We start from the raw sequence: 144,179 nt of genomic DNA, 5'->3' as shown, positions 1-144,179 counted from the left end.
AAACCATTGCGTGGGAGCTTTGTGTTGTGTGTGCTATGATGCAGGAGCCTGCAGATGGGTGTGTGTGTCACCTCTCTAGTAAATCCTCCACAAATCGAGGGGTTCGTATGCTTTGCACATGACACCTGACGTGTCAGTGCCCTGTGAAACAACCAGTTTCACCAAGACGCCGATAGATGGTCGCAAAAGTAGAGTAGTGCAGTTGACGACATTTGAATATCGTGGCCCACAGATGTCTAAAATGAATGTCGTGCTACTTGGCCCAGGTGAACGTCTCCATGGTGTGACACACCAGCACACAACAAACTATGACTGAGCACAGTGTTCCTTCTGCATATGTTTGCCATTCCCTTCTGCCGCTACCACTCTGAGCATTCGCAACAGTTTTGATGTGACACAGGTGGCCGCATTCACCGCCATTTAACGTCCACACTACTGTCAGGTGCCTTGCGATACATTCTGCATGTGGTCTGTGTGCAAAGCCACAACTGCTGTCAGAGGGGAAGTCTAACGGCGGGCGCCGACAACTATAGGTTCGACGCTATGTAGCGTTGTTCGATGACGTTTACAGACACGGAGTCCTACCGTCATTTTATTTCTCAAGTCACATTCTATATTCCCTAAAGTTTGTCAGTGCAATCTTGAAACTCCAATCACGAAATACTGCCAGAAGAGAAAAGAAAAATCATCTAAGTAAGAATATTAGCTGTAAGCTTTGTAACTTTTGTTAGTCTATTAAGAGGTCACATGGATTGAGAAACACTGATTTCACGCTCATTGATTAGAGGTAAAAATTGACGCAATCTCATACCATCTGTAAGCAAACAGCCCCAAACGCCGTCTATAAAGAGTGAGTATTATCTTCGATCAAGCTTGTACACTTGTAAGAAGGGCTTGAAAAGCTTACCTGTATATATCTAGGACTAGTGTTATTCGTTTCCATCGTACATTTGTCTGCATGTTCCCATGACTGTTTATCACATGCACTGAGATTTGAAATGGCTCTGAGCACTATGGGACTTAACTTCTGAGGTCATCAGTCCCCTAGAACTTAGAACTACTTAAACCTAACTAACCTAAGGACAGCACACACATCCATGCCCAAGGCAGGATTCGAACCTGCGACCGTAGCGGTAACGCGATTCCAGACTGTAGTGCCTAGAACTGCATGGCTACTGTGATCTGATTAGAAGAGTAAAATCTGTCACTCCCATGGTTCGTGGTTTGTAGTACCAGATATTACTATGTGTACCCAAATCTTAGTAAAGTTATACCTTTTGTTCTGGTGATTTATTGTCGAGTCTATTAAGCCTCATCTATGGCTTTATGAACTAGTGTCTGTGCTCTTCTGCATGTTCATTGCAAACAAGTGAAAAAACAATAAAAACGACACAAGTAAACCAACTCCAGAGTTTCATTTCCCATATAATCTCCATATCTATCTCCTTAGTTTAATATCCAAGTCTTTCTGAACTGTCTCCAACCATAGAGACCAGAAAAATCTCAGCTTGACTGCATCGCCATTCACCTCTGTATGCAGCCGCTTGTGTAACAAGAAACAGTGGACCATAATGCTGCATATTCTCTGATCTTAGAGTCAGCTACTAAATAAGTATGCAACGACCTACGTTGGATAGTTACATATAAAATTAGCGCCAGATGAGGGGTCCAGGCTTCAACTCGTTGCTGAGTTCCTGCTAGTCTACAGCGTCCAACGGACACAATATTTCCAACGGACACCAGCGTCAGATGCGTTAACGGTCTGAGATCCTGAGTTTTTTTCACATTTTCCTTCCCCACTCTGAAGGAGTGGTATGGGTCACCGACAATTTCTGTTGTATTGGGCCTTAGTTTTACATTCACATTTTCATTTTTATTTTAATCTCTTTTTTTTACAGTATTGGGCTTAACTTTTATGTTTCTGTGGGCAAGGCTCTGGGAGAGCACTTGTCCACGAAAGGCAAAGGTCCCGAGTTCGATTCTCGGTCCGGCACACGGTTTTAATCTGCCAGATAGTTTCATATAGCGCACACTCCGTTGCAGAGTGAAAATCTCATTCTGGAAACATCCCCCAGGCTGTGGCTAAGCCATGTCTCTGCAATATCTTTTCTTTCAGGAGGGCTAGTTCTCTAGTTCTGCAAGGTTTGCAGGAGAGCTTCTGTAAAGTTTGTAAGGTAGGAGACGAGGTACTGGCAGAAGTAAAGGTGTGGGAACGGGGTGTGAGTCGTGCTTGGGTAGCTCTGATGGTAGAGCACTTGCCCGCGAAAGGCTAAGGTCCCGATTTCGAGTCTCAATCCGGCACACAGCTTTAATGTACCAGGAAATTTCAGGACAGTCTTTGTCTTCATAAGGTTTGGCTTAATTTGCCAGGTCTATAATATGTTTTAAGTGTTCGTTTGTTTGCCTTTGTAGTGTTGTGGTTGAGGCTGCAGAGCACCAGTATGCAATATCGTCTGCAAACAATTGGAGTTTTCTGTCGGACTGTTAATGATTGGAATATTGGTGGTGCATTGCCAGTATAAGAACGGCGAAATTGATGCCTCCTTGTGCCGCTCCAGCCTGTCAGGTAAACATACTGGATGCTACGTTGTTGACATGGACTCTGCATTGTCTACTAACCGGCAGGGACTTGATGAGCTCCAGAGGGTCTGCGACCGATTTATATCTCCTTCCACCGCAAGTCGTTCTCTCCACAGTCTGCTCCCAGGGCATGTGTCAGCAGTCGAGGAGACTTGCATTGGCGTCTGTGGAAGTGTCGTTGAAGTTTCTCTATCTGACTTAGTCGCCAGATAGTTGTGTTTGCTGAGCGTCTTCTTAATTAGACCCAGCGTTATTTCGCAAGCCTTGCTGGAATTATAGCTGTTGTTCTGATTGATAAGATTGTACCTTGTGCGGATTTCGATGGTTTCTCTAACGTCACTGTCCTAGTGTATGGAGGTCTGCGCTAAAATCCTGGTACATTAGTATTCCATCTTATGATTCTCTGACAGACAGTGCTCGGCAACAGCCGACTTGTGGTACATTACTCGAGTGTGCCGCTGGTGTTCCTGGCATCGACCTTCGCTGATGCGCACTGATTGCCTAGCATATGTCTTGCCGCATTTGTATTTGGTATACCCCAGTCTTCTGCAAACCAAGATCATTTTTGTCGCTCCTCATTAATGTCTATATTTGATTGGGCAGGCAAGAGACAGTTCTTATGTGGTGCTTTTTCAGTGTGCGCCCGACTTTTTCCTACAGCGCGCCAGTATATAGAATAAAGGCTGTGTCTACCTTTTCCTCCGTCATTTCTTCCGTCTGCAAAGGTAGTGGTGGGGCCAAGAGCGTGCTTAATCTCCAATTCAGAGGACATCGAAAGGGTGCAAAAAAGGGGAGCTCGTTTTGTATTATCACGTAATAGGGGAGAGAGTGTGGCAGATATGATACGCGAGTTGGGATGGAAGTCATTAAAGCAAAGACGTTTTCGTCGTGGCGAGATCTATTTACGAAATTTCAGTCACCAACTTTCTCTTCCGAATGAGAAAATATATTGTTGAGCCCAACCCACATAGGTAGGAATGATCATCAAAATAAAATAAGAGAAATCAGAGCTCGAACAGAAAGGTTTAGGTGTTCGTTTTTCCCGCGCGCTGTGCGGGAGTGGAATGGTACAGAGATAGTGTGATTGTGGTTCGATGAACCTTATGCCAAGCACTTAAATGTGAATTGCAGAGTAATCATGTAGATGTAGTGTAGATGTAGGTTTTTTCGGAACACATGCAAACGGAAATCCACCTGCTTTTTCCGTTTTGTACATGACACTTTCATGATCTGTTTCTGTGAAAGAGACAAAATCCTTGCTTCCATGTACATCTGAACTGCATATATCCCAACATCAACCTGCAGCGCTGGTGACTGTGTGGAGAAGTACATGTGTCATGAATATTGTGAAATATTGTGAATACCATGGAAGAGGAAGCTATGTTAGAGTGTCCCAAAGTGAAGACACAAGCAGTACCTGTCATGGGAGAAGCAGAGGAACATTGCATATGTCTTATAATTCCGATGGACCATGAAACAAGGTCGAAGATTAGCAGATCACAGCAAATGGTTTGAGTGGATAACTTAAACAATGAAGAAAGGGCTTCGATTATTGAATCATCTATTGCATATCATGACGTATTTCACCTGTCCACGTAGATTAACGTTCACTGAGACGATTAAACATGAAATTAACACGAAATTAAGTTGAAACCAGAGGCGCAAGATAAAGTGATAAATTTCTGACCATACTGACGACCAGACATTCAAAAGGAAGCCCTCCAAAACGAGATAAGTGCGATGCTAATGGAAGAGATCATTACAATGAGTGCAAGTGAGTGGAACTCCCAATTATTGAAGATTCCAAAGAAGATGAACGCTTCTGGGAAGCGAAAGTGGAGGATAGTTATGGACTACTGTATTAGTGCTGTATTTCTGATACCCTATATCGAAGAGATTTTAGAGAGCTTAGGAAAAGTCAAGTACTTCACCATTTTGGACTGTGCAAAGGGTTACTACCAGATACTGTTGAAGGAGGATAACAGAGAGAAAACAGCCTTCTCTACTCCAAAAGGACATTATGAATACAAAAGATTACCGATGGGAATAATAGATAGTGAAGCTGCTTTTCAGAGTCTGTTGCACACAATACTAAATGTACTTCAGGGACACTACATGTTTCTATATTTAAAAGATATGGTTGTGTATTCATAACTACGGTAGAAGAGCATGATGGCAGACTTTGAGAAGCATTTGAGAGGTCCCAATTGCACAACTTAAAATTGCAGGATGACAAGTGTGAGTTTCTGTAGAAAGACGTGATTTACTTAGGTCACATAATTAATACTGAAGGATTAAAACTCAGCCATAGAAGGTGAGCACAATCAGAAGGTATCCAAGACCCACTACAAAGAAGCAGCACCAAGCAGTGGTTAGCACACTGGTCTCGCATATGGGAGGACGACGGTTCTGGCCATCCTGATTTAGATTTTCCATGATTTTCCTAAATCACTTCAGGCAAATGCCAGGATGGTTCTTCTGAAAGGGCATGGCCAACTTCCTTCCCTGTCCTCTCATAATCTGATGTGACTGATGACCTCACTGTTTGGTCCCCTCCCCCAAAACGACCAACCAACCAAGAAGCAGGTACAGATCTTTCTAGGAATCATGTCATTTTATTGTCGTTTTATCAAGGAATTCAGTCAGACAGTGAAGCTGTTAAACAAATTACTGGAGAAAGAAGCAAACTGCAGGTGGTCAACTCAGCAGGAAGCAGCTTTACAGAAATTAAGAGGAGAAAATAGTAATCCTCTCGATCTTAAAGGATGCTGATTTTATGAAGTTCGTGATCAGAATGGTCGCTAGTAAGCAGTCAGTCAGTGCCTTACTGAGTTAAGGAGGATTAGAATAAGATTTATGGCCAGTTCACACTGGCCATCATGTCACATCATGTCTTGTCACATGCCATCCCATCACATCACACCAATTCACAGCACTGTCAAAATATCTTGGGAAGAAAGTTTTGATCGCTGACATCATCTGTCTGTTGTTGATCACATGATGTCCAAGCTCATTTTCTCCCAATACATGGCTATTCTGATATCTCAATATTTCGTTGTGATACACTTAGTGATTAATATCCGTTTTTGTTGTTAGTTATTTTTTGATTTGTTGTAAATTGTTTTGGTTTGTTATTACCCTTGTTAAAATTTGTAATTTTATAATAAGTAACGAAAGATTAATTGAAGCAGTGAGGTAGCAGTCTGACTTACACTATGCCTCTATTAAATTACTTGCCATTTACTACATTTATAAAGTGTACCATCTTTAATATTTTACGATGAAATAGATTCCAGTATGACTGCAACTTGAAGTGACAAATGTACTGTGGGTTAGTAAGTGGAATTTATTTGTGTTGTCAGGCATGAGTAATGTTTCTTTACAAAGAAAAGCTCAGGAGTATTGCCCCAGTTAAATTGTCGCACCACTGAAAAGACAAGTGAAATAGATGTTAACATCAGCTGCGTTGAGAAAGGCTGAAATCGTTAAAACTGAAATAAACTCGAGGGAGCGATGAAATCCCTCTGAGATTCTATACCCAATTATCAGTTATCCCCTCTGTCAACTACAATCTCTTGAACAAAAACCTATGCTTAGTAATTTGAAGAAAGCACAGGTCACATCTGTTACAGTGAGGATAGTCGAAGTTATCCAGACAACCTCCATCCAATTTCCTGGACATCCATTTATTGCAGAATCTTGGAACATATTCTGACTTAAACCGTACGAGACATCCTGAACAGAACAACCTCCTCCATGCCAACCAGCATCTATATCGAATACATATATCATGTGAAACCCAACTCGCACTCTTCTCACATGACATCTAGAAAACAATGGATCAAGGCAGTCGGATAGATGCCTTATTTCTCGATTTCGAAAAAAACGTTTGACTCAGTACCACACTTACGCTCATTATCAAAAGTATGAGCATAGGGGTACCAGACGACATTTATGACTGGATTAAGGACTTTTTGGTAGGGATGACACAGCGTGCAGTCTTGGATGGAGAGTCATCAACAGATTTAGAAGTAACTTTAGGTGCACTCAAGCGAAGTGCAGTCATGTTATGTATTAATGTTTGTGCAGACGATATTAATAGCAACCTTACACGTTCCACAGGTGATGCAGCTATCTACAACGAAATACAGTCTGAACAAAGCTTTGCAAATAGTCAGTCAGAGCTTGATAAAACTTCAAAGTGGTGCAAAGATTGGAAGCTTGCTTTAAATATTGAGGAAAGTAAAACAGTGCACTTCACAAAACAACATAGTATCCTATGAATGTAATATCAATGAGTTAGAGTTGGAATCTGTAAACTCATACAAGTACCTGAGTGTTTCACTTAGTAGGGACATGAAATGGCATCACATAGGCTCAGTTGTGGGTAAAGTTGGTGGTAGACTTCAGTTTATTGATAGAATACTGGGAAAATATAATCTGTCAGCAAAGGAGATTGCTTACAAATCACTTGTTCCCATTCTAAAATATTGCTGAAGAGTTTGGTACTGATACCAAATAGGACTAGCAGGGGCGATTGAATGTATATAGAGAAGGACAGGACGAATGGTCACAGGTTTGTTTGACCCACAGCAATGTGTCACAGAGATGCGGAAGAGATGTGGAAGAAACTGAACTGGCAAGTACTTTCAGATAAATTCCAACTATCCCAAGAAAACCTATTTACAAAGTTTCAAGACCTGCCTTAAAATGGGACATACTACAAACCCCTACATATCACTCCTAAGGAGATTGTGAAGACGAAACTAGATTAATTACAGGACACACAACAGGCCTTCAAATAATTACTTTCCATGCTCCATATGTGATTGATACAAAAAAAGCCCTAATAATTGGCACAGCGGGACCTACCCCGTGCTATGCTTTTCACAGTTGTTTGAAGAGCGTAGATGTAAATGTAGATGTAGATGCTAAGGCCACTATTTATTTCAAATGGCAACATTCACAGAGGCCATCGATGGACTGTCACATCACATTACATCATGTCACCGTCAAGGTCTCTCTGGAAGAAAGTTTTGATAGTTCCATAGTTCAATGATATTGGTAATGAAGTATTATGTTTAGTAGCAGTCTCACTTGCATATTGCCATGAATTTTCCCAAAAAATAAGATAATAGTTGTAATTTAATATACTTGTTTAGAAACGCTTCCTTTCAGAGCTGTGGGTTACATTACAATATACATTACATTTTGCACTGATGCCAAGTTAGTTGTCTACATCTTTTCAATGTGCTAGAACACTGAGTTTTTCTTCAATCCTCAACTCTTTTTTCATTCATTAGTCTTATAATTTAACTTGAAGCATTTACACAATGTGTTTTGCAGTCTCAATGTGTCTATCAAAATGCAATAGAAGCACTATTGGTTAACATAACTCTTATTATAAATTGTTTATGGGAGAGTTAGTTTACATGAAGTGACAACAGACTTCAATATAGCTGTCAAATAGGTGTGCCATGAACATTTAAATTGAAATGTGCACTTAATATTAGAGTACATCTTTCTGTTTACAAGTTAAAAACTTTAATAATGCATGTAATTGTTTCAAAAAAATAACTGAATATTCCGATTGAGTGCAGTGTATCGTGTTTGGTATGGACTTCTCAAATTCTACAGCAAAACCTTCAAAATGCTCATCACTGCAAAGTCAGAGAGTTGGTTACGTATTATTTCTTAATATAAGTGGCAACTCTAGTCTCCACTTCACATCTCAATGTAGTTTGTGATCCCTGAATACCTATAAATTCTATTGTAAAGTTCGTACTCAACATGGGCGAAACGAGATGGAACAAAACTGTGCAACCATACTTAATAACTAGACAAATATAACGCAGCAATATTGCCATACCTCGCTGCTAATCAGCCAGGCAGCTGTATTACAAGCAGAAATTGCATGTAATCCATCAGATTGCCTGGGATACCCAAGCAGTCAGTGATCAGCGGCCGTTTTCTGCGATGAGTCTACTCATGTGCGATCTACAAATCTATTGGCCACCCATGTGGTGCCTCACTGCCAGCCGTCACTCATATGTGCCTCTTAGGGATCCCACAAGTGCACCCACTATTGAAAAATTGGATGTGTGTAGATGTTTAGACTGACCGACTGGTGAACTTCCCTTGTCGGAATATTGGGTGGGTAGGACCACCTGAAAACCAAGACCCCCCTAGACTCCACCCAACAAATTGTGCCATCTGTAGTGGTGCTGTGCAAGCTCCCTAACAAAAGTTCGTCTTTTGTCACTGTGCATGAGATTAACTGCTGTTATAATTTTCTTAACACTTTGCAAAGGTGGACAACACCTTAAGGACAGACTTCCTGGAAAAACTTAAAGGCTGAAGAAGCATGATGTGAGGTGTTAAGCAAAACACTGATCAGCCAGAACATTACGACCACCTCCCTAATAGCCAGTTTGTCCAACTCTGGCGTGGTCAACATCGGCGATACATCATGGCATGAAAGCAATTAAGCCTCAGTAAGTTGCTAAATGGCCCGTGTGGGGTTGCTAGTCCCCCATCGGGCGCCTCCCCGGGTGGCGGATTGGGGAATGCTCTCCAGATATGGGGAGTACCGGGGGAAATAAAATACCCGGGGTGGACCAAAACTAGCACGGGTAGGGAAGACTCGTTAAGCCATGGTGAAGGCAAATCCCTAGGGGTAGAGTACCCCAAAATCAAGACTCCTGGTCCTCCAGGTTGGGGGTTGTGCAGAGGGCTACCAACCCACTCATGTAAAACAATGGCTGGTCAGGACACTCAAGGTATGCCTCGGAAACAGGACAGAATTTACTGGAACAGAAATTGGCAAAGTTACAAGGATTTCTCTTTTGGCTCGTGGAATGTCAGAAGTGTATACCGCCCAGGAAGCGCACAAATACTAATAAACGAACTAGGAAAATACAAGGTACAACTGGTAGCGCTCCAAGAAATAAGATGGCAGGGAATGGGATCAATGAAAATAGGAGACGGGACAATAATGTATGGAGACTGCGGTCAGCGCCATGAATTTGGAACGGGCTTTTACATTCATAAAACAGCAATTGACACAATAAAGGAATTCAAATCAATTAATAACCGAATATCACACATTACAGTTCAGGCTCAGTGGTTTGATATTACATTTATAAATGTTCATGCACCCACATAAGATAAGGAAGATGACGTGAAAGAAGAATTTCATAGTCAACTGGAACAGACATATAATTCAATAAGTAGACATAACGTATCAATAGTGTTAGGAGACTTTAATGCCAAAGTAGGAAAAGAAGAAATCTACAAACCAACCATTGGGAATTACAGCTTACATGATGAAAGTTCAGATAATGGTGTGCGACTCATAAACTTTGCAATGGCAAATGGTATCACATTAAGCAGCACAAAATTCCAACACAAACGCATTCATTTAGGGATATGGATATCACCAGATGGAAAAGTAGTGAACCAGATTGACCATGTCGCCATCCAAAGACGATTTCAAAACAGTATTAAAGACGTTAGAACTTTTAGGGGAGCAGATTGTGAGACAGATCATATGTTAATCATAGCTCAAATGAAAATAAAGCTAAAAAAGAAACAAAGTACAAATAGGGTTGAAATTAAAAGGTACGATGTAGAAAATCTGGCAGAAGAAAAAATAAAAGAAAACTTTAGGAAAGAAATGGAAATTAACCTATCGGAATCTAGACTGACACATAGTGACCAGCAAGACGTGGAAAGTAGATGGAGACACCTCAGAAACAGTATTCAAGATGTAGCTTCCAAAACTATAGGTAAAAGAAAACGAACTAACAAAATGTGGTTTAATATAAAGTGCCAAGAAAGAGTACTGGAGAGGCAAAATGCGAGGAAGGCATGGTTACAAGACATGGACAATATTACACTAAAGGAGAGATACTATAAAATCCGCAAGGAAACACAACGAACTCTAAGACAAGAGAAGAGAAAACACTACAACAACATGGTAAGAGAAGCGGAGGATGATTTCAAGCATCACAGAGCAAGGCAGATGTACCAGAATATAAAAAAGTCCTTGGGAAAATTCACTAAAAGGGAACAGTTTATAAAGGACCATAATGGGAAAATACTTACAAACAAGAATGACATACAAGAAACATGGAAGACATACTTTACACAGCTGCTCAACTGCAATGATCCACAATATTACTTTACATTTGAAGAACCAGATGCAGTTGATATACAAGTCACCATACCATCAGTAAATGAAATAAGACAAACAATAAAGAAATTAAAGAACAACAAGGCCTGTGGGGAAGACCAGGTATATGCTGAGCTTTTAAAAAATGGAGGACCACAATTGGAAATAGAACTACATTCCTTAATTGAAACAATTTGGGAGACAGAAAACATACCGGCCGATTGGAAAACTGCAATTATATGCCCCATCTTTAAGAAGAATGATCCCCTTGTCTGTGATAACTACAGAGGAATTGCCCTACTCGATGTCACGTATAAAATTTTGTCGATGTGTATACTACACAGACTGATTCCCATAACCGAAGAACTGATTGGGGACTACCAATGTGGTTTCCGCACTAACAGATCCACTTTGGATCACTTATTCACATTGAGACAAATAAATGAGAAGGCATGGGAATTTAATGTAGATATCCATATTCTATTTATAGACTTCAAGAAGGCCTATGATAGTATACACCGACAGACACTCTTAAACACCGTGAAAGAATTTGAAATACCATTAAAATTAATCAAATTAGTTAAAATGTGTTTGGAAGAAACCATATGCAAAGTTAAGACACCTGCAGGAGAGACTGAAAATTTTAAGGTGTACACTGGACTGAGACAAGGGGATGCCATCTCACCTATTCTATTTAATATTATCTTAGAGAAGATTGATAGAGAATTCACCAAAACTAATCCACAAGGGATCCAACTGCAGGGACAGAACATTACTAGACTTGCTTATGCAGATGATGTAGCCTTAATAAGCACTTCAAAAGCTGAATTAATCAGGATGATGCAAAATTATTACAAAATAGCTGAGTAAGCTGGACTTCATGTGAATGAAGAAAAGACAGAATATCTAGTCATAAGTAAAAAACTCCAAAAGAATACACCACTGACTGTAAATGGTCTCACTTTCAAGGCAGTTGACCACTTCAAGTACTTAGGGAGTCTTTTTAGCAGAGACAATAGAGCAGAAATAGAAATAGACGCCCGTCTAGCAGCAGCTAATAGAACTTTTTACAGCTGTATCAAAATTTTAAGGATGAGATCACTTAGCACTGAATTCAAAATCCGTTTTTATCAGTCAACTATTGTACCAGTAGCATTATATGGATGTGAAGCTATTACATTCAGGAAAAAAGATGAAGAAAAACTGTTGATATTTGAAAGAAAAATACTAAGAAAAATATTTGGACCAATCTTCGATGAAAATGTCATGGAGTGGAGGATAAGGAAAAATGAAGAATTACGGGAGCTGTACAAACATAGTACCATTGTGGAAATGTTAAAGAAGAGAAGACTGAACTGGGCTGGTCATGTAGCAAGGATGCCAGAGAACAGACTACCCAAAATAGCATCCACTAAGAAATTAGAAGGAAAGAGAAGAAGAGGAAGACCTCGAATTAGGTGGATGGAGAATATCTGGGAAGATGCAGCTAGGATGGGCATCAACTCTGATTGGACAACAATTTCCCTGGATAGAAATAATTGGAAGAGGCTCGTAGAGCAGGTGTATGGTCGATAAGGCCTTAGCCACGTGTAAAGTAAAGTAAAGTTGCTAAATGGAGTTGCACCACATCTGCACACAAGTCACCTAATTCCCGTAAATTCTGGGGAGGGGTCGATAAGATCTGTTGCCACATTCAACCACATCCCAGATATGTTTGATCGGATACAGACCTGGTGGGTTGGGGGCAGCGCATCAATTGGAAGTCACCACCGTGTTCCTTGAACCACACCATCACACTCCTGTCCTCGTGACATGACGCATTGTCTTAATGAAAAATACCACTGCCATTGGGAAATATGATCGTCATGATGATGTGTACATTTACTGCTATCAGTGTACACTACTCCTTGGCCATCATGGTGCCTTGAATGAGCTCCTCTAGCCCAATGTACAACCACGTGAATGTTCGCAGGTCATAATGGAGTAACTGCCAGCTCTTCTCTGTCTTGCAGTACAGATGTCAAGGAGCTGTTCACCTGGAAGATGACGGATTGCGCCCTCCCAACAGCATGATGAAAGAGGTATCAGGATTCGTCAGACCATGCAACACTCTGCCATGTGGCAATGTCCAATGCCAATGGTCACGTGCCCATTTCAGTCATAGTTACTGATGTCGTGGTGTTAACATTGGCACATGTATGGGTCATCGGCTGTGTGTTCAGACACACTTGTACTCTGCTCAGCATTAAAGTCTGATGTTAGTTATGCCACATTTCACCAATGTCCTGTTTTACCAGTCTGCCCAGCCTACAATATCCAACATATGTAATGAGGGATGGCAGCCCAACCGCATAACATCTTGACATGGTTCCACCTTGGTTTCGCTATGTAATGAAGACACTCATCAAAACAATCCTCAAACACACAACAAGTCGTGCAGTTTCCCTGATGGTCATGCTGAGCCTCTTTGCTCTCGGTCAAATTCAGATAGACCGTGCGCCTTCCCCATTCTACACACGGGCAGCACACTCGCTGTTACTATATGCTCCATGTGTGTGTCTAACGAGCAGTCATCCCATGCCAGATAATGCTGCTATCGCCTGGATGTCTTTATATCAATAGAAGGTCAATGATCATAGTGTTCTGGCTGATCAGTGTAGTTGCAAGAAATGAAGCATTTTTTTCTTTTTTTAGCGAATCAATAATAGTTTCGTATTGCACATGGAGATAATAAAAGTCTGTCACCTTCTGTATTTCAGTTTTTAGATTTTATATCCGATACTTATAGGGAAGGAAATCTAAGTACTGAAATATCAGCATTCAATAAACCTTGATTTGCAGAATATACTTCCATCATTGTTAGGAGTGATAAAAAAGTCCTGCCTATTTCCAAGCCCTCTGCTGACTTTTTTACAGTTCTAACAGTTGTTGAATGCTTCATTTCTTATGTATCTGTTGTTGCACTTATTAGATGATGTGCTTTACTGTGATGTATTTCGTCAGTCAAGCATAAAACAGACTGTATGTTTCAGGAATCATTTTAGTTAATAATTTTGGCAACACAACAGCTCTGAATTTGAGGTCAATTTAGTTTCTCCTAATGGCTAGAAATCATAATGTAGCTAACAGCCTCTCCTCACAGGTTACACCTACATCTATTCTCTGCTAACTACTGTGAAATGCATGGCAGAGGGTACAACCCACAGTATCAGTTCTTAGGGGTTTTAACTGTTCCAGTCACATATGGAGCATGGGAAAAATGATCGTCTGAATGCCTCTATATCTGCTGTTATTAATCTAACCATATCCTCACACTCTCAATGGAAGCGATATGTAGGGGGTTATAGTATATTCCAAGAGTCATCATTTAAAGGCTGTTCTTCAAACTTTGTTAGTAGACTTCCTTGGGATAGTTTGTGTCTTTCTTCAAGAGTCTGCAGATTCAGTTCCTTTAACATCTCAGTCAGACTCTCCCATGGGTCAAATAAACCTGTGGTCATTCATGCTGTCCTTTTCTGCTTACATTCAATATCCCCTGATAGTCCTGTTTTGTACTGATCCCACACACCTATGCAATATTCTAGGATGGGCGCAGTGTTATGAGCTGCCATCACATCCCGTGAATATTTGATTTAAAGTTAACATTAGTAGCTAGTCGGCTGCAAATTTTTATGCATTAGTCATATGGTCCTCAATACCTTCCCTTTCAAGATGTATAGGTTTTCTTTAAACATAGTATTTGGCTTTTCGTAGTTGAAGTACTTAATTTGTACTGGGTTACCTAGTGAAACTACATCAATATTGACCACTGATGCCTGCAAAACTGTTTCACACACAATTCGGAGAGCTGATTAACAATAAATTGGCATACTACAAATAATATTTAAACAAACAACTTTGAGTGCCTGGTGGTTTCATCGCATTTCTTTATGTAACACTAACCATAACTGACTACATACAAATAAATTCTACCTACTCATCAATCTGATTCTACCTACAGTACTTTTTTCACTTCAAATTGCAGCCATGTTGCAATATATTTCATTGTAAAATATTAAATATGCTACTGGTATGAATAAAAATCGGCTTTGTAAATGTAGGAGAGGGCAAGTAATTCCAGTTCAGACCTCTGTCTCACTGCTTCAATTATTCATTCTTCATTTATTCTAAATTTTAACAAAAGAAATAACAAAACGAAACAATTTAACTAATAACAAACAACACACAGATGAAATCAACCATGCGAAACCCCCACAAAACGAAATATAGAGATCTACCAGTGGCTGTGTTTTGGGAGGAAATGAATTTGTAGGTTACATGATCAGCAAGAAACAAATTAAATCAGTCATCAAAACTTTCCTCCATAGAGACCTTGATGGTGCTGTGACGTGACATGATGGGACAGGACAACAGTGCAGATGTCGCCACTTGAAAAGGATTGCAGAGTGTTTTTCCGGGATGTGACGTGATGTTACGTGACAGCCTTCAAACACTTTTCAGAAATCTATTGCCTTGATCGCTGGCATTCAGGAAGTCATGTGAGAAAAATGCGAGTTTGGTTTCACATGATATATGTTATTGAAATCTATGCTGGTTCACATGGAGGAGGTCGTTCTGTTCGAGATACCTCATTATGTTTGACATCAAAATGTGTTCTAAGATTCTACAACAAATAGGTGTGAAGGATGTTGGACTGTAATTTTGTGGATCACTTCTGCTACTTTGCTTGTGGACAAGTGTGAGCTGTGGTTTCTTCTAGTTACTGAGCATGATTTTTTTCCCGGGGATCTCTGATAGGTTATAATTAACAGAGCTGCAAATTGGGTATCGAATCTGATGGGAATTTCATCAGACCCTGTGACTTTGTTCAGCTTTAAAGTCTTCAGCTGTTTCTCAACGTCACTGACAGCAATATCTATTTCAGTCATCTTTGCAATGGTACGAGAATTGAGTTGAGGCAACACTACTGGGTTCTCTTTTGTAATGAACATTTACAAAAAGAGTTAAGCATTTCTGAATATGCTTTGTTACTCACAATTTCAGTTTCAGCCTCGTCCATGTGTGACTGGACACCTACTTTATGTGCCACTAACAGCCTTTACGTATGACCAGGATTTCTTTGTGTTTCTTGAAAGATCATTTGACATAATTGTGCTAAGGTAGTCATTGAAGGCTTCACTCATTTCTCTCTTCAAAACCAAATGCATTTCTTTCAGCATCTCTGTATTGTAGCCCTATATTTTGTTTTATACCTGTTAGCATTAGTCTCTGTTCCTTTAGAAGTTTATTTACTGTGACTATGTACCATGGAGGATCTCTCCCATTATGAACTGTCCTACTGTGTATGTACATATCTAACCAGTGCATGGTCAACTATTTTTTTTAAACTCGAGCCATGGTTTCTCTGTATGCGCCTGCTCTGAGGTAAAGACCCTCACTGAGGTATGGCACTATTGTTTCTCTGTCTAGTTTACTTAACATGTAATTGTTTCTGCTTGTTTTAGTTGCCCTTCATGTTTCGGTATTCATTGCAGCTATAACTGCATCATGGTCAGTGATACCAGATTCGATGTGGATTTCCTCAAAGAGGTCAGTTCTGTTCGTTGCCATTAGATCAAATATATTTCCATCTTGGTGGGATTCTGATCTATCTGTTCTAGGTAGTCTTCAGAGAAGGAAGGTAATAACATTTCACAGGGTGTCTTGCCACATCCACCACTAATATAACTACGACCATGTGTTTTCGTTAAAAATGGTTTGATAGTATTCAACAGCACCAAAATGCAGGATTCATTCATTCTTATATAACTGCGAAAACCATCGCCTGTCAGTTGCTCAAGGAACAGAAGGAGAATGAATTCCTTTCCTTACATTAGCCACTTCTTTGTCTATAGCTTTCTATTGGCTTTTTTGCCTTGTTACCCCTGAATCAGTAAAGGCAAACCCCTATCTTTGTTTCTGTGTAAAATCAAAGATGTCATGAAACATTCTCTCAATATACTTTAGATGAAGTGAACAGGGCTGCACTGTAATCGCTGACTGCAGTCGGTGGGGACATGTGTGGGCTGCCACAAAATTGGTCGGTCTGGTTGCCCAATAAACTGGTGCATGTGTAAAGCTGGCCTCACACATGCAACAAAAGTGTCGCCACAGTTAGTGACAGACTGCAGTTGCATGAGTGAAATTCCAATTTTTAGTGGCGCAACTTAAGAGATGCAACTTTTTTCATGCCCCTAAAAATTCAACTTGGTTGTATTCTGTTGCGTCATTTTCCTGCCACCACTGCTCTATGGCGGCAGTATTGCGAAACACAAGGACTCTGTCGCAATTATTGTGTCGTAATGGCTACTGTACTCCATTCGATTTCAGTGTGTTTAATTTTATTTCTGAAAAAAGTTAAAACAATGGGCGGCAGGTACACTTTCACAGTTACTAGAAATACTAGAACAGCAACCTATGTATGATTTTCTGTTGCAGTGTGTGTGTGTGTGTGTGTGTGTGTGTGTGTGTGTGTGTGTGTGTGTGTGTGTGCAGACCAATGACATATCCCACAAAGGAATCAGTAAACTTAATATATGTAAACAAATGTGGAAGCCGTATAAACTTTGTAATGTGTGAGACAAAACATTGTATAAATTATGGATTATATGCAAGAAAATGGTTCCAGAGAGTGATAAGATAGCTGCTAAACTAAAAATTAGTTATTCGAAATGCCTATATCAAGAATACAATAAGGTCCCAAGAACCTGGATGAGTGGCTTGTCTGTTGGTTAGTTTGCCATTCCAGACAGGATTTTCGTAGGTGTTATTTCTTTCATAAATGTGTTTGTTTCCCTTGATTTATCCCCGTGCAAAGTCTTTTTTTCGGATTCAACATTTAGATTTCGTTTTAATTCGTCGCAGCTCTAAGGACATAACCTGCACTATGACATTCATACCCGCCAATGATTTCAATTGACACCACACTGAAAGGCGCGCAGCTATGTAGAATTTGTGGTGTCCTTTGTGAACAGTTGCTATCGATGCTATTAGAGCAAGCCACAGGCCGTGGCACCACATTTGATGTACACGGTGTTTCAAAAAGTATCTATGGGTTTTAAGGCTTTGTAAAATTTATTACATTCAACTTACAGTTGTAAGCAATACATCATATGACGGAGCAACTCAAACAGTTTAGTGTGAGTTCCCTTCGTGACACATGGAGTCGATAGGCGAATTCCTCGCAAACCATGATCATTGTGTCTGAAGTAATCGTTACAGCAATGCTGTTTCTAAAGTTCTGTAAATCAGATGGTAAAGGAGGCACATGCAGATAATCCTTTAATAACTCCGATAGATAAAAGTCCCATCAGATCATGTGCAAACGTGGGTAACATGCGAAACAAGCTCCGTCAACCAGCGCCTTGCGGATGTCGAGTACAATGTCGTTTAGCCGATTGAGTACTGAGTTAGTCGGTAAGACAGTGCCCCATCTTGCTGCCAGATAAACTTCTGTATTTCAACTTCTTTCAATGCAGGAAAGTACCCTGGTTCTAGCGCATCAAGGTTAGAAACATCAGTTACAGTTGCTTCACCGAAAAGGAAAAGTCATAAACTTCCCCACGGGATATGGCACAAAAAAAAAAAAATCCAAGTTAGGGGAGTCTCGTAAGGACTGTATCATCTCATGGGGATTTGCTGATCCCCAGATGCGCACATTATGTGTGTTCACGTTTCCACTTAGGTGCAATGTTGATTCATCACTGTAGACGACATGATCCAGAAAAAACGTCAACATAATGCAGCAATATTTCATTGGCAAAGTCAGCATATAAACTGTAATCTGTAGACTGTAGAGCTTGTAACAACTGTAAACGATAAGATGTAGTTGTAAGCGTCTCCTTAGAAATCTCAACACAGACTTCACTGGAACTGCTAATCCCCAACTAGCCTTCTGACCCCATTCCTTGGGGCTACTCATGAAAGATTTTCACTCTTTCAACATGCTCTCCAGTCACTCTTCGTGGTTCCATGCTCTTCCCTTTGTGCACAAGTATAGAGACAGAACTGTTTCAGTTACTCTTTCATTTGATGCATTATTTAAATAGTAAGTTGAGTGTAATAAATGCTACAAAACTTTAAAACCCGTATATTCATTTTGAAACACCCAGTGCTTTCGATGCAACTAATATGTAACTGCAATGCAACCGGAGTATTCCATCACAGGCAAGCCAAAAGCTGCGGCGCCACACTCGATGTGTGTGTGAAACAGGCTTAGGGCCGGTTGTACAGTCTCGGGCTAAATCCAGGGATAGCCAACAGAGGAATACGTTAACCACTGGTTAACTTGGAGCACGCGTTGTACGAGGCCATTTCATTCCCTGGTTAGTTATTCCCAGAACAGCGTTCTCCTCCAGTTAAGTGGCAACAACTTACGAGCACAATTCGTATTTTGTGTACATCGTTTCATATTTAATGTAGTCGTCGTTTGCAGAAATAGTGTGTCTAATGTGAGCGATAAGTATTCCAGATCGCAAAATCGTTCGTTTGAGGACATTTTGAGGCTGGTAGATACTGTAGATGAGCTCCTGAGTGTAGTGCGAAACACGAAAACTTCTGGAGTCTCTTTCTATGAAAACATTAGTGCAAAACATTTAACTAAGTTTGTAGGGTACTTGTATATGTGACAGTTCAACGTTCTACTGTAAAACTTCACATAGATCGACAGAGTAGCTAGAAGAGACATACGATTTTTTCCCCCAAGAAAGAAACACGAAAATACTATGCTTAGAAAAGGTAGCAGAGCCTACAGTTCAGTGACACACATATGTGAAATGTAAATTCCAAGTTGCATACGATGAAAATTACGAGATGATAAAGTTGTCAATGGAAGGGCGCCGCAGTCCAAGTAGGGCATAATGTAAAAGCAACTTTGAAATGCTGTCTACTTTGTAAAATGGTTTTTTCAGAGTTTCCAACTGTGACAGGGCAGAAATCATTGTGATTGATTTGACTGACAATCTTGAGAGGTGTTAAAACTTCCTAGCAGATTAAAACTGTGTGCCGGACCGAGACTCGAACTCGGGACCTTTGCCTTTTGCATGTAAGTGCTCTACCAACTGAGCCACCCAAGCACAACTTATACCCAGTCCTCACAGCTTTAATTCCGCCAGTACCTCGTCTCCTACCTTCCAAACCTCACAGAAGCTCTCCTGTGAAACCTTGCAGAACTAACACTCCTGGAAGAAAGGATATTGCTGAGACATGGCTTAACCCCAGCCTGGGGTATGTTTCTAGAATGAAATTTTCACTCTACAGCGAAGTGTGCGCTGATATGAAACTTCATTGCAGATTAAAACTGTGTGCAGGAGAGCTTCTGTGAGGTTTGGAGGGTAGGAGACGAGGTACTGGCAGAATTACAGCTGTGAGGACGGGGAGTGAGTCGTGCTTGGGTAGTTCAGTTGGTAGAGCATTTGCCCGCAAATGGAAAGGTCCCGAGTTCGAGTCTCGGTCCGGCACACAGTTTTAATCTGCCAGGAAGTTTCATATCAGCGCAAACTCCACTGTAAAGTGAAAATTTCATTCTTGAGAGGTGTTACTCGCTAGCGTGGTGGTGTATTTATATTATAGAATGATTAATTCATTACAACAGAGAGAGGTTCCTGCAGAAAGTACCTTTGCTGAATGACTGAACATTGTGCATCCATTATCAGTTATTAGGAATGTATAAATCTTGTTCTATGATGTGATTGTCAATAATTATTTTGAGCATACATATGAAAAGTCAGGTGCCAACTTTTACAATAAACAAACAAAATCTTTTTTGCAATCCTGGAGTAAAATTGTACGTATGACACATACCCTACTTGGAAGCTGTTACCATATCTCACCCTAAATGTTTGAGGAACAGTAACTAATTTGTACATAATTTTGGCTTTTGCAATCATCTTTAGCAGCTTATCTTCCTTTAATTGTCATCTCAGCTTAAAGCTGTCAATTTGCTTTTCAGAATAAAAATACCTGTTCTCAAATGTGGAAGAATTATCAGAATTGCAGATGGTGCTGCTTCAGAAGTAGCATGACAAGAACCAGAGAAGGGAGGAAGAAATGTATTGATTTAAAAAGATAGAGCATAAAGTTCAATATTAAGATCCGAAAACACAAATTAAACAAATGATTTCAGAATAAAAGCATATTATTCCACATACATGTGTTTATTTTATTTTCACTTAATTATATCAGAGAACTGAAATAACTAACAAAACTGTCTCTTCTATATGTTGTCCAGTGTCTTTTAATAATGCTGCTGGCTGTCCCCTTGTCAGTACCAATGAAGTCTCCAATGGAGAGAGAAAATCACCAAAGGCAAAATATTTGAATGTCAGTATTACCTGCTTCATTGGTGGAACAGTTATTTCTGAAAGAAAGAAAATGAGTGACATGAGACAATTTGTTTGACAATTGAAGAGAAACTTAAAATCATAATTTTCCACTGATATGATTATGCAGATTTAGTAACTAAACATTCCCTGTTAGCTGAATGGCAAGTACTATGTTCTTATCACACATGCAGATAAAAGGTTAGCTGAATGACAAGTACTATGTTCTTATCACACACGCAGATAATTGCTTTATGATAAATATGGGTGTGGTTATGCGGATAATACATACATACATACATCATAATCAAGAAACACAACAGCCACATCCTGTAGCTTCCTTAAATAACTGACTTTCCTGTTAATTTTACTGTGTTACTGTGTTAAACCTAGCTTGAGTAAGCACAAATAATTTATATGTTTATAGGAATAATTTTATATATATATGCTCAGAAACATTCACAAAAAGATATAAACTTGTCGTCCCAATGGGAGATAATGGTGCAGAATATATTGTGCTACAGATGTGACTGAGTGAACTCTGGATATGAGTACACTATCAAATTTTTGTTATATTAAACAGTCATAATAAGCCATCAATTTCAGAAAAATGGTACTTGACAGGTGTGCAATATAAGCTATTTCAGTTTAAGTTGCCATCAGCTAGCTATAATCTGAAATAAAGGAGGACACTGAAAATAACTTGATATTCAAGGAAGGATAAAAACATAGCAGTCCAGTTAATCCTTCCACATGTTAAAACTACATTGATTCCTCAACTAGATTCCCATTCTGCTCCTATAACATACATATACAGCTATCATTTTATGATAAATATGGATGTGCTTATGTGTATAGTACTGATAATTCAGAAATACAACAGCTATGTTATGTAGCTGAGGAGGCATCACCATGTATTTAAATACTAACTTTCTTGTTAATCTTCCTGTTTTAAACTTAGCTTGAATAAGCACAGTTAGTTCCCAGGCTTCAGTGAATAATTGTAGGTGGGAGACAATGTTGTTGCTCTGAAGCAATACTGGGTCTGTAATCCTAATATTTTCACTAACAGGTCAAAGTTGTTCTGGCATTGCTGTGATGTTTACAAAAAGGGTCATTCCTAATAGAAAACAGATTGGAACAACATTTCCTGCTATTGAAGTAATGTAGCTGAATGAAATTGGTCACTACCGTTTTCTCAAAACGCTTTGCTACATGAAAAATCAGTGTTTTTTGTCCAAAACTGAAACAGCTGTTAACACAAATAGTGCCCATAAGTGGTGCGGTTCTTTGATTTGGTTAAGTATATTAAGGCACTCTTAAATGAAATGAAACAGTCCTTGCCCCTACTGCAGGAACTGTGACACACCCGTTAAATAAGACTATTTTGGCACGAATCGTCATTTTAATGTGCCTTACTTACATAAATAACACCACAAATTCGCGAAGTATCGAAATCATATACATACTACTACAAATAAACATTATTATTTCAGAAAACAGAGAAATAGTCTCACCTGTCCGTCATATGGTCCAGTTTCTTGGGTACAAAATTGAAAAAGTGAAGTAAGGCTTCATATAATAAGCGAAATCTGAATATAAATTATGAATTGGAGTCGTCTTACCTTTTTCTCCTTCCTCATTGTTATGAATAGTTCAGATATAATTTTGTCATTGCTGCTGAAACTACATCGGTCACTATTCCTGCCATATTGAAAACTTATTCTCTTGTTAAGTTCGTCAACTGGCCAAAAATCGCCGGTTAAGGTATCCCAAGTTTATTCACCGGTTAAGCGTTATTCCGGGAATAGAGTCTGTCCGGCTGCAATGTAACTGCAAGATGCCACTAGCTGTGGCGACACTTTTGTTGCGAGTGTGAAACCTGCTTCAGGCCTTTTAATCACCTCGTCAAATGTGCCCAGTGAGTCCATCCACGGTCGATTTTCGGCCGTGATCCATCTTGCCCAACCTAACCTAACCTAACCGAACCGTTGAGGTCCAGTGTGAGTCGATCTCGACTTGCTTCAGTAATGCTTCAGTGAGATCTCTGACAGCAAGAGTAGTACCTTTGGTACGTGTAATATCGGGTTGTTCCTTTGCACCCTGCAAGAGACACGTGAACATGGTAAGTTTGGAAAATGTTCAGCCGCTATGATATCTGTAAACTAATTATCAATCTTTATAAAAGGCAGTGTTACGAATAGATCTTAGAGGCATATTAAAACTTACCCCCATAATGTGAACTGTATTTCGGTCCTGAAGGATATATTTAAGTAGTGTGATAATGGATTTATTGAATTGTGCATTACACCTGCACAAGATGTTGAGAAATGATGAATTCAGCGAACGGGCGGACTGAATGTAATTGTGTGGAGTGTTCGCAACTGATAAATTATAGTACGTGTAGCTAATTTTTTCTTTGTGCATAGAAGATTGATATTTTTTTCCTCTCTTTCTAGTCTACACACAAGAAGAAGACGAGGAAGCTGAGAGGCCATGTGAGTCACGGACATGGGCGAATAGGTAATTTCTTGTCGCACATTTTTGATCATTGGCTAGCATTTTTCTAAACAATGGTAGAGTAGCCAGATGTCTCATAGTTCGTTTTAGTTGGGTCGTAATTACCACAGGATTGGTTTAAACATCCAATGTCAACAGGGTGTATGTAAAGTTCCCTGGACGTTACGCTGCAATGGCTTGCGAAGTAATATTATCACCACCTCCATTGTTAGTGTTTCAGACACATAAGCAGCTGAGAAACTTTGATTTCAGTGTTACTTATTGCTTTAACTGCCCCCCTTCCTGCCCACACCAAAATTAGCCGTGTATATTTTAGACTTTTGATGAATGTTGGTAGGACATGTTAACTATTCGATTTTGTTGTTAGTGTTGCCTAGTTCTTATGTTAGTGGATAAATAGTGTGCCAGACTGTGCTACAAAGGTGTATCACTGCCTTTCATTTTCCACCATGTCTTTGAGATTCATCTGCTATGGCAGTGGATCCTCATATTTGTTCCGTATGTCATGCTTTAATGTATTTCGGGGTTTATACTAGTTTCATGGACCTCTGAAAACCTGTCACAACGTACTGTATTTGGTTAACGGATTTGACCTGTGACGTAAGGGTGTTGTGTGTGATGTCATGACAGTGCGGAGTATAGTTTAGGTGTGTTTGTAGATGTCTTGTTGCGGTTGGTGGTGTATTCTGGTGGTGGGTTGGGTTCATTTGGGTGTCTGTGCTTGAAGTGTGCATTTATCGGTTGTGTGTTATAGAGGTATGGAAATTAGTTTCATTGAGTTAAGAATTAAGTTTCCTTTGTGTTTGTTATTGCAGTGTCATTTGATGTTATTCCTTTGCTGTTTGCCGGGCGGTAAGTCGTTTAATTCTATTTGTGGCTTCTTTTGTTAGGCATGGATATGGCTTCTAAGTTTAATAGTGTGCGTCTGCGGGCTGAAATGGGGGACGTCATGTTGTCAGTCGTTAAGTTTCTCCAACTTTTTGGGCTTGTGGCTGAGATAGCCAAATGCAGCGTATCTAAGCAGCTGACTATATTAGTTGGGGGTTTGTTTTGGTTTTGCTGTGTGTGTTTGTTTTGGTATTGTGAGCTGCTGTTGTCCTGTATAGGTTGAGGGAAGTGTCAGATTCCAATGTGTCATCGTAGCTGTGTGTTTTGGTATTGTGAGCTGCTGTTGACCTATTTAGGTCAAGGGAAGTGCCAGATTGCAATTTTTGTTGTTTTAGTTCTTTGTTTCATGGTATCAATAGTTGCGGTGTGATTATAATTTTATGAGTAGTTGGTTTTTATTTTGTGGTACCGACAATTGCGGTTGAGCTATGTTGGTGAAGGGGAGTGACGGATTCCTGTCGATATTGTAATTGTAACGGAATTTGGGAATTTTTTTGTGTTTTTCTCAACATGGATCACGGTGTCTGTATGTGTTTATATTTAGTTTGTTCCCACCCATATATAGACGAATTTCCCTAACTGGTCCCTTTAGTTTGATTATATTTTTGGTGGGTGATGTGTTTGTTGATTTTATATGTGTTTTCGTGTTGTGTTTATGTAATGACATCATAGGTGCCATATTGGAGACGTTGAGAATGTTTGTTTCCACCATATTGGTGACTTCGTGGGTCAAAACAGATGGGTGGAATCAGAGGCTTGTGTAATCTCCTGTGTTCACAGCAATAGATTACTTGTTTGTACTCTAGTGCTAAAGTTGCTTCTGGTAGAACTACTAAGTTTGTTATAGTTTTCATGAATGTGATCTTATGGTTTATTTTGACTCTTTGATGAGGTCATATACAGGTTGTTCTCAGGAGTGGTCAGGTTGATTTTCTGTGGTAATTTGGCAGTCACTTGTAATTAAGTATTACAGTTTGTAGTTGGAGTCGGCCCAAACAAATTCTGCTTGTCACATCTTTCATGTGGCGACCAGTGTCATTAGAAAATTTTGGTTTCCCGCTATAAAGAAAATTACATGTGATTTAATGGCCCCAAATTGCTTTATACAGTTTCCATGGTAACCAGTGTCTATTAACAGAGACAGTAAAACATGAAAAATAACAAGCACTCCATCAGTGACAGTACCAAAGTGAGTGCTGATCATCTCACTATTTAGTGCCCTAAGCCACCAATTAGCAGAAGTGCCCTGATGCATGCTGGTTGCTGCAGCCATATAGCAGTTCTGCTAAGTCACTTCTGGAGTACTGGTTATTCCTAGTGTTTTATTGTTCCTGTCCATACTTTATAATTAAAAAATGTTGCACTAGACTAATTTGGGACTGTTCTTTTGAATGGCCATATAAAAATTCCCTTAATCGTTTTGTTTGTAATGGGGAAACCCTGTGCTTTCAGTTGACACTGGTCGTTGCATGAGATGTGCTGAGTCGTATTTGGGCTGACACCAGTTAAATACCGCAAAAACTAAATATTTGCCGAAGTAAAGTGTCAGATGCCTTAAGAGGGACGCATGGTAAATAGATTGTATTTGAAAAGACTTTTGCTGTCTTGTAAAGTTTTTGTTGCTGTGCTCCATTAATGTTCACTGAAATACTGTGGTTAGAACGCTGTGTACTATAGTGCACTGATGATATTGATGATTCGGTCAGGTGTAGTCAATCTGGTGATAGTATAGTCAGTGACCCTCTAATTTCAGCAGAAGATACAACTTCAGTAGTTTATGGCTTAAAGTCCTCAAAATTGATGGTTACTGATGTGGTAGTTGTGGATGGTAAGGTGGGTTAGCCCTACTGGTTTTTCATGTATATTGGGTTTCTGTTTCTTGAAATATAACATTTCTGGGAATATTTCTTCATCCTCAAATGTTATAGTTTGGATCATCTTACTTGGGTTGGGAGTTTGTCCTCTTTTTTCCCATGTTTGCAAATTTGAGTTTTTAAAATTCCGCCTGGAAAAGTTACCGTATTTACTTGAATCTAAGACGCACTTTTTTCCGGTTTTTGTGATCCTGAAAACTGCCTGCGGCTTAGAATTGGGTGCAAAGTAAGCGGAAGTTCTGGAAAATGTTGATAGGTGCCACCACAACCAACTCCTGCCGTTGAATATATGTAGCACTATACAGGCATGCTTTGCAGGCACAAAGATATACTGGCGCCAAAACCTCTGCGTCAGTAAATAAATTAAAAAAAAAAGTGAAAGACAAGCTTTTTTTCTCCACTCAGTTTTGTTCAACCACTGCATTTTCATACATTATCCAACGAAGTAAATACAAATTCCATATTGTTCATTTTCGAATGTAGCAGCCTTTTAATGTACTACGAAAATCCAACTGGCAAGACTGTTTGGGATGTTTGTCAATATGGCCAACTCTACGTTCTGAATTTTTTCCTACCTGTGACAAGAGATGGTATCTGATAGGAACTTTCATGAATTGTGAATCACATGCAGTAGTCTCTTCACCATAAGAATAGTACGAATGTAAACATTTTGCCGTGTATTCCTTTGTTTGCTGCTATCTCATTTAAATCCTGTCTGTCTAATAAACTACGTGACTAGAGTGAGACAACAGCAAACGCGGAAGAATATACATATCATGTCATGTTTATATTCGTATTATTCTTATGCCTAATAGTGATAGTCAGAAATGAAGCACGGCAACTGACTAGATTTTTAAATCTAAGATGACTCTAATTTCTGTGCAAAATGTAATGTACTAAAGAGGCGTCTGCAAAGATTTTCAAACGGAGAAAAATTTTCGCAAAACTTTTATTCAGACCATCTATCATATGCAGTCTATTATTTGGTTCTTGTTGATCACTATCAAAGAAAGCAGCACTGTAAGTAACAACAAATGGCAGTCTCTTGCCATTGTTTCGCTAATGAGACGATTCCTCTTTTTTTTAGTGTAAGCGGCAGTAGTGTGCACAAAAGCAAGCCATGCCACGAACGGCAACAGGTTGTAAACGCTCATTATCGGAATGCGACAAACAATGCATGACACAGCACAATAATGAATTTTGAGCTTAGTGACGAAAACACCTATAACAAAGACAAAGGCATTTATCAGATCAAGGAAAAACAAGCAATCAATTCTAACCAGACGAAGCACGTGAAAAAGGAAGCGTACCCGTTTAAATACGGACAGAGTGCCTGACGCATAGCAATGACTGCCCGGTAAAGCTTAAATGCTAAGCTTACCACACAAGTCAAACTACTGTAGCTGTATCGTCATTCATTCGACATAAATTCTCTCATATATTACAATGGACCAACTTTGTTTCGGTTTAGAGGTGCGGTCTAAAACGTTTATCTCCCCTTGAATTTAGTCTCATTTTTCAGGTGTGGCTTAGATTCGAGTAAATACGGTAGTTCGGTTGTGGGTTGGAGGAGCCAACTACTGGCTGGACGAAAACTGGCTGTAATGACGCAGTGATGTGTGATCCTTTCAAGAACTTAGTGGCATATTTTCAGAATGTCAAGATTTCAGAGATAGTTGTTAGGCGTGGACCTCAGAGTACAGTTCAAATTTTATGGAATGTTGTTTTGCGAGAGCAATTTACACAGTATGTTAAATTGTGCCACAACATAATTGCTTACATCTGACATCAAAAAATTTATGAAGCACTCCTTCTCATTGGTTCTGCCTTGTCAACCAGATAGTGGTTCATTTTCACTTCCCAGTGTAAACTAAACAAACAGTTACCATTTGCATCATGTAGTGCAAAAGGTGTTGACTCCATATGTACACTTTTACGGCAAAATGTTATTGGTCACTGTTGAATTTACTTTTTATGCTGTATAACTTGGTGGGCAAGCTGGAAGAAAAATGAAAGCGTATCTGCTTGCTGAAGTATGCTTTACTTAATGTAAAAGTTGGTGGTAATCATTTCAGTATACTTTTAACTGTTCAGGCATAAAGTTCATTCTTGTGGCGCAATGATCTTTGTTACATTTTTCAAAATTGGAAAACTACGAGGGTTGGAACTTCAATAGTGGCAACTATTTATTTGCAGCTCGTACAAAATAGATATGTGTTTCAAAGTTTCACTGACCTTCACAGTAGTCGCAAGCATTGTGTATAGCCCTGTTGCCAGTGATGTGGAAGTCGTAGGATACTCTTAGCAGTGCCAGTTGTTGACTGTTCGAGTGGCGCAGCCTATTGCGTGACGAATTTGTAGCAGTTCTGAAGCGAATGCCGTGAAGTGTTTCCTTCAGTTTAGAAATAAGAGTTGCTCATGAGGGCTTAAGTCAGGGGAGTGCAGTAGGTGGTATAGCACTTAGTAGCCCCATCAGTAACAGCTTGCACTATATGTGCTTCAGGAATGTCCTGCAAACTGATGGTCAGGTGCTGCAAATAGTAAGGTGAGGTTTCTGACTTTCACAGTAAAACAAATCAGTAACAGCTTGCACTGTATGTGCTTGAGCAATGTCCTGCAAACTGATGGTCAGGTGCTGCAAAAAGTGTCATCACTTCTGTCCCTATGCTGGTCGTAGGTTGAGTTCTAAAAATGAACAGCATAGAGACAGAAGTGATGACACTTTCTGCAGGACCTGACCATCATTTTGCAGGACAATGCTCAAGCTCACACAGTGCAAGCTGTTACTGATTTGTTTGACTGCTGGGGCTCCTAAGTGCTAGACCACTTACTGCACTCTCCTGACTTAAGCCCTCTTGAGTTCAACTCGATTTATAAACTGAAGGAAACACTTCACGGCATTCTATTCAGAACTGCTACAAATTCATTGGGTAATAGACTGTGCCGTTCAGTCAACACAACTGGCGCTGCTAAGAGTATCCTAAGACTTTCACATCACTGGCATTGGGGTTATACACAATGCTGGTGACTACTTCGAAGGTTAGCAAAACTTTGAAACACGTGTCTATTGTGTACGAGCTGTAAATATTAGTTCCAACCCTCGTATATTCTTTCTGTGTATTGTGGGTTTGATCACCTATAGTTATATGTGGATGATATAATTTTTAATCCTTATTTACAGGAAAGCACAGGAAACATCCTGGTGGAAGAGGTAATGCTGGTGGTATGCATCACCACCGCATCAATTTTGACAAGTATCACCCTGGCTACTTCGGTAAGGTGAGGTTTCTGACTTTCTACACGCTTATTTCCGATTGATCTGGAATGATGATTAAACAACCGGCGAACTGAGTTTAATGATGAGGTTCCGCTTCTGACCAGATATTTAGAACTCAGAGGGTTGTAGCATTTGCTTGCATGCAGCATTTTGCCTGTGTTCCTTTAATAATCCAGTGTGTGCTGAAAAATTTTGTTTAAACCTTACTTTAATAACTGTTGACACTTCTTGAGTGTTTGCGTCCATATTTTACCTCTCCAGAACTTCAGCTTCCTTGTTACACATGGATAGTTAGTGGAAATACATTTGGATCTTTCTTTTTTTGTATATAAAATGGCTGAAAGTGAGTGGTTTAAATTTTCATAATATGTTTTTATTGAAACTTCATGACATATTTCAGTACATACTGTAACTCAAAAAGTGCTGCACATTGAGTTTTGTATTTTGTTTAATAGTTGTATTTACCACTTTATTCAAATTGAAAATTACTTTTGTTCCGTAGCTGTTTCCATTATGCTTTTCATAATAGATCCCTTGCTTCAAGCTAATGCTTCTATCACATCAGATTCTCTTCATGTCAAATGCCCATTTTCTTTTTATAAGAATTCACTATAAAATCAAATGACATTGAAATATACTTACAGAAATAGGATAATAGGGTCTGTGTAGTTACATTAGTAGTAAGAGGGCTTACACAAATGAAGAGGAAGAAATGGTTGTTACTGGATGAAATCATGCAGTAGACATTACGGAGCATCGAGCCAATGACATGTAGTACGAGCTTCTGAAATACATTTCATTGTGGAGGATAAACTGATGGCGCTCATCAGTTATCCTGCCTTCGGGAATCTCACAACTGTTGCATGTTCTCACAGTGCAACGTTTTGAGTGATGGCACATGGATCAGTAACAGTTTTATTGTCCATTTTAGCACAACAGTATTATTGGTATCTGATGCTGGGTTTGCAGTGTATTTTTGGCCAGAAGGTTGTCAGAAAATCAGATAGAATTAGGCTCTTGTCATAGAAAATGAAAGTTTGAAGCAAATTATAGCAGCAAAATAATTAAATATGCTGAATGAAATAATTAAGAATGTATAGTTACTATGAAAACTTGGGCTGGGAATGTTTGCAAACAATATCTATATAAGAAAACTGCTTGTTAGGTGAGGAAAGGCAGCATACACATAATTACGTAGCTGCCACTCTTTCTAATGAAAATTCTTAAAGTGTGAAACAAAAATAATGGTAGTAGAAATTATGGCCCGAGGAAATGTAAAGTTATTACATTTAAGTATGCAGTCAAAGATAATGCCCTCAAGTAGGAAAAGTCTTTATTTTACTTAAAAAGAAAGTCTAGTGAGACTAATAACACAAGACTACTTAACCACTGCTTAGTAATATAATATACATTCACTGAGATACAGGGTTATTCTAAACGATGAAGCAATTTTCAAAACTTCATATTTATTAAAGTACAAATCCAAAATAAACAAGCTTTATACCAATGGAAAGAGGAAGTTTCAAAGTTTTTTCATAATGTTTGATATCGGTTTAATAATTTGCAATTAATTAGTTTATAATAAGTAATTATTATAAATGTTCAATGTGGCTGCATGGCAAACATAAACATAGTAGCCAAACATGTCCCAGACGTGCGCAAGCGTATCTGCTGTTACTGAGTGCCGGCAGCAGTGATTCGGTTCTGCAGATCGTTCAGAGTGGTTGGTAGAGACGGGACGTAAACAGCTTCCTTCACATAACCACATAAGAAATAGTCAGTGTGAGAGATCAGGAAATCTTGGTGGCCAGAAGTGCAGAGCCGGGTCCTCAAATCCCCTGTGACCGATCTACTGCTGAGGAAGGAAGTTGTTCAAAAAGCCTTGTACAACATGTTACCAATGGGGTGTAGCTCCATCCTGTTGGAAAATGTGAAGTCCTGGGAATCTTCCATAACTTGAGGAACAGCCATTCTTCAAACATGTACAGGTATGTGATTCCTGTTAGTTCTTTCCGCAAAGAAAAATGGTCCCTAAACCTTTGTACAGGATACGTCACAGAACAAGTTTATCTTCAGTGAGTCTGTCTTGTTGCAATGGTGAATGTGGATTTTCCAAACCTCGTATGCCAACATTGTGTATTGACTTTTCCACAAAGGTGGAACGTCACTTCATCGCTAAAAATTGCATGCTGTAGAAATGCGTCATTCATCTTTTCTAGCACATAACCACAAAATGTGAGACGCTTATCTTTGTCATTGGGGTTGAGAGCCTACACAAGTTAAAACAGTAGAGCTGGTACAGCAAACGCCATCTCAGAACTTTCCATACAGCTGGTTTGGGTATTCAAAGTTATTGACTGGCTCTATTGGTAGACTTACTGAGACTGTACACAAAACTTTCTTGAATCCATCGGACATCATCCTCTGACACAAGTGGTCGGCCTGTGCTTTTTCCTTTGGTCACATTGTTTCAATTGCTTATACAAAAGGCTAATGCTTTTGTGAATCGGTGGTTGAATACTGAATTTGGTATGAAATGCCCGTTGCACTGCAATTTGTGACTCACTTTTTGTGAACTCAAGAATGCAGAAAACCTTACGCTCCACAGTCGTCTCACTCACAGCTGACAGTGAAATGAAATGACGACTCTATTGTTGCGCAAACTTTACCACCCGCTTCACAAACCATCACCACCTTCCTGCTGCTGCCCACCAGAAATTTGAAAGTTCCTCATTTCATTAGTATAAAGAATGTTCATTTTGGATTTGTTTGAATACATACAAATTTTTGAAAATTGGTTCATCATTTAGAATAACTGCTACAGCATTATCAGGGTTGCCACAGGTTCTGGAAATCGGGTAATATCAGAAAATTTTAAACACATCAGCGAAATTTGAAAAACAAAACACTGGATAATCTGTCTCATTAGATGAAACTGATTGTTTACTGAAATGTCACGCATCATTGCTGGCTGGGTGTAGCAGAGTTCGTGTGTCGCCTCCCTACTCCCTCAATCCTATTGCTTCTCCCCTTCCTACCACTCCCCTCAGTTTGCAGTCAGTGCAGCCACAACTTCTTGCCACTAGCCTAACAGCTGCTGACGAGAGGGAGGGAGGGAGGCATGAGGTGTGGTTTGTTTCCGTCTGATTCTGAGAGACTATAGCCACAGCATCCAGAGACGGTCATGTGTGCATGAGTTGTCAGTGAATGTGTGTGCGCTTTCATTTTCTGACATGCTATGGCTGAAAATTTGGTTTTGAGTGTGATTGTCTATTCTACGTGCCTGTCTGCGGCTCAGCAATCATCTTTACAGTGAGTTGCTACCTATCCTCATTATTATTGATTCTCAGAGTATTTGAAAAAGTTATCTGTTGCATTGAGTGATCACCGTGGTCTCATTTGATCAACATGTTGTCTGTGGCTCGTGAGTAGCTGGCCAAACGAGTGGATTTCCACAATGAACCAAAACAAGAGGCTGTTTATGGAAGTATCTGTAATGTACTGAGCCTGCCCATCAGATCTAGTCTCACTGATCTGCCCGGAGGTTGGGTCTGTTTGTGTGCGCCGTAATGCAGCATATTTTCGTGGTTTATCCATGGACCCAGGACTGCGATGCTCCTCAGTGGGCCAGAGACCATGGTCAAAGGAGTTCGGGAATTGTGACTCTCTCACTGCAAGTGAATGGCATAGTGTAGCATTTTATAGACATTTTATTTGTTGTAGTACATTTTGGCACTTCAAAAGTAGTTTAAATGTTAAAATATGGACGATAAGAAGAAGAAAATTGTCACTGGTGGTTTGTACACTGTGTACTAACATTTCTCGAAAGAAAAATCACACAATACCTGTAAAAGTAGATAAAACACAGTGGGTAGTAACTCACAATAACAAACATGGTAGAACCAACTTTTTATTGGTCATCTACAGTGTTGGTTTACACAATTCTTCCCCACGTTACACACCTTCTTTCAAGAGGCCTACTTTTTTCTGAAGATATTTCTGAAATCAGTGAAGGTATTTTAAATCTGTCTTGTGACTCCAAGGAAAGGTGTATCTTTGTCATGAAATGTTTCATTTTATTGAAATAAAATATCAGTGGTCTTAATGAAACACACATACCATTTGGCTTGCTTTCTTCATCTAAAAACAGTTCATTACAAAAGATGTTAATGTTAGTACTTGATAGTTTTGCTTGCACCAGGAAATGTAATCTGCTTGCAAGTTTTTAGCTATTTCCTCGTTTGCATTACTGTTTTTTGTACTGTAGCTGCAAAGGCAGATTCTCATCTTACATCTTAACTTACCCTTGAGATCTCAAAATTCGTATGGAAAAAAATGCTAAAACTTTTCTGGAAAGCAGGGAAATATCCGGGAATTTCACTTGGGAAATCTTGGGGGCAACAGATTGTTATATGCAAAGCACCATTCACTTTGTTGTGATAGGATGTACCATGTCCTTGAACTGTAGACAGAGCTGTAATACATCTGTCTGCAACTGATATTATTAAAATTGTTTTGTAATTTCCGCTTAATAACTGGAATTGTTTTAATGTTCTCACATCAGTTTGTTAAAATAGTTGCACTCAACATTCTTATAACATTGGAATAGTACTGTAATTTTCAAATTATGCTGTATATTATGTGATTTGTGGTTGTAGTGTGTGGTTTTAGTGCTCATTTTCTTTCAGCTTGGTATGCGCAACTATCACTTGAGACGCAATACGAAGTGGTGTCCCACAATCAACCTTGACAAATTATGGACCCTTGTCACGGAACAGACAAGGCAAAAGTATAAGAACAATACTGAGGGGAAAGCACCAGTAATTGATGTTGTGAAAGCTGTAAGTAGAAAATTTAAATAATTATTGGTATAGTTGGTGTAAGTTCCCATTTCTTTGTCAGTATAGCATTTGTAAACAGAAGGATTAGTATGCAACATGACACCACACTCCACTCAAATACTGAGAAATGCTACATGAGGGGCTGTGTCAAACTTGTAAGCTTTCTGAAGGTCATTGCATGTATTCAGCACATCAAAATGCACAATGTCTTCCCTTGACAGTGTAATTTATGCATGGAGCTGGAATAATAACTGGTGTAAACAGTTTATTACATAAAAACATTTACACATACTGTATTCATACAGAAAAATACATTTGTTGATTGTGCATGGTCATTTGCATATTTCTTTCCTGTTCAAAATGCTAATTCATATTTCTGTGATGCTGACAGTTCCATTCATATAACTCATCAGCATTTCATGTTTTGTGTGTTTGGTGATGTTTCCCTACACAAGTTTTCAAACTTTTGGTCTCTTCCATGTTATAGCTCTTAGTAAAAAGCCCTTGTGTGACCTTCACGATTTCATGAAATATAAGGCAAGCAAAAAATGGTGGTTGAATGCAAAAATGTAGAAATTGTGGGAGAGGTTTGCCATGTTGGCAGAGAACACAAATGGTGTATCATAAGAAGGCAGAACCACTTGATTGATCTACTATCAATATGAAGAGATTCATCAAAAAAAAAAATAATTTCAGGTGTTTATTCACTGAACAGTTCATGTGAAAGTTGCCATTGTACATTGGTTTGGGACATGACATTCAGAATGATTACTCAAGTTTCCATCAGTCAGGTGACACAATGGCATTATGGCATTGAATAACACAAGATATTGTGGAATGAAAAAGTGTTGTTCAGATTTTGACTGTGTAAGTGTGTTTTGAATGAATTGCATGCTAAAGTCACTACATTTGGAACATTTATACAACTTTATTGTTCTGGATGTTTATTGAAATGAAGCCTACCAAGTTATACAATGTATATCTGTTGTTGGGGATTTTTCAGTTGCTAAAGTCATCTTAATAATAGCTGTGGCAGTTTACATTAATTAGTGTTAGTTGTCAATATTGTTTCTTGCCTTGAAGTAGATTGAAGAAATGTATTACCTCAATTGTTGATTGTCGAGATTTGTGGCATTTTTAAGTTTAAGTATGAATTTTAAAGTGTTAGCTGTTGTCTAGGGACTGTTCATAGTTCTGATGCAATTGGTGTCAATGTGTGGTCTGTGGTTTTTCACAAAAATATTATTGGTGCTAACTGGACATTTTAATTAAATTTTGTGTGTAAATTATGTGCATATCAGTATGAGAGTACTGCTTAAAAGTATTAAGAGTAATATCAGAAGTTTAGGATTAAAAGATACAGAATGTGCACAATTATTTCTGAATTTTCTTTCAAAAATAATTTTTGATAAAACAGAATTGTCCAGTCTTTTGTATTACATGTTTCTATAATTTATGAGCAAGTTTTTCTGAAAATTTATACCTCTCATGGTGTACTTACTGTGTTGCAGGGTTACTACAAAGTATTGGGTAAGGGTCGCCTACCGAAACAGCCTGTGATCGTGAAAGCGAAATTCTTCTCCAAACAGGCTGAGGATAAAATAAAAGAAATCGGTGGCTGTTGTGTTCTTACTGCGTAATGCAGATGTGGTGTAAGAAAGTTTTTTCTTAATAAATATATCAAACATCTCCCGTACTGGTGTTTTTTGAAAAAGTGCTTACTTTCTGTATGTTCCTGTCTCCTGATGAATAAATTCAACAGAAACCAATTTTATAATAATTGCTATCTAACATTAGCCCTTTTGCAGTGGTATTTACGTCATTGGTATTAATATACTCATAACAGTTTTTCCAATAATTATGAGTACCATGTTTGTTTGGCTTGAGATAAAACACTGAACAATTGATTAATAGTATCAATATTCACTGAAGCCCTTATAGGTACTCGCCTTCAGAGCTGATGTAGAGTTCAGCTAGAATTTGTCACCTGTCCTTGTTATTCTTCTGATATAAACAGTAAGTTTAATTCATAGTAAAATTTCCTATATTATAAAATGTAAAATAAATAAGGGAATTGTTTGTAAGGGCTTTACAGGAAGTTGTCTTCTGTGCCACACATATAAAAAGCACTCAGTCTTCAGACCACGAGTGGCCTACAGGGACCATCCGACTGCCGTGTCATCCTCAGTGGAGGGTGCAGATAGGAGGGGCGTGGGGTCAGCACACCGCTCTCCCGGTCATTGTAATGGTATTCTTGAACGAAGCTGCTACTATTCGGTAGAGTAGCTCCTCAATTGGCATCACGAGGCTGAGTGCACCCCGAAAAAGGGCAACAGCGCATGGCGGCCTGGATGGTCACCCATCCAAGTGCCGACAATGCCTGACAGTGGTTAACTTCGGTGATCTCACGGGAACCGGTGTATCCTCTGCGGCAAGGCAAATATATTGCCAGATTTCGGTTCCTGATTACATCCAATTCATTACATGCTGTAAAATTTTTGCAATGAAGAATGGATGTTGCAGATAATATTTCTGGAATTAGAGATTATTAAATTATGACAATACAAATGGAGAATGATTACCAAAATTGTGGAACATGATGAAAACAGTTCATGTGCACGCTTGAATGTAAGAGGCAATATCATCATTTCCTCATTTTTGGATGGCTTCTATAGTTAAGGGGAGTTCTAATATTGCAACGTGGTACAAAAATCATATTTTCAGTTTTTAATACTACAGACTAATTTGGAATTTTCTGCTTAAAATGGTCCAAAATATGTTACATTGTAATTAAAGGGTTGCCACAGGTTCTGGAAATCAGGGAAATTTGGAAAAAAATGAAAAATCTTGTTTTTGTCTCAGTAGGTGAAATGGTTTGCTTACTGACAAGGGAACCTCCCCATCGCACCCCCCTCAGATTTACTTATAATTTGGCGCAGTGGATAGGCCTTGTAAAACTGAACACAGATAAATCGAGAAAACAGGAAGAAGTTGTGTGGAACTACGAAAAAATAAGCAAAATATACAAACTGAGTAGTCCATGGGCAACATAGGCAATATCAAGGAGTACGTGAGCATAAGTGTGCCGTGGTTAGCGTGCGCAGCTGCTGAGCGAAAGGTCCTTGGTTGAAGCCTTCCCTCGAGCGAAAAGTTTAATTACTATTTTTGCAAAGTTATCTGTCCATTCGTTCATTGACTTCTCCGTTCACTGTAATAAGTTTAGTGTCTGTGTGTTGCGACCGCACCGCAAAACCGTGTGATTAGTAGACGAAAGGACGTGCCTCTCCCATGGGAACCTAAAACATTTGATCGGAAGGTCATAGGTCAACCGATTCCTCCACAGGAAAACACGTCTGATATATTCTAGACGACACTGGTGACGGCATGAGCGTCACATGACAGGAATATGTTGTCGATCCACCTAACATGCACACTTGGCGAATGGGTAAAAAGATTCTTCTGCCTTCCCCGATTTAGGTTTTCTTGTGGATGTGATAATCACTTCCAAAAAAGTAATGAAAACATAAGAGTGTGTCACATAAACTGCAACAAATGAATGCAACAGTTTCACAGTCGCACAGTTTTCTCTGTGCTCTGTCAAAACATATGTTTTTAACGTTTTCAAATTTTTCCGTGTGTAGACCGTCAAATCCTGCATATGTCCAAGCAAATCTGAACATGTCCTGGAATTTTGGAGAGTGATATTGATTGTGTGTGAGTGCCTGAACTTTGATAAATGTCTGAAAATAAAAAAAATCAAAATTTTTACTCGAGGGAAGACTTGAACCAAGGACCTCTCGTTCTACAGCTGCTCACGCTAACCACGGCGCTACTGAGCTTACAACCTCCTTGATGTTGCCCATGGACTACTCAGTTTGTATATTTTGCTTATTTTTTCATAGTTCCACACAACTTCTTCCTGTTTTCTCGATTGATCTGTGTTCAGTTTGTCAAGGCCTATCCACTGTGCCAACTTATAACTAAATCTGAGGGAGGTGCGATGGGGAGGTTCCCTTGTGAGGTGAGGTGTCATACATCGTCGCTGGCTGGGCACAGCTGAGCATGTGCGCCACTTCCCTACTCCCTGATTACTATTGCTTCTCTCCTTCCTACCACTCCCCTCAGCTTGCAGTCAGTGCTGCCACCATTTCTTGCTGCTAGCCTGGCAGATGCTGACTAGGGGCAGGGAGGTATGAGGAGTAATTTGTTTGGATCTGATTTTCAGAGACTAGACGCAGCGTGTGTGTGTGTGTGTGTGTGTGTGTGTGTGTGTGTGTGTGTGTGTGTGTGTGTGTTTGTTTGTTTGTTTTGTAATGTTTCCGAGTGTGAATGTGAATCTGGGTTATTTCGGTTTATTCCCCCAAACCACCTTCCACTTTACGAGATGACTTACTTGGAATTTGCAGCCAGTCTTCTTTACTGGATGGCCGGCTGCTGGAATCTCTTGACTTCTTTTCCGTCAAATAATGCTAGGCACGGGAATTTTTACTCTCTTTATACTTATGAAATAAGTAGACATACAAACTTTGCTTTTCGTCAATTAATGATGTATTTGACTTTCATACACACTAAAACTCTCACTTTCAACATAAGTATATAACTTCCGGGAAGTCCTTCGTACAGTCGAACATCAGAAACAAATTACAGTTAAAAGAAAGTTGGCTTTGATACAATAACTTTTCTTAACATAAATCAAAAAGTAGTCTTGCCTATAGCAAGGTTACGTCAAGAAATTTCAAGAGTTCTTTTTCAACTGTCTTTGTAATAATAATAGTCAATGCCCCAATAAGCACAGAGCATAATCTAAACTCCATGCCCCCCCCCCCCCCCCCCCCCGCCCCCTTTCAGATCGAACACATGATAATTGTTATGCAAATATCACTCATTATAACATTTCATATCTTAACGGTATAGATTTCTTACATGTTTATATACATATCTTTCCTTTCAATAACAATTCTCTCTTATTGTTTCTCTGCTATTTCCTTATTTTAATTTGTTATTAAGACATGAGCATTTACTCATGGTTTTAGTCAGCTGTATTAATATTTAGGAATTGTGAGGACTTGTTCTTTTCTTTATTTCCTTTTTTTCCCCTCAGTCGTAAACTTCAGGTGTTTGACACATGAGTAGTCTATTTTCTATTCAGATACTTTGTTCTCCTCCTCCTAGTATGAACTAATTTCATTATTTGTAGCTTGGAGGAACTCTGGACGAAATGGAAGTGTTCTTTTGACACTCATTTATTTCCACAAAACATAATAATGCTAGTTGTTCATAGAATTCACACTTCCCAGAATAATTCGTATAAAATTTGTGACTTTTGTCACGATATTGTCCCCTTCTCTTAGGATCAGCACCTATTCCTTGCTTTTGGATTGACATTATGAGAGCACTTTCTCTTCCCACTCTGGTAGGTACACCCATTACAAAACATCCCTATTTTTTAGGCCACAGATCGCTCTATCTCCACGTAGGTATGCCTGCCCTTTATACTTAGTGAATGCTGGGCACAACCCCCTTATCCTTTCTAAGTAGGCCTCACGGTTCACTACCCTAATATACAGGGTGATTCAAAAAGAATACCACAACTTTAAAAATGTGTATTTAATGAAAGAAACAATATAACCTTCTGTTATACATCTTTACAAAGAGTATTTAAAAAGGTTTTTTTTCACTCAAAAACAAGTTCAGAGATGTTCAACGTGGCCCCCTCCAGACACACGAGCAATATCAACCCGATACTCCAACTCGTTCCACACTCTCTGTAGCATATCAGGCGTAACAGTTTGGATAGCTGCTGTTCTTTCTCGTTTCAAATCATCAATGGTGGCTGGGAGAGGTGGCTGAAACACCATATCCTTAACATACCCCCATAAGAAAAAATCGCAGGGGGTAAGATCAGGGCTTCTTGGAGGCCAGTGATGAAGTGTTCTGTCACGGGCTGCCTGGCGGCTGATCCATCGCCTCGGGTAGTTGACGTTCAGGTAGTTACGGACAGATAAGTGCCAATGTGGTGGCGCTCCATCCTGCTGAAATATGAATTGTTGTGCTTCTTGTTCGAGCTGAGGAACAGCCAATTCTCCAACATCTCCAGATACTGTAGTCCAGTTACAGTAGCACCTTCGAAGAAAAAGGGACCAAAAACTTTATTGGCTGAAATGGCGAACAAATGTACAACAAAATGAAACTTTATAGCTCCCTTAATTCGCCGACAGATAGTGCTTAGCTCTGCCTTTTGTCGTTGCAGAGTTTTAAATTCCTGAAGTTGTGGTATTCTTTTTGAATCACCCTGTATTTCTATGTATACCATAATTCAGTATTATCTGGTAAAGATAGGTTTATATCTTAAACTTCACATTCATTTTTTAATACATCATTTACTCACTAGAGTCCTCCTCTACTTATCAACTTCTATATTTCCAGTAGATACTATGTCTACGTATACTGTTTGTCCCACTAGCCTTCAATTCATCAGAGTATTTATTATACTGACATTTCTTAATGACCAACATGACTAATTCCTCTCCTACTTTAGTTTCATGCCTTTTTCTTATTTATCCATTACTCATTACTACTTTACACTTCGTTATGTAGCATTTTCGTTCCATAAAAGATATGCTTTTGTCTCTCTTTGCGCATGAGTTCATTGTGCCTATTCTAATCTCTTATTTAGAACTTGCTGTGCTTTGTTTATGTGCACGTCTTCTTATGCACGTTTGATGTAGAACTGTCATAGCTTCCTATATATGGGCACATATTTCCATATGTACACACATTTTCCCCTACAACACCTGGCGGTTCTCGCATCGTGACAGGCTTTCTTATGTAATTTAATGTTTGTTTGGAAGTTTATATTTGTGTGTGTGTGTGTGTTCGTGTAGTCTGATGTTTTGCCTTTCTTATCTAACGATAAGAGTAAGGTTTCAAGTAAACATGGAAATAAGGAGAAGCTTCAGCGATTGAAGTATGTGAATATGAAAAGAGGGAAAGCATAGACAGGTCCTCAAATGAGAAGTAAGAAAAGAAAAAAATAGATGTGGATGCTAGGATCGAAGAAGAGAGAGAAGATAGCCCCAAAGACAGGAAACCCTTGTAACCCCTCTTTCCTAGGATCCATACCCCTCATGTACTTGAGTGAGACGCTGGAGGTGGTCTGGTGTTAAATTGCCACATACAGAACTGACTTGTCCCACTTTCACCCTTTGAGGTCCCCAAAGGAAATCCTAGCAACCTTATGGAAATGGCAAATGATGAAAAATCGGGCACACTTGCTTGTGAGGGTTGTGTGAAAGGTGTGTTTTGTGTTAATCATGATTTATCTATTCTTGTAAATCATGCTTTTAGCTACAATACCCACCCCTTTTCAAAAGTTATACAAACCCTCCCACCTATATCGCATCTCACAAAAGGTATAAAATACTCAATACAAAGTAGATCATCTCTACACTACAGTAGAACAGTTGTTCAGTTAGACACATCATATTATATTTTCCACAAATATAATACTCTATTCAGTTTTTTGTCTAGATATCACTTTTTTCTGTGATTCTATTAAGTTCTCTATTCTAGTCATATCTGGTTTTCTAAGTAATAAGATTAGAGGATAGTCCTAGATTTTAAAGGAATTCCGTGCTGGAAAACTGTTTTGGAAAAAACACCGATGGCATCTCGGGATCCAGCGGTCGTTACTCCGCCTGTTAACTCTGAATGTTAACGTCCCTGGGATATAAAATTTTACATCCTTTATGTATTTCCCCTTCTCTCATCCAGTTGTGGGATCTGCTAAAAATAACGTCTTAGGATGGATCACAATTTGTACCCGGTATGGTCCCTCATATTTTTTGGACAAACTTATTAGTCTCTTTCTTCGGAGTAGAGCTGTGAAGATGTTTCGTAAGAACCAGGTCATCGACTTGGTACTGAGGTTCCACAGCCTTTTCGTTATGCTTACTTCAGGGTGTATACGACCCGGGAGATCTGGGAAAAACCCGGAATTTTTTTAGAATTCGGGAAATTTTCATTGTTTTAGTTGCCAGTTAAATTTTTGTGATTTTGACTGGTAAGAACCAATGCTCTAACGCAGGATATTACTGAATCCTGCTTGTGCAGAATAATACTGCAGCAACAAAACATGAATAAGGGAAAAAAACGAAAATAAAACTTTAAGTCGCAAAGGAAATGCGCCATATACAACAACAAAACAGTGCTCATACAAATGTCTGCCAACTGAAGTGTGTCGAAGGCTTTAGGAAGAATATGCAGTGCTTCCTAACAACAAATGGTGAGATCACGTGACATGAGCTACGCCTGGCTTAGAAAAGCGCGTCGCAATCTCGATTTGCTTCAGAAAGTAACATGCATTGTTTGGCGGAATTCGAATTTATACCTCTGTAACACACACAAATGCAGCGTACATGTTGTTGCACATCAAAGATCTTTCCAAAAGTCCCCCACCCCCAGGTTTCGTTTTCTAAAGAGCTGGGAAATTCTACGTCTGTGTAGAAAACCAGAAACATTCTAAGGATTGATAAGTTTTAAAGTGCCGAGGAAAAGTATACTGTCACAATATTTTCAACCGGGAAAAATCTGGGAATTTTTTCCTTGTCCATGTATACACCCTGTTACTTATTCTTTGTAGCGCCTTTTCAATTAAATTCTTAGAAGCTATTTCCTGATTTACTTCGTAATTGACACTAGGTTGTTCAGGCCAATTAAAACAATTAGAGGTTCTTCTATAAAAGGTTTGCCTATAACTTCTAAAGGTGTCAACCCATTCGATAAATGGGGTAATTCGTTTAGGATGAGTTCAAAGACCTTAATTTTTGTTGCCCATTGAGTATGTTTTTCATGGCAGTAAGACATAATTTTCAAATTTCCTTCCTTACTCATTCAAGCGCATTTGATGACGTGTTATAATTGGATATTAGCACTTGTCGAATTCTTTCCCACATTAGGAATTTCTAAAGTCGTTACAAATTGTGGTCCGTTATCTGTAAGACACAGTTTTGGTTTACCTACTTCTAAAAAGTATTGTTGTAAACAGTGTATAACTGTCTGTGTATTTGCCCTTGTAATGGGATATAGTTTTAACAATTTTGACCAGTATTCTATGATAACCAAAATATGATACTCCTCCCTTCCCTTGTGGAATTAGTCCAAAAAAAAAAAAAAAAATCTGCTGCTTTGAGGTTGCGTAATGACTTAGGAATAATAGGATACATTTTGTATTTCACATGAGTATTATTCTCTTTTTACTTTCTGGTAAGTGCCACAAGTTATAATCAAATTTGCTATTTTATGACTTAGTTTCTTGAAATAATAAAACTTATCCATATGGGATATACATTTTTTGATTTCAAAGTGTCCATATCCTGTGTGAACATACCACACAGGTTCGTCTTCCATCACCTTCGGAATACATAAGTGCCAACACTCTGATGTTACGCTGTCTCTCCAAAACAAGTTATGATCTATAATTTCCCATTTTCCTAATAGATTAAGAGGTAATGAGTTCTGGATACACACAGAAAATATTTCTGTGAAAGAAGGATCATGATGGACATTTCCTGTTATTCTTTGAGCCATTTCCTTTCATTGCTCGGATATTCCTCTGACAAAATTAATGGCAAAAATAATGCCGGGCCCTTCCGTACATTTCAGTCCTTCCATTCCTATGGGCAGTCTCGACAAAGCATCAGGTACAATATTTTCGGAACCTATTACGTATCGTATTCCTGTAGGAAAAGCATCCATAGCATCAACCTACTGTGTAATAATCGACTACTCGTCAGAAAGGATAAAGCTTGTAATGATCTGTATAAATATGGATTTCTGATCCCCATACTAGTGTTCGAAACTTTTGAATATTCCACACAATCGCCAATTGTTCCTTTTAGGTAGCTGTGTAATTTAGTATGTGCTTATTTAGGCTACGGCTAGCAAAGGCTGTGGTTCTGTGTTCTACATTACTTGGATCCTGTGCTCCTTGGAAAAGTTAGACAGCAACACTGTATTCAGGTGCATCTGTCGAAAATTCGAACGGTTCGCCCGTGGAAGATGTAATATGGGTGATTCAACAAGCGTTTAACATTTTCAAATGCATCATTTGCACCTTGATTGCAAGTCCACGGTACTCCCTTTCTTAATAAACTTAAAATTCTCAGGTCATTTTACTCTTGCCGTCATACATACCGTTGATAGTATCTGGCCATACTTATACTTTTAGTTGTCTCACATTTCTGGGATGCGGACATTCTTTGAAAGCTTTTATGCGTTCAGAGTCCAGTCTAATTCCCTTTTACCCCTATTATAGGACCTAAGAATTTAAGTTCTTGGCGGGTGAAAAACACTTCAGCTTCACCGTAATACCTTTTTAATTTTTTCAGTGTTGCACAAAGTTAGACAATAGTCATTCCAAGTAGCTGTTTTTATTAAGATATCATCTACATATATTGTCAGATCCTTCAATGAGTCTCTCCCTATTGCTTGATCTAACACACTTATAAATACGGACACACATATTAAATCCGAATGGCAATACACTGAAATAGGATTTTCCTTCAAACAAAAAGGCTGTATACTTTCGGATTCTGGATGTAATTTTATGTGCCAATATCCTGCGCTAAAGTCCATTGTACTAAAGAATCTTGCCTTTTCGAACATAGATAACAATTCGTCGATATTAATCAGTTGATCTCTCTTTCTATATGTCAATTTAATGTACGAGCATATAAGATTAATCGTACCCTGCCTGTAGCTTTGTTCACCACTACCAGATGATTATTCATTACACTGGAACTTTGTTCTATAAAATTATTATCAATCATTCTGTTAATCTCATCCCGAACTGCTTCCTTCAAACTCACTGGTATTGGATACAGTTTGCAAAAGAATGTAGTATCCTATTTGATTTTGAATTTACTGATATAGTCGCTGATGTTACCTGAACAATCTGGAAACACCACTTCATATTCCATTAAAATTTTATACAAATCTCTTGTTTAATATTAGGGATTCATTAACTTGTCTTGTATACAAGTTTGATGTGTTAATTGATCCACATTATCAGTTGTTGATAATTTTGCTGTAGCTGTTAATCATAGACACTGACACTCAGTTGTTTGTTCCTGAATGTGGCTATTTGTTACAAGCATCTACTGTCCCCTCTACCATAGCAAAGATGATGATTGTCATTTTAAGATGACTTTAAACTCTAACAACCAATCTAAACCAAACAGTACATCCCTGTTAATATTCTCTACTATTAATAGTGTTTGATGAAACAACATATGTCCAATACTACAGTTCACTTGAGTTTCGTATTTTACAATTTTACTTTTTGTTCCCGCTATCCCGATTATGTATAGTCCAGTCACTGGCAATAAAGGTAAGTGCTGTTTATTCTGTATAGAGTTAAAAATGCGTTTGAGATGAGTGCTATCTCACTCCCTTAATCTATAAATATGTTAACCTCTGAAGTTTCCTCTGTCTCTGCTATTATAGGTTGTGGGTTATTAGTAGCCAAGCTTGGTTCTTCAAGCAGCAACCATTCCTTTGTGGGTATTTCGTGTGTAAAGTTACCATACTTATAAGGAATAAGGCCTAATAAACCTCCAGACCTGGGCCCCAGCCCTGGATCCAGATCGGAACATTTACCTCATTATTACTAATTATGGGTTGATTACCAAAACAAGTTACTACATTCCCATTCTGTGTTTTATGGTTACTCAGTACAAATTCTTGAGAAGCCACTGGATCTAAATTTGAAGGTGGATGCGGTGGATGTTTCTTTTGATAACTGTCGTTGCAACTTTTCTTGCTGTACTGGTGTTCTTTTGCTAAGTTCTAATGTTTGACTTAAAAGTGAATCTGGGTTATTTCGGTTTATTCCCCCAAACCAGCTTCCACTTCTTCATGAGGCGACTTACTTGGAATTTCCAGCCACTTTTCATTACTGGATAGCCGGCTGCTGGAAACCCTTTGGGCTTCTTCTCCATTGAATAATGCTAGATATAGGAATTTTTAGACTCTTTCTACTTATGAAATAAGTAGACATACAAACTTTGCTTTTTATCAATTAGTGATGTATTTGGCTCTCAAAACTCTCACTTTCAACATAAATATATAACTTCTGGTAAGTCCCTCATATAGTCAAATGTCAGAAACAAATTACAGTTAAAAGAAAGTTGGCTTTGATACAATAACTTTTCTTAACATAAGTCAGAAAATAAGTCTTGCCTATTGCAAGATTACATCAAGAAATTTCAAGAGTTCTTTTTCAACCGTCTTTGTGTTATAACAACTATAGCCAGTGACCCAATAACCACAGAGCTGCATGTAAACTCCATGGTTCTCCTTTACACACTCGCTAAAACACCTATGGATTGCCCGACAGGTACCTGTCGGTGTCGTTAGTCCGCCGTGTCTCTTTCTTTCTGCTACTGATTTTAAACCTGCACACACAAACGTGACGAGCAGTAGCTAGGATTCTACCATCCCACACTCATATCCAGAATATTGTGTGTTCGAGGCAGTAGAAGCCTGAGTAGTTCCAAAATTTACACAAATTCTTGAATTACTACACGTGCTCTCACGTTCTGACAAAAGTTATGGCTGAAAATTTGGTTGTGAGTGAGCGATTCTTTCCTACATGCCTGTCTGTGGCTCAGCAATCATCTTTGAGTTGCTACCTATCCTCATTACTGATGCTCAGAGTAAACAAGTTATGTTACATGACTGATCACTGTAGTCTCATTTCATTGGCTCGTGAATAACTGCCCACATGAGTGGATTTTCATAACGGGCCAAAACCGCAGGCTGTTTCGGTGGGTATCTGGAATGAATTGGGCCTGCCGATCTGAAACCATTCGGTTTCCACTGATGTGCAGGCCCTGTCAGTCAGATCTAGTCTCACTGACCTGGCCAGGGGCCAAGTATGTATATGTGTGGTGTAATGCAGCGGATTTTCATGGTTTATCCTTGGACTCAGGACTGTGGTGCTCCGCAGCAGGTCAAAGGCCATCGGCGATTGATGTCAGGAATTGCAACTGTCTCACCACAAGTACGTTGTACAGTGTGTCGTTTTATAGACGTTTTATTTCTTCTTGTACATTTTGGCACTTCAAAAGTAGTTTATATGTTAGAAATAAGGACAAAAAAAGAAGGAAATTGTTAGTCGCTTTCAGATTGTACACTATGCACTTGTATATTTCTTGAAAGAAAAATCACAGAACACGTGTAAAATAATAGATATACCACAGTGGGTAATACGCAACAATATTTTATTGGGGGTCACATAGTGTTGGTTTACACAATTCTTCTCGACCTTATACACTTCTTTCAACAGGCCTACTTTTTCTGAGACTATTTCCAGAATCAGTGAAGATATTTTAAATCTGTCTTGCGACTCCAAGGAAATGCGTATTTTTGTCACCAAATGTGCTATGTTTTATTGAAATAAAATATCAGTGGTCTTAATGGAACACATACCATTTGGCTTGCTTTCTCCATATAAAATCAGTTCATTACAAAAGATGTTGATGTTAGTACTCCTTGTTTGCACTATTTTTTTCTTGTACCTAAGCTGCAAAGGCAAGATTGTCAACTTACGCCTTAACTTACTTTCGAGATCTTAAAATTTGTCAGGGAGGAATGCTAAAACGTTTCTGGATATCAGGGAATTTCACTTGGGAAAACTTCGGCAACCCTGAATTAGAAATAGCTTTTTATTTTTCAAAATTGTATTTCGACTGTGGAATGTTTCCTAGCTTGGTGTGTTTGTATTCAAACCTTTGCACATATGGAAGCGTTAGATAGGGAAGACTGTGGATTTCACACTTTTGTTGTAGAAAGTTTGATCCTTCACTTGGTACCATTATCATAGCAACCAGCTATTTTTACAGTTCAGTTTTTGATCTGTGAGTTCGTGTTTTGAGTCTAGAGTTTTGTTTGTGCCTCGTTCGGGGTTTGTCTTCTTGGTACTTTTAGTACTGATTGATATAATTTCTATGGTGATACCTAGGAGTGCATAATTATTTAAAAAGTGCTAGTTCCGCAGGAATCAATTTATAGGTAACTTTTGTGCAAGTGACTAAGCCAGTTCATATCAGAAACGGTTTTAATTATATGCAGAATCAAAAGTTTTGTAAAACCATCCCATACGAACTCGTGATTCTAAGAATGTAGTTGTTGGAATAAAAACCAAAAGGGGGGGGGGGGGGGGGGGGGGAGAGAGGAGGTGGTTTGTATTGGTGTTATTTCATTCAGTAATATGGGTAGGCTGAAGGTCATGGAGAGGCTTGATGTTTTTTGTGATGCTGACACACCAGCAAAGATCTTCAGATTCTGCAAAAAACTGTAAGCACTCACAAGGAGGGGTTCCTAGCAGTGGGATTGAGCTTTTGAAACAATCTATACAGTTATGTAAAAGTTAAGGTCTCACACAGGTTAGAGGTTTCCTTGATAATAACTTCCCATCTCGATGGATTGGCCGTGAAGGGCAATCGCATGACCACCTTGCTCCCCAGACTTGATACCACTGGATTTCTTTCTCTGGGGTTTCATTAAAAACCATACATATGTTCCTTCCAAATCAAGCAATTTAGCTGTCCCAAAATATCGGATCCACACTGCTGTTGCATAGGTTACACCAGATTTTTTGCAATGAATGTGGGAAGAATTTTATTCCTGGTGGGACATTTGCCACATCACAAATGGTAGTCACATTGAACAAAATGACACTTGACACTTTTATGTGCAATTTGAGTTTGTTTGCTACAAAATGACACATCTACATATTCTGGAAGTTATGTCAATAAATTTCTATATCATTCCAGAATTGTAAAGTCCTTTTTGACTCATCGTGTATATTGACTGTGCAATGTTGTCAACAATGTGTTTTTGTCCATGTTTACTCCGTTGGACATGGCATTTGATATTTTCAATGCTATAAGTACCTTTATCTTGCATATCACTAAACCAGGTCATTCAGATTTTCAGGACTGCTGTAAAATAGTTAAAAGGTGCCACTGAACTACAACAACGAGTAACTGGCTTATTTTTTGAATCATGGAGAATTTATATGTAATTAAGATTGCGATTCTTATGGAATTCTCGGGGAATTAAGTCTTACCTAGTAAAATCGGGGCAATCGTGGGGAATTTCAAGAATTCCATGAAATCTTGGGAATTCTGTTTTTTAACGTAGCATTGAAACTGAATTTTATTGAGTTTTATAAATAAAAAAAGTGGTCTCTACTTCTGTGGCTTGTCATTAATTTACCAGGAATTTTTTTTGACACTATCTTCCTCCCAACACTTGGAATTCTCAGAGAGTTTTTTCCAAGTCTGGAAAATTTCCCCAACTAAAAGGGAGATTTGGTACAGATGATGTAGTTACTGTTCCTAGTTTCACACACTTTTTCAGTAACTCATGGTCATCTTAACACAGTATCAAGTGGACCAGTGGCCAAAACATCTAGTACAGATGTAGGCAGTAGGGTAGACTGTTTGCCTGTGCTTCAAGAATCATTTCATTTAAAGTTGTGAAACTGCTTTATGAACTGACTCCAAAAGTAGATTTGTATTCATGGTGTAATGTGTGTGAACTCCGAGTCCATTGGGAATATCTTCCTCCTGAGGGCATATGTTTACTAGAGAAGTGCACACTGCTAATTTCCTGCAGGTTTTTTAAATATTTTTAGCACTGATTTCATGCTCCTGGTTCATTGGTCTGAATTTTTACCACCTCATAACTCGTGTACTTAAAATATGTAAAAAAAAAAAGGGGGGCTGTTTGTAGATTGCCATTCCCAAGGAGAACACACTGACTGATGTGTGTTTCATTGTTTGATGAATAAGTCTTTGTTAAGCTTGAGACCATTGGTATCTGAAAACCAGAAATTATATTAAGGCATTTTATTAGATTTGTTGTATTTAAATTCAGAAAGTATGCAGACATACATATTGGACAATCAGAAATTGCAAACCAGAGAGAAATTCTTCTTTCCAGCCACCAGTGATACTGTGGACAATGTGACAGGGATTCCATTGGGCCCTAAAATGAAAAGCACTACCCTGTTGCAAATCAGCATACTGTTTATAAGGATTCCCTAAAAGGGCAATTACTGGTTTAAGCCCTACATTGACTGTTACGATCTCGAACGTCACTTTGTGTCTGATGCACATGCTAATGTGCTGCGTTAGAGTACATTTTTTTTGGTTTATTAGTATGGCTGTTGATAAGAAGAAATGATGTGGATCTAGATCCTCTTCAGTGGTATTCAGAAAGTTTTCCATTGAATTAAGCCAATTTGTCTTTGTTCTAAACTTTGTGTTCAGTTATAAAAATCAATGTACATCTATACTTTAGAAACCACTGTGAAGTACACAGTAGAGGTTATGTTCCATTGTACCATTTATTAGGATTTCTTCCCATTCCGTTCACTTATGAAGTGCAGGAAGATTGATTGATTGCCCCTGTGTGTGCTGTAATTAATCTAACATAGTCCTTTTTGTCCCTAAGGGAGTGATACATTTACATGATTACTCTGCAATTCACATTTAAGTGATTGGCAGAGGGTTCATCGAACCACAATCATACTATCTCTCTACCATTCCACTCCCAAGCAGCGCGCGGGAAAAACGAACACCTAAACCTTTCTGTTCGAGCTCTGATTTCTCTTATTCTATTTTGATGATCGTTCCTACCTATGTAGGTTGGGTTCAACAAAATATTTTCGCATTCGGAAGAGAAAGTTGGTGACTGATATTTCGTAAATAGATCTCTCTGTGACGAAAAAAGTCTTTGCTTTAATGACTTCCATCCCAACTCACATATCATATCTGCCACACTCTCGCCCCTATTACGTGATAATACAAAACGAGCTGCCCTTTTTTTGCAGCCTTTCGATGTCCTCCGTCAATCCCACCTGGTAAGGATCCCACACCGCGCAGCAATATTCTAACAGAGGACGAACGAGTGTAGTGTAAGCTGTCTCTTTAGTGGACTTGTTGCATCTTTAAGTGTCCTGCCAATGAAACACAACCTTTGGCTCATCTTCCCCACAATATTATCTATGTGGTCTTTCCAACTGAAGTTGTTCATAATTTTAACACCCAGGTACTTAGTTGAATTGACAGCCTTGAGAATTGTACTATTTATTGAGTAATCGAATTCCAACGGATTTCTGTTGGAATTCATGTGGATCACCTCACACTTTTTGTTATTTAGTGTCACCTGCCACACCATACAGCAATCTTTTCTAAATCACTTTGCAACTGATACTGGTTTTCGGATGACCTTACTAGACGGTAAATTACAGCATCATCTGCGAACAGCCTAAGAGAACTGCTCAGGTTGTCACCCAAGGGCTGGCACAGGAACTCAAACAAAATAAACCAAGAGGTCAAGTGATATTAAAGAATAGATTCTGTGCTAGCACTTAACTGCAAAATGTAGCATAACAAGTAGTCACAAACATAAAATCCAAAGCCGGAATGGTAGAAATGCTGAAGCCTGAGCTTGTACTTAGTTATAAATAAAACTGGTGTTGACCATGGAGACCAGTTACTGACTTATTACTTTGAGTGACGAACTATGAAATGATGGAAGGTGCTGTTTTGTCATGTTAGACATGCGTGGTCAATTTGTACATTCTCTAAAAGAAATTTAGATGCCTCTCTTGCAAACCACCCAACTTGTTTACATTTGTCCTGAACCTGGGAAAACAAATTCCCAAGAAAACATTGGAGATTTTATCAAAAAATTAAGAGCAGTGCTCTACAGCAAACAGCGCTAACTGCAAGGTAATTTTCCTGTCCCATAGTACACAAGCAACAAGTATGCTTAAAGATACTGCAGTGTTTGTTCTGTGAAAAGCGTATCCAGTACTGGCAAACAAGTACATGTGAGTCCACTTGCAAGTAAATTTCCCCAAGTTGCTTGCAGAAGCTACTTCTTCCACAAGTACCTTCTGCAAGAATGTGTCAGTTACTGGAAATTCTTTGCAAAATTGCAAAAGTTTTCAGTGAACGTGTTGAAAAGACTGGCACAGAGACATACAGATGAACCTAAACAATGTACCATGGCAACCCACAAACATAGGTACTTGGCCACCCTCAGCCAAGAAAGTCCTTGAAAGTTGAGAGATTCCTTTGTTTCACCAGAAGGGAAAGTAGAATGGCATTAGACCTAACATTTGAGCTGATTTTTTTATCTTCATGTAAACATAAGTTTTTAATAAAAAATGTTTGCAAAAATTAAAGAATAATTAAAAGGTGATTGCTTTGTGATCTAACTGGCAGCATCTTTAAATCCTGTTCTCAAATGCATTACATTTGTAATACACACTGTAAAAGTCAAAGAACAGCTAAGAGCTATTTTGGTCATACATCTTGCAGCATTTTTGTATCCTGATTGTTATTGTGCAATAGACAAGATATTTTCGAAAATTGCATATGATGTTTTTGAAGGTTTTAATTTAGGCGAAGTCCACAGATTTTAATTCATTCAATAGTATTCCTCAAGATAAAGATGTACACCTCTGTATTCGTTTCTTGACCTAAACGTTTCTCAGTACAACAAAAAACTAGTCCAGAGTTGCAAATTTCTTTTTTTATTCACTTGATTAGTTTTGGGCCGAGACCCATTTCAAATCAAAAAAGGTATTTCCAAAGATGTGAAAACCGTCTGAAAAATGGGCAACAAACAGTTACAGCATAGTTATCTGTATGCCCTGTAGCCGTTCATTGTCCATTTTTGACACGGCTTATGCCCTCATGACAGTCAATGTTATATTAGAGGCAAGTGCTTGATATGTTGTGAGCAGAGGGAGACAGAACCGTGGCATCACCAGTTTACTCTTTGTCCTTCGCCATATGCTCTAGTTGGTGTCTTCCCTGGTAACTGGAATTTTGAGGTAAGTGCCAGTGTTTGTCCCTCTGTAGAACAATTTATATCCTTAAAAACTTTTGCTGTCATTTAACATGTTAGTTTGTCCTATGGTGCCCACAATTAACACTACAGTGGAACTATCTTCAACATACTTTAACATAAAAACAAAATTGTTCTATGTCCACATGTTCAGATGTGGCAGAACGAGGCTTGGGACAGGAGCAAAATGTGGTACACTGCCCCACCACTTAGCTCTTAACATACACTCCTTTACAGTAACCAACAATGAGGTAATCAAATAAGTGAAAAGCCCAGGTTGAAATATCTACAATATTATGAAAAGGCTAGATTGCTAATCACTGTGAAGGTGACATGTTGACTTGCAGACAGGCACGAGTGAGACTGTTACACATTGATCTTTCAGCCAAAGCCTTCTTTAGGAATGAAGACGCACATTCCACACACAAGCAGGCATACCTGATGCAGATGACTCTTGCCACTGTATCCAGAAAGCAGCAATCTGCAATGGAGCAGGGAAGGAAGAGAAATAGCACTGGTACTGGGCGGGGGAGAGCCCTGTCTGGAAGTGCGTGAAGGGACTAGATGGTAGTAGAATAAGGCTGTCGGGTGCAGTGACAAGATGAGGACAGTAGGCGACGCCGGGATAGTTTTGCAAATGGAGGATGTGTTGTAAAGGACAACTCACATCTGTGCAGTTCATGGTGGAGAGGAGAATCCAGATGGCCTAGGCTGTGAAGCAGCCATTGAAATAAAGTATGTTATATTCAGATGCAAACTGCACCACACAGTGGTCTACTCTCCTCTTGGCCACAGTTCAGCAGGGACCATTCATCTTGTTGGACAGCTGGTTGATGTTCATACCAATATAAAAAGTTGTGCAGTGATTGCAGCAGAGCTGGTATATGATGTGGATGTTATGAAGGTTGGATGGGCAATGGAAAACCACTTTAGGGGGGGATGGGAAGAATCTAAGATAGATGTCCCTCATATCATAGCATGATTGTAGTCAAAGCCCTTACAATGGATGTGGTTTGATTGTTCCAATACTGGGTGACAAAGAGGGCAATCCTTTGTGGCTGGGTTCGTAGGGGTGGTGGGAGGATTGGAGACGTGTGGATACATGGTACAGGAAATCTGTGTGTGGATTAGGAGTGGAGGACAGTGCCTGTCTGTGAAGGCCTTTGTGAGATACTAGTCAAGGAAGTGCTATCACTGCAGATACTCCATCTTGTATTTTCACATGTTATTTTCCACATCTACATACCTGTACCACACAAACTGATGAATCTCAACTTAATCAATGCCCCCCCCCCCTTTTTCCCTTTCCCTGACACTCATTCCGTCCTGTTTTTGTGTATTTGTTTGCGTGTTTTTATGTATTTTTCTAACCCCTACCCAACTCTGTACCTCCTCATCAACCCCTTGTAGCACCCAGATCCTGCATAGCTAACCTTTCCAACTTGTCACATCCCCCAAAACGCCAATAAATCCAGAGCTGATACATCCCATGCCGTTAACCTTTCCACCAAAATCTGCAGCCTCACAGACTTCAGTCCTGTACACAGGTCTCATCTTTAGCCCCAAATTCAACCATATTGTACTTGTCAATTAGCTACTCTCTTTCTCCTGATTCCTGCAATGGAAACAATTCTTTGTCACCAATCCCTCCAACCAAAGCCCATCTAATATCAACATTGAGCCCTGTCTCTTTGAGTTCATACCACCATCCAACACGCTGGTCACCTTCCAGAAATTCCTTACCTCCAACTTGGCCTCACCACTCCGCCCAAGTCCCTTCCTAATATCACCAATCTTGCAAAAGAAGAAGGGACAACCTCAAAACAGAGAACAGCACCTCGTTTTTGTACATTGAATTACAGGTAGGCACAACGAAGACTGTTACACAATGAACTTTCGTCCGGCCTTCTTCAGAAGAAAAAAAAAAAAAAAAAACGAAACACACACACACGCACACGCACTAGTAGCCGTGGCTCTCGTGTTGTTCCGCTCTTGGAAGTAGTTCCAACTTACGTATTAGATATCTTATTATTATATTGCTGTAAATGAAACTTAAAGACATTCGGATGTATTAACAGCCATCAACGTTTTTCTTAACCACACTTAAGCTATGTAATTTTTATTTGAACAATCGTGTATTCACTGTGAGCGCTACTTCTGTTCTGATTGTTTTTGTTCATATGAACCGCGAAAATGGATGACACTGTGTCCTGCTTCATAGTGAAGTACGCGTGGAACACCGTTAATGGTTAGGAACAAGTTGTTCTTAACGTTTTTCACAAGATTACAGAGAAAAATCGGCTTCGACGTTTTCCAAGAAACTACGTAATAAAGCGGAATATAATAATTATATGCGTGCCGTAATTGATAGTGTCGTAGTATGACAATCGTGTGGGCGAATGGGCGGCTGTACGAATCTCGTTGGGATCTACTACTATTATTGTTCTGTTTGAATACTTAAATCATTTAAATATGAAATTTATCAAATACATGGTAATTAAGTAACTGATGAGGAGGTACTGCCGGCCCATGTGGCCGAGCGGTTCTAGGCGCTTCAGTCCGGAACCGAGCTGCTGCTACGGTCGCAGGTTCGAATTCTGCCTCGGGCATGGATGTGTGATGTACTCTTAGGAAGGTTAGGTTTAAGTAGTTCTAAGTCTAGGGGACTGATGACCTCAGATGTTAAGTCCCATAGTGCTCAGAGCCATTTGAACCATTTGAGGAGGTACTGAATAGAATTGGGGAGAAAGGAAATTTGTGGTATACCTGACCAAAAGAAGGGATCGGTTGGTAGGACACATTCTGATACATTAAGGATTCACCAATTACGTACTGGAGGGATGCGTGTGGGGTAAAAATCGCGGAGGGAGACCAAGAGATGAATACACTAAGTAGAGTCAAGAGGGATGTATCTGCTGTAGTTAGTCGGAAATAAAGAGGCTTGCACAGGATACAGTAGCATGGACAGCTGCATCAAACCAGCCTTTGGATTGAAGACCACAACAACAACTCAATCATTAAAAAAGTGTATACTTATAGTTTCTAAATTACTTATCACATACAAAATTCTGGTTTTCATTGCAAATATACATTCTTAATTATCAATATTTTATAAAAGACAAAGATTTTGAAGTGAAGAAAACATTACACAATTAAATTTTTTTGGAGAAAAATCAAATATTCTATGAACATGCCAATTGTTTTATGGGGCAGATGTCTCACATGAGCCAGTGTGAAAAGCGTCGTAGAACCATGAAAAACAACTTTCACGACGTCGAGCACACTGTACACGCTACATTTTTACAGTTGGCACCATAAACCTAGAACGGACGGGCGAAAAAAAGTAGGCACAAACGGACGGGCTGGGTCTGACAGACCCACCGTATTATTTACGTTCCAGAATAAGTAAGACTTAAATTTTCAACAACAGTGCTAGTACACTTCTTTTACTGTTTAGTAATATTTATATCTACCGTACATTTCTTTGAAATTAACGTTGTATTTCTCCGAAAATCTGAAAGTAAAATTATTCAGTAATTAAAAACGTTCTTGAACATTTAAAACAGCTTCATTTTATTTTTGATAGTTCACGTCCTCACAAGTTATGAAATTAGGATTGTCAAGCCCGCTATTACAAAATATTATACATTTTAGTGCATAGCATAATCTAAAAAAAAAAAAAAAAAAAAATATTACTGATCTGTATTTTCTGCACAATCTTCACATAACTTTACAGAATGGGAGAGGCACAGCCACTTTCCGCAACTTCTACAAAAATATTTTGTTTTATTGTCTTTGCATTTACAACAACGACTTCGTTTTCCTTCTGGAACAACTTCCTTGTCAATGGTAATCAGACGTGCTGCCAGCTGTCGAATGTTGCTCGGGAGATTCTCCTGGTTAGCTCTCTGTGCCATGTGTGGTTTTATGAGTTCCAAATCGAGTTGCTTGAGAAATATCCTTCTTGAAATATCCAGTCCTGTGATTGCTTTGTATACCACAAATGCATTTATACTAGCAACGTTCAAAATGGCATAAAACACGCACAATGACCAGCGTCTTGTTTGCCTTCCAACGTTATATTCTGAACACATGGCATCAACCACGTCCACTCTACTCTTTGTTGAACTGTAGAATGTAGTAATTTCTGACTTCTTCATATTACCGGTTTCTTCATCGATTTTATTGTTTGTATGCATTAAAGACAGCAAAATTACACATTTATTTTTCTTTAGCACATATGACACCAATGTGAAATTGTCACAAAATGCGAATATGGAGGAATGTATTTCTCTTTTCTTGTGAGGCAAGAATTCCAATGGAATTTCTTTTATTTTTGCGCAGTGTCCCAACGAGTGTAAGGTTACAGTCTGTGAGCAGTTTTCTTACAAGAGTGCAGCTAATGAACCAATTGTCAAGGGTAATATTCCTTCCTGTTCCCTTCACTGGTTCCAAAAGTCTGAGCACAACATCGTCAGCTGCGTTACTCACATGGAAGAAACGTGGAGGTTGTTGCCCAACATACACTTCCAAGTTTTTTACATATTACGTTTTTGCATCTGCCAAGATAAAATCCCATACTTTCCGGGTTTTGAAGAAATGTACATTCTGAAAGAACGTCCGCGAAAAGATAGTAACATCTCGTCCACTGTAAGGTATTCACTTGTTGTGAAATGCCTTGTGCAGTTTTTTGTTTCGATAACATCACGTACATGGGCCACTTTATCAGTTTTTCACGTTCCTCTCTTGCGTGAATATTATCTAACCTAACACATATCAGAAGAAAACGAAATCTTCGCAGTGGCATACTTGGAGGGAAGATTTCTGTCCCTGTACCACGAGTGTCCCAAAATTCTCCCATATTCATTTTGCCTCCGTGAAGAACGCCAGAAATGTACGAAAGTCCCAAAAATGCCTGGAACTCCTCTTTCTTCAAGTTCCTTGAAGTATTTGGGTCACTTTTATAAAGTGGTTTTACGTGATCTATGTAAGTATTTGTGCTCTCTATTATCAAATCGAGCAAACCGTCGGCAGTGAACAGCTTCCAGGCCTTGACAATGTTGTTAGCATTTCTGGCTTCCCCACTGACACCAAGCAAATGTATGATTATATTGTGTGATCTGCTACATATATTTTGGCTGGGAACCTGTTTCTTCCATTTAGTTCGTCCATCTCTCGACAAATAGTAAGGTGATGATTCACTGGAAGAGGGACCGGAACCAACCACACTAGTTAATACAAAATCTCGGGATGTATTAGTGAGTGTACTCACGTTTCTCGCAGGAATAACGACGTTATCTTCGCTGTACAGCTCTTCGTCGCTCATTTCGCTTTCTGTGTTGTGATCACTTTCGGAAATAAAATCAGGATCTACATCCGAATCATCATTATCACTTTCTAATAACAGCTTTTCAATTTCTTCATCACTTAGAGAACGCTTCCAGGCCATTTTCGAGCATTTTTATTGCTCGCAGCCAGTATAACAAGAAGTGTGCATAAGCAGAAAAAGCTAACGTAAACGGACGAGCTGGGTCTCTCAGACCCACAACATGCCTCCCTCCACGTCAACAATCAACTGGCGAACAAAGAAAAGTGATGACACAAGCAGTGTCCTCTAGGAACATTAACTGAAAGCTATAATGGATGGCTGATTCGCAAGTGTGTACACTTATGGATATTTTTAAAACTAGATCCGCTTGGGTTTTAGAGACCCAGCCCGTCCGTTCTAGGGTTAATACTGCAATCTGAACCCACTAGAACTGCTCTGGAACCAAGTTAAGGGATTTGTCGCGAAAAATGACAATACATTTAAGCTGCCAAACATACTGGAACTATTATACTGCACGAAGCTTTGCGACACACCACTGACGAACGATGGCGACGTGCAGAACAGCGCGTCATAAAAGAGGAGAAAGAAATGTAGACGTTTTGGTAAGCTCAGAGATTAAAGAAGACTGACTGTAACACCTTCAGCGGCTTCAATATTTACATGGTGAAATCCCAGCAGTGCGCTATAACCCCACACACAGCTCATGCAGAAAAGTTATTCCTGTTAGTAAGGAATTTTCATCACTCGTTTTTTTTTTTTTTATTATTACAGTACTATGTTAGCTAAGATCAAGAGCATGTTATGTTTTCTATCAGATCACCTAAGAAGTGTATCACTTGAGTTGTACCACTATTTCCTTCCGTTGAAAAATTAAATGATATTAAAGGCTATGTTGTTCTGTGTTCGTCTCTTTCACCATACTTAATACAACAGTTCACGTTACTGCAGATTAGCTGGACCAGGTGGCTGGACAGTGCTCTCCACGTTAAATGCGCCAGTAACACTGTTGCCCCGTATTATCACTGCATCGATGTACACGTAACGCACAACATAAAACATATCCTCATTATCATACTCGACTTATGATACTTGGCCTCCGCTTCACATGAAACAACATCCAATGAGGTTCCAGAAACACTGAAGAATACATAGCGTAATGTTTACATGAGGATTATTCTTATGATTGGAGTATACTAGCTGATGCCTGGTCGCCTTGAAATATCTCACAGTTCTTCAAGTAAAGTTAATCATAGTAATTTTATTTTGGGTTTTGAAACTAATATGTTGAAAATAAAAACCCTACACTTCATTTTATGGGGCACAAGCAATATTCTCAGCCCATGATCAGTATACACTGAAAGTATTATTGTTGTTGTGGTCTTCAGTCCAGAGACCAGTTTGATGCATCTCTCCATGCTACTCTATCCTCAGTAAGCTTCATCATCTCCCAGTACCTACTGCAACCTACATCCTTCTGTATCTGTTCAGTGTATTCATCTCTTGGTCTCCCTCATCGATTTTTACCCTCCACACTTTCTTCCCTCCAATATTAAATTGGTGATCCCTTGATGCCTCAGAATATGCCCTACCAGCCGATCCCTTCTTCTAGTCAAGTTGTGCCACAAATTTCTCTTCTCTCCAATTCTATTCAATATCTCTCCAATTCTATTCAATACCTCCTCATTAGTTATGTGATCTATCCATCTAATCTTCAGCATTCTTCTGTAGCACCACATTTCTAAAGCTTCTATTCTCTTCTTGCCTAAACTACTTATCGTCCACATTTCACTTCCATACATGGCTACACTCCATACAAATACTTTCAGAAGCGACTTCCTGACACTTAAATCTATACACAATGTTAACAAATTTCTCTTCTTCAGAAACGCTTTCCCTGCCATTGCCAGTCTACATTTTATATCCTATCTACTTCGACCATCATTAATTTTGCTCCCCAACTAGCAAAACTCCTTTACCACTTTAAGTGTCTCATTTCCTAATCTAATTCCGGCATCACCACCTCATTTAATTCGACTACATTCCATTATCCTCGTTTTGCTTTTGTTGATGTTCATCTTGCATCCTCCTTTCAAGACACTGACCATTCCGTTCAACTGCTCTTCCGGGTCCTTTGCTGTCTCTGACAGAATTACAATGTCATCGGCGAACCTCAAAGTTTTTATTTCTTCTCCATGGATTTTTATACCTACTCCGAATTTTTCTTTTGTTTCCTTTACTGCTTGCTCAATATACAGATTGAATAACATTGGCGATAGGCTACAACCCTGTCTCACTCCCTTCCCAACCACTGCTTCCCTTTCATGTCCCTCGACTCTTATAACTGCCATCTGATTTCTGTACAAATTGTAAATAGCCTTTCGCTCCCTGTATTTTACCCCTGCCATCTTTAGAATTTGAAAGAGAGTATTCCAGTCAACATTGTCAAAAGCTTTCTCTAAGTCTACAAATGCTAGAAACGTAGGTTTGTCTTTCCTCAATCTATTTTCTAAGATAAGTCGTAGGGTCAGTATTGCCTCACATGTTCCAATATTTCTATGGAATCCAAACTGATCTTTCCTGAGGTCGGCTTCTACCAGTTCTTCCACTCGCCTGTAAAGAATTCGTGCTATATTTTGCTGCTGTGGCTTATTAAACTGATAGTTCGGTAATTTTCACATCTGTCAACACCTGCTTTCTTTGGGATTGGAGTTATTATATTTTTCTTGAATTCTGAGGGTATTTCGGCTGTCTCATACATCTTGCACACTAGACGGTAAAGTTTTGTTAGGCCTGGCTCTCCCAAGGCTATCATTAGTTCTAATGGGATGTTGTCTACTCCTGGGGCCTTGTTTCGACTTAGGTCTTTCAGTGCTCTGTCAAACTCTTCACGTGGTATCATACCTCCTATTTCATCTTCATCTACATTCTCTTCCATTTCTATAATATTGTCCTCAAGAACATCGCCCTTGTATAGACCCTTTATATACTCCTTCCACCTTTCTGCTTTCCCTTCTTTGCTTAGTACTGGGTTTCCATCTGAGCTCCTGAATTTCATACATGTCGTTTTCTTTTCTCCAAAGGTTTCTTTAATTTTCCTGTAGGCAGTATCTATCTTACCCCTAGTGAGATAAGCCTCTACATCCTTACATTTGTCCTCTAGCACTGGCTAGGGTGGCCGAGCGGTTCTAGGCGCTACAGTCTGGAACTGCACGACCGCTACGGTCGCAGGTTCGAATCCTGCCTCGGGCATAGATGTGTGCAATGTTCTTAGGTTAGTTAGGTTTAAGAAGATCTAAGTCCTAGGGGACTGATGGCTTCAGAAGTTAAGGCCCATAGTGCTCAGAGCCATTTTATCCTCTAGCCATCCCTGCTTAGCCATTTTGCACTTCCTGTCGATCTCATTTTTGAGATGTTAGTATTCCTTTTTGCCTGCTTCATTTACTGCATTTTTGTATTTTCTCCTTTCATCAATAACATTCAATATCTCTTCTGTTACCCAAGGATTTCTATTAACCCTCGTCTTTTTTACCTATTTGATCCTCTGCTACCTTTACTATTTCGTCTCTCAAAGCTACCCATTCTTCTCCTACTGTATTTCTTTCCCCCATTCCTGTCAATCGTCCCCTAATGCTCTCCCTGCAGCTCTCTACAACCTCTGGTTCTTTCAGTTTATCCAGGTCCCATATCCTCAATTTCCCACCTTTTTGGAGTTTCTTCAGCTTTAATCTACAGATTGTGGTCTATAGATTGTGGTCAGAGTCCACATCTGCCCCTGGAAATGTCTTTCAATTTAAAACCGGGTTCCTGAATCTCAGTCTTACCATTACATAATCTATCTGATACCTTCCAGTATCTCCAGGCTTCTTCCATGTGTACAACCTTCTTTCATGCTTCTTGAACCAAGAGTTAGCTATGATTACGTTATGCTCTGTGCAAAATTCTACCAGGCGGCTTCCTCTTTCATTCCTCACTCCTATTCCATATTCACCTACCATGTTTCCTTCTCTTCCTTTTCCTACTGTCGAGTTCGTCACCCATGACTATTAAATTTTGGTCTCCCTTCACTATCTGAATGACTTCTTTTATCTCATCATACATTTCATCGATCTGTTTATCATTTGCGGAGCTAGTTGGCATTTAAACTTGCACTATTGTGGTAGGCGTGGGGTTCATATCTATCTTGGCCACAATAATGTGTTCACTATCCTGCTTGTAGTAGCTTACCTGCATTCATATTCATTATTAAACCTATTTCTGCATTACCCCTATTTGATTTTGTATTTATAACTCTGTATTCACCTGACCAGAAGTCTTGTTCTTCCTGCCACCGAACTGCACTAATTCCCAGTATATCTAACTTTAAACTATCCATTTCCCTTTTTAAATTTTCTAACCTACCTGCCTGATTAAGTGATCTGACATTCCACACTCTGATCTGTAGAACGCGTTTTCTTTCTCCTGATAACAACGTCCTCCTGAGTAGTCCCCGCCTGGAGATCCACACAGGGGACTATTTTACCTCCGTAATATTTTACTCAAGAGGACGTCATCATCATTTATCCACACAGTAAAGCTGCATGCCCTCGGGAAAAATTACGGCCGTAGTTTCCCCTTGCTTGCAGTTGTTCGCAGTACCAGCACAGCAAGGCCATTGTGGTTAGTGTTACGAGGTTAGTGTTACAGGGCCAGAGTAGTCAATCATCCAGATTGTTGCCCCTGCAACTACTGAAAAGGCTGCTGCCCCTCTTCAGGAACCACACGTTTGTCTGGCCTCTCAACAGATACCCCTCTGTTGTGGTTGCACCTACAGTACGGTTATCTGTATTGCTGAGGTGCACACCTCCCCACCAATGGCAAGGTTCATGGGAGGGGAGGGGGTGAAAGTATTAAGTTAAATTCTGAAAGTATTAAGTTAAATTCTGAAAGTATTAAGTTTTATATAATCTATTCTACCCACATGAAACAAATGATATAGAACAAATAAAAACTTAGTTGAATTAAAATAGTCTTGTTTGCAACTTATTGTTTTATTAACAATGTGTTTCACCTTCATGGCATAGGTTTTGTAGTGTCAGACGTACGTATGCTATTTGCTGTGAAGAGATGGTGACACCTCTAGTTATGACTCAATCTGTAAGACTATTCCCTAGGAATCCGAACCTATAAGCCTCAGACACTGGGATCCCAAGAATCATAACATTACATGCATTTTTATGTTGCAGTGTCTTACGAGAAAGACAAAGAAATGCTTCAAGAAGTTCTTGAGACATGGATGTGTACCATTTTATGGGTTGTAGTTCACACCTGTACTCTTGCAAATCACTGAAATACAAATACTTTCAGAAACGACTTCCTGACGCTTAAATCAATACTCGATGTTAACAACACTCCTAGCGACTTTCATTATTCTTACACCTAAAATCTGTCCATGGTGGTTAACACTTCAACGATGATGACGAGCTGAAAGAACATGTTACCACATGGTTGAATACACAGGTGGCAACCTTCTATGAAGAAGGCATACAAAAACTTGTGCCACGCTATGACAAGTGCCCAAAAAATTTCGGAAGCCATGTAGAAAAGTAGTTTAACAGTTGGAGATTTTTGCACAATAAATATTTTTTCTGTATTTGTGCACATTTGTTTTATATAACCAAATGGAACGTAATTTGTGGACATACCTCATATTTCTAGATTCTTCACTTATCATATACTGATTCTACCTGTAAGTCATCATCGTCAAGCATCAACCAGTCCAGGTTTTTCAGCATTACCCTGGCACATTCCCATGGTTCAAACAAACCTATGATCATTCAGGCTGTCCTTTGTGTTCAGTGATCCATTTGTCCTATTTTGCATGTATCTTACACTTGAGCAACCTTCTAAGATCAGATTGCCTGCATTTTGCCAGTATCTTAAAAATTAACTTAATTATTCCATGTGCATTTTCTACATTGCACTTCAATGTTCTAGTTTTTCATTTTAGGTCCCCAAGGATTTTTATGTACAGGTATTTATATGTGTGGACTGATTCCAATAGCAACTGATAGTCATAAGATCCCATGTTTTTGTGAAGTGCACAGTTTCACACATGAGCATTTAAAGTGGGTTGCTAATTTTCCACCACTTAGTCCTCTTATGATCTGATTACATATTCATGCAACAGTTTTTTCAGATTGTATGTCACTATATAATATCATCTCCAGAAAGACAGTGGTTACTATTGCCTGGTAATCATTAAGATACAATGTGAACAGCAAGAGTCCAACGTACCTTTCTAGTGGACACCTGTAGTTATTTCATCAGCTGATGATTTCCAAATTATATACTGTATTCTCCCTACCAAGAAATACTTGATCCAGTTTCGAATTTTGTGTGTCTGCTGACTCCTGTGTAAGAACTTCTGAAATCCAGGAAGAAATGGATTCAAAGCATAGGAGAGAAAAAACCATAGAAGGTGCCTAATATAATGGAGTGTAACATTTTCGAGCAAGAAATTCAGCTGTAAAAAATGAGTAAAAGTTATTCTTATTTGCAAGATAAGCATCAGTATGTTACCTTTAATATGTATCACAAGGAAAGTTCTGCCAGAATGTAATTTCGGAGAGAGGAAGACAATTCACTGAATAGCACAGGGCTCAGCATAATGTAGGTGCACAGGTTTTCGCACGCATTTGTGTGTGTGTGAGTGGCGGGGGTAAGGGGGGGGGGGGGCGGATTTCTGCTTTAGCTCATCAAATGATTTCTTCCGAATGCTAGAAGAGTTTTTATTTTCTTTTGTGTATACTTCACGATAACTCAATGCTTCAGCTATTCGGTGTACTAGTCCATAATATTTGCACTTTTCATACAGACTCTAGTGTAATATCATGGTCAAGTTAACATCACAGCACAGATATATTCTGTAAAGCAAAATGGTCAAATGAAGGCTTGAAGTAAATTGGGATCTAAGGAATAGTGTTTATACTTAAGTTACAAATTTAAAAGTACTAACAGTAATAGCAGATTTATATATTTGAGCGTATTACACTGCGCTCAATCACTAAAAATATACAAATTGAGCAAGAACAGTTAAAAATATGCAAAACTCAGGACATCCAGTAATTCTTGTGTTCAAGTATCTGACCTAACGTAGTCTGTAAGCACCTGATGCAGCTTACACATCTTTTTACGAATTTTTGTACTGGATAATATCTAACTGTAGGCTACATACTGGTCAACTTAAGAAAAACCAAGTTCATTAATACAGCACTGTTGAAATAGTGATACAGTCACATTGAAATACTAGAAAATATTAATATAGCTTGAATTTTAAGATGTGGTACACTCATGAATCAATTTTTCCAAAATTTGAACATACAGTAAAACCCCGCTTTTACACTTTTCAATGGACTTGAAAAAATGGCGTAAACTGCGGGAAAATGTAAAATGGCTTTTTTTTTTTAAGTTTTACTGATTTTGTATGGGGGCCCCTTTCCATTTTCGTAGTTTTGTATGATATATGTAGAGAATAGGCAACAAAATACTCATCATGGAATGTTTATTATTTAATATAGGTTATCTGAGTTTAGTGGTATGTTTAGCGGGTGATAAGACTTTCACCGACACTTTATCACAACAAATCGCATTAAAAATGACGCAAAATACGCGACCGCCATGTTGATTTACGTGTTTGCAAAGCTAAAGTGATGCAGTTGGTAGCTTTAGTATTTATACTTGATGCCTATGAAAAGTGCAGGTCAAGTATATTCGGCATTAAAGATCTCTCTAAACTGCATCACTTTTAGTGTAACTTTCCTGCAAAAGTGATGTCAGCAGATGTATACAGTAGGGACCATTTATCTTGCTGTCTTGGATTTTGTATATACAGGTGCGTGAAATATTGTAAAGTGCGTAAAATATGGCACTACACTACAGTTCAATCTGTCACTGCAGCCTTTATTTTACACTCACTGGCTTAGTCTGCTCCCAGCCAAACTTACACTTTCAAATCAACATAGACATCATGGTTAAGATACAGACCGGTTTGTAACCACTGCCAAAATTACAGGAAAGAAAACTATACTACACTTAGGCATTTTAAGCATGGAATGGACAATGTCTTGAAAGGAGGATATAAGATGAACATCAACAAAAGCAAAACGAGGATAATGGAATGCAGTCGATTTAAATCAGATGATGCAGAGGGAATAAGATTACGAAATGATACGCTTAAAGTAGCAAATGAGTTTTGCTATTTGGGAACCAAAATAACTGATGATGGTCGATGTAGAGAAGTAATAAAATGTAGACTGGCAATGGCAAGGAAGGCGTTTCTGAAGAAGAGAAATTTGTTTACGTTGAGTATAGATTTAAGTGTCAGGAAATCTTTTCTGAAAGTATTTGTTTAGAGTGTAGCCATGTATGGAAGTGAAACGTGGACGATATATAGTTTAGACACGGAGAGAATAGAAGCTTTCGAAAAGTGGTGCTACAGAAGAATGCTGAAGATCAGATGTGTAGATCATGTAACTCATGAGGAAGTACTGAACAGAATTGGGGAGAGCAGGAATTTATGGCACAACTTGACTAGAAGAAGGGATCGGTTGGTAGGACATGTTCTGAGGCATCAAGGGATCACCAATTTAGTATTGGAGGGCCGCATGGAGAGTAAAAATTGTGCAGGAAGACCAAGAGATGAATACACTAAGCAGATTCAGAAGGATGTAGGTTGCAGTAGTTACTCGGAGATGAAGCAGCTTGCACAGGATAGAGTAGCATGGAGAGGTGCATCAAACCAGACTCTGGCCTGAAGACCATGTCAGCCACAATACTGACATTTGATTTGGTTGGTCTATAATTGCGAAGTGAACGAATGAGTACAGTAGTTACTATGTTTTCGCAAATAGAAAAAAAAATTGTGTTAAGTTCGTCTTGATTCCAAGTACATTAGTGACTTTCAGCGCCTTTTCACGCAACATCACAACGTTTACTGCAATATTCGACGCATGTGCTGTCTGAAACCAGTTCTTTGTAATTTCTTCCAGTTCTGCGTATTTCGAATAGCTAGCATATTTAAATTTGTTGGAGTTTGGCTCACTGTTTCTTACACTTTCCAAAACAGACACTCTGTTTTTCATGATAGTCTTCTGTTTAGATATGGGTATTCCAAAGCTCTGTGCTAATGCAACACATGTTCAACAGTGAGCTTCAACTCTATCCAGAATTTTGACTTTTCCTTCCATAGAAAGGGTCTTCCTGTCTCTTTTGGCAGCGTTTTCCAACTTAAAACTGCTACAGAAAAAAACAATATGAAAGAAACAACTAACCACAGAATTCATTCACTTCACACAAGGCTACGAACATGCTACACACAAACAAAGTAACAAACACAAACTCTTTACACGGCAGTTGTCGAGAGTAACTATGTCGACTGAAATCCACTCACTTTGACTGTAGGACTAGGCTTGTCAGCTTTCCCAATGTTGTCAACCTTACATAGCAAACAGCACTGTACAATGTGTATACGAACCACAAGGGAAACCACCGTATATTAGCAAGTTACAATTACTGGGAAATGGCTATCCTCTCTATGTGATCATAATCACAGTGTGAAGTTAACACTGAAACAATGTGGATACAATAAAGTAAGGGTACTACTTACTGTAGCACACAGTATCGACAGATAAAAGTTGGCATAAACTCGAAACAAATGAATCACGGTGTATACAACCAAGAACAACCAGGAGATCCGGGAATTTTTCATTGTTTTAGCTTTCAGTTAAATTTCTGTTGCTGTATGTACTTGATCTTATCCCATAACAATTTTGCATGAAGTCTAGCGACCTGCACATTCTGATAGTCCTTACGCTGTTTCTAGATACGAATAACTACACTTAATTTTACAACTTCATCGTCAAAGCAGGTCTGTGTTGACGATTCAGATGAATCTGACACTGATATATGGGGAGTTGAAGTGGCTGCTTCTGTACCATAGGAGTGTTTTACAACTTCAGACGGATTGTCGAACCTTTGTGGCACTTTCCTCCTCATCGTCAGTTGAGGAGGCCATTTGGAATGTCAAACAATGAGATTAACTGTATTCCACGCTAGTCTATTATTGTCTGCAATCGTCAAGTCTGCATTCGTGAACTGGTTTCATTCGACGTGCAGCGGACAAAACTTAAGATGTTATAAAGGTAAACAGGGTATTTTTTCATAAGATCGTCTTCTCTGCTATTCACAGCCATTTCATGCCCCTAAAACGAAACATCAACCACCAATATTCATGTAATTTGCAAGTGAATCCTGACGATACAGTTAGTATATGTAGCCCTCAGGGTCATTAGGGAACCTACAAAAAAGATGTGATGTCTTCTTGTTTTTGATGGTATTCATTGCGCTACGCTACGCATCCATTTGTAAGAACCATTGTACAAACACTACTCGCTTTCGCGTCGAACTCAACAGTTTAACTTACTGGCCGCTTGGTGCACTAGGCAACAAAATCCAGGCGAAGTTTCGCGACTGTTGCGTTAGACTGTGGTATATACCCTGTGAATTTTCCTCAGAAGTTGCACGTTCTTCCAGCTTCTATCGAAACAGTTACACACATCAGCCACCACGCCGAGGTTGTGGTTGGCAGCGGCAGGGTTGAAATCACGATTTGTTCAGACTTAAAATTTGCTGAGTGGAGCACCCTGGTGTCAAGAAAGTGAACTGTGTAACCTATGTAAACACTACTTAAGTACTTAAAGACAAACGCAGTGCCTGCGTCATTTTATGTCAATCACGCTAGTTTTTTTCTCCACGTACATTATTTCAAAAAGCTTAAATCGCGGGAAAATTACCGATAAGTTAATGTAAAAACAGGTGCGAATTAACATTGTGAACATAGGAAATCTGAAAGGAAGTCGTAAACGGCGGGAAAACGTTAGTTCTGGGAACATAAAAGAGGGGTTATACTGTAGTTTGTACATTGGCCTTCTTATGAGAATGAGATCACATGAGTATGATTAGCGTGATGACATACACTATGTGATCAGACGTATCTGGGCACTTGTCTGAAAATGACTTACAAGTTCGTGGCTTCCTCCATGGGTAATGCTGGGAATATGGCTGTGACCCCACCCTTAGCCTTGATGACAGCTTCCACTCTCGTGAGCATACATTTAATCAGGTACTGGAAGATTTCTTGGGGAATGGCAGCCGATTCCTCATGGAGTGCTGCACTGAGATGAGGCATCGATGTCGGTCGGTGAGGCCTGGCATAAGTCAGCTTTCCAAAACATCCCAAAAGTGTTCTGTAGGATTCGGGTCAGGACTCTGTGCAGGTCAGTCCATTACAGGGATATTATTGTCGTGTAACCACTCCGCTACAGGCCATGCATTGTGAAAAGCTGCTTGATCGTTTTGAAACATGCAGTCGCCATCCCCGAATTGCTGTTCAACAGTGGGAAGCAAGAAGATGCTTAAAACATGAATTTAGGCCTTTGCTGTGATAGCGTCATGCAAAACAACAACAGGTGCAAGTCCCCTTCATGAAAAACACGACCACAGCATAACACCACCGCCTCTGAATTTTACTGTTGGCACTACACACGTCGACAAACGGCGTTCACCAGGCATTTGCCATACCCACACCCTGCCATCGGATCGCCACATGGTGTACTGCGATTTGTCACTCCTCAGAACGTTTTTCCACTGTTCAATTGGCCAACGTTTATGCTCCTTACACCAAGGGAGGCGTTATTTGGCATTTACTTGCGTGATGTGTGGCTTATGAGCAGCTGCTCAAGCATGAAATCCAAGTTTCCTCACTTCCCGCCTAACTCTCACAGTACTTGCAGTGGATCCTGATACAGTTTGGAATTCCTGTGTGATGGTCTGGATAGCTGTCTGCCTATTACACATTATGACCCTATTCAGCAGTCTGTCAGTCAGCAGACAAGGTTGGCCTGTACACTTTTGTGTTGTACGTGTCCCTTCACTATCACATTGGAAACAGTACCTATGTATGTTTAGGTATGTGGAAACCTCTGTACAGCTGTATGACACAAGTGACACCCAATCACCTGACCATGTTCGAAGCCCGTGAGTTCCGCGGAGTGCCCCATTCTGCTCTCTCACGAAGTCTAAGGACTACTGAGGCCGCTGATATGGAGTACACGGCAGTAGGTGGCACCACAATGCACAAAAACTTATGTTTTTGGGACTGTCCGGATACTTTTGGTCACATAATTGGAGGTATTGCTACCTCTGATACTTCCTTTTTGGTCACACCTTTGTTAAAAACATTGATTTCAGTCCATCATCTAAAATTCAGTGAAGGTCCTCTTAATCAGGATTTTGCCTGGTTTATTAGAAGTAACTTTTATCCATTAAAGTTTTGTAATGTTAACTTTCACTATCAAGAAAGGTTTTTTTTAACATCTATAATGAATTTTGTGTGTTCTGGAGCACTGCATTTAATCTTTTTAAGTTTTCCAGTAGTGGCAAATTCATTGTCATAATTTAGCAATGTATCCCCTGACTAAGAATTTATGGTTTATCTCTGTGTACATTTTAATGGACGTTAAATATATATTTGTATTGTGTTCATAGCAATTATCACTCCATGCTGCAAGTTTGTAGAATCAGTTTCTTTGACAGTCTGAAAGACACAGGGAGCAACTTCATAACTTCCCCATCCGGATATTCCTTCATGCCACACATTCATCACATTGGCGTTATTCTGGAAATGGATACCTAGGTTGAAATTCGAAAACTGACCTTGGTAGTACATATTAGTATGAGCACCTTTTCTAAATCAAGTGCTACTCTAGAGGTACTAGGAATTTGATTTTTTTCCCTAGATTTCAAATTATGAAGTTTTAGTTTATTTCTGAACTCTGTTTTAGCTGTTCCAGACAATGCTGCAATTTGACAAGCTAACAAATCACATGCTGTACACGTCTCTTCTTGGTTGTTTAAAGGATAGTTTACTTTTAAAATGCTTATTATACATTAATGATATGATTATAATAGAGGGAAACATTCCACGTAGGAAAAATATATCTAAAAACAAAGATGATGCGACTCACCAAACGAAAGCGCTGGCAGGCCGACAGACACACAAACAAACACACACACACAAAACTCAAGCCCTCGCAACAAACTGCCGCCCCACCAGGAAAGAGGGAAAGACGAAAGGATGTGGGTTTCAAGGGAGAGGGCAAGGAGTCGCTCCAATCCCGGGAGCGGAAAGACTCACCCTATGGGGAAAAAAGGACGGGTATACACTCGCACACACACACATATCCATCCACACATATACAGACACAAGCTGACATATTTGAAGACCACACATTAGATAACAGAAACAGTACTACAAAGTGCTGCCAGGATACTGTTTCTTAAAAGGCGCATACAAATCCTGCAAAAAATATTCTGTCTCAGAATCCTGCCTCCCACAGTGGCTTACACCCCCTGGAAATGATTGTATATGCTCATGAACAAGAGCGTTGTCATGATTAAATTTTTATAGACTGAGTTAACACTATTCTCAATTTTTACTAACAGCTGACACCTTTGACTGGATGCAGCAAAAGTTTTGCAGAAATTATTCTTACAAACTTCTACAATTTCCCCTTTGACATTTGGAACAGTATACATCATGATTGTTTGACATCTATTTTCTTAGGCACCTCCATATGTACCGCACCTGTGTCTTGCAACATGCTTAACTTGCATTGGGCCTAGAAGACTGTTTTGTTGTTTACAATGATCTAACTTATAAAAATCATCAGGTCATAAGGTACATGTTTTAGCTGTAACATAGACCTTGCCAGCATTTCTCAGCTTTGTATTTCCTTCAGATAATCTTCCTTCTCCTTTCTTCCTTCACTTCTCAAGGCCCTCATCTGCCATAGTTTACACTGAACAACGATGATAAGCCTTTTCACTGTAGGCCTAGTCATTCACAACACACTACAAAAATAGGCTGCATCATAACCTAACAAAGACGACTGACAAACAGGAAGCACGGTGCTGGCACATCAGTAGTTGATCCCTTTATACAAGGTTGAGTCAAATGGAGACCTTAAATTTGTAATAACAAATCGAAATTTCACACCGTTATCCTATAAGTTGGTAAGTGTGCTACAAACAGCGTGCAGAATGGCCTGTAGGTGGCAGCATAGTGCAGATGCACACATACCGGTACCGTCGCAGTATCAGCATAAAGAGGCCACCCCACTTGCGACTTGCACCAGGTAAGAACAGTGTTCTGTTATTCAGTTTTTGTGTAGTGAAGGTGTGAAACCTATTGAAATTCATTGATGAACGAAGGATCAGAACAGCGATGCATGTTTGCCACAGCAGCAAGTCTACGAATGGAATAGGAAGTTCGCAAATAGTGTAACTTCAATGGAAGATGCTCATCGTTCAGGTCAGGCACGAGTTGTGACTCCACAGAACATTGCAGCAGTTGAAGCCATAGTGAAGTAAAATCGCCGAGTGACACTGAATGACATTGCAGCATGTTTACACATTGGTCATGGGTCAGCACACCACATTGTGCATGATGTGCTCCAGTTTCACAAAGTGTCTGCAAGATGGGTGCACGGCAGCTGACTTCTAAAATGAGAGAATGATGTGTTGACGCTTGTGAAGAACTTCTTTGGTGCTTTGAACGAGGAGGTGATGGCTTCCTTGCAAAAATTGTTACTGGGGATGAAACCTGGGTTCACTTCCAGCAACCGGAAATGAAGAGAGCGAGCAAGGAATGGTGCCATTCCTCATCACCAAGTGATTCCCATATGTTTGGACCATTCAAAGACGCAATGGAAGGAAAGAAGTTCCGTTCTGATGAAGAGGTACACCATGCGGTGTATGAGTGGTTGCACGGACTACCAAAATAATTTTTTTCTAAAGGAATTTATGTACTTTGTAAGTGCTGGAGGACTTGCATTGAGCGTGGGGGAGATTATGTTGAAAAGTGATACAGCTTTGTACCACTTCTGCACAATAAATAATATTTAAGGTTTTCATTTGACTCACCCTCGTATATGCTGGTCACCTGGCACATGCACCCAGTATGTGCTATTATCGATTGTTGTATCTAATAGGTACTGTCTTGGCTCTTAAATCTCCTTTTACATTGTTGGCATTGGGCCATAGATCACATTTTCAGTTAAAAAACAAAAGGCATTTAGAACCCTATTTACTTTAAGCCTTCAAATGTCTTTAAATTACTTAGACAAACCGATAAGCCAGAATAAGTCTTTGATCAGAGAACGAAAACTGTTATTATTTGAAAACTGTAGCCTAGTACCAGGATGACTAAGAACTTGAATTTAGCTTAAATTGTATGAAAAATATGTAGGCAACTGTAACAATCCTCTGAGGCAGATGTAAGCTTACTTGGCAGTTTTCCAGCAAACTGCCAATATGAGCCACACACCAGTTACTCTTAACCCCCAAGTGTACATGCAGTTTTTCATAACATGAGCGGGCACATGGTGTACTTTGTACATGTTTAAAGAATAGCTTTCTGCATTACCAAGGTAAACATATAGGAGTAAAATCCGGTTTAATTAAACAAAAATAAAATGAACTTACATTATATTAGCTAAAGCACTGTTTATATATTCAGACTGAGAACATATTCAAGGATTGTGCAGCAAACCAAAATTGGGGATATTGGTCTGTAATTTTATGGGTCCATTCTTTTACCCGTCTTATACAGGGTGTTACAGAAAGGTACAGCCAAACTTTCAGGAAACATTCCTCACACACAAATAAAGAAAAGATGTTATGTGGACATGTGTCTGGAAACGCTTAATTTATATGTTAGAGCTCATTTTAGTTTTGTCAGTATGTACTGTACTTCCTCGATTCACCGCCAGTTGGCCCAATTGAAAGAAGGTAATGTTGACTTCAGTGCTTGTGTTGACATGAGGCTCATTAGCTCTACAGTACTAGCATCGAGCACATCAGTATGTAGCATCAACAGGTTAGTGTTCATCACGAACGTGGTTTTGCAGTCAGTGCAATGTTTACAAATGCGGAGTTGGCAGATGCCCATTTGATGTATGGATTAGCACGGGGCAATAGCTGTGGCGTGGTACGTTTGTATCGAGACAGATTTCCAGAACAAAGGTGTTCCGACAGGAAGACGTTCGAAGCAATTGATCTGTGTCTTAGGGAGCACGGAACATTCCAGCCTATGACTCGCGACTGGGGAAGACCTAGAACGACGAGGACACCTGCAATGGACGAGGCAATTCTTCATGCAGCTGACGATAACCCTAATGTCAGTGTCAGAGAAGTTGCTGCTGTACAAGGTAACGTTGACCACGTCACTGTATGGAGAGTGCTACGGGAGAACCAGTTGTTTCCGTACCATGTACAGCGTGTGCAGGCACTATCAGCAGCTGATTGGCCTCCATGGATACACTTCTGCGAATGGTTCATCCAACAATGTGTCAAGCCTCATTTGAGTGCAAATGTTCTCTTTACGGATGAGGATCAAATTGTAAATTTTCACAATCAACATGTGTGGGCTGACGAGAATTCACACGCAATTGTGCAATCACGTCATCAACACAGATTTTCTGTGAATGTTTGGGCAGGCATTGTTGGTGATGTCTTGATTGGGCCCGATGTTCTTCCACCTACGCTCAATGGAGCACGTTATCATGATTTCATACGGGATACTCTACCTGTGCTGCTAGACCATGTGCCTTTACAAATACGACACAATATGTGGTTCATGCCCGATGGAGCTCCTGCAAATTTGAGTCGAAGTGTTCGTACGCTTCTCAACAACAGATTCGGTGACCAATGGATTGGTAGGGGCGGACCAATTCCATGGCCTCCACGCTCACCTGACCTCAACCTGTTGACTTTCATTTATGGGGACATTTGAAAGCTCTTGTCTACGCAACCCTGGTACCAAATGTAGAGACTCTTCGTGCTCGTATTGTGGACGACTGTGATACAATACGACATTCTCCAGGGCTGCATCAGCGCATCAGGGATTCCATGCGACGGAGGGTGGATGCATGTATCCTCGCTAACGGAGGACATTTTGAACATTTCCTGTAACAAAGTGTATTAAGTCACGCTGGTACGTTCTGTTGCTGTGTGTTTCCATTCCATGATTAATGTGATTTGAAGAGAAGTAATAAAATGAGGTCTAACGTGGAAAGTCAGCATTTCCGGACACATGTCCACATAACATATTTTCTTTCTTTGTGTGTGAGGAATGTTTCCTGAATGTTTGGCCGTACCTTTTTGTAACACCCAGTATATGGGAGTCGCCTGCACTTTTTACAGTCGCTTAGGACTTTGTGCTGGGCGAGATATACATGATGTATGTAAGGGGCCAATGCTGTGGAGTACTCAACAACTGAGATTCCATCCAGATGTGGTGAATAATTTGATTACAAATCTTTCTGTTGTTTCTCTACGTCAAGGATGCTTATTACTATGTTGTCCATACAGGAGTCTGTCGATGGTCAAATGATGGTATGTTTGCACGATTGTCCTGCGTGAATGATTTCTTGTATGTGAAATTTACAACTTTGGCTTTTGTTTTGCTATCTTCAACTGTTGCACCAGACTGGCAACAAGGGACTGAATGGAAGCCCGAGACCCGCTAGTGATTTTACACAGGTTCAGAATTTTCTAGTGTTCTCTGACAGATCTTTTGCAAAGGTGTGACGCTGGTAGCTGTTGTATGCTTCACACATAGATCTTTCCACAGACACACAAATCTCTACTAACCTTTACTTGTCATTTGTGCACTCTCTTTTGAATATTGAGTGCAACAGCCTGTGGTTTCTCAGCATCTTCCGAAATTCGTTATTAAACCACAATGGATCCTTTCCACCCTTTATCTACTTACCAGGAACATAACTCTCCAGATCATGATTTACAATCTGCTTAAACTTTTCCCATAATTCCTCTACATCCATCTTACTGAAACTAAGTGATGTTAGTTTACTGTCTGAGTGAGATGCTAATAACTGTGTACCTGCTCTACCTAACAGAAACACTCTCCTAGTCTTCTTGACTGATTTATTAACTTTCATAAAACATTGCAGTCTATGCTTGGTAGGAAGTCTTCTCCAGCTAGTATTGCATGGTCTGGGTATTTACATGCTACTGATAGTAGACTTTCTTTGAATGACACTAGAACTGTCACAGGGGAATCAGATGGCCAGTAAAAATATCCAACAATGAACTTGGTTTCACTTGCACCTGTTATATACAAGCAGTTAACTTCACTGTCACACTCGACTTGAGTTGTCGGATGAAGGTGTTACCACACAGTAATCACCCACTCTAAGCATCAAACAGCACAGTTGCATCAGGTCCCAGACAACTGCCTTATTTAGGGATTGTGCAGCTAGCTTGTAATTGGGTCACTTTCTTGCACATATTGTAGTAGGTGCACTTTATACACAGGTGCGCCCGCTAGTGTGTTAACAATGGGCCGTAGAGCACATCTTCATTTATTGGTTTTGGTGGATGAATCACAAGGTGAAAATACTTGTTAAATAATCTGGTGTGTTCTCACTATATTCCGATTAAAATTACTTTCTGATTGATGTTTCAGTGAGTCGAGTGGTAGGAGACAGACATTCAATCCTAGTTCTTTCTCGAATGCCACGTGCTTGCTGTGTTGCCTGTTTTGTAAGTATGTATAGTGCCTTTAGCACTATTCTGTATCATTTGCTCACTCTCCTGCTCGGTTTGGTAGCAAGTCAGTGTGGCTCCCAAGGAACCGAGGTGGGCCTGTACCATGTTGCTGTCTCTCCTTGTGCCAGCCAATCAGACAAATGGCAAAAGCTGTGGGCACGCTCACCACGCACACCACACCGCAGTGCCCTCAGTGCCCCACACCCAAAGCAGCCAGCCAACACAACTATTAGACACACTATTGCCACTACTGTTCTCGATTGCAACCACAGTGAGAATCCTCACAGCTTTGTCAATGCCCCCTGAGACGCTTGGCTGACTCATGGCAACTGAGTTGTCAGCCCCTACTGCTTTTGATTATACCCATGTCTCAAGAGATTGAGAGTTGTCAAAACCTTGAAGAAAAAAATAATCATTGAATTTGAAGACTGGTAAGAATTGTTCAACTGATTTAGTCATTCCAGGATTTGCTAAACAAATGTACCTGAAAGTACAAAGGGATGGCTGTAGCTTTTTGATGGGCCCTCATGTATGGCTGTAGTTCTTAAACCAAATTACAGACTGCCTCCCTGCTCAGTCTGTAAATTGCCACAAAGTTGCTCTTGGGTATTTCAGAGGGGTTCAGCTCATTCTGCAGATTACACTGTCAAATCACACGCTGCCGCATTTCATCGAGCCACCTTGCCTGCGTTTGTTGCTCTTGCCTTCTTCTTAACAATACTATGTGCACTTCCTTGATTCTCAGCTGAATTGCATGCACTTTCCACTTGGATGTTTCCCGATGATTCATCAATAAAATCTAATCATTAAGTCTGAAACTAAAAATCATTCAATATTTCAAAATAAGGGGAAGGGGAAAGATGAGAGCGTTCTTGTCAGTTACAGCTTGAAAAAAGGTGACTTTAACTGAGAGCGGTCTCTTACAATGTTGACAGCTGGTGTTGCACAGATCACTCCTCGTTTGGCTCCTCCCCCTCCATCCTGTGTAACCTGTCCTGCCTGATAAGGCTCTGTATATTCTGTCAAAACAGAGTGAGCATGTGGGGGCCAAGAAAGAACTGTTGCTAGCTGACATCTGACTCCAATCACCAAACTGATAACCACTAATTTATTACTTTAATAAACGATTAAGGCTGGTTGCTGTATTTCTTGAAGTAATATGATCCACAACCACCAAGCTCAACAACTAGTAAAATGGATAAATTAATACTAAGCTACTTAAACCAAAGTGTAATAGGTTTTGACATCTTGTGCAATGCAACCGTTGGCTTATCATGAACGGTGTCCGCGGCTCACGGTCTTGTGGTAGCGTTCTCGCTTCCCGCGCACGGGGTCCCGGGTTCGATTCCCGGCGGGGTCAGGGATTTTCTCTGCCTCGAGATGACTGGGTGTTTTGTGTCTTTCATCATCATTTCATCCTCATTCATTCGCAAGTCGCTGTAGTGGCGTTAAAGAACTTGTGGAGCGGCAGCCAAACCGCCCCGCGAGGGGTCTCCCGGCCACCAATGCCATACGCTCATATATCATGAGCAGTGGTCTCCCTTGCCGGCCGAAGTGGCCGAGCGGTTAAAGGCGCTACAGTCGCAGGTTCGAATCCTGCCTCGGGCATGCATGTGTGTGATGTCCTTAGGTTAGTTAGGTTTAAGTAGTTCTAAGTTCTAGGGGACTTATGACCACAGCAGTTGAGTCCCATAGTGCTCAGAGCCATTTGAGTGGTCTCCCTTATTCACAATGAATAATGTATGTGCAGAATGGGTGTCGTGAGTATAAGGAATTAGGTACTATATCAAAAAGAGATGTTGCTTGCAGATTGAAATATTTCAAAATTGGGCATAATAAGATGAGAAAAGTGCCAAGTTTTCAATGTAACTGATGATCAACACAGAAAACATTCTCTGTCATAACACACAACGAATCACTATGATGACAGTGATAGTCTCCACTCCATTTTCTGGTGCTTAGGTGTGCTGCAGTTGTCCTTGGTGCACGGATTAGACTGAAGCAGTTTCATGATTGGCTGTTATGGATGAGACAGCTGATGCTACTAAACTGGATTAATTAAAAACACTAGATTTCAAAATTTCTAGCCATATGGCCTATACAAAGGTGTGACTTTTTACGCCCATACTGACTATTTCATCTAGTACCAAGCCTAAATAAAGGCACTTTGATACTGTTCAAATTCAGAAATTCTAATCTCATTATGGATAGAGAAAAACTGTGAAATTGGCACATTTTAATATTAGTAAAACATCATTTAAGAATGACTACTGCAAGGCTATTGCATTGAAAAGTCTATGGAATGCAAGAAAAATCCTTTAAAATTGTATTTATTAATCTGCAATTTGTACTGCTAAACCACAGTTGTAGTTGTTTGTGTGATGTTCATAGACCACAACAGCATGTCAACCATTTTTCAGGACAAGGTGGGGAGCAATAATGATATAATTTGTAGGAAACTGAACACTGTGTTGGCACTGCGAAGCCTCCAAACATCACATAAAGAGCTCATTGTGAAAGTAGCCAACCTTCTTATTGCCCAAAGTGCACAGTTTGAACAACGGTTATTTTAATCTCACATACTTTCTGCTGAACATTGTAATATTGTCAGGTGATGTGGGTAAATCACTTACGAAAATATTCTTACCAGATTTATTACTATAGTAGTGGACATGCATATTGGAGAACATAGCGCATCCACATTGCTTTCACACATCAACTACTGTGCGGCCACTGGCAGCCACAGCATAACCACATGCCTGACGCAGTGTGTGTGGCACAGCGGTGAAACACCCATTGCTAAGTGTGTGGCAGTCAATGTGTTCAACCAGTGTGTGTACCATTCCCAATGATATGGTATATGCAATTTTTACAGATGGTCAAACAATGGGAACTCCAGATTGGTATATCAGCAATATTAGGAAAAGGATAGTTTGCTACTCACCATAAAGATGACCTGTTGAGTTGTAGACAGGCACAACAAAAAGGATGGTACACATTCACACAGGCAAGCACACCTCACATACACATGACGCCTACCACCACCAGCTCTCACCGGAATGTGACTGTCACACAAATAGGAGTCTGGAGTGTGGCAGGGAAGGGGAAGGGATAGCAGGGTATGGGTGGGGATAAGGGCACTGTCTGGCAGGACATGCAGGGACTAGATGGTGGCCTGACAAGACTGCCAGGCATCCTATTGGTTAGTGGGCACACCATTGGACAGTGGGGTGCGATGGAAAAAATGGGGAGTGGAAATGGAGAGGAGCAGGGGAGGGGAAAGGATGAGCAGCTGCATTGGCAGAGGGCAGCACAAAATGAGAGTGAGGGGCTGTGAAAAGGGAGGAGGTGATAAGACAGAAAGGACAGTAGGTTACTGTGAGGCTGGGATAATTTTGGCTAAGGAGATAACTCCCATCTGCGCAGTTCAGAAACGCTAGTGCTGGGGGGGAGGATCCAACTTTCCATGGTCCTTCACCCTCATTGTGCGCTCCCCTCTGGCAATGCACCTGCACGTCCTCTCTCCTTTACTGCTCCTCTCCCAATTCCTCATTCTTTCCCACACACCCCATGTCCCAAACCTGTGCCTTGCAGTCTTGTCAGGCTGCCATCTAGTCCCTACATGTCCCACCAGACAGCACTCTTCTCTCCTTCCACAAATACTCCAGTATCCCTCCCTGTTTCCTGCTCTAATCCAAATTCCAATTACATGCTTTCTTTGCTGAAGAAGACTTAGCTGAAAGCTATAATGTGCAACATTATTTTTGTCACACCTGCCTGCAACTCAACAGGTCATCTTTACAGATAGTAGTAATGTTTATAGGGGTTCAGCCATTCTTAACGTAAAACCCAATATCTGCATGATCTTTGAAACATTAAAGTGGAAACTCACTGTTGTACTGAAATATTAAGATGACATAAGACTAAGGCTACCCTGTGTGTGACAATATGAGGTCTGTTCAAAAAATTCTGGGACATTCATAATTTTTCGCCAGTGGTGTGTTGGAGCAAAATGCCGTTGGTATACCTGCACACACCTCTGATTGATGTGTAACTATTGTAAGTTTCATCGTAGTATGTCTGCTAGTTACTGTTCAGTGCTGTACCGAGTAAAACGCTGTGTCGCACAGTTTGCGAATTTCAAGATAAAAGAGTTAGAGGAGCAACACATCTCCATTAAATTTTGCATGAAACTCAAGAAAACCTTTATAGGGACACACCAAATGATGCAGGAAGCCTACAGTGATGAGTGCTTAAGCTGTATTTGATGTTACGAATGGTTCACACAGTTTAAAAATGGCCAGACAGAAGTTACAGATGATCCTCGTTCAGCACACACTTTGACAACTACAGACGACGCTCATGTCAGGAACGTCAAGAAAATGATGCATACCAATCAGAGATTAACTGTCCGAGAGGTTGCTGAAGAATGTAACATTTCAATTAAAAAAAACTCACCAGGTCAGGTCAAATATCATTGCCATCCTGATAGTTTTCTTTGACTTCGAAGGATTAGTCCATCATGAATTTGTGCCACAGGGACAAAATGCTAATCGATGGTACTATCAGGAAGTGTTGTGACACCTGCGAGAAAATGTGAGAAGAGAGCGGTTTGAAATGTGGTGAGGTAATTCATGGCTCTTGCAGCATGATAATGCACCCACACATTCATCCTGTCGGTGTATGACTACTGCACAAAAGACGTAATCACTGTCCTGCCTCATCATCCATACTCTCCATATCTGGCCCCTGCGGACTTTTTTTATTTCCAAAGTTGAAAACCCCATTTAAACGACAAAGATTTCCAACGTTTCCAACGATTCATAGATGGCGCTTTGCTCGATCCAGAAAGAGGCATACCAAGACTGCTTCTGGAAGTGGAAGAGGCACTGGGAGTGATGTGTCAATTGTGGAGGAGAGTATTTTGAAGGAGACCATATACAATAAGTAAAAGATAAATGTAGAAAAATTTTGTGGACCAAGTATGGATTTTTTGAACAGACCATATATTACCATTTGATCCTGATGGCTTTAAAAATTCTTTTCTTTGTGTGAGCAGGTTTATTACTTTTCCAATTACAGGAGAGAGTGCTCTTTTTTAAAAATATTCAGAGAGGCTTCTTGGATTTATAATAATGGACAGCATTCTACTGGACAGATTTGAGTTCACCCTCAGTAAGAGTATCACCTGGCTGCACTGCCAGTGCTATACTGAGGTCACACTGGTAATCACCGAGCCTGCGCCAAGCTTGTACAATGCTTTCACACTGTGCATCCAGTTCCAGTGCATGGCTGCAGTACATCAAAGCCTCACAGTAGACACTGAAACGTAACTTTGTTACAACCAGATTTAGCAGGCACGCTAGTTCTGTGCTGTGCTGTGCTGTGCTGCTGATACACTCTGTTGAGAGCACAGCCTGCTGGCAAGAATATCACCAAATAGCAAGATTTTTATATTACTATTTTAAATCAATGTTAGCAAAGAATAATACTCTACTGTATTAATTACATGTTATGGGAACTGTACTCATTTACTAATAGTAGGGCGAAATTATTTTCAATATAATGTTTACTTGTTTATGGATGTGTGCATTGTATTGATGTAAAGTGAGTAGGTCACAGATGTAACCTTATAGCATTGAGAGACGGTATGCTGTATTTACGACTTTTAAGTCCATAAAGTGGAAATATTTCATAGTTCACATTAGTTCATTTACTTCCGTGTCTATCACTTCACCATATATTTCTTTTTACACATCTGACAGAATTTTATAACTTATGTTTTAAATTAATCTGTGATCGTGCATAAGCAGTCCGTCAATACCATTCTAGTTGACTAAGCCCACGTTTCCAATTTTATCCCCACAATTTCCTAAGATACAGCAACAGATTATAAATATTTTTCTCCATGTCTTCATTTTTATTTGTACATGTTTCTGAAAATAATTTTTAATAAATATATCAGTGCTCTGATCAAAAGACAGATGGAGCAGTCGGCACGTTTAATTTGGAATTCTTTGGTGCCTTAGTGAAGCTATACGTCCTGAAACTTTTGGACCCATAGAAGATCAAACTACGTGTCAAATTTCAAGTGTTCCTTGATGTTTTTGTAAAACAGACTGACAGAAATTTTGATTTACAAACAAATTTGACGGCTCACATATGCATTTATCAAACAAGAACCAACTAAGTGCTGTACTATTATCTGTAATTTTGAGGTACCTGGCAAATGGCATAGATTTAAAGTTTTGTATCCTGCACTGCACATCGTACACTACTCTCTAGTGATAAAATACTTCATGACACAATTACACATCAATGTGACATCTTCTTCAAAAGTGAAATAAGTTTGACCAATTTGGTTGGTACTGCACACCTGCTTGGCAGGAAACACCGAAATTGACAAACAAGTTTGACTCTTTACGGAGGCATTTATGTATACCATGTATCTCTAGTAAAACTCCTCTGTGACCTGCAGTGAAATTGATACAAGACATAAGCAATTTACTTACATCTGGATGGATGGGTGGATGGTGATCTGAACTGCAGCTCTCCCAAATGCAAGTCGAGTGCCTTCCCACTACAGCATCTCTATCTTTCCTATTTTCTCTAGCCTACTAGCATGCATGTGGTAGAATCCCTAGTTAATTTCCAGGCTGAATGGATGAACTGTCTCACACAAGAAGTTCCAAACATTCTGTATGTAGATAACGATTCAATTTTTTTGTGTCCAGAGATTAATATTGTTGTTGGTGGTGAGACTGCAAACTAGCTTAAAGTTTCATACCTACCTGTGGTAGGCTGATGTCCGTCATCCTGCAACATAACTTAACATTTGGTAATTTTATTTTCATGTATATAAAAATCCTTTCTGTAAAAATATCCAAAGCTTTTAGTTTGGGATGTTATAATTAACACTGTTGTAGCCATGGGATACCTATTAATAACACTATTGTCTTGCAGATTGAAGATAAACCCATTTCAGAATTAGCACATCTGTATTTGGTAACAATCACCTGAGTTTTACTTAAAAAACTTATACCACTTTCTTCTGCTGGTATGGTCTACCAGTAAATGTATAACATTGCACTTTACTTTTTGTACCTGTCACCCCTGAAATAGTCAGTTTGCAAGTTTGCAGCTCAAACACTCACTGAAACATCATCTTGAAGAGACGTTTCTCAGATTTATAGTAATGAACAGCATCCTGCTGGACAGATTTGAGTTCACCCTTAATAAGAGTATCATCTGGCCGCAATGTCAATGCTATACCGAGGTCATGTTGGGCAGCCTGGTAATCCCCGAGCCTGTGCCAAGCCTGACCACGCCTGTACAGTGCTTTCACACTCTGTGCATCCAGTGCCAGAGCACGGTTGCAGTACATTAGAGCCTCACGGTAAACATTCTGACGTAACTTTGTTGCAGCCATATTTTGCAGGCATGCTAGTTCTGTGGTTGCTGCAGCGTTGATACATTCTGGTTGAGAGCGCAGCCTGCTGGCAAGAATATCATCAAGTAGCAAGATTTTATTTTAAACTAGAGTGAACAAAGAATAACACTTTACTGTATTAATTAACACAAATGAGAAATGTAATCAGTTATTGGCAGTAGGGAGAAATTACACTCCTGGAAATGGAAAAAAGAACACATTGACACCGGTGTGTCAGACCCACCATACTTGCTCCGGACACTGCGAGAGGGCTGTACAAGCAATGATCACACGCACGGCACAGCGGACACACCAGGAACCGCGGTGTTGGCCATCGAATGGCGCTAGCTGCGCAGCATTTGTGCACCGCCGCCGTCAGTGTCAGCCAGTTTGCCGTGGCATACGGAGCTCCATTGCAGTCTTTAACACTGGTAGCATGCCGCGACAGCGTGGACGTGAACTGTATGTGCAGTTGACGGACTTTGAGCGAGGGCGTATAGTGGGCATGCGGGAGGCCGGGTGGACGTACCGCCGAATTGCTCCACACTTGGGGCGTGAGGTCTCCACAGTACATCGATGTTGTCGCCAGTGGTCGGCGGAAGGTGCACGTGCCCGTTGACCTGGGACCGGACCGCAGCGACGCACGGATGCACGCCAAGACCGTAGGATCCTACGCAGTGCCGTAGGGGACCGCAGCGCCACTTCCCAGCAAATTAGGGACACTGCTGCTCCTGGGGTATCGGCGAGGACCATTCGTAACTGTCTCCATGAAGCTGGGCTACGGTCCCGCACACCGTTAGGCCGTCTTCCCCTCACGCCCCAACATCGTGCAGCCCGCCTCCAGTGGTGTTGCGACAGGCGTGAATGGAGGGACGAATGGAGACGTGTCGTCTTCAGCGATGAGAGTCGCTTCTGCCTTGGTGCCAATGATGGTCGTATGCGTGTTTGGCGCCGTGCAGGTGAGCGCCACAATCAGGACTGCATACGACCGAGGCACACAGGGCCAACACCCGGCATCATGGTGTGGGGAGCGATCTCCTACACTGGCCGTACACCACTGGTGATCGTCGAGGGGACACTGAATAGTGCACGGTACATCCAAACCGTCATCGAACCCATCGTTCTACCATTCCTAGACCGGCAAGGAAACTTGCTGTTCCAACAGGACAATGCACGTCCGCAAGTATCCCGTGCCACCCAACGTGCTCTAGAAGGTGTAAGTCAACTACCCTGGCCAGCAAGATCTCCGGATCTGTCCCCCATTGAGCATGTTTGGGACTGGATGAAGCGTCGTCTCACGCGGTCTGCATGTCCAGCACGAACGCTGGTCCAACTGAGGCGCCAGGTGGAAATGGCATGGCAAGCCGTTCTACAGGACTACATCCAGCATCTCTACGATCGTCTCCATGGGAGAATAGCAGCCTGCATTGCTGCGAAAGGTGGATATACACTGTACTAGTGCCGACATTGTGCATGCTCTGTTGCCTGTGTCTATGTGCCTGTGGTTCTGTCAGTGTGATCATGTGATGTATCTGACCCCAGGAATGTGTCAATAAAGTTTCCCCTTCCTGGGACAATGAATTCACGGTGTTCTTATTTCAATTTCCAGGAGTGTATTTTCAATGTAACGTTTACTCATTTATGGAAGTGTGCATTGTATTGATGTAAAGTGAGTAGGTCATAGGTGTAACCTCAATAGCATTGTGAGAAGAGCATGGCATGCTGTATTTACTGCATTGAAGTCTATGCACTGGAAATAGGAAATGACTGTTAACAGTTTCAATTCAAGTCATGACACCCTTACATTTTGTGACCATTGCTCTTATCAATGGAGTTATCCTGGCATGCCCCACAGTCTGTCCCAAAATTCTGGAAATAAAGCTCCTGTGTTCTGCATGTTCAATTGAGTATCTCCTGCATACTTCACTGGAGTAGCTCTGTGGGAGGAAGGATAAAACAGACAAACTCCTAAGTTCAGCCTAAGGATTGTTTCCAGAATGTATCTTTCAGTGTCTGTACTCCTTGTGTTAGAATATGGATGAATAAAATTATCATCCTCTCAAAGTATGAGGGTTGACTGAAAAGTAATGCCTCCACCTACATAACTCTTCAACAGTTGGCAGCATTGGTATGCAGCAGGTACTGGTTTGTCCCATAGCCTTTTCTCTACAGCTCCAGTTGGCACTTAGCATTGAACAGTTGTATGGAACCCTGCGCAGACAGTCAGTCAATGCGATGTATGCAATGCGCAGGCATTGAATTCTCGACAGCAGAAGGTGTCACCCCAAAGGAGATTCATCAGAGAATGAAAGCAGTTTATGGTGATTGTTTTGATGTGAATACTGTGCATCTTTGGGCAAGTAAGTTTAAAGGTGTTGAGGCAGGAACATCTGACCTGTGTGATAAACAAAGAGTTGGATGTCCTGTGACAGCAACCACCGAGTTTCACAAGCAAAATGTTGACAGACTGATTCAGGATGATCGTCATATCATTCAGAGAGAAACTGCAAGAACAATCGGCATTTCACAAGAATGTGTGGGTCACATTACTGCTTTGCTTGGCTATCAGAAGGTGGGTACCCTGGATGTTGACTCCTGAAATGAAAGCGCACAGACTTGAAACTTGTCAGAAACTCCTCTCACGTTACGATAATGAAGATGCACAGTACTCACATCAACACAATCCCTATAAACTGCTTTCATTCTCTGATGAACCTCCTTTAGGGTGACACCTTCTGCTGTCAAGAATTCAATGACTGCACATTGCTTACATCGCATTGACCGATCGTCAGTGCAGGGTTCCATATTATACACTATAACAACACAATCATTCAATGCTACGGCTTCCTGCCAACTGGAGCTGTAGAGAAGAGGCTACGGAACAAGCCAGTACCTGCTGCATACCAACGCTGCCAACTGTTGAAGCGTTACGAAGGCGGGGGCATTACTTTTCAGTCAACCCTCATATATTCAGAGTTGCTTTTAGGGCATGAGTAAATTTTTTGGGATGGAAGTACTCAGCAAATTCTGCGTGTGTTTGAGAGAGAAAGAAAGGGGGGGAGGGATCAAAACATACCGTAAACGCTATGGTGGTTCTACAGATGTGAAGATGGCTACAAGAGAAAAGTAGTAATATTAAACGATGTTTTCAGAAATTATAGTCCTAAACATGTTAAAAAAAATCTTGACAATGGAGACTACTGTACTTAGTATTCTGGAATTGACCACACAGCAGAAAAATATAAATTTTGGGGCATATCCAGAAACATATGGGAAGTGAGGATAGTAAACTGACATAAAGTACCTAAATATAGAAAATTAATCTAGGTGTCACTCAATACTATAAATATTGTATTTGATACCAAAATTGTGAGAATGATGGACTGGTACTCACAATATAGTGGAGAGCTGAGTCGCAGATAGGCACAATAAGAAGACTGTCAAACAAGTAAGCTCTCAGCTGAAAGGCTTTCAATGGAACTAGACAACACACAACTCTCTCCGAAAGCTTACTTGTTTGACAGTCTTTCTGTTGTGCCTATCCATGACTCAGCATTTCTCCTATATGGTGAGTAGCAATCTATCCTTTTCATAATATTGTCATTATTCCATCCTGGATCTTCCACTGTATTTGATACCAACAAGACATAGCAATTAGAGACAACATTTACGGACAGTAAGTCATGCAGAAGGCATGTTGTTGTCCACAGATGAACACAAATGGCAGTTCTTCTGAATAAATATCCACATAAATGATTTGATAGCTAAATAGAGAACAACTTCACTACTTTACAACACTTTTCTGTTAAACAACACTGATAAGCTAACAACTGCTCTCAGTTCCATTCACTCCTGCTGCTGAAAAACAGGTGTGTACAATCAATGTTTTATCAAAGGCAATAGTGTTTCACAGAAGTAAAAATAGTTGGTTTGACAGTAAATGCAGCATGTGTGATCCTCAAAATAGGTGAGACTCTCACCTCTCAGGGTTTCAGAGATCTGCCCTTTCTTTTTAACCTTCCCCAACCTAGCCCTCTTTCCTTCCTAAGAAAGGGCTAGTAGTTCTGGGAACTACAATAGTTTTGTGTACTTTCATGTTTGTGTGTGTTTATTGACAGTACTAAAAATTTTGCATCAAGAAGTTATGTGCTGGTCAGCAATTCTGTCTCATAATTTTAAATTATATAATTATCGACTTAGAGTAGTGGATTCATGGACTAAACTCCTTTCTTACATCATTTTTTTACCTTATTTATGAAAACATGTCAGATCTTACCATTCTATATACCGGAGAGCTTTTTGATATTTAGATTCTGCATTCGTCATGTTTCCTTTCCTGAAGTAATGGTTTCCAGAGTTCTTTATCTTCACTATTGCATCTTCAATGTAATTCATCTAGAAAGGGAACAGTGTAATAAAGTTACTTAACATTTCTCAGGAACATTCTATGGTAAAAGCAATGGGAAATGTGCTTATTAATAATATAGGTAGAATAAAGAAGAGAAGAGTGAGTTATAGTAGTTGTGGTGGTGGTATTATGTGGCTGTGGCTCAATCATTGTCATTCTAGAGTTTGAATCATGGTACTTAGCCTCTTTACCTAACCTTTATATATTTCACCTGGGGATTATGTGTGTTCCCTTCCTCTTATAATTCACCACAAAACAACACTTAAATTATGAGGTTAAAATACAATCACGAATTCATATAGATGGTCACTTCCTAGTGGATGGCTTTTTCAAGTAAATAATTAAAAAGCTTATTTGGGCACTGAAATTAAATTACACACACACACACACACACACACACACACACACATAATAAAAGCAACACACCAAACTATTGAAAAATCCATTACAGAATAACAATAATAATATGAAAAGGATAGACTGCTACTGACTATATAATAGAGATATTGAGTCGCAGACAGTAACAACAAAAAGACTGCTAAACACCAAACATTTTAGCCAAAAATCAACTGCACTTAGCTGCCCTACCCTTTCCCCTTCTCTAACCCGTATGCTCCCACAAGAAGCACTTTACTGTCCCCCATGTTACCCTGCTATCTCTCCCCTCCCATTCCAGCCTCCTCATTACCCCCCATCACCCAGAATGTTTCTCTCATCATCCGCTGTTGTTTGCAATCTGGCCTTGTCAGTCAGAGGCAGTGGTCGTGTGTGTGTGTGTGTGTGTGTGTGTGTGTGTGTGTGTGAGAGAGAGAGAGAGAGAGAGAGAGAGAGAGAGAGAGAGAGAGAGAGAGAGAGAGAGAGAGAGATTCAGAAGAAGGCTTTTTGGTCAAAAGCTTACTTTTTTTTAGCAGTTATTTTGTTGTACTTGTCTGCACTCAAGGCTTCCACTATATGGTGATCAGCAATCTATCCTTTTCATAATATTGTCATTATATCAAACTATTCATTAAAAAAGTTGCTGACACAATAATATTAAGTGAAACCCAATAATCAAATGAAACAATCTTAAACAGTTGATTTATTTTCATTTAATTCCCATCATTATATGGCACAGATGTTCAAAAATAAAGAATAAAGAATGTTTTCATATATAAAAAATACTAAGACAATGTACAAATTTTATTCGAGACTTGAGTAAATACAAGCAGATGACACTTATTAATTTAACGTATCAAGCATCTGTTGACATATCTGTAAACACTGCACTTCTGAATACAAGTTAGCTGGTAAGATGGCCATCAAGAGTGAAGCTTATAAAAATGAAGTCTTGCTTTTCAAGTACAACTTCTTCAATATGGGATGCTGATAGGCATCCTGACTGGCTCTTTGTCATTCTTTTGTGTTTGCATATGTTAAACCAAAGAAATGTGGTGGCTATTCAAAACATCTTTATGTCAGACAGTGAATGAGTAATATGTGCAGCCTGCCAATGGACGCCCTTCCACAACTTCTAACAGTTGCCTAAATTTATAACAGCTGACTAGTTTGATTGTTGCTATTCTGGGACTTTCTTAGAACAATAATCCAGAACCCTCACATTCTCAAAAATTTCTGGTTGAATCTATTATTTATTTCTTGAAGCACTGGAGTTCATTTTTTTTTAAGGAATTGCAATAATGTATACAAATGTGTGATGGACAAACTGTACTCGGCCGAGCCAGGAAGGAAAGGTTATTTAAGAGAGGGCAGTGTGGACATCATCACATCCAGAACACAGACACTACTGAAAATAATGAATGACGATCACACATTTTATTTCAACAAATGTTAAAAATAATACAGCTATTTGCTGCAACTTCCTTCAATTCTCATAGACAAATGAAGTTGCTTTGGTTTACTTCCGACATGAAAATCTTACTGTAAATGACATGATCAACCACAGGAATTACCAGTAACCACTGGTCTCCAGATAATGCTAACGGTGTCTCTGTACGTAGTGTTTATGTTATAAGCATTTCTCAGCACTCACAGCATAATTGCACTGTAACATTTATTTCATTCAACTTACATACATTAACAATGGAAGCCCATATATAGCCTACCAGAGTAGGTCATTGATGATTTGCTTAAAAAAGTTGAAGCACATACTGCAAACATATTTCTACACATTGTTATGTAAACTGAAGGTGAAGGGTGAAGAAAAGAAAGGGAAGGAACTAATGATATCAGCTGCATCGGGACTTTATGCGAAATCAGCGGTGACAAGTGAAAATATGTGCTGGACTGGGACACGAACCTAGGAACACCTGCTTACTAGGCAGTTGCATTAACCACTGTGCCATCAGGACACAGTGCTTATCACAAATGGGCAGACTATCTTGGCACACTGCACAGCTAATTTACATTCCAACCTAGCACCACCTATTCACAGTCACATTGTGTGGCCTCTATTCTCACTACTTTGAGCTTCCCACTGGAGATCGAATGTAATTGTGCATCTACACTGAATGTTGTTTATTCGTTGCCCATTGAGGCGAATCAGTTATATGAATGACACCATGCATTTATATAATATTTCTATGCTCTGATTAAAATTAATGGTATTTGATGTTTGCCAAGTCACACTACAGTGATGCCACATTGGGTACCAACTGCACCTTTTTCAAGGCTCGGACAACAGTGAGAGGTCAGCCAACACAGGCAGAATACAGTTGCTGCTATGGTCATTAACATTTAAATGGGCTACTGAGAGTATCATAATGGATTACATGCGCACACCACACTGCAAGTGAACATATACACTTTAGCACAATGGCAATGTCGGATGGTATGTATGTGAACTGAGAGCTTTGAATGGAAGAACAAAGTTCAGAGGTGAGAAGTGTCACGTAACAAGAAATTTGATCGAAGTGTAATAGAGTCAACTGAGAAGATTTTATAACAATAATGGAAATTCTTAAATGGAACAATATGTACAATAAGTGAAAGGCAACTGCTCACCTATAGTGAACTGATGTGTGGCATGTAGACATACGTAAAAGGTAACAATATTCATGCTAGCTTTTGAGCTCTTCGTAATTTCTTGCAAAAGTCACACAGCAAGCACATAGACATCCAAACAATGTTCCCAAGACCATGGTGGAGCTGATTATTGATTATTGAGAACTGTTGCCTGGGATGATGGATGTGGAGAGGGGATATGGACAGACGCACAAGACAAGGAGGAACACTGGGATAATATGAGGCTGGTCTTTTGATAGATGACTCGGCAGCTGCACAATGAGAGGGTAGAACACATAAAAGAAACAGAGAGAGGGAGGGGGGGGGGGGGGGGAGCAGAAGGGGAGGAAGTTGGAGACGATGGAGAAGGAAGGGAGTGGATAGACAAACCGAGAGGGGCGGAAAAAGGGGGAAGGAGGCAGGAAGAGGGGGGATGGAGGGGAGGGGAGGGTCAGGAAAGAGAGAGAGAGAGAGAGAGAGAGAGAGAGAGATAGAGAGAGAGAGAGAGAGAGAATATGCCGGTGTGAGAGGGGGGAGTGGTTGGACAAGGCAGCATACAATCTGGGCTACACAAGTTAGCAGAGGTTTAGGCCAGGGGGATTGCGAGATTATAGGGTATGCTGGAGAGACAACTCCCACCCGCATAGTTCAGAGAAACTTATGCTGGGAGGGAGCATCCAAATGCCCTACATGGTGAAGCTGTTGAAATAATTTGTGTTGTAGTGTGCAGCCTGTTTGGTAGCTAGATGGTCAAGCCTGCAGTTTACATCAGTTTGGTGGTGGCCATTCAAGCAAGTAGACAGTGAGTTACTTTTGAAGCCCACAGAGAATGCTGTGCAGTGCTTGCAGCATAGCTGATACACAGGGTGTTTCATAATTAACTGCATACATGCACAGAGTTGAAAGCATGTGATATCATAAACATATTTCAGTTAACATGGGCTCTAAAAATGCAAACCAATGCTATTCACCTTCAATATTTTGAAAAATCTCTGCTTTACATATTTTAAGAAGTGGCAGTATGGATCAAAATATGAAAAAAAATACCCAGTAAACACGGACTCTAAAGTGCGTACATGAAGAGCTTAGAAGATAATGTCGCTGTGTTGTAGCTGGACTGAGCCAATATGACATGTTACCTTCCAAATGATCTGTCACTGTGAGATTACCTCTGATACTTCTTACCGTAATTACTTTCTTGTACTATCACTTTTCTTGAATTTTCTTGGTGTACTAGACGTGCTATGCAGTGCCACCAATTCTTGCCGTGTGACTTTGTCACCTTCTGTGTAGACACTAGGACTGGAAGAGAACTTAAAATGATTCAAGCTATGAAATTATGTAACCACTTTTTAAATAACTCTTCTGTATTTTGTTACACATAACAATTACGACATTAGGTGAACAGATCTCTTTATTAATTTTTATCTCACAACAAACTATTATAACATGCATACGTCTTGCTTTGACATTAGCAATCGACGAGAGAGTGACTGTTCTAACAATGGTTATTTAGTTGTTTTATCATATTCTTGCATGTGTCCTTTTGATCCTATCCTCCAACGAACCACCAAGCCATGATGTACAAAGAACAAGCGAACTTCAACAGCAAAAGATGCACAATCGCCACTGCACCTTGTCGAAGTATGGAGCTGGCAGCCTTTGCAGCTGATTGTACATTTGTTAATAATATCTCTCACAACAGGATGTCCACCTAAACTACGTTTCAAGTTAGCCTGAACATCTTTCGCCAGCCTAAGGCGATATATGTGAGACACGTTAGTCCGAAGAATGTCATATTACACCTCAAGCTGTGAACACTTTTTCGTCTTCAGTACTGTGAAACACACCTCTTCTACTGAACAAGTGCTCATAGCTCTTAATATTATCATTTTAGAGCCCATGTTTACTGGACATTCGTTTTCTTGTTTTGGTCCATAGTACTGCCTCTCAAAATATAGAAAACAAAGAGCTTACAGTAGAAGATATTTATTTCACAGCATCGACTATGAAGAAGAGCTCATAAAGTACACATTTTAGAGCCAATGTTTACTGAGTTTTTTTGCTTCATGTATTGCATATTTTCAACTGCATGCATTTACACCACTAATTATCATACACCCTTATAGTGTGGCTGCTTTTACACAGTCCTGCCTTTTACTGGGTAGAAAACACCTGTGGCTGGACTGTGGTAGGTGGTGGTTGGGTGTACTGGACAGGATCTGCACCTAGGCCAACCACAAGGAAATGACCCATGGGGCACAGGATTGGGAGCAGGAATGGACAGGGATATTTTGTGGGTTGGGTGGGCAGCAGAACATTACTTTGGGTGATGCAGATAGGATATCACACCTATCAGGACACAATGAGAGGTAGTCAAAGCTCAGGTGACAGATGAGGTTGAGCTTTTAAACGCCAGGATGATACTGGATGATGGGTGCTGGTCAGTGGTTCATTAACAAGTTTACTGGTGTCAAGTGAGAAGACCTGTTTATGAAAGAGCGGGATAGGATGTTGTCTGTCAATAAAGGCTCTCGTAAAGTTATCAGTATATTTTGACAACTCCTACTCTTCACTGCAGATGCGGTGTACGCAGGTGGCAAGGCTGTCAGTAAGAGACTTTTTGAGTTGGAACAGACAACAGTTCTCAAACTGCAGGCTGGTTGCTGGTTTGCTCAATTTGGCCAGAAGTACTTATAGAGCCATCAGAGAGATGGAGATCAAAACCTAGGAAGGTGGCTTGTTGAACTGAGGACTAGCAGCAATGGATTTGATAGTAGGTATCCAGAGTATAGGGGAAAGAGCACAGGTTGTCTGTGCCACAAGTCCAAATAATAAAAACGTCACTAATGAATCTGGACCAGACAAGATGACCCATAAATAAGTTGGCATAGGATGGTGCCATGAAAGTACACATGGCAGCATCACAGATTCATTTATAAATTTGGCCCCTGAAAGCAAAGTAGTTGTGGGTCAGGATGCGGTAGGCCAGGAGAGTTAGAAAGAGTTGATGGGTTTTGTATCACGAGGACGTATGGAAAGGTAGTGTTCCATGGCCAGAAGTCCATAGGCATGAGGGATATGGTGTATACGGATGTCACACCCAAGTGACCAACAAGGAGTTTCGTGATATTGGAACTGGAACTGAGGAAAGGTGGAGAAGGAAGTGAGCAGTCCATTGAATACAGGATGAGAGGTTATGGACAATAGTTATGAGGTATTGGTCAACAAAGGCAGAGGTTTGTTCTGTGGGACCATTGAACCTAGCCACAATTGGGTCACCAATAGGGAGGTCTGTAGGTTTTGGAATTTGGAGAGTAGGTAAAAAGTAGGAGAGACTTGGGGGGGGGGGGGGGTTACTGGTGTGAGAATGGAGAAGGGTAGAGTTTTCAGGTTTTGGGGTGGACATAAAGCCTTGAGGAGAGGCTGAAAGTCATGTTGGATTTCTGGTATGAGACCATGGTAGGATACAGAGCTATCAGAAAGTTGGTGAAGACCCTCAGCCACACAGTCACTGCAATTTATGACCACTTTGGTCGATCCTTTGTCTGTGGGAAGGATATTATGGTCTGAATTGATTTTCAGGTTATTGATAACTGTGTGTTCTGTAGGGGTGATGTTGGATTCACTGGAGAGGGATTTAGGGAAGAAAGGTGTGTGTATGCACTGCCCATTAGTCCTGTATAGGCGAGAAGATTTTATTCAGGTTTAATTGAGTTAACAGATGAATTGTGAAAGTGTTTTGTTAGTGGTTTGGTCATAGCTATATTTTATACTCCTCGGCAACAAAAGGTTACATCCTTTCCACAAAATTATTAAAAAAAGCTTTCATTATAGAAGTGCCATTTACAGTGGTTGTGACTACCAAGCAGGGCACTCAAGTTCAGTTCCCAGTACTTTCAATACTTTTTCCCTGATGAGAGGACTGGGATGAATGGCACTGGGCATAATGATAACTGAGGAGCTACAGGAAGGAAAGATGGTGGCTACTGTTTGTGAGAGCCAAAATTACATTTGAGAGCGAACTGTGCAGACCACTTACCTCTCTGTACCAATGTTCAGTGACATCTTAGGCAGCGGATGACCAGCACTCGATCGTGTGCATTCTCTACAAAGCCTGATCATCGAGTTCTTTTCTTTTGGCACTTCTATATTTATTTCTACAACAATATCTGATATGAATATAATAGAAGGAAACATTCCACGTGGGAAAAAATATATCTAAAAACAAAGATGATGTGACTTACCAAACGAAAGTGCTGGCACGTCGATAGACACACAAACAAACACAAACATACACACAAAATTCTAGCTTTCGCAACCAACGGTTGCCTCGTCAGGAAAGGGGAAGGAGAGGAGGGAAAGACGAAAGGATTTGGGTTTTAAGGGAGAGGGTAAGGAGTCATTCCAATCCCGGGAGCGGAAAGACTTACCTTAGGGGGAAAAAAGGACGGGTATACACTCGCGCACACACACACACACACACACACACACACATATCCATCCACACATATACAGACACAAACAGACATATACTATATGTCTGCTTGTGTCTGTATATGTGTGGATGGATATGTGTGTGTGTGTGTACGCGAGTGTATACCCGTCCTTTTTTCCCCCTAAGGTAAGTCTTTCCGCTCCCAGGATTGGAATGACTCCTTACCCTCCCCTTAAAACCCAAATCCTTTCGTCTTTCCCTCCTCTCCTTCCCTCTTTCCTGACGAGGCAACCGTTGGTTGCGAAAGCTAGAATTTTGTGTGTATGTTTGTGTTTGTTTGTGTGTCTATCGACGTGCCAGCACTTTCGTTTGGTAAGTCACATCATCTTTGTTTTTAAATATACAATATCTGATATTCTAGATATTTACTAGTTTTATATTATAAACTGAAATTCAAAGTGAAATTCAGTGTATGAAAAGTCGCATGTGCTACGTTAATTTTAGTTCCTTAGAATCTACACTCCTGGAAATGGAAAAAAGAACACATTGACACCGGTGTGTCAGACCCACCATACTTGCTCCCGACACTGCGAGAGGGCTGTACAAGCAATGATCACACGCACGGCACAGAGGACACACCAGGAACCGCAGTGTTGGCCGTTGAATGGCGCTAGCTGCGCAGCATTTGTGCACCGCCGCCGTCAGTGGCAGCCAGTTTGCCGTGGCATACGGAGCTCCATTGCAGTCTTTAACACTGGTAGCATGCCGCGACAGCGTGGACGTGAACCGTATGTGCAGTTGACGGACTTTGAGTGAGGGCGTATAGTGGGCATGCGGGAGGCCGGGTGGACGTACCGCCGAATTGCTCCACACTTGGGGCGTGAGGTCTCCACAGCAAATCGATGTTGTCGCCAGTGGTCGGCGGAAGGTGCACGTGCCCGTCGACCTGGGACCGGACCGCAGCGACGCACGGATGCACGCCAAGACCATAGGATCCTACGCAGTGCCGTAGGGGACCGCACCGCCACTTCCCAGCAAATTAGGGACACTGTTGCTCCTGGGGTATTGGCGAGGACCATTCGCAACCGTCTCCATGAAGCTGGGGTACGGTCCCGCACACCGTTAGGCCGTCTTCCGCTCACGCCCCAACATCGTGCAGCCCGCCTCCAGTGGTGTCGCGATAGGCGTGAATGGAGGGACGAATGGAGACGTGTCGTCTTCAGCGATGAGAGTCGCTTCTGCCTTGGTGCCAATGATGGTCGTATGCGTGTTTGGCGCCGTGCAGGTGAGCGCCACAATCAGGACTGCATACGACCGAGGCACACAGGGCCAACACCCGGCATCATGGTGTGGGGAGCGATCTCCTACACTGGCCGTACACCACTGGTGATCGTCGAGGGGACACTGAATAGTGCACGGTACATCCAAACCGTCATCGAACCCATCGTTCTACCATTCCTAGACCGGCAAGGAAACTTGCTGTTCCAACAGGACAATGCACGTCCGCATGTATCCCGTGCCACCCAACGTGCTCTAGAAGGTGTAAGTCAACTACCCTGGCCAGCAAGATCTCCGGATCTGTCCCCCATTGAGCATGTTTGGGACTGGATGAAGCGTCGTCTCACACGGTCTGCACGTCCAGCACGAACGCTGGTCCAACTGAGGCGCCAGGTGGAAATGGCATGGCAAGCCGTTCCACAGGACTACATCCAGCATCTCTACGATCGTCTCCATGGGAGAATAGCAGCCTGCATTGCTGCGAAAGGTGGATATACACTGTACTAGTGCCGACATTGTGCATGCTCTGTTGCCTGTGTCTATGTGCCTGTGGTTCTGTCAGTGTGATCATGTGATGTATCTGACCCCAGGAATGTGTCAATAAAGTTTCCCCTTCCTGGGACAATGAATTCACGGTGTTCTTATTTCAATTTCCAGGAGTGTATATGAACACACAGTTGTTTTGCAGACCTCTGTTGTAAAAGGGTGTATACGTGGACATCGAAAAAAAATTTCCGGATTTTTCCCGGTTAAAAATACACTTTCTCCCGGGTGCCAGTATATTTTCTCTTATCAATTCTTTGATTGGTTATGGTTTTATACCCGGGCATACAATATCCCGGCACTTTAGAAAGCGAAATTCAGGGGAAAAAGACACGTTTTGGAAACATCTTTGATGTGCAGCAACATGTACGCTGCGTATTTTCGTATTACGGAAGTATACACTGGAATTCCACCAAGCACCGCATGTTACTTTCCGAATAATTGAAATCGAGATTTCGATGCGCTTTTGTGGGCCGTTCGTAGCTCATGTCACGTGATCTCGCCAGTGGATGACAGCGGATATTCAGAGCATGATTAGATAGATTAGATAGGACACGTGATGTACTCAGCCAACACCAACATCACTGTTAAGTTGCATGAACACACAAACAGGGAAAGTTAATAGTTTAAATTAATATACATAGTGTTGCTACAAGAAAAGCAAAGTTTTTACATATACTATTGTTCTCGAGCTGCAAGAGAAGCTAAGCTTTCGCATATACTGTTGATCTTTTTGAGCGTGTTACACTTCAAGATATATCACACAAATGTGCCAGTAAAATTTTTAATAATGACATAAATGTCTGATCTTCAAGGTTCGAAATTCTTCTAAATGGCGCGTCATCAAAGAGCTGATTTTTAAATGAGAGTCAAACGCACTGTGATGTAATAAATTCATGGTACATTCTTGCACATAGTTCAACTTACGCAAAAGGATATTTACTTTGAAAGTAACACTTTTCAAACCACTATTCGCAATATTTTCCCGCGACCTGTTAGAAATAGGTTCGTTTCAGCAGTTGCCAGAAAGAGCAGATAACAGGCGACACTGCACTTGTGTAGCTATCAAGACGTAGGAAGCCCGTATATGTGTACGTGTAAAACATTGAGAGATCATACATTATGTCATAAAAGAAACAAGACATCAGAGGATACTGCAAGAGCATCGGAATTTCGTGAACAATATTAAAATGTGCACATTTAAAGTGCATACTTAAAGTGCACATTCGTATGTCTGGATTTCCAATGATGTAGACCTCGACCTGATATTAAGCTTTCCAATATGGTTTTTGGGATGTAAATTTTCTTGGGCACAAGTACTGTATTATATCATGTTTAGTTCTTTATTATGTCATAATGCCATACGTGCTAGAAAATGAAAATGTGCACTTGTAATGCAGCGAACAGTTGAAACTAGCAAGTACTGTGGAATTAAACATTTCGTTTCGAATACATTGACTGCCTCTGCGGAAAAGGTTAACAAAAGTCAAATTTCTTTAGCGAACAGACAAAAATAACTTCATTGTTCCGCAAGGCGATTAATGCTTGACTGTCACAAAGGTGGAAATAAAATAAAATCTGAAACTAATGACATATTTTACCCTTAACTAATTATGTGAATGTGTTAATTCACTTGATAGCTCCCGGCCACAGATAACCGTTTTGTTTTCATTTGACGTGAGAGTAAACGAAGGAGAAACAGCAAAATCACTAAATGTAAATAAGGGTCATGTGGAGACAACCCACTATAACTCAGACTGCTCTGTGCATCAGCCCCGGATCTACGACATTTGCGAACCGAGTCAATACTAAAAAAATCGAATTTTCAAAATATATTCATCTTGTAGCGCACGTCTTTCTGAAAAGCCTGAAACATAAAACTTATGTATTCGAGGTAATGTAAGACACATTATTTGGTCTTAAGTATGCCAAAGTGCAGTGCCGCACCTCTTCACAAGCATTTTTCTACAGCACGTCCAAACTATATTCAGGCGAGTGGAAATTGAAATGTCCTGTGGTGCCTCTCCTACTCCCAGTCAGCCGGTTTGACAGCCTGTCCCTCTTAAAAAAAATCTCGCAATTAATAGCGGACGGGATTATTTGTAATCGAGAGAACAAGAACGCGTCAGAAAATTTGAACTGTTTATTGCCTATTTGTTAATAACTTGCTGTTTTGTGTGACATAAAATTAAATATAGGATATATAAAACCAATACTGACAAGAGATAAGCAAGAAATTACACATTTCTTCAAACCTTAGCTCCTAGCATTTTTCTCTCTCTAATCTTGCTTTACATGGCGTGCTTTCCTTTCTGCGAAAGAATCTATTACCTCATCAAAGTTCGTCAAATGTTTGGCTACATGAAAAATCGAAATGTCGTTATCTAATACTGAAAAAGCTGTTAATAAAAATAATACCCAAGACTGGTGTGGTTTCTCTATCTGATTACGTCTACTTTGTCACTGTCTGCTAAATGAAACAAAATAGGCCTTTCTAATATGGCAGCAATTTTGTAACACACCAAATAAACGAGACTGTTTTGGCACAAATGGCCATTTTTATAACACGACACAATATAATCCAATAAGTACCAATATCAAATGCCTATTAGGCCTACTACAAGTAAAAAACTTTATGTTACGAAATAGTTTCACATTTTGTTCATACGCATCAGCTTCTCAAGCGTGAGATTGAAAAGTAGTTTTACGAAATTTTTATATAAATATGGAATCGTCTTATTGGATCAAATCGCTCTGAGCACTATGGAACTTAACATCTGTGGTCATCAGTCACCTAGAACTTAGAACTACTTAACCTAACTAACCTAAGGACATCACACACATCCATGCCCAAGGCAGGATTCGAACCTGCAACCGCAGCGGTCATGTGGTTCCAGACTGAAGTGCCTAGAACTGCATGGTCACACCGGCCGGCGAATCGTCTTATTCTTCCATAATTTGTGTGATGTCCCCGGTTTCTTCTCCTTTCTCGTTCAAACAATCTTGACATCACCAATTCTGTAGCTGTTGCTGCCACTGTCAAAATTTGTTCGCCGATTAACTTCACTAACCCTGTCACAACCACAGGTTTAGTTATCCCATGATAATTTTCCAGTTAGGCGTTATTACGTGTTCGAACAGCACGTTTTCTGCGTTACTTCCAGAATAGAACTTACGCGTCTGCTAGTCGGGAACTGTACAACTGGTCCTTACTAGTGTAGCGATCTGGCCAAAAATTTTCTGTCAAAATTTCATTTTTTTGGATACACCGAGAGGTTAATACGTAATCTTTCTCACCTGTTATTCCTGTTAGTCGTTTATTTCCATTCTGGTAGTCTGAATCTACAGATTTTGGTAGTAATTATAACAATGCTGATCATTCGCAAACCCAATCAACCACATAATCAGACAGCGATTGGCATTCATCCGTTCGGCTTTACTCCCTCAGCTCGTATTGCCCCACCCCCTTTTGTCTGCGGAAAGTTTATTTCTAGATGCGACGAGGATTCTCCTGACAGAGACATCACGTACACTATGTGTGGTTTCACCGCCAGACACCACACTTGCTAGGTGGTAGCTTTAAATCGGCCGCGGTCCATTAGTACATGTCGGAGCCGCGTGTCGCCACTGTCAGTGATCGCAGACCGAGCGCCACCACACGGCAGGTCTTGAGAGACTTACTAGCACTCGCCCCAGTTGTACGGACGACTTAGCTAGCGTTGCAACACTGACGAAGCCTCGTTTATTTGCAGAGAAGATAGTTAGAATAGCCTTCAGCTAAGTCAATGGCTACGACCTAGCAAGGCGCCATAGCAATTGATAGTTATCGTATGAAGCATGTCTCATCAAGAACGATGTATACAAATGATGGATTAAAGTTAAGTATTCCAGCAGCTACGTACTTTTCTTTATAGCATTCATTACGTATCCTGTTTCAGACCTCACGCCATCCTGCGTGAGTTTAAGGGCATGCCTTTCGGTTACCCGTCACTGTGGACTGGCTGTCTTGTCAGTCCACAACACTATGCATGCATTCAAGTCAACTTATGATTCATTCAGAAATCAACTTAAAATGTGTTCAAAAATGTTCAAAAACCAACAGGGAAGCGTTTCAAAATCATATGAATAATCGATAGACAAACGTGCACTGGATGGTAGGCGCTTTGTGAAACAAAATTTTTTGTCCTCAAGAATATGAATTTGGCGCCCCCTTTTTCCGGTAGCATCTAGCTGCTTGCTGTGACTGCTTGCACAGCCAACAGCCACATTCCTGTAGCCAGAAGCGGGAGAATCTACTACTCAAATGTGACTCAACTGCACATGCGCAGGAGCCCGCGCGTAACTGCTAAAACAAATCGAATGTAAACAGTTGCGACTTCACACTCATTGGAGGCAATTTGTTGTTATGAAGCACTGCATAGTCTTCCTGAAGCCTTTGACACATTTTCAATTGGCACACGCTTGCATGAGCACTGTGTGTAGTTGTTGTATACAGCGCATTTCCTTTGCAATTTAAGTTATTTTCATTTTTTTCTCTTTTTTATGTTTTATTGTTGAAGTATTATCCTGCACTAGCGGGATACAGTAATGTCCTTTGTTAGAGTATCGGTGCTTACCCGTCAAAATTACAAAAAATAAACTGAAAACTCAAACAATGAAAAATTACCAGAATTCTAAAAATATCCCGGGTTTTTCCTGGATTTCGGCTTTGTGCACAAGATAGTGTCTCAGGTATTAATTCTACAATCAACGTAAAACTGAATGGCGTACTCAACCGAACAGGTAGCTGAGGCTGTAATGTACCTGTTCTGTGAGTCAGAGTTTCTGTGTATGACTCCTGTTTACTTATTTCAAAGTCATGTTAACCAAATGATACCATTTAAAGAAAGGGCTTTTACACATATTTCTCTAAACTGTGCACGCACACACCCAACTGAGGAAGTGCCAGTTCATTATGTCTTAAAATGTCTTACGCTGTGTGTAAGTGTGATGTCCTAAAAAGAACAATAGATGAGCACAACAAAAAAGATGCATTTTTAACAGGCTACCTCTTTGGTAGGAAACTGCCAGTCTTCAGGATATGGTGGATAAATGTCTTCTGTGCCATCATTCTCATTAATCCCCCAGTCTTCACCATAACCAAGCTCTCCACAGCCAGATACCACACAATCCTACATAGAAACAAAACAAAAATTCTGAGGCAAACAACACAGAATGATAACTGTTTATTGACAAATATATATGACAACAATGAGAGGAACCAGTTTGGTGCTCCAAAAAAGATTCATAGTATTCACTGACAGTATTGACTTGTAATTGAGCCATCTGCTGGAATTACAAGGTGTTTCACATACAAATCTTGTGCTGTGCCTGATGTTGCATGGGAACCAATACCAGGGAGATAGCTGGTTCCTCAGATTCTGGCACATGGTGCATTGGTTTTAGTGAAACAAGAGAAAGTTGTAGTGGCTTTGCAATGAAGTTCAGGAAAAACTGTTGCACCGTTTAGCACTCCAGACCGATATTAATAAATTTAATTTATATAATTATAATTAAAATAATTTGTCTTTAAATATGTCTGCTTGTGTCTGTATATATCTGTGTGTGTGTGTGTGTGTGTGTGTGTGTGTGCGCGCGCGCGCGCGCGAGTGTATACCCGTCCTTTTTTCCCCCTAAGGTAAGTCTTTCCGCTCCCGGGATTGGAATGACTCCTTACCCTCTCCCTTAAAACCCACTTCCTTTCGTCTTTCCCTCTCCTTCCCTCTTTCCTGATGAGGCAACAGTTTGTTGCGAAAGCTTGAATTTTGTGTGTATGTTTGTGGTTGTTTGTGTGTCTGTCGACCTGCCAGCACTTTCATTTGGTAAGTCAAATCATCTTTGTTTTTAGATATATAATTAAAATAATTAGTTATATTACAGTAATAATATTCATAAAATAATTTATCAACTATTAATAATGTAAAATATTTGATTGTCAGCAGCATCTCTTCATAAACTCAAACTGAAACCTTCCAAAGTAATGTTGGTGCATTAACTTGTTGCTCTCCTGTTCAGTTTTTCACAACAGATACTCCTGAAGCCACATCAACAGAGTTTATGTATGCTGATGAGTGAGCACTTGCAATGAGAACAGAGATCTAGAAGTTACAGAGTCTGTATCGAGCAATGGTTTATGCATTTCCATTCTTCATAAGTTCAGAAACATTAAACTTATATTTTATTCTCAGGGACAGGCGCCTTTGGTTAGTTTGGTACAGATACTGTGACTCGACAAAAATATGGAAACAGCGCGAGAATTACATGTTTGAACATAAATGCAGATCATAGCTCCCTATCAGGTAACTATTGATGTATGTCCCTGCAAATGGAGCTTGCAGCCAAGTATTACTATGACAGAAGTCTCAGTGGTCCACCTAAACAATAGGTTGGCCAACAAAGAGCTTACAGCCTACTTTGAAGGAAGGCTACTCTGTCATAACAGGAACCTGAAATATCTATGGGTCACACATTATTGGACTCTCATTTACAAATTACATCTGTTAATAACATCTGCCTAAATTAAAACTTGCTATAACATTCTCCAGAAGCTCTGTAGCACGTCATGGGGCTCCTCTGTGTCAACACTCCGTATTTCAGCTCTGAGACTGGTATACCATGTTGCAGAATATTTCTCCCCTGCTTGGATAAATAGTACTTGCATAAGACTGTTAGACACACAGCTCAACCATACCATGTACCTTATAACTGGCACAATGAGATGTACACCTACTTGCTCACTACCCATGCTTATCCACATACCACCTCCATCTCTACAGCGGGAGTACAAACTACAGGGTGTCCCAAAAAGAATGACCCTTTTAACTTGTAATAATATTGAGACAAATGTCACGAGGTAACTGAAACAGTGCTAGATGTAATTGGTATGGTCTAGAGTCTCAGAAAAAATCCGCTAGATGTCGCTACAAGTGGTGACCTGGAGTGTGCAGCCATTCTCACACAATATGGCATCTGCACAACAGAAGGCGTATTGTGTTACTAAATTTAGTTATACTGAATCAGTGATCGCAGTTCAGCGGGCATTTCATATTCAATTTCATGCTAAACCACCATCACCAAAGAACATTCAACGGTGGTATAAACAATTTGAAGAAACAGGGTGACTCTGTAAAGACAAAAGTCCTGGCCAGCCATGCATTCCTGAACAAACAGTGGAATAAATCCAATGAGCACTTGAGTGGAGCCCCCGCAAGTCTACGCGTTGTGCTAGCCGAGAACTTGTGTTACCGCACATGACAATGTGGCGTGTTTTACGGCGTCGTTTAACCCTCACACCAAACAGATTACAACTGGTACAAGCTCTTCGAGATACTGACAAAGTGAAGTGAGTGGACTTCAGCAATGCTATTCTAGAGGACACTTTTATGTCACGGCTAATATTCACCGATGAGGCAACTTTCCGTATTAGCAGTAAGGTTCACCGTCATAATGTGCGTATATGGGGACTCGAAAATCCTCATGAAACAATTGAAGGCAAAAGTGATTCACCAAAAGTGAATTTTTTTGTGCTGTTTCACAAAGCAAGGTTTATGGACCCTTTTTGAGGAAGAAACCCTAACAGGACAATCACATCTTGCAATGCTACGGAACTGGTTATTCCCACAACTTGACTCTGACAATTTCATATAGCAGCAAGATGGAGCACCACTGCTCTGGCGTAACAACGTGCGCAGTTTCCTCAATGCCAATGTGCCTCAACATTGTGTAGGGCGTACAGGACCGCGAGACAGGCTTTACACTCTTGGCTTCCTAGGTCCCCTGACTTGACACCATGTGATTTCTTCCTGTGGGGATATGTTAAACAATGTGTTTACATTCCTCCCTTACCTTGTGACATTGATGAACTAAAAACCAGAATATCAGCTGCTGTAGCTTCAGTGGCAGAAGACACCTTACGCTCAGTTTGGGACGAATTCGGCTATCAGCTAGATGTTCTCTGTGCAGCCAATGGAGGACATATTGAACATTTATGATGGATTTTCTGAGTAATTTAGTATGCAAGTTGTTGGTGTTAAGCCCTTCTTTCCAATAAATAATTCTATTTAAAATCAGGTCATTCTTTTTGGGACACCCTGTACAAAAAAAATCCACATCTCCCTGATCACGCACACATTCAAAGCATTAGCAAAGGAAGGCTTCGCTCTCATCACTCAAATCTAGAAACTGCAAGGATGTTAGCTGACAATGGCTTCAATATTAATGACTACTGCAGACATACATGGCCGATTAATGCTACTATGGAACAACTAAGATGCTGTGCGAATCAACCTGGCTTTGAGTTGCAACACAAGATATGGTCAGTTCTTGACCAAATTAGAACTAACACTTAAAAGTGTGCTGATGTTATGTGGAAGTGGAATAAAATATCTTCTTCAAGTTGTGACTGTGGCATTGAACAGCAGAGTTTCACCATGTAATTCAAGAATGTCCTCTGACAGCTTACCCTGTTACCAACAGAGTTGATTGTGGTGACGGAGGGATCAATAGATTACATTTGTGGCCTTCTATGTTAGTCTGTAATTTGATAGAACTGTAAATAATTTTTTGTGATGTAGCCATAAGCTAGATAAAATAAATAAACTGTCCAATTCCGATACAGTTGCTCAATGTCAGTATTGTAACCGACTATTACAGTTTCTTCACGAAAGGAAAGTGGATCCCTAAATGCTCTTTCTTTCTGATGAGGCATGGCTGCATTTCTTGAACTCTCATTTACATAATATTTTACCAGCCAACCGTAAGTTGTGATTGGTACGTGAACAATACACTGCAGTCTTTTCTCAGTGAAATAACAATTAACGAAATGACTTAGAGTTATTTCGTAAGGGACAATGAAAGAGCAGATCTCACAATGTTTCTATTACCAAGTACTTTTTATGATAGGAACTATCCATGGCTCATAAGAAAAAGAGCATCTTTCTGTCATGCAAAAACTGCAATATCTATCTGCGAAGCAGATGTCGAGCAAGGGTATCCGAATTGTTTAACTGATGCCATGCAATTACTCTGTAAGGTTTCAGTAGGTGGTAGGTGTGTGATCAGATTCTACTGATACAGCTGTCTCAGTTGCTTAATGCAACAACGATTTCTTCATACTTCTTTCCGAGACCTAGGAATGTCTAATTCAATTGAGGCTGATGTCCAACATGCAATAGTGTGAGGAACAGGCCGCAGTGTATGTGGCAACTGAGGCCTGCTGTTGCAGTATGGTCTTTACACAGGCCTTCACAACCACAGAATTCTACAGCAGGGCTCTGCAATAGTGCTACAGCACCCTGCAATGTGATGTTCTGCCATCAGTGGCAGACCAGGTTGCTACTCAGTGTAGCAAAATGCCATTTCCACAGCCAAGCATGTGATGGAAGTCTGTCTCCTGTAATAACACACCTGGCCAGAGGGAACATAAGAGGTGTTCAGAAAAAAAGGTGTGAAACAACATTGTGGATATAACTGGAGACTTGATTCAAAAATAATCACCAGAGGTTTGGTCATAAATATCCCACTGTTTCATGTGCTAAAGGATTCCTTGTTCCCAGAATTCCTGTGGCTTTGACAGGAACCAGTCCTCCATGTGTACTTCAGTTCATCATCCGAGTTGAAGCGTTTACCTTTGAGATGTTTTTTTTAGTGGACAAGGCACTCGGAAATTGCAGTGTGACAAACCAGGGGTGTGGGGTGGATGATCACGCTGCTTCCACTTGAGCTTTGCCATTACATTTGTTTGACCTTGCAGACATGTGGACGTATGTTATCATGTAGCAGAATCACTCCCTCCAAGAGCGGCCCAGGCCCTTTACTCTTGATGGCATAAATTACAGTGTGTCAAAGAGTACACCTAACTATTTTTTTTTTTTTTTTTTTTTTTTTTTTTTGTGAGGAATCTGATTCAATGAGGATAACTAGCCATCTCAAACACTGAAAAAGACTGTGAGCATAACCTTCTGGCACAGCTCTGAATTTTTTACGAAGAGGTGATGACACACAGATCCATGCCAGACATTACATTTGTGTCCCTACATGTCTCACTATGTTATCCCAAAGCAGCGTATCAGAATTTCAACCAGTTGGTTGTTATGTCACTTCATACCTTTTCATTTGAACACTCCTTATACAGTCTAAGATACCCACCTCTGTCCAGGGCGTCTCAAGACGTGTCTTTGCTACTCATCAGGACTCATCGCTGAAAACAGTTCTACTCCACTCAATGAGATTCCAGGCCAAAGACGTGCATGGACGTGCCCTGGACAGATGTGGGATACCAACCTGAATACCACACGGCATACTGCCGACTGCCAGGAGTGATAGTCTGGGGTGCCATTTCTTTTCATGGCAGGACGTCTTTGGTTGTCATCTGTGCAATCCTTACAGCACAACACTGTGTCTGCAATATTTTATGCCCTATTGTGTTGCCCTTGATGGAAAGCGATCCTAGGCTTATGTTTCAAAAATATAATGCCCGCCTGCACACAGCAAGAATTTCTGGTTGCTTGTCTTCGTGCTTGCCAAACATTACCGTGGCCAGCAAGGTCACCAGATCTCTCCCCAATTGAGAACATTTGGAGCATTACGGGCAAGGCCCCTAAATTAGCCCAGGATTTTGGTGATCTAAGGTGCAAATTGGACAGAATATGGCACGATATCCCTCAGGAAGACACCCAATAACTCTATCAATAAATGTCAAGCCAAATAACTGTTTGTGTAACAGCCAGAGGTGGACCAACAGCTTACTGTTTTCTCGGTTTGTGACGCTCAGTCTCTTGAATAAATGATCCCATTTTTCTGAAGTTGTAGTCGTTTGTTTCTCTATATATGTACATCACATCTACTAATTTCCACCCCATCTGGATAATTCCTTCATGGTGTGTCTTTTTTGTCTTAAAAGTATATATAATTGTTCCTAGCTCAGATAGTAGCAGCATTACTTCGGCATTGTGCATTTGACCAGTGCAGTCTCTGCATAAATTGTTGGCACTTGCCATGGCACTGGAGAACTTGTCTCACAGCTTCACACACACGAAACATCAATCGGAAGTGGCACCCAGCATCTCTGGTGTCAGGAGATCAGTACCTAAAAGCAACGTGGTAGAGAGATGATCTGTGGCATCTCTTCTATGTGGTGAGTGGAAAATAGCTGTTTTGTACACACTAGGGTTGGGCATGCAGCATCTAACCACCTGAACAGGAATTCTGGACATAACACTAGGGAATGTATGGAATGTCATGGTTAGGACTCAAGAGGTCATAATTAGGTGTGTTCAGGGCCAGGAAGTACAACTGTCTTGTCGGTGCTGGTTCCTCACCAAAAGATTTTTTCCTGCTACTGTGGACACAAACTACACAATGAATGAATCTGACCTTGACAATGTCACTGCAGAGGCAGTCCAGAACTTACTGAGGAATATGGTGCAAATTCATCAGACAATTCAGAGCTGCACAAGCTGAGTGCTTTAAAGGATGGCAGGAAGAAACAATCTTTGTCTAGTGTGTCAGCACCCCTCCAAGTTGCTATAACTACTAACCTAGTCTTTCCTTATTCGGTTATGGTGGGAGAGAACATGTTAGTAAAACACCCGTTAACAGCTGCAAACCTGAGATGTAGGTCAGAGGGACACTCTTTTTATATATATGGCCAAATTATATTTGATGGGCGGCATTAAGGCATTGAGGGCTTACAAAATGCATGGATGTTTTTGAAATTCTAAGGGGTGGGCTTGGTGCAGTTTGGTTGGGTTGTTTCGGGAAGGGGACCAGACAGCGAGGTCATCGGTCTCATCGGATTAGGGAAGGACGGGGAAGAAGTCGGTCGAGCCCTTTCAAAGGAGCCATCCCGGCATTTGCCTGGAGCGATTTAGGGAAATCACGGAAAACCTAAATCAGGATGGTCGGACGCGGGATTGAACCGTCGTCCTCCCGAATACGAGTCCAGTGTGCTAGCCACTGTGCCACCTCGCTCGGTGCTTGGTGCAGTGATGCAGAAGAAAAAATACCTGAAGATATTACAGGGAACAGTTTGACAATGTGTTGCAGAAACAAGAGGAGTCCATCAAAATCTTTGCGGGCAGCATTAGAAAGCTAAACATCAATACATATGCTCTGTCTGATAGTGATAATAAGTACAGGATCCTTTCCCAAGAGGCACAACGGAGGGCACGGGATGCAATTTTGCGGGGATCACCGTGCAACTTGTCAAGAAAAGTATTGGCAGCATTTCGTAAGAACTTAGGTGAAGCAAAGAGAACACAGCTGAGTGCGACAGCATTAAAAGAGATAAACCCAGTGAGGTTGGGTTGTTTGGGGGAGGAGACCGGACAGCGAGGTCATCGGTCTCATCGGATTAGGGAAGGACGGGAAAGGGAGTCGGCCGTGCCCTTTCACAGGAAACATCCCTGCAATTGCCTGGAGCGATTTAGGGAAATCACGGAAAACCTAAATCAGGGTGGCCGGACGTGGGATTGAACCTTCGTCCTCCCGAATGCGAGTCCAGTGTGCTAGCCACTGCGTCACCTCACTCGGTAAACCCAGTGACTGAAGTTCATGACAGGAAGGGTGCTTTTATCGCAGGAATTCGATGTTACAGTTGTGGATGGATGGGCCTCATACAGAGGGAATTCTGTGAAATGCAATGCAGGAAATGCGGGCCTGTATGGCATCTGGAATGGGGTTGCAGACAGCTCTAGCAGGCGGCACAATAGGTGGAAACAGGATGAGAATAGTAACCCACTATTAAACAATGGGAATTGGATTAAAAAACACACCAACCACATTCTAGATCCTCAGAGACAGAATATTGTAGAGAATGACATCTACACAATGTACTATGTATTTAGATGCCATAACTGTCCTTGCAAAAAACAAAGACAAGCACATGTTGCTATTAAGGAAAGTGTTTAAGTGGATGTACTTGGTGAGTCTAATATTCAAGATTAGGAAAGTGTGACTTTCATACTTCATTGCTTTCTTCTCCATGACTCCATTGCTTAGCTTTAACACTGACCTTTACCCAAATAACTGTTTTCCCTTCTCTAATCTTGTTTCATTTCTAAGGTAATTGTATTATAATTAAAGATACATTCTTGGCCATGGTCGTTCTGTCACCCATGTTCTTTGAGTTACTGCCCTAATTTATATGTGGCCCCTCATCTTCTGTTTTTCTACAGCATAATTTCCTGCTACAGTAAATGGAACTGAAATCTTAATATTTTCTATTGTCTGTTTCCGCTGACTGCATCATTATAATTATTAGTTGTTGTGATCTTCAGTCCTGAGACTGGTTTGATGCAGCTCTCCATGCTACTCTATCCTGTGCAAGCTTCTTCATCTCCCAGTACCTACTGCAACCTACATCCTTCTGAATCTGCTTAGTGTATTCATCTCTTGGTCTCCCTCTACGATTTTTACCCTCCATGCTGCCCTCCGATACTAAACTGGTGATCCCTTGTTGCCTCCGAACATGTCCTACGAACCAATCCCTTCTTCTAGTCAAGTTGTGCCATAAATTCCTGCTCTCCCCAATTCTGTTCAGTACTTCCTCATTAGTTATGTGATCTACCCATCTAATCTTCAACATTCTTCTGTAGCACCACATTTCGAGAGCTTCTATTCTCTTCTTGTCCAAACTACTTATCGTCCATGTTTCACTTCCATACATGGCTACACTCCATACAAGTACTTTCAGAAACGACTTCCTGACACTTAAACCTATACTCGATGTTAACAAATTTCTCTTCTTCAGAAATGCTTTCCTTGCCATTGCCAGTCTACATTTTGTATCCTCTCTACTTTGACCATCATCAGTTATTTTGCTTCCCAAATAGCTAAACTCCTTTACTACCTTAAGTCTCTCATTTCCTAATCTAATTCCCTCAGCATCACCAGATTTAATTTGACTACATTCCATTATCCTTGTTTTGCTTTTGTTGATGTTCATCTTATATCCTCCTTTCAAAACACTATCCATTCCATTCAACTGCTCTTCCAAGTCCTTTGCTGTCTCTGACATAATTACAATGTCATCGGCGAACCTCAAACTTTTTATTTCTTCTCCATGGATATTAATACCTACTCCAAATTTTTCTTTTGTTTCTTTCACTGCTTGCTCAATATAGAGATTGAATAACATTGGGGAGAGGCTACAACCCTGTCTCACTCCCTTCCCAACCGCTGCTTCCCTTTCATGTCCCTCGACTCTTATAACTACCATCTGGTTTCTGTACAAATTGTAAATAGCTTTTCGCTCCCAGTATTTTATCCCTGCCACCTTCAGAATTTGAAAGAGAGTATTCCAGTCAACATTGTCAAAAGCTACTTCTAAGTCTACAAACGCTAGGAACGTAGGTTTGCCTTTCCTTAATCTAGCTTCTAAGATAAGTCGTAGGGTCAGCATTGCCTCACGTGTTCCGATATTTCTACGGAATCCAAACTGATCTTCCCCGAGGTCGGCTTCTACTAGTTTTTCCATTCGTCTGTAAATAATTCGCATTAGTATTTTGCAGCCGTGATTTATTAAACTGATAGTTCGGTAATTTTCACATCTGTCAACACCTGCTTTCTTTGGGATTGGAATTATTATATTCTTCTTGAAGTCTGAGGGTATTTTGCCTGTCTTATACATCTTGCTCACCAGATGGTAGAGTTTTGTCAGGACTGGCTCTCCCAAGGCTGTCAGTAGTTCTAATGGAATGTTGTCTACTCCTGGAGCTTTGCTTCGACTCAGGTCTTTCAGTGCTCTGTCAAACTCTTCACGCAGTATCATATTTCCCATTTCATCTTCATCTACATCCTCTTCCATTTCCATAATACTGTCCTCAAGTACATCGCTCTTGTATAGACCCTCTATATACTCCTTCCACCTTTCTGTTTTCCCTTCTTTGCTTGGAACTGGGTTTCCATCTGAGCTCTTGATATTCATACAAGTGGCTCTCTTTTCTCCAATTATTAGTGTAGTACCTTAAAATATTTCTAGTATATATTATTGAGTAGGATCAATAATAGAAAGTTCAAAATAAATTAATTTTTGAATACGTCATGCACCAATAGAAACACTGTTGGATTGAAACACACACACTCACACATGCTGAAGATACAGAAGCAATTAACTGCAAGTTAAATTATTTTAATAACTGGGAATGTACATGATCTCACCTTTAGTGGGCGGTCATTCTCATCAGTGGGCTGTTCAGCAACACACTTAACAACACCCATTCCCGCTCTGACCTCACCAAAAGCAACATTTTTCCCATCAAGGTGTGGGCAAGCCACAACAGTGATAAAAAACTGTGACCCATTGGTGTTGGGTCCAGCATTTGCCATGCTCAATACACCTGGCCCTGAATGCTGCAACAAAGTAAAACAGACATTGCTTTATTAGAATGTTAACTGCACAATATGTTCTGCGCAACTAAGGTCTTTCATCAAGTACTGATATTTGAAGGTTTTTAATTCACTCATTCAAACACCGTGTTCTATAAGACTCATCATGAAAGAATACTTTCTGGGACATGGAAAGAATCAAGTTATACATTAACCAGCTGAAGCAGTCATTCCAGGATATTTCTGTAAAGCATATTGACAACTGATTCTGATTATTAATAATCTATTTACATTGATAATTATTGGAATTACTTCTATATTATATGATGTACAGTACATAGAGAAAAGCAGCTACTTTCATAAAAAGTCACTGCTCTTCATCTCACACTACTGAGCTGTTATTTTTGTCTACTAGTTCATACAACATTATAAATGAAATTTGAATTCCTGGGGCCAAATATTCTGAAAAGTGTAGGAGGAGTGGCTAATAAGACATTATTTTGTTTTCAAATGTCTTGGGATGTCCTGTCGTGTTTCCTGTCTACTAGCAACCTGTTGCAGACTTTTGCACCAAAACTGCATTGTAAACCCTAGACAAGGATACACTGCAAATATGTAAATTAATTCTGCTTCTAGTATTGTGGTTGACAATTTCACAGTTTGACCAAAATTCACTCTTATCAACCACAAATACGGAGTAAATGTATTGGGATGTGAGAGCAAGAATCCAAAACTCCATGAAGACGCTTCTGCAAGTTGTTCAGTTATCGTCTTTATACATCATTTTTATCGCACAGTTCTGTATAAAAACATGCCTTAGTCACACTGCCCCATACATCAAAATTCAGTAAAAGTATGCAAATTATGTTAACTAAATTTAGTTTTATTCCTATGATATCATTTTGTTAATGTGACTGCATTTTTTTTATCTGTTGAGTTCTACAAGAACTAAGGTTTGTCAAGAACCCTTTACAACAGGCAGATTGAGCAACTGTTAAAAGTTTATTGTCAGAAAAGTGGTTCAATGTTCTGTTGTAAGTTACTGTCTTAAAAACTTCTGATAATGCAGGAAGAATGGCGATGGATCTGTAACTAGATTCACTGTCTTATCTCAAATTTTATAAAAGGGTACTACTATTTCATATCTTAGTCTTTCAGGAAATACAAATTGATTCATCAACTGACTACAAAGGTATCTCAACAGAACTCCATCACTATGCAGATTCTGTGTTACTCACTGGTCACAAACAGTGTAAATACTAAATAACAAAATAAGTCTGCAAACTGCTCTATTTTACCCATGGAAAGAAGTCACAGATATTTTGTAGTGATATGGCCAAGAATTTTCTAAATGGTGACAATAGCTTTAGTACGCAATAATACTAATAAGATCATGTTCATATAATTATTTCAGACTCATCATAGGTAAAGAAATACGATAATACAATGTCATGGGGAATAAGTACGGAGTCAGTGGAAAGCTATTTATCAAAACTAGCAGTGATTAATTACAATTTAAAGCCATGCTGGGTATTTTTTACTGCACAGCTATTTTTGTTATATTAAACAATATGATGTAAGTGTCCTTTATCAGTTTGTAAACAGTCAAAGACAAGACCCATTTAGTCACAGCAATGGATGAAAGTGAATACATTACACGAAAACAGCCATCTCTGATAAATACAGCAGGCCACAGCACATGCCAATAAAGAACATAACTACCTCTTTAAATTAAATCTTTTTGATCTCTCGCATTTTCTCGGGATGATTGTTATGTATAAAATTGAAACAAATCTCGGCAGAACACCTGGAAGCACACTACTAATTAAATGTTTTTGTATTGCTATTTTGCCTGATGATGAAGTTTTTACCACAAAATGTATTACAATATTAAATAATTTAAGCCACTTAATACAAAACTGTGACAAGTTACAGTCTCTGAATAATCTTTCCATAAAGTACTGGTTACAACATGTTTCTCGGGCGTTACGCAATGAAATTTGTGATGAAAAATGTGTTTAAATTGCGATATGAATCAACCAACATTGTACAATGTGAAGAGGTGCTGCTGCAAATTTAGAAAATTTTCTCTATTTATAAATTTTGGTAGGCCTACTGCTGACTTATCATTGTTCAAAATGATTTTTTGAACACTAACAATACAATATTGAAGTTTAAACCCTCAAAATAATATTTTTTGTTTAGTTTTGGGCTGGCTCTAAGCATTATGGGACTTAACATCTGAGGTCATCAGTCCCCTAGATTTAGCCATGCCTGAGGCAGGATTCGAGCCTGCGACCATAGCAGCAGTGCAGTTCCAGACTGAAGCGCCTAGAATCTTGCTTTCCAATGGCAACTATTCTCATTGTGTAATTTCCGCTGAGTGATACCATAAATGAAAAACAATTTTTTACTACAAATTTCTTTGTTTAATGCCTGAGAAACATATCTGCTTTCAAACATTTGCCTTGCATGCTGCATTCAGTTAACACCAGAGGTAATTTTATTCGCAAAAAGTTCAGAAACAAACCAATTTTCTTAGCTGCTGTGCATTAAGTTTTCCAAGAACCTAGTTTATACTTATGGAAATATTTCTGCCATGTTCAATTGCAGTCTAAAAACTAAATATTTCTTTGCACAGCCTATGTACTTATCATCCTTCAACTATTTCAGTTTCACATGTACACTAAATCAATAAAATATTAATATTCGTAACTTCAGTAGATTCTGTTTCACTGACACTAAATGAAAGGACACACTTTGATTAATGGTACTGTATCTTATATCCCATCCAGAGTGATTCTACAACTGCCCTCTAAAAACATGAAGATGGACCCAATACAGTCAGCGACGATAGTGTAATCAACATCACAGCGTGAATGGCTGATGAGACCACAACCCACGAAGCTGGTCACATTGGCACAACCCAATACCCGAAGCTAGCATACAGGGGACAGCACTTCTCTACTTACTTTTCTCTATTTACTTTTTGTGTTGGTTATTGGAACATATCTGCACACAATGTATATCAGACTGATTTTCACTACTGAACTTTGATTGTGGTCGTTTCATTCTTGACTATGTATTTGCATGTTTCAGTGACAATTCTCAGCTTTATATTATTGACTTGTATGGATCAATTGCATAGACTTGGTACGAATGAGCCTGGCCTCAAATGGTTATTAAAAACCGTAGAATAGAGGAGACTACTCAAGAAAAAGCAGAAGCGTTATCAACAGGCATACACAAAAATAGAAAGACAGCTTGTTGGCTTTTGGAGTAATCCACTTGTGAGATAGAGTACTAATATCCACAGAAAACACACACACACACACACACACACACACACACACACACTTGCCTATGCATCTAAATGGTGCCAACTGGACACACAACGCCGATGCTGCAGTTCAGCAGATGGACTAGGTTGAGTTGGGGGTTGTGTCAGGTGAGTTGGGTAGAGCCAGAGACTGGCCGGAGCAGGAGGGGAGGTTGGGGGTCAGTCACGTGTGCCTCGGAGGGAGAAAGCTGATTTGCTAGCGACAGAGGAAGTGGAAACTGTTGGGTGGAGGTTGTGGGGACGGTGGGTTACCAGAGATTGAGGCCTGGACGACTACAGGAGCAAAGCATTTGTCGTAAGGGTAATTTCCATCTGTGTAGTTCAGAGGAGCCGAGTTACAAAGCAGCCACTGAAATTAAGCATGTTACGTTCAGCTGCAGGTTGTGCCATTAGGTGCTCAACTTTGTTCTTAGCGACTGTTTTGCAGTGGCCATTCATCCTGGTGGACTACTGGTTGCTAGTCATAACAACATAAAGAACTATGCAGTGTTTGCAGCAGAGTTGGTATATGAAATGATGGGGCGAGTTAAGCCTGTGGCAGGGCTGGAGTAAGAAGTGCTGTGTGAATGGATAGGACATGTCTTGCACTGTGGTCTTCCTCAGGGACCTGAGTCCTGTGGCATAGGGATGGACTAGGATGTTGTGTATGTTTGATGCGTGATGGAACACCACTTTAGGAGGGAAGGATCTTGGGAAGGGTGTCCTTTATTTCAGGACATGATGATAGATAATCAAAGCCCTGATGCAGGATATAGTTCACTTGTTCCAATCCATGGTGGTATCGGGTGACAATGGGGGGCTCCTTTGTAGCTGATCCTTGGAGGTGGGAGGAGGATTGGACAAGTGACTTCTTGTCACTGTAGAAGTGGTTCTAGGATGCCTACTCCCTCTGCAAGATACTGTTACTGTGTAATCCTTACTACATACACAACATTCCTGAAACTGAAACCCTTGTGCTTGAATAACTGGGAGAGCATTCAGACATTTCTTCTACAAACTGTCCACCTTGGGACACCACTATCCATCGACAACTATCCTGCCCACAGTGATACCCACTGTCATCTCCTCGTAGCACCCAGACCACACATATCTGACTTTTTAAACTTACTACATCATCCAAAACTTCCTCCCAATGTCCCACAAAATCCAGAACCCCAAAACATTTGTAAAACTATTGTTAACCTCTCAACCAAACAGCTCGACCCCACAGAAGTTTCATTCCTATCCAAAAGCCTCACTATTAGCCACACACCCAAGTTCAGACATGTTGGACTTGTCAAATCCCTACTCTCCTTCTCTCGAGGAAAAAGTTGTTTGCCACCAATCTCTCAAACCAAAGATAACATAATCCCAACATCGAACCTTGCTTTTCCCAGTTCATACCACCAACCAACCATGACCCTCCCATCTAACCACTCTGTGGAAACCTTCCAGGAATTAATTACATCCAATTTGGCCTCATCCTCCTTGGTCAGATAACTTGCTAAGCACACTAGCCTTTCAGCAGAAGAAAGGACAGCCATGCACAACCTCAAAACAAATCCCGACTTAAATCATCCTCCCAGTACACAAAGGCTCCACCATTGTTGTGATGGACTGCAGTGACTTCTGGCAGAAGGCTTCTGCCAACTGTCCAATTCCTCCATCTACAAGCTCTGCCATAGTGATCCCACCCCTGAAGTCCAACATAACCGCCATTTACTGGTCAAAGGTCTTTCCCAACACCTCTACCCCCAAATCCATCTCCCACCTCATCCCAATTACATCCCCCACACCCACTGTCTACAAGCTGCCCAAAATCCACAAACTCATCAATCCTGGACACCCCACTGTAGCTGTCTATTCTGTTCCCAATGAAAGGCTTTCTGCTCTTGTTGACCAATGCCTCCACTAATTGCCCGAAAAACAGACTCCCACATCAAAGATGCTAACCACACCCTTCACCGACTGTTTACCATTCCCACCCCTTTAGCTCCAGAATATCTACTTGTCACTGTTGACACCACCTCCCTCTACACCAACATCCCTTGTGCACACGGCTTCACTGCTGTCGAATACTACCATTACCAACATTCTTCAGACTCCAAACTCACTACCTCATTCCTTGTTAACCTTACCAACTATATCCTCACACATACCAGATTTTACGGACTATAAGATGCTACAGACTACAAGACACACCTTAATTTTTAAGTATTTTACCATTTTTATTGTAAGATTGCAAAGCCAGACTAAAAAAGTCCTTAGTTTATACAACTGAACTGACCTTTGAAAGTCCTGAAAATCGTCATCTGCACTTTCTTCTTCATCTCCTTCTTCGTTGTCATTGTTGTCCTCTGTACACATAAGATGGTCTTCACTACCATCGAGAGCATTACTTATCTCAAATTTCTTGAGAGACTTAACAATAGTGTCTTCTCTTACTCTATACCATGAATGTTTTATCCACTAACAGAGTTGTCTGATTGTAGGTCATTTTTAGCTCCCTTTGGCTTGAATTCATGTTCAGTTTCATCCACCATCCATTTGTTCCACTTCTCCCCGCAACTAATGTTCATCGCATCGGTGCACTGCTACAGACAGTTGAAACCGATGTTGCTAGATAGTGATAGGCTTCCCATGGTGTCGAATATGTGTTTCCTTTGGAGGGAAGGTATTCAAACAAATCTGCAGCACAGCCATGGGCATTTGCATGGCAGCCTCCTACACCAATCTCTTTATGGGCCATCAAGAGGGAACCTTTCTAGCTTCCAAAAACACCCAACCCCTTGCTGGTTCAGGTTCATTGTTATAATATCCTCATGAGCTGGGCTCAAGGGCAAGACATCCTACCCTCATTCCTTCACAACCTCAACACCTCTCCCATTCACTTCACCTGGTCCTCCTCAACCCAACATGCCACCTTTCTGGACAATAACCTCCACCTCTCTGATGGCTCCATCCACACCTCTGTCCACATTACATACATAACCACCAGCAGTACCGGCATACTGATAGTTGCCATCCCTTCCACACACCAAAATTCCATACAGCTTGGCCACCCGTGGATGACATATCCGCAGTGACAAGAAACTCCCTCGCCCAGTACGCTGAAATAACACAAAGGCCTTCACAGACAGGCACTTCCACCCAAACATAGTCTGCAAACAGATTCCCCATGCCATATCTCCCCCCTCCAAATCCCCCACCTCCCCCAAGAATCAGCTACAAAGGAGCAGACCCCTTGTGACTTAATATCACCCTGGACTGGGACAGCTGAACCAGATCCTTTGTCAGGGCTGTAATTATCTATCATAATGCCCTGATACTCCCCAAAATTGTTTCCATCTGCCCTAAAGTGGTGTTCCGTCACCCACCAAACCTTCACAACATCACAGTCTGTCCCCATGCAAGTCCCAATCTCAACCCCTTGCCATAGGGATCATACCCCTGTGGAAGTCCCCAAATCAATAATCTTCTCTACTCCTTTCGAAGGGGGCAATTTCACTGTCCTAACCTGACCATTACTGCTTGAGAACTATTCGCAAATGTTCTGCTGTACAAAATGAGTCATGTTAGATGTGCTACACCTTCAGTTCAACAATTTCTAATAAATACCAGTACTCATAGGAACACACAGTTTTGCTGTTTTAATGGAATGGTATATGTTTTAATGGCACTTCAGAATTCTTGAAGTGGTGTGAACTTTGGTATAATGCTAGTTAATGTTGGTGTCGAAACTTGCCATAGATATATGCTACAACTCAGAGGCAAGGGGGCTACAATCTATGGATGCAACGTAAACACTGTCAAGAAGTCTCTCGTGCATGCACCATTGCCATATGCGGTATGAAGACCAAGGCTACCACGATATATGTATTACAAGGTCTCTGTAAATAGAACTGTATGCTAACTTCTAATGCATCAGAAAGGGATTAGGAAAACTATTTCCAATATGTGTGTTTCCCCAATTTTAGCTGAACAGTTTTAATGGAAATAACAATTTTCATGCCTCCTGCTGCTGTCCATCAACCAACCATCTGCCTTCTCAGGTGTACCACCACTACAGTCATGCCTGAAAGAGAAATATCACGCATCTATATTCAAAAATAAAATATTAAATCCTACATTGTTAAAAATCTTCTCTAAACTCTCTTGGTGCAAATAAGAATTTGGGCATGTTCCATAAAATTCTTGTTATTAGCCAACTGTACTGAGGGCATTAGACCCCCATTTATTATTTTTATTTACGTATAGGTTGGTTGGTTGGTTTGTGGGATTAAAGGGACCAGACTGCTACGGTCAACGGTCCCTTTTTCCAAGAACTAAAAACACCCACAGAGAATAAAAACGATTAAAAGAATAGAGCACAGACGAGACAGAACAAGAGAAACTGAGACAAAGACCAGACAAAACGAACTAAAATCACACAGAGTGTGACGGTGGTTGGCCGACCATAGAAATAAAAAGGGAAAAGCCAACCACATAAAACACATTAAAAAATCAGTTTAAGACCAGAGGCCAAAGGACAGAATCAACACAAAACAATAAGATAAAACAGAAACACTTAGATTAAATGATAAAAACCCCCTGCCCAAATAAAACGTAAAACTAAGTCAGCCGTAGCAGAGTCATCTGTTAAAAGGGCAGGGAACGTGTCAGGCAGTGCGAACGACTGCCCGAGCACAGCTAAAAGCGGACACTCCAATAAAATATGGACCACAGAGAAAACGGAGCCGCAGCGACACAGAGGTTCGTCCTCACGGCGCAATAAGTGGCCGTGCGTAAGCCGAGTGTGCCCAATGCGCAGCCGGCAGAGGGCAACAGACTCCTTGCGGGAGACCCGCATGGACGACCGCCACACAGTCGTCGTCGCCTTGATTGGACGGAGTTTGTTGGGCGTGGGCAGATTGCGCCATTCAGCGTCCCAAACCGAAAGAACTGCGCGCCGTAAGACTGCCCGCAAATCAGTCTCCGGGAGGCCAATCTCCAGAGATGATTTACTAGTGGCCTCTTTCACCAGGCGGTCAACATTCTCATTGCCCGGGATACCGACATGACCGGGGGTCCACACAAAGACCACAGAGCGGCCGCAACGGGCAAGAGTATGCAGGGACTCTTGGACAGCCATCACCAGACGGGAACGAGGGAAACACTGGTCGAGAGCTCGTAAACCGCTCAGGGAATCGCTACAGATAACGAAACCCTCACCTGAGCAGGAACGGATATACTCTAGGGCACGAAAGATGGCGACCAGCTCAGCAGTGTAAATGCTGCAGCCAGCCGGCAAGGAACGTTGTTCGGAATGATCCCCATATTTACATATATTTCATTCGATCAGGTATCAGTAAGAGACAACATTCTTTGTAGCTGGTGCAGCATTTTTGCTATTAATATAATCACTATTATTGAACACCAATATGAAGCTGGCATACACTGCAAATGACTTATGAATAAATGTCAGGAAATACAAATACTGGAGAGATTGATTTTAACAAAAAATATTAAAAACAATGAAACATAATTAGGAAAAACAAACTGACATCTGTAAACATTCGCAAATAATTTCATTGGTACTGTACTCTATGTTTGGACTTTTAAGCCCATATCTTCAGGTAGTAATGGATATAATTTACAGTAGTTGTATCACTTCGATGTTATTTCTTTTCTGTAGTTTTGTTTTATAAGGTCATGATAGGCCTGACCTAAAAACGACTGTTTTTAAAATTATGAAAAGTATTACCAGAACGTAAACAGGGAAGGGGCTGGATGGGTGAGGAAAATGACAAAGGTTGAGGCCACGAGAGTTATGGGAATCTAGGGTATATTGAAGGGAGAGTTCCCACCTGCACAATTAAGAAAAGCTGGTGTTGGGGGGAAGGATCCATATGGCACAGGCTGTGAAGCAGTCATTGAAAAGAAGGATGTCATGTTGGGCAGCATGCTCAGCAACAGGGTAGTCCACTTGTTTCTTGGCCACAGTTTGTCAGTGGCCAGTCATAAGGACAGACAGCTTGTTGGTTGTCAAGACTTCAAAGAATGCAGCACAGTGGTTCCAGCTTAGCTTGTAGATTACATGACTGGTTTCACAGGTAGCCCTGCTTTTGATGGGATAGACGACGTTTGTGATCGGACTGGAGTAGGTGGTGGTGGGAGGATGTATGGGACAGGTCTTGCATCTAGGTCTATTACAGGGATATAAGCCAGGAGGTAAGATGTTGGGAGCAGGGGCTGTGTAGGGATGGATGTGTATATTGTGTAGGTTCAGTGGATGGCGGGATACCACTGTGGGAAAAATAGTGGGCACGCCGTTTCTCATTTCAGGGCACAACAAGAGTTAGTCGAAACCCTGGCGGAGAATATAATCCAGTTGCTCCAGTCCTGGGTGGTACTGAAATAAGAAAAAATGTTCCTCTGTGACCGGACGGTGAGACTTTGGGAGGTTGTGGGCGACTGGGAAGATAAGGCACAGGAGATTTGTTTTTGTAGAATGTTGGGAGGATAGTTACGGTCTGTGAAAGCCTCAGTGAGACCCTCAGTATATTTCAAGAGGAACTGCTCGTCACTGCAGATGCGACGACCACGGGTGGCTAGGCTGTATGCAAGGGACATTTTGGTATGGACAGGGTGGCAGCTGGCAAAGCAGAGGAATTGCATGTGGTTTGTAGGTTTGATACGCACAGAGGTACTGATGTAGCCATCCTTCAGGTGGAGGTCAACATCTAGGAAGGTGGTTTGTTGGTTAGAGTAGGACCAGACTGAGCAAATGGGGCAGAAGCTGTTGAGGTTCTGAAGGAATGTGGATAGGGAGTCCTCCCCCTCGATCCAGATTGCAAAGATGTCATCAATGAATCTGAACCAGGTGAGGGTTCAGAATTTTGGGTGTTTAGGGAGGATTCCTCTAGATGGTCCACGAGTAGGTTGGCATAGGATCGTTCCATGCGGGTGCCAATAGCTGTACCTCTGGTTGGTTTATAGGTAATGCCTGAAATGGAGAAGTAATTGTGGGTGACAAAATAGTTGGTCATGGTGACTAGGAACGAGGTTGTTAGTTTGGAATCCATCAAACGCTGGGAAAGCTAGTGCTCAACAGCGGTAAGGCCATGGGAATTAGGGATGTTAAAGTAAAGGGAGGTGTCATGGGCACCATGCGATAAAGGGACAGGAACTGTGGAGAGTCGGTGGAGGAAATGGTTGGTATCTTTTATATAGGAGGGTAGGTTCCGAGTAATAGGCTGAAGGTGTTGGTCTACAAGAGCAGAGATTCTCTCAGTGGGGGCACAGTAACTGGACGCAATGGGGCATCTTGGGTGGTTGGGTTTATGGACTTTAGGAAGCATGTAAAAGGTAGGAGTGTGGGGAAAGGATTTGGGGAGAGACTGGAGATCCTGCTGGATTTCTGGAATGGGGTCACACTGTGGCAAAGTTTGTAGCTGGATGTATCTGACAGCAGGTGGAGTTCTTCTGCTAGGTAATCTTTGCAGTTCAAAACAACAGTGGTAGAGCCTTTGTCCGCAAGTAGGATCATAAGGTTGGGCTTAGTTTTTAGATGGTGGACTGTGGTTCTTTCTGCAGATGTAAGGTTAGTTTGCACATTGAGGGATTTGGGGAATGATGGTGAGGCAAGGCTCGAGGTTAAAAAATTCTGGAAAGTTAACAAGGGATGATTTGGGGGCAGTGGGGGGTTGATCACGGTTAGATGGAGGAGTGAACTGAGTCAGGCAGGGTTCAACACTGGTCTTTGGTTGAGCCTGATTGGTAGAGTTGGTGGCAAAAAAATGTTTCCACTGTACGAGCAGGAGAAGGAGAGAAGGTCTTTCACAAGTCCTGCATGACTGAATTTGGGAGTGGGGCCAAAGGAGAGGCCTTGGGAAAGGACTGATATTTCTGCGGAGCTAAGGCTTCTGGAGGAAAGGTTTGTGACTGTGTTTTGGGTCTGTTTAGGTTCTGGATTCTGTGTGGTGGTGGGAGAAAGTTTTGAAGGGCAGGGTAAATGTAGTAGGTCTGCAAAGCAGGGTTTGTCAGCTATAAGGGGACGTGGGGGAGGTTTGGAGGCCGTTGTAGAGGTGGTGGACAGTGGCACTCCAAAGTGGGAGTAGGAAGTAGAGAAGGAGGCTGGAGAGTTTTTTTGAGGTGGCGTTGTGCATGTTGCTCTAGTTCCTGAAGGGCAAGAGTTACGTGTGTTATGGGTTCCAGAAATTTGAGATTGTATAGCAGGAGAATTTTACAGATGGACAGGAGGTATTGCAAGGAGGGGAGCTTAGTTGATATGGTTTTGCAGGACTATGTTGGTCACAACTAAGGATTGGAGGAATATGAACAGATTGAGGTCACTGTGGAAGGAGGGGTGGCAGCCAGAGATGGGTAAATTGATGGCAGGGCGATTTGGGGGAATTCCATAAGCCAAGCAACAATGCAGAAACAGTATGTGCACTGGGTTCTGTTTTCATTTTTTATTAATTATATATTTTCTTTGATCTCATTGCGACTTCACATCAATTTTAGTGAGTATTCGCCTTTCACTATCGCTGACTCCCTCATATTTAATATTGTTTCCCCTCCCCCCGTTTTCATCCGTTTCTTCCATCTCGTGATTTTTCCCAAGTTTCTGGGTGTATTTTTTCGGGCGTAATTTTTCGCATTTTTTCCATCATCATGGATTCTTCCTCCTTCCATCTGTGTCAGTACAGAAAAATTTCCTTATCCTCAGCCAGAACCCATTTCCATATACTGTTCCTGCATTTTTGCCCTCATTCCACCAACATACCCAATCTTTTTACTTCTCTCCTTTTTCGCTAATCAGCATATCACTCTCCCCTACCCCTATCCTGCTATCCCCCTTCTCCTTGTCCCAGCCTCCACCTTACCCCACCCAGGGATTTTCCATTGTTTGAAAAGTATTACCCATAGAGATCCAAGCAAGACAAATTTTAAATGCTGTTAAGAAACTTCGAGGACTATGTATATTTAGTATGTTGACACAAAATTTCTCATTATTATTTAACTTCAAATTCATAATGTTCAGTAAATAATTAGTAATATATTCTTCACGATTAGCTCTGTTTCTCTTGCAATGCTGGCATAGTTTCTCAGGTCCATGTTTGAAGACATTTGTCAAAATCATGATGATGAGGATGATGATGAAGTAGTAGTGGGCAAATAAAACTTAGTAAGCATCTTCATAACTGAAGCAGTTCTTCCAAAACATTTTAGATAGAGAACAGAAAAGGTGGAAGTCTGGTAGTGCAATAATATCTAAGAGTATGTGGAATCACATCTCAACTAAGTTCCTGATAACTTCTGTTGTAATGATGCTATGAAAAAATGCATGTTCCAACAGCACTTGATTTGATATTCTTATTCAGTGAGTTTTCTTTAATTGCGGCTTCAAGCTGTTCTATTTATTGGAAATATAGGCCAGCAGGTGTGGTTACATTCACAGAAAGTAATACATACAGAGTGTAACAAATTGACACCGACAAACTTCAGGGAGTTGTAGAGGACGTCTTGAGTAATAAATTGGCTGTAAATGTCATCCACCAATGCCAGATGTGTTGATGTTTCATGCACAGTTATGCTGCTAGGCCACCACTTTAGAAGAAGATGTAAGTTTATTCATTGACGGACATTGGTTGCGACTGAACACAACATTGCTGCTGAGACCGCTTAGCACAGTGACAGCTGATGCGTTCACATTCAAACTTGCATTTGCTGCCAAGGGTGTGCCCTAACAATAGGTGTTGCCCCATAATTTCAATGCCCTTAAGTCTTATTATTATTATCACTGTTATTTTGTGGATGGGTATATATACTATTTCTCACTGTTAAGGTTCACTCAGTCTTTCCCTTTTCTACATCAACATAGTGAAACAATTTTTCATCGGCAGTAACACTCTTGGGTATGGATGACTGACATTGATTGTGAGCTTCTTACCTGCTCTTATTAGGACCAACATATTTTGAATATTTCTCAGTTATTCAGCTGGGTGGCTTTGTCAAGTAACTGCAATATTTTGACAAGCCAACTTCTTGCGCCTTCAGATGTTCCGAACGGCTGATTGCCTTTTGCTGGGTGCTAGCTTTATATCCACTACTTTCCTCCACCTCCAACTCTAGAACCGGCTATTTACAGGCATGGACCTGGTACATTGGTGGGGAAAGTACGTTGTCAGTTCACAATTCGATATCATCAAATTGCTGTTATGCTTTGACCATGCACAAGGCTGGGTCCCATGCCTTCCTTGAATGAAAATGGACTGTTGCAAAAACTTGGTGCTGTCATAACTCACAAAATGTCTGAGAGAGATGCAGTGCTCTGCCACAGCAGCATTTGTCCATTGTTCATTGTCTGTGTGGCTTTTACCCTCATATGCTCTGTGTGTCTCTCCTGTACCATCCACAGTGTCAGGCCTACATATATTTTTTCACACTGGCAAGTGATGCAATAGACTCTCAGTTTATTGAGGCCATCCTTATTTGATCCCAACAAGGCTTCTGCCTTGGCTGGTGGGTGGAACATGCACCTGATGTTATGTACTTACAGTATTCTGAGTTTTGCTGATGAGTTACCGATATATGGTGTAACCACCATCGCAAGAAGTTCCCCTTGAACCTCAGCAGGCTGTGGCCTCCGCTTCTTTGATATTACTGCGCAATGTATCTGGCGCTGCTGTAACTGTTCATATGCAACATGGTCTACAGGTGCCACAATTCAGATGCTACACTGTCTTGGTCTGAGATTATGCTTGCTCTGTGAACTAGTGTGCCTAGGGCACCTCCTCGTTGTTAAGGTGCATGGCAGTTAGAGGCATGCAGGTACAAATCTGTATGTGTCAGACGATTGATGAGCACATCCACAAATGGAAGTCGATTATCTTCTTCTACCCGCAATGTGAATTTGATGTTTTTGTGCAGCAAATTATTGTTGCGGGAAGTGTTAAAGGTGATGCTGAGCTTTTGGCCAAGTTACGAAGGTATCAATTACATATCGAAAAAAGTACATGGACTCAGACTGCTGACTTCAGTGTTTGTTCTTCAAATGCCTCCATAAACATACTTACCACCATTTGTGATAGTGGGCAGCCCATCGCCATTCCATTGGTTCTTCACAGTGGACCACCACTTGTGATGGTGGACAACCCATCACCACTCCATCTGTTTCTTCATTACAATTTCTGTTGAATAAAAAGTATGTTGACTTAAGCACTAATTCAACAGTTTAGTTAGTGCTGGTGTTATGAAGTTTACGAAGCCTCTTCGAGGTACCCTTGTAAAGAGACACACAACACCAAAGCTCACCATCAGGTCGCCCTGGCCCAGTCAGAAGTTTTGTTGTGCTGCCATTTCCCCACCAAGAGTCTGAGCATCAGTATCAGGTGCTTTGCTAATTCACATTTGTGCGCTAATGTTGCTAACGACTGGGCACAATGTCATTCCTTCCTTGTGGACTTTAGCTAGTCTGTAAAGTGCTGTCTTTTTGTCATACAGGTGAGAACATATCAACAAAAATTGGTAGAATATTCTGGAAACATAATGGCGTGTGTGTCCCACCCGCCAGCCAAGATGAAAGCCTTGTTGGGATCATCAAAGATGACCTAGGACTCCGGAAACCAGGAGCCTCCAGCATCCCTTGCCTGTATGAGAAAATGTATGTAGGCTACCTAGACTGTACAGGAGAGATGCACAGAGTATAAATGCCACACAAACAACAAACAGCCAACAAAGTTGTACTGCATTTCTCACAGACACATCATAAATTACAACAGCACTAATATCTTCAGGGATTGTATTTTAAAAGAGGCTATATAAATCCAACTACAGAAGGAACTAGTAAATAATGACTAGTTTTCAATTAAACAAGACCTGGGACTCATTGTTAACCATAGTCAGATCACAGTAGCAATTTGCATGGAAATCTGCCCGTCACGTCCACTGAAGAGGACAAGGCTGCACTGTCGCCGTGCCAGCTGAGATCCACATCTAGCAGTGGCAGTAGCAGGACTGAAGACATCGGTGACACCCTTCCCCCACCACTGCACCAGGTACACTGGCTAGATGCCGCAGGTGAGTGGGGTGGGGGGTAGGAGGGGTGGGAGTTGATATAGTGGTGGAACCCAGCGAAAGGCAATTGTCAATAGCAAGACCTGAAGGTGATAAGAAGTCAGCTTGCATAAATATCGCACCTCCTGCACGATGCCACCCAGATGATTACGCTAGAAGTATTAAAAAATCTTCCTAAGATGGGAAAATCTAAAACCAGGAACACTGCTTATGTACAAAAATATTGTTGCAATAATACATAATTTACAAACAAAAATAAAGGTAACAGATAAAATACCACATACAAATGTATAAATTATATTAAATTGGTAATTTGGTAACCAAAATTGCAACTGTACAACAAGATGCATCTCCACAATCAGAGAATGTAAAGCTAAGAAGAAAAATCAGTTTCTTGATGTCTGACTTACATCTCTAAACTCCGAGCCTAAGCCTATGTAGTGTTTTTAATGTTGTCAAAGCTTTTTCACTGTATGGCAGGAGCCAGCCAGGGTCAAATCTGCAATGAACTGTAAACATAAGCATCTGGTATTCCAATATGCTAATCTCTGAGATGGCAGATATGAACGCCCAATGTGGACCCCGAATCACGTGGGAGAAGCTCTGCTAGACCCCTGCCATACATGGGGTGCTTCTCCTGCTCTTCAGCCTTGAGTGAGGAGGCTTATATCCATGTAGCTGGGTGTCCCTTGACATTTCTGCCTTAGCTCTCCCAAATCTAGCTGCCACATCTCACATAACATCTGTGAGTGCAATGCTTACAAGAACTACACAGCCACAAATTGCTGATCTTAAAGCTGTGTCTATGAAACTCTATATTACGTAATAAAACTGACTGCATAACAGAACTCTGGAGCAGTCTCCTGCCTCTCACCACCACATAATTCTCCTTTTTGCTTATATACGCTTCCTCTGTTCTTCTGCTTGCTCCTGCTCCTCCATTTCATTTGTTCTACATTTCCAAGAGGCAGATGTAAGCTGATTTTGTTTTTCTGAAACTTATGAAGGCTGATAACATAGTTGTGCTAAATAATGTCAGTGAGTCCACAATTTTCCATTAACTTGACTTCACTGATCTCTTTGCAATTTTCTTGTAAATTCTGAACAAATTGTTCTCAGTGCAAACAATGTCGTCTGATTTGTTCTCAATATGGATACTAACCATAATGAACTCATTGCTTTAGCAGAATCTTCCTCTTCACAATTTGATGACAAATGAAACCGAGGCATCGACAGAAATATAATTGCACGAGCAAACTTGTAATCAGTTACAATATACAACATAATGAGAAATTCAAAAGCTCCTGTAAATTGTAAAGCTAAATGGATTAATTCAGATTGCAGCTAAGAGAGGTGTAATACGACAATGGTCAGTATAGGCCAACTGGCAACTGTGACATCCCAGCGCACCTCACAGTCGGAGTCGAAGCTTCAACTTACAATAGGTTTCCCTTACTCCCTCCCTTCCAAATTCGCAGTCTCTCCCATGGTGCTGTGTGACTTGCATCTCCAAGAGAATGGATGCAACAAAGAGTTTGTGTTATCCTCTATCTTACAGTAATTGCTGAGGAAAAATTGGAAAGCCCTTGACAAATTCATATTTTGAACCATCTGCTCAAGAGGCATGCTCTGATACTGCTACTCATAGCACACTGCTAATTGAAAGGCAGAGGTGCAGCTTCAAATCACAGCACATTTTTACCATCACATATAATGAATGCAAGGGTTACGTCATAAGGAAAGACAATTACTCAAATAATGGAAAATTCAGGACAGAATAACAACAATGTTATGAAAAGGATAGACTGCTACTCACCATATAGAGGAGACGTTGAGTTGCAGATAGGCACAACAAAAAGACTGCTATACATTTGATTTTCAGCCACAAGGCCTTTTTCCAAAGTAGAGACATTCAAAAGCACAAATTGGACACACATGACCACTGCATCAGCAGCCATAAACAATAGTCACATGTGTTTGATTTGCACTTGTGTAAATGATTTCTGCTTTTGTAGAAGTCCTTGTGGTCAAAAGCTCAAATGTATAGCTGTCTTTTTGTTGTGGCTTTTTGCAACTCAACATCCCCTCTCTATGTTGAATGTCTAAGAATTCATTTTCAGTGTTGACTTGTTTAGTATGGCATGATCCATTGCCCCGTATAAAAAAGAATATGGACATTCTGCTGCAGTGTATCATAGGCTACAACAGATTTTCTGAGGTTCCACAACCCATGCCAGTTGGCTTGCAGTGAATACAATTTCCTACAAATACATTGTACTGGGTGGTTCTTGTACGTCAGAATTCTGTTTACAGTTACTACTCAACATTTTGGTGTTATATGGTGATCCAAAAGAAAGCTCCTTCATGCCACTTGTAATTTCCTTGTCATCTTCTTGATCTTTAGGTGGAATGTGTTGATTTGTAATTTTAAAGGAGTTGGGGCTTCAGCTGAATTTTTCTCTCCACATTCTGAAATGTGCTAGGACATTTAAGAAGGCAATATGAAGTTTCTGTTGCCAGCTACAAAAAAATGGTTACTTGTGCATGTATTTAGAAGGACTGGGAACAAATCAATATACTGACACATACCATTAAAATCTGGTTCCTCCAACAACTACACAATCTTTCAAGAACAAAAAATATCCAACACTGAGGACGCACTTTACTATATCAGTCTGGTGGGAATTACTTGTAAACCAAAGAGGTCACACAATGGAATTTCCCTTCAATAATACTGTAAAAATGCTGATTTTGATGGTCTGAAACCCAAGTGCTTGGCTTGATTGTTAATGTTGCTCATGAAAAAATGTGAACTATTTACTATCCTAGTGCTTCAGTGCAAGATGCCATGAAGCAGCATCTTTAAGATAATGTCACTAGTAGTTAATGAGGGGACAGAACAAATGATTGTGGCTGTTACAAACTTATAAATAATACACTGCAATGCAATATTACCTTGTGAATGAAGATTTTGGCAATAAGATTGATCTTTGAGCAACAAAGTTTCAATATCCTAAGAATAACTTTTTGTTGAAGTTGAAAGAGTGTGGATTTGATAATGGGTCTCAATAGCACAGTACTATCTGGCATTTGAGATCACACAACAATTTTAGAACTCTTAAACAACAGTTAAGAAATTGTGAAATGGGTCAGGTTCCCCATCACCTGTCTGAAGAAAGGAAACCAGATCATAAACAAATCACACAAAGAGCTGTTAATGTGCCATGACACAGAAAGGAAGAAATTTTTGAATAAGAACGTTGCTGGATTTAAACAGTAATGCGTGACTCAAATAAAAAACTTTTATGAGTTTCAATTCAAGTTGGATTTTGTTTTGGGCTTATTTCACCACACAATGATTTGTATAGGTTATACGGAAAAAGCCAAGATACACAATAGTTCAGAACCCACATTACATTGTAGATTCCCGTTCCTTTATGGCTAGCAGGGGAAATTACTTCAAATGTTGGGCAAAACAAGGGAATAGGCCGATTTCCTCCAATCACACCAAGCCAAGTATAGCACTGCATTGTTCAAACAAACCTTCCATCTGGAAACATTCATATTTTTAGGGAGGGGAAAAGCTTATATATAGGATGGCAACATCTAATGTATTTTATTATAGCTATAAAAACCAACTAAGACATATATCTTAAATGTTTCTACATCCATTGATGAGGTTGTTGACTGTATGATAATATGTACTAATTTTGACAATGGCATATGTGAACTTAAAAAAGTGGTATAACTATCTTCAGGATACAAGAGTGCAATTACAGTTACCTTGCTTTCAAATGTTTCATCCTCAAAGACGCAGCCATATATGCTTTCTCCTCCAGTGCCATCAAAATTTGTGGTGTCACCTCCCTGTATCATGAATAAGCTAATGGCCTTGTGGAATACTGTATTCTTGTAGCACAGGGATTTGCCTGTGCTGCCAATCCCTCTCTCTCCCGTACATAACGCCCTAAAATTTTCAGCAGTCTTCGGAGCAGTTTTCTTGAAGAGCTCTAGAACTACTCGTCCTACTATAATTGAACAAAAAAAAAAAAAGCTACTAAAAGCTCTTGACATATGATACTGTCATGCGTGCAATATTATTTTTAAAATAAATTACAGACCTTTTTCGTCTCCGACTGTTATATCTAGATAAACGAAGTAATTGTTTTCATCCATTTAATTACAAGGTGAAGCTTTCATTATGTACATAGTACGAACCACTCACTGACAGCTGAAGCGGCAAATGTAAATATTTTGTACGAAATATACTTTCAAGGGTGATTGATAGCTCCACACAAAAACATAATTCCTGGTTCCAGAGTCATGTTATGTAGTATGCTACAAAGCTATTCTTCCATATTTCTACCATCGCAAATACTGTCATTCGCAACAGTACAAATAAAAACCTTCTCATCAAGCGAGTTTCGAATTTTGTAAACAAAAAACACACACTTTCTCAGATTCAAATTCCAACAGTGTGTTCAGTCTTCAAAGAAACACCACTTTGCACTAATGGAAACTATATATACAAAGTAATTCCACAGTCTAACAGTCGCGACACTTCGCCTCGATTTTGTTGCCTTCAGCGCTCCAAGCGGCCGGTAGGTTGAACTGTGAGTTCGGCGCGATCGTGAAAGCGAATAGTGATTGTTTATTTTGATTTATACAATGGTTTTTACCATCGGGAGCGTTTGTAGCGCAATAAATTGCAGCAGCAATAGGAAGAAGACACCACAGCTGTCTTTTTTAGGTTTCCTAAGGATCCTGAGAGGTATATACCATCATGTTACTAAACTGTATCGTCAGGATTCAATTGCAAATTTATTTGTATAAATCATGAATGTTTCGTTTTAGGAGGAAAAAATGACTAGTTAATAGCAGACGAGAAGACCTTATGAAGAAAGACCCGGTTTACCTGTGATGAAAAATATTATTTAAAGGCAAAAAAACATTTTATTAGCTTTGTAATTACATCCTGGATACGAAAAAAAACACATTTACTGTAAGAAAATATACAGTAGTTACACATAAGCCAAGAATAAAGATATTGACAGCAGAGTCATGGAGCAGCACATAAATATAGATGTCAAGGAATTTTTTCTTTTCTTTTAACACTTCCTCCAAAAGAAAAAATCATGAAATTATTGCTTTGTCTCTTGCATGCCAATTTCTGAACATAGAAAATTAAATCGAACTCGTTCAAGAGGTGTCGTCAAAATATCTGCCAACTGGTTGTGTCCATCAATGTGTTCCAAGAAAATCTCACCGTTCAGATATCTTTCACGAACATAGAAATGTCGGACCTCTATATGTTTAGAACGTCGATGATATTCTGGATTTTTTGCCCACTTCAATGCACTAGCATTGTCAATGTAAAGAACTGGAGGCTGCCCCGAAATTTCCACTAATTCTGATAGCAGACGACGTAACCAAACTAACTCTTTTGCTCCTTCACTAGCTGCAATTATTTCCGCCTCGGTTGTGGATGTGGCCACTACTTTCTGCAACTGACTTGTCCATGACACTGCACCACCTGAGCACTTTGCAAGAATTCCAGTTGTTGAGCGCCTTGTCCGGTTATCACCTGCGAAATCTGCATCAGCGTAAATCTTTAACTCTTCTTTTTTATTATATACAATTCCAAAATTTAAGGTCCCTTTCAAATACCGGAAAATGCGCTTTACTCTATTCCAGTCTTCAGTGGTTGGTTTCTCCATAGCTCGAGCAGCTTTATTGACTGCAAAAGTGATGTCTGGACGAGTTACTGTTGAAAGGTACATGAGACAACCAATTGCTTCACGGTAGGGTACAGATGACGAAACTTCTTCGTTTTGATTATTGTCCTCACGTCCAATAGGAGTTGAGATTGTATTGCATTCTGCCATTCGAAATCTTTGCAGAATTTCTTCTGTGTATTTCTCTTGACTTATCATTATTGCTCCATCTTCATATTGCTTTATTTTTATGCCAAGAAAATTGTCAAGACTGCCAGTTGTTATTTCGAATTCATGTTGTAAAACATCCATAAAAACAGCAATTTCTTTCTTGTTACTGCCGACAATCAGGCCATCATCAACGTAGATTGCCACATAAAGGCTATTTTCATTTTTTCTACGATAAAATAGGTATGGGTCTGCATCACTGTTTGAAAAACCAGCTTTCTTCATGAACTCAACAAAACGTTTGTTCCAGCAACGTGGCGCTTGCTTCAACCCATAAAGACCTTTTTTTAAGAAACATACTCGGCCTGTACCATCTTCGAAACCTTCTGGTTGTTCCATATATACTTCATCTTCAAGTATTCCATTCAAAAAAGCTGTCTTTACATCGAAATGTTCTAGCAGCATTTCCTTTGAAGCAGCTACAGCCAACAGAGTTCGTATGGTGTCATAACGTGCCACAGGGCTAAAGGCGTCGTCATAATCAATTCCTGCTTTCTGAATACAGCCTTTTGCAACCAATCTGGCTTTAAAGCGAGTACCTCCATTGACTGCGACCTTTCGCCATAGAACCCAGCGGTTTTGCAATACTTTGGCATTCTTCGGACAGTCAACCAGCACCCAGGTATTGTTTTCCTTAAGTGATTGAAGTTCTTCACTAATAGCTTGCATCCATTCTTCCTTCTCGTTTGACTGCAATATTTCTGAAAAACAGTTTGGATCTTTGTATCTAAGTGCATCAACTTTTGTTGCCATACAAAATTCACCACTTTCCATCCAGTTTGGTTTTCTTTGTTGTCTTTTATTCTTCTGTTTCTCTTCATTAGAAGATTCAGCAGCTTCTGCTTTTAGAAATTCTGTTAATTCTTTATTTTCTTCAGATTCACTCGACTCTTGACTTTCTCTAGAATCGAGAGTGCCAATTTTTTCTTGAGTTTGGCTTCCTCCAGAAGTGTACAGCCTAGGAGATTTACATTGGTCATCTTTAGATGAATTCGGATCATTAAATTCTTCCTGAGGGACTTCAAATTCAACATGATCACTATGTAAATCACAAACAATTTCTGGCTTAAATTTTACATCGTGACTCAACACCACTTTTCTTTTAGATGGAATCCAAACTCTGAACCCATCTTTGCCATTAACATATCCAACAAGTCGTCCAAACACTGCCTTATCATCAAACTTGGAACGGAATTGTTTGTTAATGTGAACATAGCAGCCTGTACCAAAAATTCTGAGATGATCAAGTCGTCCTACTGGTCGATTAAACCATAGTTCATAAGGGGTTTTATTTTCAACTGAAGATTTTCCAGTACGATTTATTAGGTAGACTGCTGTGTTACATGCCTCTGCCCACAACCCTTTAGGTAATTTACTCGGATTTAGCATTGACCGGGCAGCTTCAACAATGGTCCTATTTTCCTGTTCAGCCACACCATTTTGTTCAGGAGTGTAAGGAGGAGGAATCAGTAGCTCTATTCCCCTTTCTGCAAGCAGTTCACTGACATTCTTATTGTTAAATTCTTTGCCACCATCACATCTAAATTGTTTGACAACATGTCCATTAGTTCGTGCTTCATTTAAAAACTGCTTAAGCACAGTACACACTTCACTTTTGTGTCTTAAAAAGAAAATTCGACGAAATTTACTAAAATAGTCTTTGAAACATACATAATAATGCTTGCCTCCAAAAGATTTCGTGCTCATTGGTCCATTTACATCCGCGTGGATTAATTCACCAGTACTGGTAGCGTGTATTGTTCGTGTTTTGAATGGCAGCCTATGCATCTTTCCAACCGCACAGCTGTCACAAAATTCACTCTTGGCATCTTCCACATTAATGTTCATTCCTTTTAAAATATTCTTCACATGTTGTTTATTCTGATGACCAAACCTTTCATGGTACACTTGCAATGTTTTGGATGAAGGCATCAAGCTCATACCATTCATTTTTGCATTTCTAACAACACGCATGTTCAACACATAAAGTCCATTTTTCACATAACCTGTCATAACAATATTGCCACTGACTCGTTTTCGAACACAGACATTATTATAACTAAAATTAGTACTGAAGCCTCTGCAGGCAATGGCTCTCACAGAGAACAGATTAGCACTTGCATCAGGGACGTATAAAACACTGTCCATTCTAGCATTGTACCATTCATTGTTTCGTCGGATATGGATGTAAACTGTTCCTTGACCGTACCCAATCATTTTCACATTTTGTTTTCCCAATGAAATTACTTGAGGAACATCAGATTCACTATACGAAACAAAATACTGTTTGTTGGGAGTGATATGATTTGTAGCGCCACTGTCGCAATATCATTTATTTGGGTCACTGTGATTACTGGTACACACACCCATAGCGTATGAAGTAAATGCAGCGTGTTCACTGTCTCGCTTCTTCTCTTTTCTTTGATTGCTGTCACGAGTGTTCTGTGGACACTCTGCTGCCCAGTGACCTAATTGTTTGCATTTATTACACGGAAACTTCTGTTTTAATTGTGACTTCGTCATCTTTACTTGCTGATTACTTGTTTGCCGTTTTCTTGTTTTAGAAATGACAAAAGCTGCACTTCCATTAACGTCTTGTTCACGCAGTTCAATAGTACAGAGTTTTTCAATCAATAAATTCAAGCTTTGCTTTTCTGTCGGTATCGTATCCCAGAGATCCTTAAAATTGTCGTAGTCTTTTCCCAGTGTAGACAAAATTCGACCATTTAAGATTCTTTCAGATAGCGTATTTTCTTCATGTTTTGATAATTCATCGTTCAGGTCCACAAATAACTTTTGCAGTTTGGCCACATGTGCACTAATATCTTCCGATTCATCACGTTTAACACAGAAAAATGTTTCAATCAACATATTCAAACGCTGAGTACTGCTACGTTCAAATCGGGCGCGTAATTTTTCCTAGATTTCTTTAGCATTCTTGCACGTTAAGACGTTTACTTAGCGCACTTGCTATAAGACTTGCTGCCTTTGCGTCGTCCTTGTGCCATTCCACATACGCTTCTTTTTGTTCACTTGTCGCATCTTGCGGCAACTCTACACGTTCACGTGTACCGTTAATAATATCTTCTAGTCCATATGAACGTAGCACCATAGAAATATGCCATTTGCATTTGGCCCAGTCGTCAGGTCCTTCAAGCTTATCAATGCTGACCTTATAATCGCCGCTAGCAGTCATGTTTCTTTGCAGACATACGCTCATTTCAAATATTGTTTTAATTAAACTGTGTTGTTTGCCTTTACACGTGTACTGGGCCCATAACCTGATGAAAAATATTATTTAAAGGCAAAAAAACATTTTATTAGCTTTGTAATTACACCCTGGATACGAAAAAAAACACATTTACTGTAAGAAAATACACAGTAGTTACACACAAGCCAAGAATAAAGATATTTACAGCAGAGTCATGGATTAGCACATAAATATAGATGTCAAGGAATTTTTTCTTTTCTTTTAACAACCTGTATAATAATATTGGGTTTTGTTCGCTACATTTCGAACAAAACCAGGTCATGAACGCAGACAATAACAAACTCGTGTGGAATGCAGTATCCACACTGTTTGACATTCCAAATAAGCCACCTCAACTGACGATGAAGAAGAAACTGCCACAAAGATTCGACAGTCAATCTAAAGCTGTAAAACAGTCCTATGACACAGAAGCAGCTGGTTCAACTCTCCATTTATTAGTGCCAGATTCGTGAGAATCATCAACACAAGACCTGCTTTGACGATGAAGTGGTTAGATTAAGTGCAGCTGTTCGTGTCTTACAAAAGCGTGTGAAGTATCAGAATGTGCAGATCGCTAGACTTCGAGCGAAACTATTATGGGACAAAGAAAGTGCCTACAGACAGATTGTTTGAAAATTATTCAAATATTTGGTTTTTCGTGAAATGTAATGTAATCAGCTCATTATGTTTTCAGCATATTTCTCCCACTATTTGTCAGTTGCTTGTCCCACTTAGAATAATATAAAGTTGAAGGTCGTGGAAACAAGTGACAATGACAAACACAGTAGGCCTACAAAACGATAAACGAGCTGTCCATCGCTTTTGCATGTAGAGGTACATGTCTGTGCTTCTTACATGTGAATCTGTGTGTTTATATTCTTTTGATATCAACGTGGTAAGCTGCAATACTGTCCAATGTCATAAGTGCTTCTTCACGAATGTGTTGTAGCTTGCCACTCTATTCATGGTTTTTGTCCATACTTGCGCTTATTTTAGAATCATTTTTAGAAACATGTATGCCTTCTGATACTACACAAACTCTTGGAGGCAAGAAACTAACTCTAATAATTCGGAAATTACGTAGGAAATGGACGCAAACAAACATTATGCTTACGACGCGTCTGACGTTCACCTTACCTGCCGCTCTGAGCGCTAGTGTCGCTCCATCTGTCAAACAGCAACAACTTTTACAGCAGTGAGTGTCGCGACTGTTATGTTAGACTGTGGTAATTCTCTGGAAGTGAAAGGTAAACAACAAGAAAGTTTTTGGCATCAATAGCAGCAACAATCCAATGACACACGAGCAACTTATCTGCTACTAGCAGAGAAACCCGGCGTTGTCCAGGTATTTATTCATAGCTGTGCGTCCATGCACATAATCTTACCAAAAGGAAGCTTAGAAAGTGATACGCACAACTATGTACAATGAATACATTGTGAATAAAATAACACACAGAACATCTCAGTTACTTCTAAACTCAATTTATTTTTAGAGCAGATGACTTTTCAGCGAAAACCGATTCAACAAGCAGCAGGTAGTTAAACAAAGTAATACTTCAACGGTAATGAGCAGCTTAGAGGACGTAGGAGGGGAGGTTTTTTTTTTTTAAAAAAAAAGAGATTGGGGAAGAGGAAGTGGGTATAGGGGGATGATGGTGTTTTTTTCAAGTATCATGATGTTTCTAGTCTTCAGTGTGGCTTACGAATTTTTTTTAGGTTTTATAGCAGTTACCATAGTGTTCTGTTTTATTCAGTTTAATGAATTCATAGTATTTATATTATAATCCTGTACATCATATCCTGTACATTTTAAATAAACATTAAACCCTGACAGTATGATTTTCATCCTAGATGTCTTTTGCACTTTAGCCTCCTCCCTCCCTATATCTTTCCTTAATTGTAATTTTGGTATTTACTTTAATCACTAATTACATAGTTGAAGCTGCCACTCGCTAAGTCCACTTTTGATAAAATTATACCTTATCTAAAAGAGTTGCATGCCTACTGACACAAGATTGTGCACATTCATAATGTGGTTTGAAATGTATGTCCTTTGTGTCTTGAGAGTGGCCTATGCTTGATAGAGTTAAATCCCAGCCATTATGTTTTGTCATTTTATTTTATGGTATACAGTTTTTCCAAAAGTAATTTTATGTATAATTGTGGAAAATATTTATTCTAATGCAGAGCTCTCATCATTCTGGAAGGCACATGGGATCAACACAAGTATGCATCTATCCTTGGGAACCATGTCTACCCCTAAATGTAGTTTGTTTTCCCTTGATAGGATGACATCTACCTGCAGGTTGATGCAATGTGTCCCACAGCTCACGGTGATTGTGCAGGGTTTGAAGAGCACTAAGATGAGTTTGCCATACTCCCTTGACCACCAAACTCCACAAATTAAAATCCAATCGATAGTCTTTCAGACCACCTCGATCAGACTGTTCTGGCCCTGGAATCTCAACCAAGAAACCTAGCACAGCTGGCTACAACAATGCAATCAGCATTGCTCCACGTCCCTATTGGTACCCGCCAGAACCTCTTATCCTGCATGTCTCGGAATGGTCCGTGCCGCAAAACATGGCTTGAGGCTTTTGATACATGGTCATATTAATGTGACTGGAGAGTGTATTTTGCAGTGCTCTTATAGTCACGAGGAAAGACTAAACCTGTCAGTGATTTTGACACCAAATTTGACCTGCAAGACTTAATGGAGTCGATATAGGCTGGAAATGAGTGACCTAACATTATTAATCACATAGCAGAAGAAATGAAAAACGCAAGTGATTAAAACAGTTATCAAGATAAGTTCAAAATATCATTAATTATTGATAGGAGCACAACAATTAGCCAATTATCATCTTTAATAATTTCATTACAAACCAAACTCCCTGATGTGAGAGAGACCACAAATATTTTCCTTGGTATAGTTGAGCTAAATAATGTTACTGATGAAGGAGGTATTTGTTGCAGATTGATAAATATTGTTTGGAATCAATAATACTTTCTAATGAGTCCCTGAAATTTTAGTTGCAACAGATGAATCAGCAGTGCTGTTGGGAAGACGAAGGAAATTGTTACATTAATGTAACTGCATTTCCTACAGGTTTCGTCTTGGCATTGTGCTAATTACACACTGAATTGTCAGTTGGCGATGTAATAAAAAGAGACTTCCCATGACCTGTGAATTACTATAGATCTTTTTTAGATAGGTATATTCAATATACCAGCATTCACTGAAGAACACCCGAGAGTTGAAATAGCATGCAGAGCTACTTGAAATTGAAATTCTGAATATAGTAAGAAACGTGGGTACAAGATACTTAGCATCGAACTTCATAGTTTCGTCTGGAAAAACTCTAAAGCTTTGGTTGCTCACTTCACAGCTGTGGAAGGCGATAAAAGTAGCAAGTCAACTGACATATGAGTATTTAAGTACAAGAATTTATTGAAGTGCATAATTAAAATTGATTTCATTCCTGACTTAGCAGTAACGTGTGATACCCTTCAAGAATTATTAGAACTAAATCTTGAACTATAGTCACGATATGTCACGCCATATTCTGCCCAACTAAAGATCAGAAATCAGCTGTTGGTGTTCGAAGAATGGAAACAGAACTATGGTCCCCAATACTGTGACACTCTCAAAGTAGTAGAAGAGCTGAACTTTAGAGGAATTACACTAGAAAGGAGAGTAAAAAGCAGACATTTTAAGCCCAGCATATTTTATGATTATCTAAAGCAGCAGATGGGGTACACCTTCTGCAGACTGAGGATAATGGTATCTCTGAATTATAGAAGTGTTGGACTCAGTGGCTTGGTCTGAAAATCCTGGAATAACATATGGCGAGGCAAGTATAAAAACCTTACTTTGAGAATTTCAGGATTATTTGATGGAAAGGAAAATTCCAGGATTCCTCCTTCTTCTTCTCAATGCAGCGGACTGTGTTCTCATATCTACTAGTGAATATCAACGTGGGCTTTTGCAAATGAATCTCCTTATCACACCCACAAGTTTTTTATTCCATCTTTCTACAATCACCAGCCTGGTGTTCATTAAAGTGGTTAGCCCTCCACCACAGTTGTTTCAGCCTATGTGTTATGAACACATGAAATGGAGACATCTTGCTACTAATACCAAGAGTAAAGTAAAAAGGCATGAACACTACAGAACTGATGTCATTTTGTAAGATGATATAACGGTAGATAATGTTAATAGTTGAATACATAACCAGCTATATTAAAAACTTCAGTAAGTCATTGCATTATACCAATATGGTAGTAGCTTCTACCTTTTTTTAAAAAAAAAGAACACTGCTGACATACGATTTTACCCATTACGCTGCATCCCAACGTATGCAGTATCTCTCGAGTTATTTAATTATTGCAGCATAGGTGATTGCATCAAAAGACTTAGACAAATCCAGAAATACAGAATTTCTTTTGTCTAATGCATCTATAACAGTATCTGTTACACTTGAGATAGCGGTTTCTATACTTTTTTTGTTTGTTTTGGAAACCATGTTGTACCAGAATCGGAATTCCATTTTCTTCAGGAATGTGGTCTTCTATACCAGGGCTGTTCACTGATCTGCTTGTTCAAGCTGGCTTGCACTCATGTCTCAGCAGTGAAGACTCAGCTGACTCATGGGACTAATGACATGGGAAGAGAAGAGGAGGAATCTGAACAAGGCAGCTCAGTACGAGGAACTACTGCAATGAGTCAGTTCTGTAGCCACTAATATTCTTTCTATGGAGATGTATCTCATTACAGTGGTGGATTATTGCCTTTCATGGCAAATTTATTTTCTAAGACTTGCATTGATGAGAAATGATGATGAAGTGAATCTTGCATTCCCTGTAGCTGGTGAGGCGAAGAATATGGGCAGCTAAGTATGAAACATGATATTTCCTACGACTGATGCAGCCTTATCATGAATGTCTGTTTTGGAGGAAATAGAAGTTTACATCAGCTTGTATTTTGTGACTACTTTATTTCCTTGTTAAACACAGAATCACTGGAGACTTTTCACCAAAGTATCAATGTCTGGTACCAAATTCTGAGCGCTACTAATTCGAAAATAAGCTTTGAAGTTGAAGTCTGGCAGTGTACTTGTATGGATAGATTTCTTTGTCTTCATAAGAAAAGAAGTTTCTCACACAAATATGTAGGTCCAAACATTGAAATAATCAGAGTTGAAAACTTATAAAGTGATGAAAATTTATCTCAAAGAAACTGTTAAATTATTATAAAAACTATCATACAACTGTCTTTCACACTGCAGGTCTATAAGTTATAACTATAGCTAGGCTTTCTGCACTGATGTCTTATAAGTTAATACAGGTGTGTGTGACCTACCAGACCGTAATATTGCTTTCCACAGAATTTAAAAGAGCTGCTGTCCAATGTGAGTGCTCAGCCATTAAATATATTTGCTTATGTTCGTGGCTACAGCTGACATAACACAAAGTCGTTCCTCTGAAGACAGAGCACAGTTTGCACTTTCTCTGCTCGCTGTAACGATTTTTGACATCTCATTTTACCGCCAGCGCTCACTACAAATGCGGCGGGCGAGCGCCTCCTGAACAGGTCTGGTCTATACTGCTATAGAAAGACAAGTCGGTTTTTAACGTTGTTACTAAAAATCACGAGAAGTTCTTGACTGATTTACCTTAGATTTTTACTATAAACTCTAATAAATAT

General features: G+C 40.2%; 3 protein-coding genes across 6 annotated transcripts; 1 reads left to right on the top strand and 2 right to left on the bottom strand.

Moving 5' to 3' along the window:
* Positions 1–23,147: 23,147 nt before the first annotated feature.
* On the top strand, positions 23,148–36,207 carry LOC124622338 (60S ribosomal protein L27a). Its single transcript, XM_047148016.1, has 5 exons — positions 23,148–23,236; positions 23,571–23,634; positions 29,575–29,672; positions 34,359–34,511; positions 36,023–36,207. The coding sequence occupies exons 1-5, from the start codon at positions 23,234–23,236 to the stop codon at positions 36,149–36,151; spliced, it is 447 nt and encodes a 148-aa protein (XP_047003972.1). The 5' UTR covers positions 23,148–23,233; the 3' UTR covers positions 36,152–36,207.
* A 48,211-nt stretch (positions 36,208–84,418) lies between these two features.
* On the bottom strand, positions 84,419–133,789 carry LOC124622539 (peptidyl-prolyl cis-trans isomerase D). 4 transcript variants are annotated; one of them, XM_047148273.1, is made up of 6 exons: positions 133,402–133,789; positions 133,064–133,305; positions 113,734–113,925; positions 103,584–103,706; positions 89,145–89,263; positions 84,419–84,935 (listed from the first exon to the last, which is right to left on the bottom strand). In XM_047148273.1, exons 1-6 carry the CDS (start codon positions 133,454–133,456, stop codon positions 84,590–84,592), a joined length of 1,077 nt encoding a protein of 358 aa, XP_047004229.1. In that variant the 5' UTR covers positions 133,457–133,789; the 3' UTR covers positions 84,419–84,589. The 4 variants fall into 4 exon arrangements, with proteins under 4 accessions (XP_047004229.1, XP_047004227.1, XP_047004228.1 ...); XM_047148271.1 differs by having other exon boundaries at positions 133,064–133,308; positions 133,402–133,787; XM_047148272.1 differs by having other exon boundaries at positions 84,419–84,932; positions 133,064–133,308; positions 133,402–133,783.
* Positions 133,790–137,550: 3,761 nt separating this feature from the next.
* LOC124622855 lies at positions 137,551–138,093 on the bottom strand. Its single transcript, XM_047148648.1, has one exon. The coding sequence runs from the start codon at positions 138,091–138,093 to the stop codon at positions 137,551–137,553; it is 543 nt and encodes a 180-aa protein (XP_047004604.1).
* Positions 138,094–144,179: the final 6,086 nt, after the last annotated feature.

This window comes from Schistocerca americana, chromosome 7, assembly GCF_021461395.2.
Source record: "Schistocerca americana isolate TAMUIC-IGC-003095 chromosome 7, iqSchAmer2.1, whole genome shotgun sequence".
Classification (NCBI taxonomy): domain Eukaryota; kingdom Metazoa; phylum Arthropoda; class Insecta; order Orthoptera; family Acrididae; genus Schistocerca; species Schistocerca americana.
This window is presented reverse-complemented; position numbering and strand designations above follow the sequence as displayed.

Bases quoted from the DNA above. Each gene is read 5' to 3' on its own strand.
- LOC124622338 (XM_047148016.1), top strand. The intron at 23,635-29,574 runs GTAATTTCTTGT...CCTTATTTACAG, and splicing joins TCACGGACATGGGCGAATAG to GAAAGCACAGGAAACATCCT. The intron at 34,512-36,022 runs GTAAGTAGAAAA...ACTGTGTTGCAG, and splicing joins TAATTGATGTTGTGAAAGCT to GGTTACTACAAAGTATTGGG.
- LOC124622539 (XM_047148271.1), bottom strand. From the start codon at position 133,456: ATGGATGAAAACAATTACTTCGTTTATCTAGATATAACAGTCGGAGAC. The intron at 103,707-113,733 runs GTGAGATCATGT...GTTTCTATGTAG, and splicing joins AGAATGACCGCCCACTAAAG to GATTGTGTGGTATCTGGCTG. The intron at 84,936-89,144 runs GTAAGATCTGAC...TATTCTTGCCAG, and splicing joins GCTCTCCGGTATATAGAATG to CAGGCTGCGCTCTCAACCAG.
- LOC124622855 (XM_047148648.1), bottom strand. From the start codon at position 138,093: ATGTTGATTGAAACATTTTTCTGTGTTAAACGTGATGAATCGGAAGAT.